Raw genomic sequence first — 144179 nt, 5'->3', positions numbered from 1 at the left:
GATCCCACATACTATTTGTGGCTACGAGTACTACAAATACCAGCTTCACATTATTTCCAGTTCAACGGGTGCGCGCCTAACTAGTGAAACCATCTCAGCCAATCCAGCCTCCTGAGCTCTCCCCTCCGATAACGTGGACATCCTTCGATCACATGACCAGGGATCACGTGGAACAAGATAGAAGGTCCTTGATACACTTGGCGTCCGACCGCACGCAGACCGGATCATCCAAGTGAACCACAAATGGATCAAACGCCTTCTGGAGAGGTAAAGTACTCATGGCACAAAGTATCTAATATATATACACTCATGCTCATGTCCTCTTTCAGTACCATATGCCTACTATAGCATATGCCTCCCAAGCGGAGCAACGGCATTTAGGAAGTAGGCTGCATTAACCCTTTCCGTCATCAGCTATCTCACATGAGAGATTGTTGTTTTATTTGGATATTCAAATCATCTGGAGTTCTTACCGATCACGGCATTGTGGACCTATATAGATTAATTTGTCCCAAACAAGACCCCTTGAGCTCCAACGATCGGGTTCCTATATACATTATATACCATCAGGAACATCCAGTGACATTTTAATTTAATTTTATATTTTATTTTTTATTTTTATTTTTGTTTCATTGGTGCCATCCAGTGTGATGTTTTTTTAATACTGAATTGTTTAATAATGAATTGTCTATATGTTGATTTTAGTCACCCTTTGAGGTGGATTCCTCCACTACTACCCTCAATAAATATTTGTTATATACTGTTCATAAGACTCTTGTCCATCTGGTACCAGGTAGTTGAGTGCCCCCGATCTCTTGCCTCATTTCTATTTTGTTCCTTCTGCGACCAGGGGTAGGTCGCAAGGGTTGTGCACCATATCCAGCTGATACGAGAGGTGGAGCCACTGTACTTTATCCTTCCATTTTCCACACTTGCCTAAAGCCTTTGCACAGTACTGTATATTCAGCAGGATCAAAAAAGAATGGTGCAATTGTAAAGGCATGTATGTAGTTAAATTAAGCAAATTATGCTCTTAAAAAATGAAAGCTGTGCTGTGATTGGTACCTGTGGACAACAATATCAGTTTTCCTCTAGACAGCTTTCATGAATCTATAAGCATGATGGGCCTCCTATTCATTTCCATTTGGATGTTCTCTGATAGCTGAATGAAACTCCACCAGACTAAATGATTCATCATTGTTATGTTGGCCTTCACAATCACCAGATCTAACACCCTACGACTTTCTGTGGGGCTACATCAAGAACTCAGTTTATCTGCTCCCACTTCTCAACCATAGCATAATGTAGGTATAGATAGCATAATGTAGGGATAGATTGCTGGGTATCCTGCCAGCACCCCATGGCACCTTATCATATTCCTGCATCTTTCTTGCTAGTTATTTCAATTAACACTATCAAATAAGACACTGCATTAAGGTATCCATTTTAGCCATACTAACTTATGGACATCCCCTACTCCTTCTTCCTTCTTTATGGGCATTAGTATATCATACAATATTTATGTTTTTGGAGGGAGTTGTTTCAGCCAGTGTTATTATCAGACATCTGGAGTAAAACCTTTTTCTCATTATAGAAATCTATGTATTCAATATATTGCAGGTGCTCAAAGGATATCTGGAAGGATTGGCTCATAATTTCCATCCTATATATATACTGGCACTTTTGAGTATCTGCATTATGCTCAGTGAATATATATTGCTACCTTTTTGTGTTATATATGTACACTACGATCTCTTTTTATGACTGATCCCCTGATGAACAAATTATATTGGGAAACTCTTGATCTTTGGAGGTTGCTGAGCTATATAGTCAATCATTGACCCTGTATATAAGTGTAAAATCTGATACTGCTTTTACACACTCCTAATATGTCCATGTTCCTAACATTATTTTATGTGTATGTTGTTTGGGTATGTGTGGGTATTTGTCAGACCCCAAATTGTGAATTCCATTCTCGTTCACTACAATAAGAATAATGAAGTACAATCCAGCACATTATAAGAAAAAGCTTTGGTCTCTCTGGTGGCCGGAATTGTGGGAGTGTGCATCGGCAAGCATAGGCACGCATGTGCAGAAGCTCCTGTCCCTGCCACCTCGTATCTGTGCTGCAGCGGTGGCCAAAACTCCTGGAAACGAGCAGTGTATAATGTAATGGAAAAATCAATCCAGACAGCAAAGGAGGCAATATGGACAATCACAGTACATTAGTAAGTGCCTTGTATCAACTTTCTCTACATGATAAATTCCATTGCTGAAGTGAGACAACTCCTTTTATATCAATAGGCTATACAATTTTGTATTTAGCAGTATTTTGTAAGATTTTTTATTTTATAGTTATTTTTGCTCATCAATACCATAAGTTATACTTCAATGTAATGTGCAAGATAATAAAGGTTGAGGGCAATATAGTAAATGTAATTCTGATCCGAAGGGTAAAAGTAATTCTCAATGTCATGTCACACTTTTTTCTGGTTGCCAGATGCCCAGATACCATTTATCAATCCTTAAAAATACTTAGCACACTGGGGAATATTGATCAATGTGTTGTGATAAAAAACTGGTGGGAGAGGGTTTTGACACCTGTCAAAGGTGACATACTTCATATTTATTAAAAAGCTAAGGCCAAAACCCCCACATGCTAGTATTAGAGACATTTATCATGAACAGTATGACAAAATCACATGCTACAAACATTGCTCATATTAATGGCATTGTCTACATAGCACCAAATCTTCCCCATCCATCAGCAGCACATAAGTTCACACTTTATAATTTGAGCTGCAATGTTTTTCATTGTTTCTAGTTATGTGTGTGCTATCAGCTACATTTTTTACACTTTGATTAAAGTGAATTGATTTTTAAGAAATTCAATTTACACGCTACTGCAATTTAATAGGATTTCCGGCATGTATAAATGAGGCTTAGTAGGCTTAAAATGGTTGTCTAGGACATATTAAGTGGGCACCATGCAATGCTTAAAGGGCTTCTGTCAGCCCACTAAACCGTTTTTTTTTTTTGTTTACTAATAATCCCTACACTGCGAGCTCTCCATACATAAGTTAAATAATCATTTTTGTTCAGTAGAATTTGATAAAAAGCGATTTTTAAAATATGCAAATTACCTTGCTACCAGCAAGTAGGGCGGCTACTTGCTGGTAGCAGCCGCATCCTCCGATCCTAATGATGCCCCCTCCGCATTGTGATTGACAGGGCCAGGGAACGAAATCGTTCTCTGCTGGCCCTGCCTGTTAGCATTAAAAATCTGGCGCCTGCGCTGCGGCCGTACGTATCTTCAATCTGCGCAGGCGCACTGAGAGGCGGCCACTCGCTCGGCCGCTCCATCCTCAATGCGCCTGCGCCGATGACGTCACATCTACACCCGGCGCAGGCGCATTGAGGAGAGAGCGGCCTCAATGCGCCTGCGCCAGGTGTAGATGTGACGTCATCGGCGCAGGCGCATTGAGGATGGAGCGGCCGAGCGAGTGGCCAACTCTCTCAGTGCGCCTGCGCAGATTGAAGATAGGTACGGCCGCGGCGCAGGCGCCAGATTTTGAATGCTAACAGGCAGGGCCAGCAGAGAACGATTCCGTTCCCTGGCCCTGTCAATCACAATGCGGAGGGGGCTTCATTAGGATCGGAGGATGCGGTTGCTACCAGCAAGTAGCCGCCCTACTTGCTGGTAGCAAGGTAATTTGCATATTTTAAAAATCGCTTTTTATCAAATTCTACTGAACAAATGATTATTTAACTTATGTATGCAGAGCTCGCAGTGTGGGGATTATTAGTAAACAAAAAAAAAAAACGGTTTAGTGGGCTGACAGAAGCCCTTTAAAGGCTACTTACACCTTTAGTGGAATTTTGTTTTAAATATTGCATTGTACTTATTTTGGAATAAAATAAATTTTTTACAGTTGGTCTTCATTAACCATTTTTTATTGTCCTCTACGGCATGCAGAATTTCACTCACTCTACAGACTGTTCTGTCCCCTTCTCATTCAAATTTGATGTAGAGGTCAAGCATTTGTAAAGACCAAGTGGAAAACAAGCACATGGATTTTTGCAAGTTCCATTCAAATAAATGGGACACCTACAGGCATTTCTGCAACAAATCTTCTACGTATCTCATCAGTAAAATTTGGAGCGCTGTATCAGCAAACAATTAATTTCCGATCCTTATAAAGATATACACTATATGGATAATATAAGCCAAAATAATTGACATATGTCTTAAAGGGAACCTGGATTTTGGGTATAGAGCTGAGGACATGGGCCGCTAGATCGACGCTAGCACATCCACAATATCCATTCCTTATAGCTCTCTGTGCTTTTATTGTGTAAAAAAACCTATTTTATATATATGTAAATGAGGCTACTAATGTTTCCGGAGCCCAGCCACGGCCACTGTGAAGGAGCCCAGCACCGCCCCGGATAATCCGAATCTCCTCCTTGCTCCCTGACATCACAAAGCTAGAGCGCCGTAATCTCGCGATGCGCGAGCTAGTGCATGCGCAGTGTCGGCATAGTGTTCGTTCCCTGTGCTGGCATCAGCCTCAGGGAATGAACTGCGCATGCACTAGCTCGCGCATTGCTAGATTACGGCGCTCTAGATTTGTGACGTCAGGGAGCAAGGAGGAGATTCGGAGTATGCGGGGCGGTGCTGGGCTCCTTCACAGTGGGCGTGGCTGCACTCCGAGAGTCAGAGAACGCTGGACTCATCTCTCAAGCATGGAGGAGACAGGACTCATCTAAGGTTCATTTACATATCTATAAGATTGCTTTTTTGACACAATAAAAGCACACAGAGCTATGGGGACTGGATATTGCGGATGTGCTAGAGGCGATCTAGCGGCCCATGTCCTCAGCTCTATACCCAAAATCCAGGTGACAGGTTCCCTTTAATCATTGAATTCAGATATTTTATTCAGTCCCATCGTACTGTACAATAAATCTGTCATTAAAGATGGGCATGCACATTAGATAGAAGTAGGTTGACAGTTGAACAATTGTTGAACAAGCAATCCTCTGGTACAGTATTGTTTTGTAGACATAGCCATACACATTTTTAGTCCATATTGGCCGTTTTTCAAACTGATAATACTGCATATTTTGGACTATAAGACACACCTAACTATAAGACTTAACCGAACTTTAGACAACAAAAAATAAAAAAGTATTTTCTACTTATTAAACCTAACTTGGTGGTTTAATGAAGTGGAGGGGTCAAGGTCACTAACTTTTGGCTTTAGCGTAGAGGTGCTTTAATTGTGTGTATTGTAACACAGTAGGAACAGACTATGGGGTCTCGTCTATCTGTTGTGGGGGATTCTGCTGCTGACCCTGTTATGGGAGATCTGCTGTTGACACACTGTTATGGGGAATCTGATACTGACATACTGGGGACACTTTATTGGTGGACACTTTATTAGGCTTACACATGCATAGGGTATGTTAAACTGATACCTGAACACTCCCAGCGAGGCAGTCACGTGCGGAGGTTCGTAAAGGCGGAGAAGGCACTTCATGTGGAAGGAAAGCCTGCACTCACCTACCGTCTCCATCCAGCAGCAGTGCAACCGCCCACCACTCTGGTTCAGGGGACAGGAGGAAAATGTCATAGCTCTGCAGTGTGGGGGACAGGAGGACAGAAAGATTAGTACACATACCAGTACATCACATGCATATATTACAGGCTGCTCTTCGTATGCCACATAGCACAGCCTGCGATGTACACATGTGATGTGCCGGCCATGTGTCATATTCACACTATAAGACACACAGACATTTTTTGCCTACTCTTGCTGGGAAAAAAAGTGCATCTTATAGTCTGGAAAATACAGTACATGTGCAATGACACCGGGGAAAGGACAAATGATCTTTCTGGGTTCCTTTCTTTAGAGGAACAATCTTTCAACGGCAAACAAAAATTAAACAAAATGGCCAAATTATTTTCAGATGATTTTCTGCTATTGATTCATTAAAACGTGTTAAATTTCACCCAGACAACATTGTACTTGAAGTCATCTGTTCTGATCAAATTTAGACTAATGCGAATGGGTACCATAACTCACCTCTTACGATAATTAAATAATTCTCCTAATACTTATCCAGTCAATACAGCAAAGCTAACAAGTGATAGCTGGCAATGTGAAAACTAGAATATTTCAAGATTGTTTTCTGTATAATTGGCACCTAAAATGAAAAAAAAGTTTTGATAAAAATTATTTAAATGCCATTTTCTGATTATGTGCCCTTATCAGTTTTATCTTATTTTTGTATACAGAGATGATTCTGTGATTGTAGAGGAAACAACATGGATAGGATTGAATATTTAACTTTCTTTTCTATTGGTCTGTGTGAATCTGCTGCACTTAGTACTGTATGTTCCAAAGGCTTGAGAGATTCTACCTGTTGGGAGATAGTAGGAACGATAATAGAAAATATATTTCCTTTACTGTTTAAACATTTTCTTTTATTACATCATTATTAGTGACAAGACAGACTTTCTTGTATTGAACACCCTGTCCAGTTACTGAAATGGATTTTCTATTATATTTAATGAAGCATTATTTAATTTGCCTCAGTTTAAAGAACAAAGCAAGACAGTGCAGATTTAATATATGCCATTATAATCGCTCACACACAATTATTGCTCTTTTTTTCACTACATTTATTTCCAGATTGTATTTGATGATTTCAAATCACGTACATTAAAGGGATCAGCTCTGCAGTTATAGTTATTCATCACATAAAAAAAGAAAATGTACAATATTTTATGGTTATTACACTGCCTGTCCAAAAAAAAAGTCGCCACCAAAAAAAAGCCTTTAGCTTTGATTACGGCACGCATTCGCTGTGGCATTGTTTCGATAAGCTTCTGCAATGTCACAAGATTTAATTCCATCTAGTGTTGCATTAATTTTTCACCAAGATCTTCCATTGATGATGGTAGAGTCTTACTGCTGCGCAAAGCCTTCTCCAGCACATCCCAAAGATTCTCAATGGGGTTAAGTTCTGGACTCTGTGGTGGCCAATCCATGTGTAAAAATGATGTCTCATGCTCCCTGAACCACTCTTTCACAATTTGAACCCGATGAATCCTGGCATTGTCATCTTGGAATATGTCCATGCCATCAGGGAAGAAAAACTCCATTGGTGTAATAACCTGGTCATTCAGTATGTTCAGGTAGTCAGCTGACCTCATTCTTGGAGCACATACTGTTGCTGAACCTAGACCTATACAACTGCAGCAACCCCAGATTATAGCACTGCCCCCACATGCTTTTACAGTATGCACTAGGCATGATGGGTGCATCACTTCATCTGCCTCTCTTCTTACCCTGATGCGCCCATCACTCTGGAACAGGGTAAATCTTGACTCATCAGACCACATGACCTTCTTCCATTGCTCCAGAGTCCAATCTTTATGCTCCCTAGCAAATTGAAGTAATTTTTTCTGGTTTGCCTCACTGATTAGTGGTTTTCTTACGGCTACACAGCTGTTCAGTCCCAATCCCTTGAGTTTCCTTCGCATTGTGTGTGTGGAAATGCTCTTACTTTCACTATTACACATAGCCCTGAGTTCTACTGTTGTTGTTTTTCGATTTGATTTCACCAAACGTTTAAGTGATCGCTCAGGATTTTTTTCCTGCCACATTTCTTCCTCGAATACGATGGGTCCCCACTATCCTTCCAGTTTTTAATAATGCATTGGACAGTTCTTAACCCAATTTTAGTAGTTTCTGCAATCTCCTTAGATGTTTTCTCTGCTTGATGAATGCCAATGATTTGACCCTTCTCAAACAGACTTTCCACGACCACGAGATGTGTCTTTCGACATGGTTGTTTAAGAAATGAGAAGCAACTCATTGCACCAGTTGGGGTTAAATAACTTATTGCCAGCTGAAAGATAATCGCCCATGCAGTAATTTTCCAATAGGAAGCTCATAACTATTTGCTTAGTTAAATCCAGGTGGCGACTTTTTTTTGGGACAGGCAGTGTATTATAGTACATATTTTTTTACTTTTCTTATACAGTTTTATCATAAAGTACCCCAGTACCAGGAACATAACTATAATTCATAGAGCCCCATTGCAAAATATATTGTATTTTGCTATGGGGCCCTATGAATTACAGGCCTCCACCACCTAGTGTAAGATCATTTCAACAGCAGCATAAATAGCAATAATTAAATGTATGTATAATAGCACAATATATCAGAAAACCTACATTATAGCAAAAAACCCTTCATATTGTTGTTCTCCACAAAAAGTACCTTTTTAGTCCAAGTACCTAATGAAAAAAAATATATAATTTGTTACAGTATGTCTAGATTGTCTACTTTTTACTGCTGTCAGAGGGTCAAAATTCTGTGCAAAACAGTAGCACACTATGTCACTAGGTTCAAACAGAATGACTAATTTCAGTAAAGCATTGAAAAAGACTAAAAGACTACAATGGCTGCTACATTAAAAGTGATGTCCGGAATCAAATTTTATTTTATTTTTTTACCCAGAAACATTGATATGCTTGCTTATGGTTTGCATATATCAGTAGTACATGTGAATTGCTTCCTCCTCTCTTGGCCTCCGAAATCCCGCCCAGGCGCAGTATCGCTGAGTGCCTGCGCCTGTACTATACTCCTGCTCCAGAGGGCAACAGTGCTCTGATTACGTCACTGGGCTCGGCGCATGCCCAGTGACACTATTGAGGCTGTTGCCCTCTAGAGCAGGAGTATAGTACAGGCGCAGGCACTCAGCGATACTGCGCCTGCGCAGGATTTTGGAGGCCAAGAGAGGAGGAAGCAAGGAGGGTGCAGTGAATAAATTAAATGACGTAGTGGAGGGGGCGGAGCCGTAGACAAAGAGAGGAGGAAGCAAGGATGGTGCAGTGAATAAATTAAATGACGTAATGGGGAGGGGGTGGCGCCGTTCGGCAAGTATGTGGGAGTACATTTATTTCTTAGGAGGCGTGCTGGGCTTGGAAGAAAGGCGGGCTGGGCACTACAGGGGGGCGTTACTGGGCACTAGAGCAGAGTAATAACGCCCCTCTGGGCACCTTGAGACTTCATTTATCAGAAAAATCGCTTTTTCATCTGAATGAAAAGTGGAATAAAAGAAAGAAGACCCATGCAGGAATGAAGGTACCTTATTGCACATTGCTATGTTAACGGTTTTATATGGTCAAAATAGGTGACAGATTCCCTTTAAGGCTATCATGATGTAGACATAAAAGAGGCATGGACTCACAGGATTTGGAATTACCACTTTACAAAACTTTGGTGCGGCCTCATCTGGAATATGCAGTTCAGTTCTGGGCACCAGTTTATAGAAAGAATGCCCTAAAGCTAGAAAAAGTAGAAAGGAGAGCAACTAAACTGATAAGGAGGGTCTTAATTAAGAATAAATATTAAAAGAGATTTTGAGAAGAGATGTCAAAACGGGGACATGATTAACCTATACAAATATATAAATGGGCCATACAAAAAATATAGTTATAAGCTGTTACATGTCCCCTCCCTCAAAAGTTTCTTTACTGTAAAAACTGTAAATATGTGTTATAGATAGAGTTGAGCGAACACCTGGATGTTCGGGTTCGAGAAGTTCGGCCGAACTTCCCGGAAATGTTCGGGTTCGGGATCCGAACCCGTCCCGAACCCGAACCCCATTGAAGTCAATGGGGACCCGAACTTTTGGGCACTAAAAAGGCTGTAAAACAGCCCAGGAAAGAGCTAGAGGGCTGCAAAGGGCAGCAACATGTAGGTAAATCCCCTGCAAACAAATGTGGATAGGGAAATGAATTAAAATTAAAATTAAAAAAATAAAAATGAACCAATATCAATTGGACAGAGGTCCCATAGCAGAGAATCTGGCTTCACGTCAGCAGAGAATCAGTCTCTTCATGCCATAGCAAAGAATCTGGCTTCATGTCAGCAGAGAATCAGTCTCTTCATGCCATAGCAGAGAATCTGGCTTCGTGTCAGCGCAGAATCAGTCTTCATGTCATAGCAGAGAATCAGGCTTCACGTCACCCACCACTGGAACAGGCCACTGTCACACATTTAGGCCCCGGCACCCAGGCAGAGGAGAGAGGTCCCGTAACAGAGAATCTGGCCTGATGTCAGCACAGAATCTGTCTTCATGTCATAGCAGAGAATCAGGCTTCACGTCACCCACCACTGGAACAGGCCACTGTCACACATTTAGGCCCCGGCACCCAGACAGAGGAGAGCGGTCCCGTAAAAGAGAATCTGGCCTTATGTCAGCGCAGAATCTGTCTTCATGTCATAGCAGAGAATCAGGCTTCACGTCACCCACCACTGGAACAGGCCACTGTCACACATTTAGGCCCCGGCACCCAGGCAGAGGAGAGAGGTCCCGTAACAGAGAATCTGGCCTGATGTCAGCACAGAATCTGTCTTCATGTCATAGCAGAGAATCAGGCTTCACGTCACCCACCACTGGAACAGGCCACTGTCACAAATTTAGGCCCCGGCACCCAGACAGAGGAGAGCGGTCCCGTAACAGAGAATCTGGCCTTATGTCAGCGCAGAATCTGTCTTCATGTCATAGCAGAGAATCAGGCTTCACGTCACCCACCACTGGAACAGGCCACTGTCACACATTTAGGCCCAGGTACCCAGGCAGAGGAGAGAGGTCCCGTAACAGAGAATCTGGCCTTATGTCAGCGCAGAATCTGTATTCATGTCATAGCAGAGAATCAGGCTTCACGTCACCCACCACTGGAACAGGCCACTGTCACACATTTAGGCCCCGGCACCCAGACAGAGGAGATCGGTCCCGTAACAGAGAATCTGGCCTTATGTCAGCGCAGAATCTGTCTTCATGTCATAGCAGAGAATCAGGCTTCACGTCACCCACCACTGGAACAGGCCACTGTCACACATTTAGGCCCAGGCACCCAGGCAGAGGAGAGCGGTCCCGTAACAGAGAATCTGGCCTTATGTCAGCGCAGAATCTGTCTTCATGTCATAGCAGAGAATCAGGCTTCACGTCACCCACCACTGGAACAGGCCACTGTCACACATTTAGGCCCCGGCACCCAGACAGAGGAGAGCGGTCCCGTAACAGAGAATCTGGCCTTATGTCAGCGCAGAATCTGTCTTCATGTCATAGCAGAGAATCAGGCTTCACGTCACCCACCACTGGAACAGGCCACTGTCACACATTTAGGCCCAGGTACCCAGGCAGAGGAGAGAGGTCCCGTAACAGAGAATCTGGCCTTATGTCAGCGCAGAATCTGTCTTCATGTCATAGCAGAGAATCAGGCTTCACGTCACCCACCACTGGAACAGGCCACTGTCACACATTTAGGCCCCGGCACCCAGACAGAGGAGAGCGGTCCCGTAACAGAGAATCTGGCCTTATGTCAGCGCAGAATCTGTCTTCATGTCATAGCAGAGAATCAGGCTTCACGTCACCCACCACTGGAACAGGCCACTGTCACACATTTAGGCCCAGGCACCCAGGCAGAGGAGAGAGGTCCCGTAACAGAGAATCTGGCCTTATGTCAGCGCAGAATCTATCTTCATGTCATAGCAGAGAATCAGGCTTCACGTCACCCACCACTGGAACAGGCCACTGTCACACATTTAGGCCCAGGCACCCAGGCAGAGGAGAGAGGTCCCGTAACAGAGAATCTGGCCTTATGTCAGCGCAGAATCTGTCTTCATGTCATAGCAGAGAATCAGGCTTCACGTCACCCACCACTGGAACAGGCCACTGTCACACATTTAGGCCCAGGCACCCAGGCAGAGGAGAGAGGTCCCGTAACAGAGAATCTGGCCTTATGTCAGCGCAGAATCTGTATTCATGTCATAGCAGAGAATCAGGCTTCACGTCACCCACCACTGGAACAGGCCACTGTCACACATTTAGGCCCCGGCACCCAGGCAGAGGAGAGCGGTCCCGTAACAGAGAATCTGGCCTTATGTCAGCGCAGAATCTGTCTTCATGTCATAGCAGAGAATCAGGCTTCACGTCACCCACCACTGGAACAGGCCACTGTCACACATTTAGGCCCAGGCACCCAGGCAGAGGAGAGAGGTCCCGTAACAGAGAATCTGGCCTTATGTCAGCGCAGAATCTGTCTTCATGTCATAGCAGAGAATCAGGCTTCACGTCACCCACCACTGGAACAGGCCACTGTCACACATTTAGGCCCAGGCACCCAGGCAGAGGAGAGAGGTCCCGTAACAGAGAATCTGGCCTTATGTCAGCGCAGAATCTGTATTCATGTCATAGCAGAGAATCAGGCTTCACGTCACCCACCACTGGAACAGGCCACTGTCACACATTTAGGCCCAGGCACCCAGGCAGAGGAGAGAGGTCCCGTAACAGAGAATCTGGCCTTATGTCAGCGCAGAATCTGTATTCATGTCATAGCAGAGAATCAGGCTTCACGTCACCCACCACTGGAAAAGGCCACTGTCAAACATTTAGGCCCAGGCACCCAGGCAGAGGAGAGAGGTCCCGTAACAGAGAATCTGGCCTTATGTCAGCGCAGAATCTGTATTCATGTCATAGCAGAGAATCAGGCTTCACGTCACCCACCACTGGAATAGGCCACTGTCACACATTTAGGCCCAGGCACCCAGGCAGAGGAGAGAGGTCCCGTAACACAGAATCTGGCCTTATGTCAGCGCAGAATCTGTATTCATGTCATAGCAGAGAATCAGGCTTCACGTCACCCACCACTGGAACAGGCCACTGTCACATATTTAGGCCCAGGCACCCAGGCAGAGGAGAGAGGTCGCGTAACAGAGAATCTGGCTTCATGTCAGCACAGAATAAGTCTTCATGTCATAGCAGAGAATCAGGCTTCACGTCACCCACCACTGGAACAGGCCACTGTCACACATTTAGGCCCAGGCACCCAGGCAGAGGAGAGAGGTCCCGTAACAGCGAATCTGGCCTTATGTCAGCGCAGAATCTGTATTCATGTCATAGCAGAGAATCAGGCTTCACGTCACCCACCACTGGAACAGGCCACTGTCACATATTTAGGCCCAGGCACCCAGGCAGAGGAGAGAGGTCGCGTAACAGAGAATCTGGCTTCATGTCAGCACAGAATAAGTCTTCATGTCATAGCAGAGAATCAGGCTTCACGTCACCCACCACTGGAACAGGCCACTGTCACACATTTAGGCCCCGGCACCCAGACAGAGGAGAGGTTCATTCAACTTTGGGTTGCCCCGCAATATAATGGTAAAATGAAATTAAAAATAGTATTGAATGAGGAAGTGCCCTGGAGTAGAATAATATATTGTTAAGGGGAGGTAGTTAATATCTAATCTGCACAAGGGATGGACAGGTCCTGTGGGATCCATGCCTGGTTCATTTTTATGAACGTCAGCTTGTCCACATTGGCTGTAGACAGGCGGCTGCGTTTGTCTGTAATGACGCCCCCTGCCGTGCTGAATACACGTTCAGACAAAACGCTGGCCGCCGGGCAGGCCAGCACCTCCAAGGCATAAAAGGCTAGCTCTGGCCACGTGGACAATTTGGAGACCCAGAAGTTGAATGGGGCCGAACCATCAGTCAGTACGTGGAGGGGTGTGCACAGGTACTGTTCCACCATGTTAGTGAAATGTTGCCTCCTGCTAACACGTTCCGTATCAGGTGGTGGTGCAGTTAGCTGTGGCGTGGTGACAAAACTTTTCCACATCTCTGCCATGCTAACCCTGCCCTCAGAGGAGCTGGCCGTGACACAGCTGCGTTGGTGACCTCTTGCTCCTCCTCTGCCTTCGCCTTGGGCTTCCACTTGTTCCCCTGTGACATTTGGGAATGCTCTCAGTAGCGCGTCTACCAACGTGCGCTTGTACTCGCGCATCTTCCTATCACGCTCTAGTGTAGGAAGTAAGGTGGGCACATTGTCTTTGTACCGGGGATCCAGCAGGGTGGCAACCCAGTATTCCGCACACGTTAAAATGTGGGCAACTCTGCTGTCGTTGCGCAGGCACTGCAGCATGTAGTCGCTCATGTGTGCCAGGCTGGCCAGAGGTAAGGACAAGCTGTCCTCTGTGGGAGGCGTATCGTCATCGTCCTGTGTTTCCCCCCAGCCACGCACCAGTGATGGGCCCGAGCTGCTTTGGGTGCCACCCCGCTGTGAACATGCTTCATCCTCATCCTCCTCCTCCTCCTCATCCTCGTCCTCCTCGTCCTCCAGTAGTGGGCCCTGTCTGGCCACATTTGTACCTGGCCTCTGGTGTTGCAAAAAACCTCCCTCTGAGTCACTTCGAAGAGACTGGCCTGAAAGTGCTAAAAATGACCCCTCTTCCTCCTCTTCCTCCTGGGCCACCTCCTCTTCCATCATCGCCCTAAGTGTTTTCTCAAGGAGACATAGAAGTGGTATTGTAACGCTGATAACGGCATCATCGCCACTGGCCATGTTGGTGGAGTACTCGAAACAGCGCAACAGGGCACACAGGTCTCGCATGGAGGCCCAGTCATTGGTGGTGAAGTGGGTCTGATCCACAGTGCGACTGACCCGTGCGTGCTGCAGCTGAAACTCCACTATGGCCTGCTGCTTCTCGCACAGTCTGTCCAGCATATGCAAGGTGGATTTCCACCTGGTGGGCACGTCGCATATGAGGCGGTGAGCGGGAAGGCGGAAGTTACGCTGTAGCGCAGACAGGCAATCAGCGGCAGGGTGTGAACGCCGGAAGCGCGAACAGACGGCCCGCACTTTATGCAGCAGCTCTGACATGTCGGGGTAGTTGCGAATGAACTTCTGCACCACCAAATTCAGCACATGCGCCAGGCAAGGGATGTGCGTCAAACCGGCTAGTCCCAGAGCTGCAACGAGATTTCGCCCATTATCGCACACCACCAGGCCGGGCTTGAGGCTCACCGGCAGCAACCACTCGTCGGTCTGTTGTTCTATACCCCCCCACAACTCCTGTGCGGTGTGGGGCCTGTCCCCCAAACATATGAGTTTCAGAATGGCCTGCTGACGTTTACCCCGTGCTGTGCTGAAGTTGGTGGTGAAGGTGTGTGGCTGACTGGATGAGCAGGTGGAAGAAGAGGAGGAGGAAGCTGAGTAGGAGGAGGAGGAGACAGGAGGCAAAGAATGTTGCCCTGCGATCCTTGGCGGCGGAAGGACGTGCGCCAAACAGCTCTCCGCCTGGGGCCCAGCCGCCACTACATTTACCCAGTGTGCAGTTAGGGAGATATAGCGTCCCTGGCCGTGCTTACTGGTCCACGTATCTGTGGTTAGGTGGACCTTGCCACAGATGGCGTTGCGCAGTGCACACTTGATTTTATCGGACACTTGTTTGTGCAGGGAAGGCACGGCTCTCTTGGAGAAGTAGTGGCGGCTGGGAACAACATACTGTGGGACAGCAAGTGACATGAGCTGTTTGAAGCTGTGTGTGTCCACCAGCCTAAATGACAGCATTTCATAGGCCAGTAGTTTAGAAATGCTGGCATTCAGGGCCAGGGATCGAGGGTGGCTAGGTGGTAATTTACGCTTTCTCTCAAATGTTTGTGAGATGGAGAGCTGAACGCTGCCGTGTGACATGGTTGAGATGCTTGGTGACGCAGGTGGTGGTGTTGGTGGTACATCCCATGTTTGCTGGGCGGCAGGTGCCAACGTTCCTCCAGAGGCGGAGGAAGAGGCCGAGGCGGCGGCAGCAGCAGCAGAAGAGGCCGAGGCGGCCGCAGCAGCAGAAGAGGCCGAGGCGGCGGCAGCAGAAGAGGTAGCAGGGGGAGCCTGAGTGACTTCCTTGTTTTTAAGGTGTTTACTCCACTGCAGTTCATGCTTTGCATGCAGGTGCCTGGTCATGCAGGTTGTGCTAAGGTTCAGAACGTTAATGCCTCGCTTCAGGCTCTGATGACACAGCGTGCAAACCACTTGGGTCTTGTCGTCAGCACATTGTTTGAAGAAGTGCCATGCCAGGGAACTCCTTGAAGCTGCCTTTGGGGTGCTCGGTCCCAGATGGCGGCGGTCAGTAGCAGGCGGAGTCTCTTGGCGGCGGGTGTTCTGATTTTGCCCACTGCTCCCTCTTTTGCTACGCTGTTGGCTCGGTCTCACCACTGCCTCTTCCTCCGAACTGTGAAAGTCAGTGGCACGACCTTCATTCCATGTGGGGTCTAGGACCTCATCGTCCCCTGCATCGTCTTCCACCCAGTCTTGATCCCTGACCTCCTGTTCAGTCTGCACACTGCAGAAAGACGCAGCAGTTGGCACCTGTGTTTCGTCATCATCAGAGACGTGCTGAGGTGGTATTCCCATGTCCTCATCAGGAAAAATAAGTGGTTGTGCGTTAGTGCATTCTATCTCTTCCACCCCTGGGGAAGGGCTAGGTGGATGCCCTTGGGAAACCCTGGCAGCAGAGTCTTCAAACAGCATAAGAGACTGCTGCATAACTTGAGGCTCAGACAGTTTCCCTGATATGCATGGGGGTGATGTGACAGACCGATGGGCTTGGTTTTCATGCGCCATCTGTGCGCTTTCTGCAGAAGACTGGGTGGGAGATAATGTGAACGTGCTGGATCCACTGTCGGCCACCCAATTGACTAATGCCTGTACCTGCTCAGGCCTTACCATCCTTAGAACGGCATTGGGCCCCACCAAATATCGCTGTAAATTCTGCTGGCTACTGGGACCTGAGGTAGTTGGTTCACTAGGACGTGTGGCTGTGGCAGAACGGCCATGTCCTCTCCCAGCACCAGAGGGTCCACTAACACCACCACGACCATGTCCACGTCCGCGTCCGCGTCCGCGTCCCTTATTAGATGTTTTCCTCATTGTTCCCGTTCACCACAATTTTGAGAATGGCAAATTTGGGAATGCTTTTTCAACCCAGAACAAAAAGTCTGCTTTTACGGTCACTACAAATAACTTGACCAGCTACAACAGTGCAGATTTGGTTGAATAGAGATGTGAGACCTGTTTTTTTTTGCGCTGTGTGACAGGTATAGGTTTAATCACAGAATCACACTTCTATCAGCACGCTAGCGTGTGTCTTAGGTTTTTCTGAATGACACTATCAATACCTTCAATGTAAGATTTTCTTTTTGGGATAGATTTCAAGTAGGCCTCAAATACCAGAAACTAGTTATTTTGAGAATGGCAAATTTGGGAATGCTTTTTCAACCCAGAACAAAAAGTCTGCTTTTACGGTCACTACAAATAACTTGACCAGCTACAACAGTGCAGATTTGGTTGAATAGAGATGTGAGACCTGTTTTTTTTTGCGCTGTGTGACAGGTATAGGTTTAATCACAGAATCACACTTCTATCAGCACGCTAGCGTGTGTCTTAGGTTTTTCTGAATGACACTATCAATACCTTCAATGTAAGATTTTCTTTTTGGGATAGATTTCAAGTAGGCCTCGAATACCAGAAACGAGTTATTTTGAGAATGGCAAATTTGGGAATGCTTTTTCAACCCAGAACAAAAAGTCTGCTTTTACGGTCACTACAAATAACTTGACCAGCTACAACAGTGCAGATTTGGTTGAATAGAAATCTGAGACCTGTTTTTTTTTTGCGCTGTGTGACAGGTATAGGTTTAATCACAGAATCACACTTCTATCAGCACGCTAGCGTGTGTCTTAGGTTTTTCTGAATGACACTATCAATACCTTCAATGTAAGATTTTCTTTTTGGGATAGATTTCAAGTAGGCCTCAAATACCAGAAACTAGTTATTTTGAGAATGGCAAATTTGGGAATGATTTTTCAACCCAGAACAAAAAGTCAGCTTTTACGGTCACTACAAATAACTTGACCAGCTACAACAGTGCAGATTTGGTTGAATAGAGATGTGAGACCTGTTTTTTTTTGCTCTGTGTGACAGGTATAGATTTAATCACAGAATCACACTTCTATCAGCACGCTAGCGTGTGTCTTAGGTTTTTCTGAATGACACTATCAATACCTTCAATGTAAGATTTTCTTTTTGGGATAGATTTCAAGTAGGCCTCAAATACCAGAAACTAGTTACTTTGAGAATGGCAAATTTGGGAATGCTTTTTCAACCCAGAACAAAAAGTCTGCTTTTACGGTCACTACAAATAACTTGACCAGCTACAACAGTGCAGATTTGGTTGAATAGAGATGTGAGACCTGTTTTTTTTTGCGCTGTGTGACAGGTATAGGTTTAATCACAGAATCACACTTCTATCAGCACGCTAGCGTGTGTCTTAGGTTTTTCTGAATGACACTATCAATACCTTCAATCTAAGATTTTCTTTTTGGGATAGATTTCAAGTAGGCCTCAAATACCAGAAACTAGTTATTTTGAGAATGGCAAACTTGGGAATGCTTTTTCAACCAAGAACAAAAAGTCTGCTTTTACGGTCACTACAAATAACTTGACCAGCTACAACAGTGCAGATTTGGTTGAATAGAGATGTGAGACCTGTTTTTTTTTGCTCTGTGTGACAGGTATAGGTTTAATCACAGAATCACACTTCTATCAGCACGCTAGCGTGTGTCTTAGGTTTTTCTGAATGACACTATCAATACCTTCAATGTAAGATTTTCTTTTTGGGATAGATTTCAAGTAGGCCTCAAATACCAGAAACTAGTTACTTTGAGAATGGCAAATTTGGGAATGCTTTTTCAACCCAGAACAAAAAGTCTGCTTTTACGGTCACTACAAATAACTTGACCAGCTACAACAGTGCAGATTTGGTTGAATAGAGATGTGAGACCTGTTTTTTTTTGCGCTGTGTGACAGGTATAGGTTTAATCACAGAATCACACTTCTATCAGCACGCTAGCGTGTGTCTTAGGTTTTTCTGAATGACACTATCAATACCTTCAATGTAAGATTTTCTTTTTGGGATAGATTTCAAGTAGGCCTCAAATACCAGAAACTAGTTATTTTGAGAATGGCAAACTTGGGAATGCTTTTTCAACCCAGAAAAAAAAGTCTGCTTTTACGGTCACTACAAATAACTTGACCAGCTACAACAGTGCAGATTTGGTTGAATAGAGATGTGAGACCTGTTTTTTTTTGCGCTGTGTGACAGGTATAGATTTAATCACAGAATCACACTTCTATCAGCACGCTAGCGTGTGTCTTAGGTTTTTCTGAATGACACTATCAATACCTTCAATGTAAGATTTTCTTTTTGGGATAGATTTCAAGTAGGCCTCAAATATCCAGAAACTAGTTATTTTGAGAATGGCAAATTTGGGAATGCTTTTTCAACCCAGAACAAAAAGTCTGCTTTTACGGTCACTACAAATAACTTGACCAGCTACAACAGTGCAGATTTGGTTGAATAGAGATGTGAGACCTGTTTTTTTTTGCTCTGTGTGACAGGTATAGGTTTAATCACAGAATCACACTTCTATCAGCACGCTAGCGTGTGTCTTAGGTTTTTCTGAATGACACTATCAATACCTTCAATGTAAGATTTTCTTTTTGGGATAGATTTCAAGTAGGCCTCAAATACCAGAAACTAGTTACTTTGAGAATGGCAAATTTGGGAATGCTTTTTCAACCCAGAACAAAAAGTCTGCTTTTACGGTCACTACAAATAACTTGACCAGCTACAACAGTGCAGATTTGGTTGAATAGAGATGTGAGACCTGTTTTTTTTTGCGCTGTGTGACAGGTATAGGTTTAATCACAGAATCACACTTCTATCAGCACGCTAGCGTGTGTCTTAGGTTTTTCTGAATGACACTATCAATACCTTCAATCTAAGATTTTCTTTTTGGGATAGATTTCAAGTAGGCCTCAAATACCAGAAACTAGTTATTTTGAGAATGGCAAACTTGGGAATGCTTTTTCAACCCAGAACAAAAAGTCTGCTTTTACGGTCACTACAAATAACTTGACCAGCTACAACAGTGCAGATTTGGTTGAATAGAGATGTGAGACCTGTTTTTTTTTGCGCTGTGTGACAGGTATAGATTTAATCACAGAATCACACTTCTATCAGCACGCTAGCGTGTGTCTTAGGTTTTTCTGAATGACACTATCAATACCTTCAATGTAAGATTTTCTTTTTGGGATAGATTTCAAGTAGGCCTCAAATATCCAGAAACTAGTTATTTTGAGAATGGCAAATTTGGGAATGCTTTTTCAACCCAGAACAAAAAGTCTGCTTTTACGGTCACTACAAATAACTTGACCAGCTACAACAGTGCAGATTTGGTTGAATAGAGATGTGAGACCTGTTTTTTTTTGCGCTGTGTGACAGGTATAGGTTTAATCACAGAATCACACTTCTATCAGCACGCTAGTGTGTGTCTTAGGTTTTTCTGAATGACACTATCAATACCTTCAATGTAAGGTTTTCTTTTTGGGATAGATTTCAAGTAGGCCTCAAATACCAGAAACTAGTTATTTTGAGAATGGCAAATTTGGGAATGCTTTTTCAACCCAGAACAAAAAGTGTGCTTTTACGGTCACTACAAATAACTTGACCAGCTAAAACAGTGCAGATTTGGTTGAATAGAGATGTGAGACCTGTTTTTTTTTTGCGCTGTGTGACAGGTATAGGTTTAATCACAGAATCACACTTCTATCAGCATGCTAGCGTGTGTCTTAGGTTTTTCTGAATGACACTATCAATACCTTCAATGTAAGATTTTCTTTTTGGGATAGATTTCAAGTAGGCCTCAAATACCAGAAACTAGTTATTTTGAGAATGGCAAATTTGGGAATGCTTTTTCAACCTAGAAAAAAAAGTGTGCTTTTACGGTCAATACAAATAACTTGACCAGCTAAAACAGTACAGATTTGGTTGAATAGAAATGTCAGGTCTATTTTTTAGGCGCTGGGTGACAGGCTCAACTTGCCCCTGATGTAATATATGGCCAAAAAATAACCACACTGTTGATGGTTAAATGCACTTGGGTGACACAGGCTCAGCCTGCACCAGATGTAGTATATGGCCAAAAAATAATCAGACTGTTGATGGTTAAATGCACTTGGGTGACACAGGCTCAGCCTGCAGCTGATGTAGGATATAGCACAAAATAACCACACTATCGATGGTTAAATACACTTGGGTGACACAGGCTCAGCCTGCAGCTGATGTAGTATATGGCCAAAAAATAATCAGACTGTTGATGGTTAAATGCACTTGGGTGACACAGGCTCAGCCTGCAGCTGATGTAGTATATGGCCAAAAAATAACCAGACTGTTGATGGTTAAATGCACTTCGGTGACACAGGCTCAGCCTGCAGCTGATGTAGGATATAGCACAAAATAACCACACTATCGATGGTTAAATACACTTGGTGATAGCTCGTGCTGGCGCACCACAAGTCACAAAATGGCCGCCGATCACCCCAGAAAAAAAGTGATCTAAAAACGCTCTGGGCAGCCTCAAAAAAGTGAGCAAGTCAATAATAGCACTTCAATGATCCACAGCTGCAGATCGATCACAGAATGAAGTCTTTTGGAGGAGTTAATCTGCCTAATCTCGCCCTAATGTCGCAGCTGCAACCTCTCCCTATACTGATCATAGCAGAGTGACGTGCGGCGCTACGTGACTCCAGCTTAAATAGAGGCTGGGTCACATGGTGCACTGGCCAATCACAGCCATGCCAATAGTAGGCATGGCTGTGATGGCCTCTTGGGCCAAGTAGTATGACGCTTGTTGATTGGCTGCTTTGCAGCCTTTCAAAAAGCGCCAAGAAAGCGCCAAGAAAGCGCCGAACACCGAACCCGGACTTTTACGAAAATGTTCGGGTTCGGGTCCGTGTCACGGACACCCCAAAATTCGGTACGAACCCGAACTATACAGTTCGGGTTCGCTCATCCCTAGTTATAGACTACCTCAGGTTCTAACAGTAGAGACGATGGATGGTTTTTGAAAAGGCTTAGAAGAATTCTTAGAACTAAATAACATTTTTATTAAAATGGGTAGGTATTTTGGCTTCTCACTCCCTTCCCCTTAATTCACATCCACACCCATCCCTTGGTTAAACTCGATGGACATATTTATTTTTTCAAAGAAAAATGTGTTTGTAATGTGTGTATATATGTGTGACTGAGTGTCCTATGATTGTATGTGTAAGTAATGAGTATTAATGTTTGTGTAATGTGTGTGTATATATGTGATCATCCATTTTCTGCTTGTAGTATCTCCAGAAATGTTTGGAAACGTCCTCACTCTCCTAAAGTAATTGTCCAGTGTAAGGCTACAGTCACACTGTCAGTTTTTCATGGCCATTTTTCAGCCATTTTTGCATCCGGCTGTCTGGCTGTTGTCTGCACATGCAAGTGGATGAGGTGAGTATTTATTTTTATTATTTTAACCCCTACAAGGCCATTTTCCACTAGTGTAACCATTTTTAACGGCCGTTAGACGGCTGCACTCCTGTCTAACAGCTATTAAAAATGGCCCCATTGGTTTCAACGGGGTTCGCCTGGCCGCAAAAATGGCAAGTAATAGGAAATGTCCTATTTATTGACGGCCCCTATTCATTGGTCGTTAAAAAACGGCCATGTGAATAGCCCCATTGAATTAAATTTGTTCAAAAAAATTGCTGTTTTTCACTGTTGTGTGAATGTAGCCTAAAACAGAAAATCCAGTACAGACAATGAAGAGAATAGAGGAAAGCTACAATATCTCTCCCTCAGTGTCTGCGTAAGACTGGTACTGTGATGGGGAAGGGAGAGGGGGATCATGTTACAGCCTCACTGTCTCAGCCTGTTTGTGAAATTCATGTTGTGAAAGGGGAGCATGAACTGCAGTGGGGAGACATCTATGACATTAATCTGGTTGGTCATACATTTTGTGACATTTGCAAAATAAGAACAAGTTGCACTGTAAGATCAAAACTGAGCTACCATTCTATGCAATATAATTGACCTCCATTGTAATTGCTGTATCTTATGAAAATATATGAGTATAATTACCAAGGGTATCAATGCATCAATTCTGCCAAAGCAAGAGTCATGAACTAGATACTTTACATACACAGACCGCCTAAGGATAAATTCTTTCTTATCCCTTTGAGCCTATAACAATGTACATCTGCATCAGAGATAAATGTGATGCCTATTTTTATCATGTTTTGGTAGTCATAAGTGCTTGTGTTTTCTATTTCTCACATAGGAATGGGTAAAAAGCCCACCCACAGTTGGTGCTCTTTAAAATTGGTTCTTTTCTGTCTGTTTTGTCATCTGCTTTGAACAAGATGAACATAAAAGCTGCACTGGAATATCTCCCTATCTCCCATTCATATCTCCATATTCATATGAACAACCTCATTCTTTTATTCAGTAGCAGCTATACCGTGTATGCTTTTCAGATCATGCAAATACGATCCATTGTGATTGTAACTGTATTGTTTAGTTTATTTCAATTTCCCAGAATCCTAAAATGAAATTACAACATTTATAATGAAAATATACATTAAACTGGATAACTTCACAAAGTTTTGGCTATGTAACAAACAGACTTTAATTCAATGATGAACAATTTTTAATATACAGCATACCTTACAGTATGGCATTGGGCTCATATGAAGTGAAAACCTTTTCATCTCACTTTCCATGATGCAACCTTGTCATTGTCAAGCAGTACAAAAATACTTTCCCACGTAATAGAAACTGTAGATAATGGCTGATGATGAAGAACTGCAAGAATAAAGAAGATAAGAACCTACATACAGTGTGTAATTCTAGCACTGTAGATAAGTCACATTATTATACTGTAGGCAAGCCTTCAGGAGGACCTGTCACCACTTCTGACATTTCCCATGAAATAACATGCCCTTATAACTCTATTTTGGCCCTCCCTTTGGTATTCCTCCTAGAATAAATTGGCAGCTGGGTGTTAGTAGTTACGGGTGTCTCCCTGCACAGTTTGACACGATACAATCAGTGCTAAGGTATTTATACACCCACTAAAAATGGCAAAATTGACTTTTTTTCAAAGGATGCTTTCTAAGAAACAAACATTAAAAACATTCCTCTTCAGTCGTATGGGTATCATTGGTCTATGAAAATGGGAAAAATAGGACATGTCCTATTTTTTGACGCCCGTTATTCACTGGCATGTGAATATGGCCCTAAACTGCCATTGTGATGAAAACTGCCGTGTAACAGTCATTAAAAAATGTCCATCATATGGCCATTTTTCACTGGTGCGCGAATGCAGCCAAAACCAAGGAGAATGGTAACACTCAGTTGGCAATTTAATCATACAGTTATAGTAGGAATAACAGATTAACAGCACAACATACAGTTATAAATAAAGATGCTCCATAAATGTTATATATTTTTTATATATATATATTCTTTATTTATTTTCCTTCTTTCAGATCAGCGTTCAACAGATTAACATCACACTTGTACAGAAGTTTTCTTTTCTTAACAATTATATGATATGTGTAGGAGAGTCCCCGGAATAATAATGGACGGACGATACGTGCCACCAGAGGTCCTGGCCTCGGTGGAGTAAGAACCGGATCATTGCGGTTACAGCGGCGAATGCTGCTGGCGCAGCGTGTCCGGGCCGGTTTTTACTGGGAACAGGTAAAGAGCTGGGGGGGTGCCTGTTCCCCACGGCCAGCCCAGGTTTTTGGTGGAGCTGGGCCTTTAAAGAACCCAGCCTGCTGATGATGGGGGTGGGGTGTGTCTTGCTGTGCTGGAGATTTCCACAGACAGAGTCAGTGCTGGAGAAGGAGAGTCTGGGCGCAGCACACATTGAAGGATATTCCTGGGACCTGTGGTGCTACGAGCCGAAGTGGCTCTGGCCTGAGGGAGACAAAGGCAAGTAGCCTACAAGCCTGCAGAAACTGCTGTGGTCTGTCCAAAACAAGGTGACTCAAACCTGCTGTTTATTTTCTATGGAAGGACTTTTGTTTTATGCACTATGTGGATATGCACCTGTGTGGTCTGCACATTGCCTGTTATGCCTTTGGAGTAAATAAAGTCACGGTGAACCACAAAGACTGTCTGTGATTGCCTCAATACTGCCGCCGCTACCGTAGCCTACCACGAGCACATCCCCACAATTGGTGGCTTGGAGCGGGCATTCCTGCAGTGAGGCAGGCCTGAGGCAAAAGTTGTGTTGGACTGCATGTCATATATCAGGCCTGCAAGTTTTATGGTTCCTGATAAGATGGAGGAGGCCATTAAGCACCTGATTCAGAGTAATGTACAGCAGCAACAGGCATTGCAGGCTCAGAGGGAAAATAATAAGCTACAGCAAAAAAGACACGAGGAGGCTATGTGTGCACAGCAGCAAACAAACAATCTCCTAATGCAGCAGCTGGTAGCCATGCAAGAGTCGGTGCGAACATCCCTGCAAGGAGTTTCAACCGCAACAACCCCGACTGTGTCTACCGCCAGGGATAAAGTCCGATCCGCCCTGAGGAAAATGGGTCCGGAAGATGATATAGAGGCGTTCCTGACGGTGTTCGAAAGAACCGCGGAGCAAGAGAGGCTGCCATTGGAACAGTGGGCCGAGGTGGTGGCGCCTTTTCTGGTGGGGGACGCACAAAAGGCCTATTTTGACCTCAGCCGCGATGAGGCCAAGGACTATGAGAGGCTAAAAAATGAGGTGTTGGCCAGGTTGGGGGTAAACACCTATGTGCGAGCGCACAGGGTGTATCAGTGGGTGTTTGCCGAGTCCCGACCCACCCGGTCACAAGCCTATGACTTACTTCACCTAGTAAAAAAATGGCTTCAGCCTGAAATATTGAGCCCTTCTCAGATGGTTGAAAGGGTCGTGGTCGACAGGTTCGTGCGTACCCTCCCGAGAGCCATACAGCGCTGGGTGGGACAAGGCGATCCAGGCAACCTGGAACAACTGGTTAGCCTGGTGGAGAGGTATATGGCCACTCAGGATTTGGTGCGGGACTCAGCGGTACTACCGAAGTCACGTCAGCCCCCGTTGCCGACCCGGGATCCTGAAAAAGGGATCCCACCTCATAAGGAGGGGAGTGGATCTCCAGTCCGTGGGAGGAATACCCTGGGGAGGAGGGAGGCTGCGAGGATCAGATGTTGGCATTGTCAGGATTGGGGACATGTGGCAGCCAACTGCCCTAGGGCATCCGAACCCATGGACTGCGGGTTCGCTCGCCGGTCCTCTTTTTATGCCCAACCGGTGTATATAGCTGACCCCCTGCTGGCTGCGGACACCCCTCCGTTGTGTGATGTTGTTGTCAATGGTCACTCCGTGCAGGCCCTGCTGGACTCTGGGAGCCTGGTAACTCTGGTCCATGAATCGCTGGTAACGGAAAAACTCCCAGATAGGCGAACCCTTACCATTGTCTGTATACATGGGGATCGCCGGGAGTATCCCACCACTAAGGTTACCCTGGCGGTGTGTGGGAAGGAGGTACCACATGTCGTCGGAGTGGGGAGACGGCTCCCTTATGCCGCAATATTGGGAAGGGACTTTCCCCTGTTCTGGACTTTGTGGAGGAACAGGTTGCCTACCTGTGGGGAAGAAAAATGTCCGGGTCCCGAGCCCGAGGACCCCGAGGCAGGGGCCCCAGCTGTAGGGGTCACCGTAGGGGAGGTAGAGTGTAACCCTGACCGGTTTCCCCTAGAAGTATTGGCGGGTGAGACAGTAGAAAGTTCGTCTATCCTGGATCTGGGGGTACCCCGAGAAACCTTCGGGACTGCACAGCTCCAGGATTCGACGTTATTGCGGGCTAGAGAAGGTGTGTCGGTGATTAATGGCGTTGCCCAGCGTCCCGGCGCCGATACCGTATTTCCTCACCTGGCCTATAACCAGGACCTGTTATATAGGGTAGACAAGGTGAGGCAGGAGGTGGTGGAACAACTGGTGGTGCCCCAGCCTTACCGGCGAATGGTCTTGGATTTAGCGCATGCGCATGTGTTGGGTGGTCATCTGGGGGTTAAGAAAACGCTGGAGCGAATTCTACAACGGTTCTATTGGCCTGGGATTTATGAGGAAGTCCGGAGGTTCTGTCAGTCCTGTCCAGTGTGTCAGGTGACTAGCCCCCACCCTCAGTATCGCAGTCCACTGGTACCTATGCCCATTATAGAGGTGCCCTTCGAAAGGATCGCCATGGATCTGGTAGGCCCCATTATTAAGTCAGCCCGAGGTCACCAACACATACTGGTAGTGTTAGACTATGCCACTCGCTATCCGGAGGCGGTCCCATTGCGCCATACGTCGGCCAAGGTAATAGCTAAAGAGCTTATGAGTATGTTCGCCCGGGTGGGGATACCAAAGGAGATTCTGACGGACCAGGGGACACCCTTTATGTCCAAAATAACAAAGGAATTGTGTAAGCTATTAAATATTAAACACCTGCACACGTCCGTCTACCATCCCCAAACCGATGGGTTAGTAGAACGGTTTAATAAGACCCTGAAGTCCATGCTAAAAAGAGTCGTGGCTAAGGACGGGAGAGATTGGGACTTACTGTTGCCCTATGTTTTGTTTGCGGTACGGGAAGTGCCCCAGGCGTCCACGGGGTTCTCGCCCTTTGAGTTGTTATATGGGCGACATCCCCGTGGACTACTGGACATCGCTAAGGAGGCATGGGAGCAACAGCCTACGCCTCATAAAAGTGTGATGGAACACATAGGAAAAATGCAGGACCGAATAGGGGTCGTGTTGCCAATCGTCCGGGAGCACATGGAAGCGGCACAACTGGCCCAGAGTCGGGTATATAACCGATCCGCCCGGGTAAGGACATTTCACCCGGGTGACCGAGTTCTTGTACTCGTGCCCACGGTCGAGAGTAAATTCCTGGTTCGGTGGCAAGGACCCTATGAAGTTAAGGAGAAAGTGGGCCCAGTTGATTACAGGATATACCAGCCAGGGTGGCGGAAGCCCGAACAGGTATATCATGTGAATCTACTAAAACCTTGGAGAGACAGAGAGAATTTGTTTGGAGACAGCCCGCCCTCTGTCTGGACGGCAGGGAGTGACCCGGGGTCACCAGGTGTTCCGGAGAACGCCGCTGGGGTGACGATAGGGGACGGACTGTCGACCAAACAGGCACAAGAGGTGAGAGAATTCATTAGTCGGAATAGGGACGTATTCTCTGACCTTCCTGGACGTACCACCTTGATCGAGCATGACATTGTCACCGAGCCCCGGGTGAAAGTCCGCCTAAGACCATACCGAGTACCGGAGGCTCGGCGACAGGCCATTTCGCAGGAGGTAAGATCGATGCTACGTCTAGGGGTCATAGAAGAGTCAAAGAGCGAGTGGGCTAGCCCGATTGTCCTTATTCCCAAACCGGATGGTTCATTACGGTTCTGTAATGATTTTAGGAAATTAAATGAGGTATCAAAATTTGACGCCTATCCCATGCCTCGGGTGGACGAGTTGATAGAGCGGCTGGGAAAAGCCCGGTATTTTTCGATCCTAGATCTCATGAAGGGCTACTGGCAGGTACCTCTGACGGAGGCGGCAAAGGAGAAGACGGCCTTTGTCACCCCAGAGGGGCTTTTTCAGTATAGGGTGTTGCCTTTTGGGTTGCATGGCGCTCCGGCTACGTTCCAGCGTCTGATGGATGTCGTCCTCAAGCCCCATCACCAGTATACCTCCGCGTATCTGGATGATATAGTCGTGTTTAGCCCGGACTGGGAGGGTCATTTGTCAAAACTTCAGGCAGTGATGGATTCTCTAAGGAAGGCGGGGTTGACTGCCAACCCAAAAAAAATGCTCGGTGGGACTAGAGGAAGCTCGCTATTTGGGGTATATGATTGGACGCGGAGTCATTAGGCCCCAAGTGAATAAAGTTGAAGCAATCCGGAATTGGCCCAGGCCTCGTACGTCCAAGCAAGTATGGTCATTTTTGGGCCTGATTGGGTACTACATGAGGTTCATTCCCCATTTTGCCACCTTGGCAGCCCTGTTAACCGGCCTCTTGAAGGGTAGAAAGTCGGTGATGGTTCGCTGGGGGGAGCAGGAGGAGGAGGCGTTCTCCCGTTTAAAGTCGGCCCTATGTGAGTCCCCGGTTCTGGTGACGCCCGACTTCAAGCGGGAGTTTGTAGTTCAAACAGATGCCTCGGGAGTAGGACTAGGGGCTGTGCTTTCCCAGGAGCTCAACGGGGAAGAGCACCCCGTGGTTTTTCTAAGCCGCAAGCTTACCCCAGCAGAAACCCGGTATAGCATTGTGGAGAGAGAGTGCCTCGCCATCAAGTGGGCACTCGAGTCTCTCAGATATTACCTTCTGGGGAGAAGGTTCCGTCTGGTGACCGACCACTCCCCTCTCCAGTGGATGAGTCGAGCTAAGGAGGGGAGCGCTCGGGTTACCAGGTGGTTCTTGTCCCTCCAGAACTTTAAGTTCACTGTTGAGCACAGGGCCGGCCGCTTACAGGGGAACGCAGATGCCCTGTCCCGGGTACACTGCTGTGCATGTGTTCACCCCCTCAGGCTTGAACAGTATGTTCAAGCCCTCAGGGGTGAACAAAGGGGGGGGATATGTAGGAGAGTCCCCGGAATAATAATGGACGGACGATACGTGCCACCAGAGGTCCTGGCCTCGGTGGAGTAAGAACCGGATCATTGCGGTTACAGCGGCGAATGCTGCTGGCGCAGCGTGTCCGGGCCGGTTTTTACTGGGAACAGGTAAAGAGCTGGGGGGGTGCCTGTTCCCCACGGCCAGCCCAGGTTTTTGGTGGAGCTGGGCCTTTAAAGAACCCAGCCTGCTGATGATGGGGGTGGGGTGTGTCTTGCTGTGCTGGAGATTTCCACAGACAGAGTCAGTGCTGGAGAAGGAGAGTCTGGGCGCAGCACACATTAAAGGATAGTCCTGGGACCTGTGGTGCTACGAGCCGAAGTGGCTCTGGCCTGAGGGAGACAAAGGCAGGTAGCCTACAAGCCTGCAGAAACTGCTGTGGTCTGTCCAAAACAAGGTGACTCAAACCTGCTGTTTATTTTCTATGGAAGGACTTTTGTTTTATGCACTATGTGGATATGCACCTGTGTGGTCTGCACATTGCCTGTTATGCCTTTGGAGTAAATAAAGTCACGGTGAACCACAAAGACTGTCTGTGATTGCCTCAATACTGCCGCCGCTACCGTAGCCTACCACGAGCACATCCCCACATATGCCAAGTTTAAATCAAGCGTTTATCCTAGTAATTACATACAGAACCAACTCTACGTCTAACTAGAGGAACAGCTCTATCCGAATTCGCAGAGATGTGTCTAAATTAGTATGCAATATAACAGGTTTAAAGGCAATGTGGTTGAAACATAAAATACAAATATGCAAGGTTATACGATGCAAAGCATGAAAGATTCCAGAAATAAAATGTTCTCAGAGATAAAAGGATTGAGGGAGATCAAAAGAAAATAAACTAAAGGAGAGAGTAGGAGGGATGCGCGGGGTGGTCACTCAGGAGAGTGGAGGAGCTTAAACTCCAATTTATTCTATTAAGAATTGTTGTTGTGTCTCTGGGTCACTAGCAAAAGTTAGCCAGGGTTCCCAGGGTTCTGTAATATCTGGCTGTGGCTTTATGCGTAAAGGCGCTCAGGTCCTCTAACCTGGCCACTTGACTCAATTTCTGAAACCGGTGAGAGAGAGGTGGCGTTATCATTTGTTTCCAATATAGAGGGATCATACTCTTAGCTACTAGTATCATATGTCTCCAGAGTTGAACATTATATTTGTTCATAGAGTCAGGTAGGATATTTAGGAATACCATAATTCGTGTAATCTCTGGTGAACCTGTACATACTTTTTGTAATACTTTCCCTACTTTTGCCCATAAGGGAGTGATCATGGGGCAGTCCCACCATAAATGCATATATGAATCCGTACCCACGAGGCACCTCCAGCAAGAGGAGGGAATGAGCTGATTCATAGAGTGAAGTGCAACTGGAGTTTTGTACCATCTACTAACGACCTTGTATGAAGTCTCTTGCATAGTGATACATCTGGATGGACCACAGGCATTTCTGTAGATAACTCTGGTGTCGTCTGAGGACAGTTCAAGGTTCAACTCTTTTTCCCAAGCTCCTATATATGAGGGTTTAGGACAACCTACAGAACCCACAATCATTTTATATATCGTAGATATCAGCTTAGGAAGAGGGGATCTAAGTAAGGCCAATTTTTCAAACTCGTACAGTAGTTTTATCTTCCCATCATCTCTTCCAACTTAATGGTTTTAAAATTGCTTATAAGTTGGGCATGTGTGAGGTAGTCTAATTTGAGGGTTGGAAGTTTGGTTTGCAGGGTGAGTAGGTCTAGAAAGGCCTCGTCTATCAGTATGTTGCATAGTCTGTGGTTTTTCAGCAATCTTTGTTTGTCAAACCAATGGGAGGAGAATGGGTCTGTAATGCCCAATAAATCTCCAACAGTCAATAGTGGAGAGGGATGTGCCCACAGGGAATGCGTGTGACAGGTAGTTGCCCACACTGACAGTGGGGCCCTCGTCAATAAAGGTGTATTAGTGGGAGGGTGTTTACCTAAGCCAACCACAGTTAATGCTTGGGTCAATGAAAAACCTGAGTTTTCTTCCTCAATCTTCACATATAGTTTCTGTGAGAGGTTTCTATACCAGTCCAGTACTCTGGTTAGTTGAACTGTTCTATACAAACCTTCTATGTCAGAGACCCCAATTCCCCCCAGATGATTTGGGCGAACCATCGTAGAGTAAGCAACTCTATATATCCCATTTGCCCAGGTGAACTTTAAAAGAGTTTTCCGCACTTGCATAAGGAATGATTTGGGCAGGAATATGGGGAGAGTTTGGAATAGGTATAGCACTTTCGGCATTATCATAATTTGAATTAGGTTTACTCTTCCCATCCACGAAATATATGAGATTTTCCACGAGCTAATGATAGTCCCTATCTGACAAAGTAATGGGGTGTAGTTGAGGGAGAACCAGCTATCAGCGTTAGGAGATATTTTGAGGCCTAAGTATTTTATATGATCAGTTGTCCATGGGAAGTATGCGTTGGCCTTAGCCCAGGGTATCGCATTTCGAGGGCAAGATATATTCATTGCTATTGACTTCGTTGGGTTTATTTTGAAATTACATAAAGAGTGGAATTCGATAAATACTTTTGGCGGTGCTGGAAAAGACAAATCTAGATTAGAATTTATAATGAGTAAATCCTCTGCGTATGCCGCTGTTCTATGACACCGACCCCCAATTGTGACTCCCTTAATCTCTGGGTGTTGTCTGATATGTTTGATCAATGTCTCTATTATAAGGATAAAAAGGAGGGGAGAAAAGGGGCACCCTTGCTTAGCTCCATTGGAGATTCTGAAACTGGAGGACAGGGTTACATTAATCCTAATTGAGGCTGTGGGGTTGGTGTATAAAGCAAATATGGCGTTTATGAAGGGTTTCGGGAAGATTGAACTTTTCTAATGCTTTCCTCATGTACAGCCAATCAATTCTGTCGAACGTCTTCTCCGCATCTGTAGATAACAGGGCAATGGGGAGTTTTTTTAAGCTTAGCGTATTGTATGATCTGCAATAACCATAGGGTGTTATCTTTCCCTTCTCTGCATTTTACGAATCCCACTTGTTCCGAATAAATCAAAGAGGGGAGTAAAGGAGAGAGCCTGTTAGCGATCATTTTGGCGTAAAGTTTGATGTCTACATTAAGTAGGGATATACAGTGGGATGCAAAAGTTTGGGCAACCTTGTTAATCGTCATGATTTTCCTGTATAAATCGTTGGTTGTTACGATAAAAAATGTCAGTTAAATATATCATATAGGAGACACACACAGTGATATTTGAGAAGTGAAATCAAGTTTATTGGATTTACAGAAAGTGTGCTATAATTGTTTAAACAAAATTAGGCAGGTGCATAAATTTGGGCACCACAAAAAAGAAATGAAATCAATATTTAGTAGATCCTCCTTTTGCAGAAATTACAGCCTCTAAACGCTTCCTGTAGGTTCCAATGAGAGTCTGGATTCTGGTTGAAGGTATTTTGGACCATTCCTCTTTACAAAATATCTTTAATTCATTCAGGTTTGATGGCTTCCGAGCATGGACAGCTCTCTTTAAGTCGCACCACAGATTTTCAATTATATTCAGGTCTGGGGACTGAGATGACCATTCCAGAACGTTGTACTTGTTCCTCTGCATAAATGCCTTAGTGGATTTTGAGCAGTGTTTAGGGTCGTTGTCTTGTTGAAAGATCCAGCCCCGATGCAGCTTCAGCTTTGTCACTGATTCCTGGACATTGGTCTCCAGAATCTGCTGATACTGAGTGGAATCCATGCATCCCTTAACTTTGACAAGATTCCCAGTCCCTGCACTAGCCACACAGCCCCACAGCATGATGGAACCACCACCATATTTTACTGTAGGTAGCAGGTGTTTTTCTTGGAATGCTGTGTTCTTTTTCCTTCATGCATAACGCCCCTTGTTATGGCCAAATAACTAAATTTTAGTTTCATCAGTCCACAGCACCTTATTCCAAAATGAAGCTGGCTTGTCCAAATGTGCTTTAGCCCACCTCAAGCGGCACTTTTTGTGCTGTGGGCGGAGAAAAGGCTTCCTCTGCATCACTCTCGCATACAGCATCTCCTTGTGTAAAGTGCGCCGAATGGTTGAACGATGCACAGTGACTCCATCTGCAGCAAGATGATGTTGTAGGTCTTTGGTGCTGGTCTGTGGGTTGACTCTGACTGTTCTCACCATTCGTCGCTTCTGTCTATCCGAGATTTTTCTTGGTCTGCCACTTCGAGCCTTAACTTGAACTGAGCCTGTGGTCTTCCATTTCCTGGAAGACCACAGGCTGGAAACAGACAGCTGAAACAGACAGCTAAAATCTCTGAGACAGCTTTCTGTATCCTTCCCTAAACCATGATGGTGAACAATCTTTGTCTTCAGGTCATTTGAGAGTTGTTTTGAGACCCCCATGTTGCTACTCTTCAGAGAAAATTAAAAGAGGAGGGAAACTTACAATTGACCCCCTTAAATACTCTATCTCATAACTGGATTCACCTGTGTATGTAGGTCAGGGGTCACTGAGCTTACCAAGCCAATTTGAGTTCCAATAATTAGTTTTAAAGGTTTTGGAATCAATAAAATGACAACAGTGCCCAAATTTATGCACCTGCCTAATTTTGTTTAAACAATTCTAGCACACTTTCTGTAAATCCAATAAACTTCATTTCACTTCTCAAATATCACTGTGTGTGTCTCCTATATGATATATTTAACTGACATTTTTTATCGTAACAACCAACGATTTATACAGGAAAATCATGACAATTAACAAGGTTGCCCAAACTTTCGCATCCCACTGTAGGTCTGTAACTGTTACACATTTTGCTGTCTTTACCTTCTTTAGGCAGTACAGTAATGTGGGCAGACAAAGATTGAGGTGGGAAGTTTCCATTACTGGCTGCCGAGTTAAAAACTAGCAGAAGATGCGGAGAAAGCATGTCGCGGAAAGACCTGTAATACAGTAGTGGCAGTCCATCTGGGCCAGGACTTTTTCCCATGGGGGTGTATTTCAGAGCCTGTTGTAGTTCCTGTAAGGAGAATGGGGTCTCCAGATGGTTACTCTGTAGCCTGGACAATAAGGGCAGTTGTAAGGAGTGTAAGAATTTCTATATTTGCACTTTTCTAGAGTTACATACATGAGGTGTATCACCAGATCTTAGGTTGTATAGGGAGGAGTAGTATTCTTCAAATTGGGTCGCGATTTCTTTAGTCTCTGTGGTCGTTTCCCTTGAGGACTTTTGGATTTATTTAATGAATGTCTGCTCCTACCTGCCTACGCTTTGCCATTAACGCCATTAGCTTGGAACCTCTATTGCCATGTAGGTATATTTTGTGTTTCGTGTGTAGGTACGCTTTAGAGGCTTTGTGGTTCAACAGTTGGTTCAGCTTTTCTCTACATGATGTGAGTTCAGCTAGTTCCTGCACAGCTAATGAGTATTTGTGGCTTTGTTCTAATTTAGTAATTGTTTTTAGCACGTCATCTATTTCTTTCTGTTGTTGCTTTTTGACGTGAGTCCCAAGGGCAATTAATTCCCCTCTTATCACTTATGGGCTTCCCAGATTATTGCAGGTGAGATTTGAGAGGTATTTTCGTAAAAATAATTAGTTAAGGCCTTTAGTATTCTGTCTCTATGGGGGATGGGTTTTAACAGGGATTCATTTAGCCGCCACGTATAGGACCTTTTGGGCATGGAATTAATGGTGATGGACATGCTGACCGGTGCATGGTCCGAAATACTTATATTTCCTATGGAAGATTTTACCAAGGCAGAGAGGAATGTTGAGGAAATGGACATATAATCTATCCTCTGATATCACTTTTGTACTTCAGAGAAGTAAGTGTAGTCCCTATCAATTGGGTGGGTTATGCGGCAGACATCGCTGAGATGTATTGAGGCTAGAGATTTCTTCAAGGTCCTAAGCTTCCTCTGTGATGTATGAATCTTATGTGAGGTTGAATCGAGCTTTGGTTCCAGGACGAGATTTAGGTCCCCTCCTACAATGAGTATACCGGAGCTGAAAGCTTCTAGTTTTTTAATGCTAGTGGAGAGCCAGTGAACCTGTCCAGAATTTGGAGCATAGAGGCCTGCTATGGTGGTTAGTGTGTTTGCCATAGTGCCTTTTAGGAATAGCAATCTCCCCTCAGGGTCTATCAGGCTAGAGTGTAGTGTAAATGGTATGTTTTTCTTGATTGCAATGGTTACACCTCTGGATTTGAATTCAGCATAGCAGGAGTGGAACCATTGCGAAAAATAAGTATGGGATAAAATGGGGATCCTACCCTGCTTGAAATGGGTCTTTTGTAGGATGGCAACTTCAGTCTGTAGAGACCGGAGATGTTGAAAAACTCGTGACCGTTTCTGTGGTGAGTTCAAACCTTGCACATTCCATGTGATAACATTAATAGTAGCCATAGGGAAAAATGAACAGTGAGATAAATCAAATGTATAAGGTAACTTCTACTAAAAACACTACCCGCCAGGAGAATTCCTAACTAGGAGTATAGCTAATTTAAGAGAAAGAGTGTAACCCGAGTAAATACAATAATGCTAATTTACAAACTGTAACTATTATCTCAAATATATGAATGTGGTATTTGGTGGCCAAGTCCAATACCCTAGACCCATACCAAGAGACTGTAAGGTAGTCGCTAACACCCGACTGTAATTATGTCCAGCTACTTAAAATAGGTAATGGATATGTTGCGACCCGGGGTAGTGATAGATAGGCAACCAAAAACAGTAAAGGATAGAAAAGCCATCAGTTAAGTGTAACCAACAATAATAATACGTTAGACAAGGTTTATATATACTCAATCATCCTAAGTGGGCAGTCTTTTTCTGGAGTGGCGGCCTTTGGTTTGGATCCAGGGCGTCGCGTCCGGTAGTTTCGGAAGATCTGTCAAATCTGTGATCTGTAGCCAGGACGGGATCTCTGAGGATGGTAGGCCGATGGCGTTGCATAGTGGAATCAGATCATCTGGTCTCCTTATGATTTTAATAGAACCCTGTAGGGAAAAGGAGATGCCAAAGGGAAACAGCCACCTATATCGTATTCCTTTCGCCCGCAAGGCGTCTGTGACTGGTTTGAGTTGTTTCCTCCTATTGAGTGTGACCGGAGAAAGGTCTTGGAAAAAGGAGAGTTTGGAGCCTTCGTAGGAGACATCCGCTGCTTCCCTCGCAACCTTTAGGATTGCATCTCTGTGATGAGAGTTGAGGATCTTGCAGATAATGTCTCTAGTGGGTTCTCCCTCTTTGGGTCTTAGTGCTCTATGTGCTCTCTACAGAACCAAAGCTGCTGGTTCTAATAAGGTTTTTAAGATGGAGTAGGTTATATCCATGACTGAATAATCAACTTGGGTTTCCGGTACCCCTTTAATTCGTAGGTTATTTCGTCTCCCCATATTATCTTGGTCTTCGATATAAGACAGTAGATTATTCATTCTTGCCTGACATGTTTGAAGTGCTGTAGATGTAGCTTCCCCGAACGTTATTAGGGAGATTTGGTTTTCTTCCAAGCGTTCCACTCTGCCACCTATTTCCCTAAGATCGTGTTTAATGTCCGAAAGGTCAGCTAAAACCGGCTGAAGGGCTGACTCTATTATTTTCTGTAAGGCTTTTTGCGTGGTGACTAACTGTACATCTTTGGATGGAGGGCCTTCACAATTCACACTTTCTGCATCGGATGATTCTATGGGATCTTGAGGCGTGGAGCATTGAGTAGGCAGGTGGTGATTAGGTTTGGGGTGGGGAGACCGTTTGCTTAGGAATTTCTCCATATTGTGTTGTGGTTTTTTCTATTTCGGAGTGGACGCCACTTTCTGGTTTGCCTACCTTGACCATATTTAGGCAGGCAGATAATTTCCAGAATGTTGTATGGAAACATGGTACACTTCGTTCTCTCAGATAGTTAGGGATACATTTGGTAAAAGTTCCCAGTTAGGAATATAGAGTATATAAGGATAGAGGGGGGCAGATCTTGAAATGGTTGAGCAGGCTGATTCAGGAGGTAGTCCTGAAACGCTATATGTAGTATCTCACAAAGAGGTGCAGTATAAGCAAGCAATATAGATTGAAGGGACAGGCACCAGATTTGAACCACTGCAATTCTGCTTTTTCCCAGCTAGGAATAGTTATTGGATTCAGTGCAGTGTGGCAATGTTGAGAGCCTTTATTATGGTGTGGTCTTTATTTGTAAAAGGGTATTGGTCTTGTATCCCCTCTTTCTTGCCCTTACTAGAGAGGCGATCAGAGCCTCACTGTATTTCCCCCCAGAAAATGCCTATGGATGGGGGGGAGGCGAGAGAGCAGGAGAAAGTTGTGGAGGACCGGCTCCGTTTAATGGGGCCTACCCAGTAATCCCTGCGATCTGTTGACACACAGGTTCTGGGAGCGTAGCAGCTGGAGACACGTGGCGTGCATCTGAGATGGCGGCCTTATCGCCACGCGGGAGCGTGATCCGGGCTTCCCAGAGTGAACGGAGGGTCCAGACGGTATGGTAGGGCACTGGTCCTCTGTCTCAGGAGGCCTATAGGTAAGCTGGGCAGCTGTGTATGGGAAGTGCTGAACAGCTCTGTATGGGGAGCGCTGGGCTGTAGCTGCAGGACCCCGCGATCTTTCAGAACTCTTGCTGTCACGGTGCAGCCTCCGTGTATTTGCCACGACCCCTTGTTACGCGGCCGGGTCGTGATCCATGTATAGGGGACCCGACACCACGAGACAAGCAGCAGCCAGGTGGGATCTGTAGATTTAGGCCACGGTCTCGTGCGGCTTGCAGGCCTCAAGTGTATCTCCGGTTCCCAGAGGTCAAAATCTGCTCCGAATGTCTCTAAATGGAGCTAGAGACAAGAACACTAGACCTGGAGTAGTATAGTGGCAGAAAAACTTTTAGTTCGTGACGGATACCACTGGATTGGATTATCCTCAGAGGAGCTGTGCAAAAGCACGTCCTCTATACCCAACTTCCGTTCCCGGCCCCCCCAGAAATGTTATTTTGTGGGGAATGTAAGTACTAAAACAGGAATATCAGGAGAGAGTGCTTATTGAGTTTGGGGCTTTAAAAGGGCTGCTGTAAACTGCTGTGTTCCAAGTGTCTGCTACAGGTGTTAGAAATCCAGTGTTACTGGTGCTGAGTATGATCTGTGGACTGGTTGAGTGATTATTATTGGATGTGGCAAGGTTCTTTTAGTTTGTGTAGATCTACTGATACAATTTAAAAAATATTGTTTCCCCTACTGTGGACCTAATTGGGCGGAAGCTGTAATTATCTTAAGGACACTTTACACTGAGCATCAGCCAGATAATCGCTAACAAGCATTCATAGGAATGCTGATTAGTGATGATCTGCTGGTTTAAAGGTACCACTGATTATAATATCAGATGAAATCAGATATTAATAATATAATCGTTGTGCAGTGACCTATTATTATCGTTTGTGGGCAGCAGATCACGCCGTCTAAACAGCACTCTGCTGCCAGAAAACAATGATTCTGTATGGGGACAAGCGGTGGCATTAGTAAGTGCCTTGTATTAACTTTGTTTACATGATAAATACCATTTGCTGAAGTGGGATTAATAGCACTGTTTCTATTTTTGCCCTTCACACCAAGCTATGTAGTACTGTGCAGTCTATGTAAGATGTCCATAAACTACAAGCTGAAACTCTGAGTGTTTGGCAAATGAGATTCAATGTTCAATGGTATACCTTTGGGTACTAATAATCTCTGTGCATCATATGTCCTGGGGGAAGTAGTTCTTAGAAAGTCATTTGTAAAGACACATTTGGGTGTCCTTGTAGATCATAGATTAAATAACAGCATACAATGTCAATCAGCTGCTTCTAAAGCTAACAGGATATTGTCATGTATTAAACGAGGCATGGACTCGCGGGGCAGGGATGTAATATTACCACTTTACAAAGCGTTGGTGCTGCCTCATCTGGAATACGCAGTTCAGGTCTTAGCACCAGACCATAGAAAGGACTCTCTGCAGCTGGAAAAAGTACAGAGGATAGCAACTAAACTGATAAGGAGCATGGAGGGTCTTAATTATGAAGAAAGATTAAAAGAATTACATTTATTTAGTCTTGAGAAGAGACATCTAAGAGGGGACATAATTAACCTATACAAATATATAAATGGGCCATACAAAAAATATAGTGCAAAGTTGCACCATGTAAAATCCTGACAAAGACCAGGGATCACTGCCTCGGACTGGAGAAGAAAAAGTTCAGCCTCCAGAAAGTGACAAGGCTTTTTCACCATAAGAACTGTGAATCTGTGGAACTTGATGGACTTGATTGTCCTCTCAGTAGTAGGGGCAGATATTTTCTAGACCTCCTGTTAAGAATTCATTTGAAAAAATCCTTTGCCAGTGAAAATGACTTCTAACATGGAAACATACAATTCAACTCCCAAGCAGAATAAGAATGATAGTGTTTAGGTGTACTGTTTCTTTAAATGGTTTCAGAACAGAGGCAGTCATATATTAATATGGTGATTAATTACTCTTGCCCTCTCAAAACTAAACATATTCAGTAAATAACTCTACTTAGCAGATTACTTATGGAGAAATATTTGGAACAAACTAAGTAGAATAAGTAACTGATGTGAGCATAATGAACAAACATGAATAAATTAAGACATTAGGTTTAATTAATTACAGGGATTTCATTCATTTGAACTTTACCATTTATAAAATTCATATTTTCATTTTTTTCCCATTTGAAGTTGTAAATCTATATTATACTCCAGCTTATGTCTTATAATTATGAAGGGATTTGCAACCCTGTGTTCCTATAAATACCGAATTTAAACTTTGCCTGACAAGTAAGCAAACTAAGGTACTGAGAAACCTCAGCAGCTCTAATGTAATATAACACTTCTTATAATGTCACTTTTACAAGGCTATTTTCTCTCTGAAGTTTGCTTCAAGATTCCCCAGTGACAGAAAAGTATGGAAATGCTATCAGCAGGTCGTACTTCCAAAATGTAACGGAAAATTGGGAATAAGCTTCTGTCTAAACAAGTTAAAACTGAGATTCGTTCTTTAGACAGCAAGGTCACTAAGGTAAACCCAGAATTGTACAGTAGCCTCTGAGTGCAGGAAAGATATCAGGGTTAGTTATAATTAGAGATGAGCGAATGAAAATTGAGAAAGTGGAATTTGATGCGAATTTCAGGAAAAATGTTATTCGCACCGAATCCGAATTTCCTCACGCTTCATGGTAACAAATCGCGTTTTTTTTCTTAAAATGGCTGCTGCACATGTTAGGACATGGAGCAAAGAACTCTGGGAATGAGGGATCACCCACAATGCAATGCATGCAGCCAATCAGCAGCCAGCCCCGTGATGTCACAGCCTTATAAATAGCCTCAGCCATCTTGGATTCAGCCATTTTCCAGTGTACTTAGTGCAGGGAGAGATGTCAGCAGGCGCTAGGGGCAGTGGTAGAAAAGACTTTAAAACTTTTATTTTGCTGAGTAGAAGTTCCAGGAAAAATCATTAGAAGTGTAGGGAAAGGATAGGGAGGAATTATTCCACACTATAAAAGGAGAACAGGGTCAAATAGGGAAATGTACAGCCTGGGTAATAGGAACAATCCTATTACACCTTGCTGCACTGACTGGGGATCCAAATTGCCATTATACAGCTCTGTAATTCCAGCAAACCATTCTTGTTATTGGGGTGCAAGTGCTGTTTGATACAGCCATTAACAGGGTATATTACTAGGAAATATTTCTATGTCTTATTAGCCCTTGTGCGATGCACTTATATGTTCTAAAGCCTTTTTTGGCATGCATAAGGCTACTTTCACACTTGCGTTCGGAGCGGATTCGTCTGGTGTCTGCACAGACGGATCCGCTCCTATAATGCAAACGATGGTATCCGTTCAGAACGGATCCGTCTGCATTATATTTCACAAAAAAATCTAAGTGTGAAAGTTAGTCAGACGGATCCGTCCAGACTTTGCATTGAAAGTCAATGGGGGACGGATCCATTGACTTACATGTTAAGTCTGGACGGATCCGTTGGGCTCCGCACGGCCAGGCGGACACCCGAACGCTGCAAGCTGCGTTCGGGTGTCCGCCTGCTGAGCGGAACGGAGGCCAAGCGGAGCCAGACTGAGGCATTCTGAGTGGATCCGCATCCACTCAGAATGCATTGGGGCTGGATGGATGCGTTCGGGGCCGCTTGTGAGAGCCCTCAAATGGAGCTCACAAGCGGAACCCCGAACGCAAGTGTGAAAGTAGCCTTATTTAGTTGGATTATTAGTCGTTGTGTGGTGAAGTGAGAGAATTACAGCCCTTTTTGGTGTGTGTTAGTAGCAAAAATATATATTATTTGCAATTCAGCAGTGCAGTTATATGTTCTAAAGCCCTTTGTGGCGTGTATTAGTGGCTAAAAAAATATATATTATTTGCCGTTCAGTGGTGCAGTTATATGTTCTAAAGCCTTTTTTTTGGGCGTGTATTAGTGGCAAAAAAAAGTATTATTTGCCGTTCAGTGGTGCAGTTATATGTTCTAAAGCCTTTTTTAGCGTGTATAAGTGGGGAACAAAAAGGGTTTATTAACCATTGTGTGGTGAAGTGAGAAAATTACAGCCCTTTTTTGCGTGTATTAGTGGCAAAAAAAGTATTATTTGCTGTTGTGTGAAGTGACAAACTTACAGCCTTTTTTGGGGTGTATTAATTAACTTTTTGTTTACTTATTTGATCTAACAGCATGTCAGACAGAGAAGTGCCAGGCCCTGCACAGGGAAGTGGCAGATGTATAAATGTTTCTGGCGCAGGCACAGTTCGCAGAAGAGTAAGGGGGCGTGGCAGCAGGGGTCACTTCCAGAGGCCTGAGCTCCCAGTGTCAGCTACCAGTCGTGTCTTGACCAGCAACACAGCGGTTCTTGAATGGTTGACTCGGTCATCCACTTCGTCCCAAGTGACATCAGACACCCCCAGCCAAGAGTCGTGGGTTTCTAAGACACAACCCTTAATTGGCTTGGCCCGGGAGCAGGCTCTGTGCCCTCACCTGTCCTCAACCTACCTCTGTCCTTCTCTGTTCCCTCAGCAAGAGAAGTATTATGTGCTGGGGGCTCAGCTCTGCTATACAGCAAGGATGAGCTACTAGAGGACAGTCAGCAGCTACTGCCCAGCCAACATCTGAAGGAGACATCCGCCGCTTCCTCCTGTAGGCAGGCAAGTAGTGATGAGGAGAGTGGCGTGGGAGTTGGTGTTGCGAGCGGTCAGGCTCCTGACTCAGAGACCGTTGAGGAGGACATCAATGATGTCCAGACAGTATTCGATGATGATGTAGCCGATCACAATTGAGAGTCGGGTGACGGAGGGCCTTCATAATCATCGGGAGAAGAGGGTGGTAGCTTGCACGTAAGGTAGCGGCGGAGCCAGCAAGTCGCTAGCATGGCCGGAAGTCAGCAGGGTGGCAGCAGTGGGAGGTCAGGAGCCTAATGTGCCATGGGTAGACCACCCGCTTCGCAGGAGCCTACCTGCCCGGAAAGTAGTGGTGCAGGGGTTTACAGAGGCAGCGGCACTAGCAGTCAGTCAGTGCAGAGTGTTGGGGTTAAAATCACCTACTCGGCGGTGTGGGAGTTTTTTTATTAAGCTGCCGGAGGAGGTGAACATGGCCATTTGACGAATCTGTTCTACACCTCATTTGCCTGAGCGAACGGAGTCACACAGGGGAAGAACTGCTTCATGTCCTTCATCAAGAAATCGAATCCTGGCTTTCTCCACGACAACTCAAAATCGGATCCATGGTGACCGACAACGGGAAGAACATGGTGTCAGCGCTGCATCAAGGAGGGCTGAGCCATGCACCCTATATGGCGCACGGGTTCAATCTGGTTGTCAAGCGGTTCCTGAAGTCTTCCACCTATCTGCAAGACATCCTAAAAATGGCCAGGAAACTTTGCATGCACTTCAGCCACTAATGCATCTCAAAGCACACCCTCCTTGAGCTGCAGCGGCAGAACAGGGTCCCACAACATACCGTATATACTCGAGTATAAGCCGACCCGAGTATAAGCCGAGCCCCTAATTTTTCCCCAAAAAAATGGGAAAAATTATTGACTCGAGTATAAGACTAGGGTGGGAAATGCAGCTATAATGCAGAGTGTATGTGTATATAATGCACACACTCTACATTATATACACACATCTGCAAGAGGGTGACTCCCTGTATTTAATGCAGAGTGTGTGCATTATATACACACACACTCTGCATTAAATACAGGGAGCCATCCACAGCTCTCCCCCCTAAACAGTGCCATCCACAGATCCCCCCTAAACAGTGCCATCCACAGATCCCCCCTCCCCTAAACAGTGCCATGATGGCACTGTTTAGGGGAGGGGGTATCTGTGGATGGCACTGTAGAGGGATCTGTGGATGGCACTGCCATCCACAGATCCCCCTACAGTGCCATCCACAGATCCCCCTACAGTGCCATCCACAGATCCCCCTACAGTGCCATCCACAGATCTCCCTACAGTGCCATCCACAGATCTCCCTACAGTGCCATCCACAGATCTCCCTACAGTGCCATCCACAGATCCCCCTACAGTGCCATCCACAGATCCCCCTACAGTGCCATCCACAGATACCCCTACAGTGCCATCCACAGATCCCCCTCCCCGACGCTCACAGCAGTATTCTTACTTTGTCTTTGCTCCGGTAATACAGGCAGTGCGGGGAGCGGCGCTCACTCACTGACGTCACGCGCCTTCTCCCACTAGGCGGCGCATGCGCGTGACGTCAGTGAGTGAGCGCGCCCCCCGCACTGCCTGTATTACCGGAGCTAGACTAGGCTCGAGTATAAGACGAGGAGGCTTTTTGAGCACAAAAATATGTGCCAAAAAACTCGTCTTATACTCGAGTATATACGGTAGGCTGATATGCGACTTTTCCACCCGTTGGAATTCAACCCTCCATATGTTAAACCGACTATTAGTGTTGAGAGTGAATATTCAAATCGCTAATTTTAATCACGAATATGGCCACTTAGAGAATTTGCGAATATTAAGAATATAGTGTTGAATATTCGCGAATAGTGTTGAATATTCTAATCACAAATTTATTACGAATTTATTGCAAATATATTACATTGCCGATTTTCGCAATCAAGTAAATAATGACTGGAGATCACGAATTCTCTAATTTGCAAATTTATGGTGAATATTCGGCCAAACATTTGCTAAATATTGCGAATTCGAATATTGCCTATGCCACTTATCACTACCGACTATATGAACATAGAAAGGCGATAAACAATTTCTTGATTATCCAAGCGGACAGGAGTACTTCCCTGGGTAACTTCGATGTCAGCCAGTGGCAGCTCATGCATGACACCTACCGTTTCCTCAGGCCCTTTGAGGAGGCCATGTTATTTGTCAGTTGCCAGGACCTTATAGTTGCTAAACATCTGCCCATATGATGTGAGGCCGACTACTGAAACACACTGACCAGCTGTGGCGCGTTATCAGTTAATGTATTAAGTCGCTCACCTATGGGCACGAATCAACTATGTACACCATGAACATTATGATGAGTGGATAGAATAGATTGGTGGTAAATTAATGCATGTGTGAAACACATTCACCACCACTACCTACATATATGCCACTGAATCAAAAAGGTGCATGCGGCTTTTGCGCCCTGAAGCTCAGGCTTATCGGCTGGCCTGGTATTGTTTACGCCAGACTAATTGTCCTAAAGCACGTAGTTGTTGATAAACATCTGCCCACAACCAGCTACTCACTGCAAATGAAACAAACATGTGCCCACAATGTTGCAAATGGGCGCATGATTATTGTCAGAGCGGTGTGAGCACGAATCAACTCCACAGGACTGCTGTCTACATATAACTTGCCCCCACTGACTGCTCTACGCGTTTCGCCCTAACCTGGCTCGTCAGGAGCATTAAATTTGCGGGGTGCAGACAAACAAACAAAGACGCCGACCCCACTACAGGCCCCAATTTGAGAGAAATATACTAATAATAAGAATAGTGATGATGGTGCTCGCGGATGGGGATCCTTGCTAGGGGGCCCGTCAAAGAGCAAATATGTAGAATTCCGCAGCACTCACCAGTTGAATGAACAAAATCCGGTTACTTTATTTGTACCAGCAGCATGCAGACAGCAACGTTTCGACCATCTCTGTTCTTTCTCAAGCAATGAAATCACAAAACATAGTGTGCCTTAAATAATACATTTGTGGATGTGTGCATACCTCCCAACTATAGGGGGTGTGGATACCACAATCACATCACATATAATTCACTTACTGTCATGGTCTTACCTTCTTGCTGTTCTCCTTCGTTTGACATGTGCTGGCGGCCATCTTGGTTTCTGGGTTTCTTGTAGCCTCCCACCCTGCGGCTCCTCCTTCCCACTGGGAGGAGCTGGATGCCTAGCTCATATATATAGGAGGTCTGTGGCTTCAGTTCCTTGCTTGGTCCTCCTGTGTTCACATGCTTCTAGACTGCTGCTGCTTCTGGTTCCTGATCCTGGTTTCGTCCGACTACCCTGCTAGTTCCTGATCCTGGTTTCGTCCGACTACCCTGCTGGTTCCTGATCCTGGCTTCGTCTGACTACCCTGCTGGTTCCTGATCCTGGCTTCATCTGACTACCCTTCTGGTTCCTGACCTCTGGCTTCGCAAAGACTCTGCTTCGGTTTCGCCATCCGTCTGGACTTTTGCTTTACAGCTTTATTTTCAATAAAGCCTTCTTATTTTCACTTATCCCTTGTTGTACGTCTGGTTCATGGTTCCGTGACATTAGGACCAAGCAGTGAATTCTGACGGTACAGGGCCATCCTCGCTACCCATGCTGGTTGCCAGACTTGATCAGCAGGATCACCTGTTGGGTCGGTTCGCTGTGGCGTTGCAAACCCTGCTTGAACGCACGGCTCATTTCGCTCCCGTTACCGATGGGTCGGTTGTCGCTCCTGGGCCCGCTCCTACTGCCGCTCCGGTTGTTGCGCCAGAGTCTACCCCGACACCTGTTGTTGCACCTGCGGTGTTTCGGGGTATGACCGGTTCTGCCCCTCTTCCACAGCGCTTTGGGGGAGAGCCAACTCAGTGCCGAGGTTTCCTTAACCAGGTGGGCATTTATTTCGAGTTGCTGCCACATGCCTTTCCCACTGAGAGATCAAAGGTGGGCTTCTTGATCTCGCTGCTCTCGGACAAGGCCTTGGCCTGGGCCAGCCCTTTATGGGAGAACAACAATCCGGTGGTTGCTGAGTTTTCCGGTTTTGTTGCTTCTCTTCGGAAGGTATTCGATGTGCCGGCTCGTGCTGCCTCTGCTGCGAAGCTCCTTATGTCCATCAGACAGGGTTCACAATCCGTAGCTGAATACGCCATTGAGTTTCGTACCCTGGCAGCAGAGGTGGGCTGGAATAATGAGGCTCTGGTCGCTGCTTTCTCTCATGGTCTCTCGGATGCCTTGAAGGATGAGGTTGCAGCTAAGGACCTACCAGTGGAGCTCGAGTCTCTTATTTCTTTCCTGATTTTGATTGACACCAGACTCAGGGAGAGACCTTCCTTTAAGGAGAGCCTGCGGAGTTTTTCTAACAGATTGGCGCCTACGTTTGTTGTCCCACCCGTGCCTCCCTCTCCTCCCACGCCTCCTGGGGATGACTTGTCTGGGGGTGAACCCATGCAGCTGGGGTTTGCTCGCCTGTCCGAGGGGGAGAGGGTACTCCGGAGACGCGAGGGCCGATGCATGTACTGTGGTCTCGGTGGGCATTTTCGGTTGGCATGTCCGAACCGTCCGGGAAACGCTCGCACCTGAGATCCTGTCGGGGGCAGATCTTGGGTGGAGTCTCCTCGTCCCCGGTTTCCCGTGTTGACAAACCACTGATCACTGTTGTCCTCTCCTGGGTCGGGGGCTCGGTGACGACCCAGGCGTTGGTGGACTCTGGTGCCGGTGGTTTGTTCATTGATAATGTGTTCGCTGCTGCTAATTCCATTCCTCTGCAGGCTCGAGGTTCCCCACTGGCTCTTGAGGCGATAGACGGCAGACCCCTTCTGCCGCCACACGTGACTCATGAGACCCTTCCAGTGGGGATAGCCATTGGTGCCGTTCACAGAGAGTCGGTCTGCCTCCAGGTTATTTCATCTCCACACTACTCGGTGGTCTTGGGGTACCCCTGGCTCCGGAAGCATAATCCGACTTTCGATTGGAGATCGGCCGAGATCCTCTCGTGGTCACCGCAGTGTGGGGCTAGTTGCATCCATGGGTCTGTCAAGTTGCTGTGTACTTCCTCGGACTCTCTGTTGCCTCCTGAATACGAGGAGTACCGGGATGTATTCGATAAGGTGCGCGCGGTTGCCCTACCTCCGCACCGCCCATACGATTGTGCCATAGAGTTACAATCTGGTGCCGTTCCTCCTCGTGACAAAGTCTATCCACTTTCGGTAGCGGAGAATGAGGCCATGGAGGAGTACGTGAGGGAGGCGCTTTCACGCGGACACATTCGCAAATCCTCGTCCCCGGCAGGGGCTGGATTTTTCTTTGTGAAAAAGAAGGGCGGTGAGTTGAGGCCTTGCATCGATTACAGGGGTCTCAATCGCATCACGATCAAGAACGCTTACCCGATACCCTTGATTTACGAGTTGTTCGATCGCCTTAAAGGGGCCACGGTCTTTACCAAACTCGACCTGAGGGCGGCATATAACCTGGTAAGGATCAAGGCGGGCGATGAGTGGAAGACCGCGTTTAACACCAGGACCGGTCATTATGAATCCTTGGTTATGCCCTTTGGGTTGTGCAATGCGCCCGCAGTCTTTCAGGAATTCATCAACGATGTTTTCCGTGACCTGTTGCAGCAGTGTGTGGTGGTCTATTTGGATGACATCTTGGTATATTCTGAATCCATGGAGGCCCACATTCTGGATGTCAGACGAGTGTTGCAACGGTTACGAGAGAACAAGCTGTTCGGTAAGCTTGAGAAATGCGAATTTCACCGATCCCAGGTAACCTTCTTAGGTTACATCATTTCCGCTGAGGGGTTCTCCATGGATCCTGAAAAGGTTTCGGCTGTCTTACAGTGGCCCCAGCCCAGTGGTCTTCGTTCCCTGCAGCGCTTTTTGGGCTTCGCCAATTATTATCGGAAGTTCATCAGGGACTTTTCCATGCTAGCCAAGCCTCTCACGGATCTGACCAGGAAGGGCAGTAATTCCCAGGTCTGGCCGCTCGAGGCCATCCGAGCTTTTGAGGCTCTAAAGTCCGCCTTTGTGTCGGCTCCGATTCTGTCGCATCCCAACCCTGGGTTGCCCTTTGTCCTCGAGGTGGACGCGTCTGAGACGGGAGTAGGCGCCCTTCTGTCTCAGCGTAGAACACCAGAGGGTCCTCTGCTTCCTTGTGGGTTTTACTCCCGGAAACTGTCTTCCGCGGAGTGCAACTATCAGATTGGTGACAGGGAGTTATTGGCCATCGTGCAGGCCCTTAAAGAATGGAGGCACTTGCTCGAGGGTTCGGTGGTTCCGGTCCTCATCCTGACGGACCACAAGAATCTGACCTACCTTTCTGAGGCCAAGAGATTGACACCACGTCAGGCCAGATGGGCTCTGTTCTTGTCACGTTTTAATTACGTGGTCTCCTACCTACCCGGTTCCAAGAACATCAGGGCGGATGCCTTATCACGGCAGTACTCCGAGCTGTCCAGGGAGGAGTCGATTCCGACTTCGGTCATACCTCCGAGTCAGATCTTGGCCGCCATTCGCACCAGCCTGACCTCTCCCCTGGGTGAGCAGATTTTGGCGGCTCAATCTGGTGCTCCCTCTGGGAGACCCAACGGCAGATGTTTTGTGCCTGAGGAGTTGCGCACTCGGTTGTTGCGAACCTACCATAACTCCAAGACCGCGGGGCATCCTGGAAAGAATCAGCTGTCCTGGGCTGTTTCACGTCTGTTCTGGTGGCCTTCCCTACGTTCCGACATCGCCGCATATGTAGCGGCATGCTCCGTTTGGGCCCAGAGGAAGTCCCCTCGGCACCTTCCGTTGGGCCTTCTGCAACCCATAGCCACCGGGGAGCGCCCATGGTCACACCTGGGGATGGATTTCATTGTGGACCTCCCTGCATCCCGAGGCCATACGGTCATTCTCATGATTGTGGATCGGTTTTCCAAAATGTGCCACTGTGTTCCTCTCAAGAAGTTACCCTCTGCACAAGAGTTGGCCACGATTTTTGCCAGGGAGGTCTTCCGGTTGCACGGTTTGCCCAAGGAGATTGTGTCGGATCGGGGGAGTCAGTTTGTGTCCAGGTTCTGGCGCGCCTTTTGCTCCCAGTTGGGGATTCATCTCTCCTTCTCCTCGGCCTACCACCCTCAGTCCAATGGGGCCGCAGAACGATCCAATCAGGCCTTGGAGCAATTCCTTCGTTGCTATGTCTCCGATCACCATGACAATTGGGTTGACCTCCTGCCTTGGGCTGAGTTTGCCAGGAACACGGCGGTGAACTCTTCCTCTGGGACGTCTCCCTTCATGGCCAATTATGGGTTCCAACCTGCCGTGTTACCGAAGGTATTCTCTCCCCAGGATATTCCGGCTGTGGAGGATCACCTTTCCGTCCTACGTGCTTCTTGGGTACTGATCCAGAAGTCCCTTGAGGTCTCTGCGCAGCGCCAGAGACTTCAGGCTGATCGCAGACGAGCGCCTGCTCCTTCCTACCAGGTCGGAGACCGTGTATGGTTGTCCACCCGCAACCTCAACCTTCGAGTGCCCACTCACAAGCTGGCGCCTCGCTTTGTTGGTCCCTTCCGAGTGCTTCGCAGGGTAAACCCGGTAGCCTATGCCCTTGCGCTTCCTCCTGGCATGCGGATCTCCAAAGTGTTTCATGTCTCCCTGTTGAAGCCACTGGTGTGTAATCATTTCACTTCCTCGGTTCCTCGGCCTCGTCCGGTCCAAGTGGGTAATCGTGAGGAGTATGAGGTGAGCAATATCCTGGACTCACGCCTGGTCCGCGGTCGGGTGCAGTTTTTGGTCCATTGGCGTGGTTATGGTCCAGAGGAGCGTTCCTGGGTTCCCTCCGCAGATGTCCATGCTCCTGCCTTGCTCCGAGCCTTCCACGCACGCTTCCCTCAGAAACCGTTCTTTACTCCGCGGAGGAGGGGCCCTTGAGGGGGAGGTACTGTCATGGTCTTACCTTCTTGCTGTTCTCCTTCGTTTGACATGTGCTGGCGGCCATCTTGGTTTCTGGGTTTCTTGTAGCCTCCCACCCTGCGGCTCCTCCTTCCCACTGGGAGGAGCTGGATGCCTAGCTCATATATATAGGAGGTCTGTGGCTTCAGTTCCTTGCTTGTTCCTCCTGTGTTCACATGCTTCTAGACTGCTGCTGCTTCTGGTTCCTGATCCTGGTTTCGTCCGACTACCCTGCTAGTTCCTGATCCTGGTTTCGTCCGACTACCCTGCTGGTTCCTGATCCTGGCTTCGTCTGACTACCCTGCTGGTTCCTGATCCTGGCTTCGTCTGACTACCCTTCTGGTTCCTGACCTCTGGCTTCGCAAAGACTCTGCTTCGGTTTCGCCATCCGTTTGGACTTTTGCTTTACAGCTTTATTTTCAATAAAGCCTTCTTATTTTCACTTATCCCTTGTTGTACGTCTGGTTCATGGTTCCGTGACACTTACACAACGTGTACAATCCATGTGTACAGCTCATATTACACCATAAATATTGCCTCATATTTCCCCCTGTATATTATAAAAGAGCAGACTAACTGGTGGTAGAGATCCATGTGAACTCCCACACTGCACTCGTTCACCGAGTGCGCGGCAATGCCCGGCGTACTCCATGTCCAACCGCGCATGCACCAAATTCCCGTTCGCATAGGAGAGAGATTGTGCGGCAGCCAATAAGAAAAGAGGTACCTGTGACGTCCGCTGTTGCTAAGGGGAGGGAGCAGATCCGAAAGTATGGGGAGCGCTTCCCGCCCACAGCACCAAACAGGAGAACAAGCGCCAGTGACGTCTATTGGTCCTGAGGTGAGGGGGTGAGATCCCAAAGAAATTAGAGTCGCTCCCCCCTCCGCAGTTAAATATATCTAACAGCTAAAGACAGACATGGGGTTTATTGGAGAACCAGAATATTGGCCTGAGTATATTAGAAAGGGGTGCTCAACAGGCTGGTGTCGTTGTTCAGACGACCCCCAGTCATAAAATGGAACCCCATATTAAGCTATGGCCCCTACAAGGACATGGTCAACAATTAGTTGACCATCAGTCCCTAAATGAGGGGTCACAGCTACCATTCATGCATCCCCCATGTGGGTAGTGTGGACCGCAAAAACAACTTAGCATATCCACACTAGAATACATAGGGTGATAGGCTTGCATGGAAATGCCCCCTGACTGATCATTATTTAAATGACAATCCAGTCACAAGGGTTGAAACGTGCTTCCCCCAACATTCATACTTGCTATATTCATGCCAACTTTGTATGGAACGACTCACCCCTGCTGTTCCTTAATAGCTTCTGGATATTTCCAATAGGAATAATAGAGGTCTTGGCTAAAAAGGAGTCTGTACAGGCGCAATTGGAGAAGCCGTCGGACAGAAGGGAGAGTATAATCATGGGCTTCACAAGGAGTACCACCGTCCTAAGGAAAAGGAAAGTGACATTTGTGATGTAAATAAAAACAAACACAACAATGTATTATTGTTGGGCACTATACTGTACTTGTGTTGCAATACTATATAGCTAAGTCATATGAAGGAGGCATGGGGGACATAGCTGGAGAATAAGTCACTACATAAAGATACTTAAATTAAAGTCTCTGTTGAGTCCTTTCAGTTCCAGGGTATCCAATTTGCGGATCCATTTGAGTTCAAGTTTTTTAAGAATAGTCTCTCGATCATCCCCCCTTCGATGTTGTGGAATCCCATCAATAATCTGAAACCTCAGTTGGGAAATATTATGTCCAAATTTGGAGAAATGTTCTGGGACCGAGAGTTTCAGAGCTGATTTGCAGCTTTTAGATTTATGTTGGGGTAGTCTATTTTTGACCTCTTATGTGGTTTCACCCACTTATAGTAGTCCACAAGGGCATTGTAGAATATAGATAACATATGAGGAATTACATGTATACAATTGTTTAATGTGGTAACTAGTGCCTGTCCGAGGGTATACAAATAAATTGCCCCTTATCATGCTGTTGCAATGGCAGCAGCCCAGACATGGAAAGCTGCCTGTTTTTTTAACTCAGCTGTTGTCGTGGAGTAATAGAGTCTGCATGGACCAACTTATCCCGTAGCTTAGCACCTCTCCTATATGAAAATAGTGGGGAATTCTGAAATTCAGGAATGTTAGGGAAGGCTTGGGTGAGTAATGTCCAGTTTTTTTATGATTGTCAAAATCTCATTACTGAGGGGAGTATATTTAGAGACAAATGGGATTTTACGTAATTCCTCTTAACTCCTATCTTTCCTAATGAGCGTTTGTCTGGTCATGTTCTGAGCTTTGTCCTGGTGTCTCATTACCAGTTATGGGGGATACCCTCTTTTATCTAATTTCTGATTCATTTCTTGTAGTCTAGTCTGGATATTTTGTTCTGCACTAACTATCCTCCTAACTCGTAGAAACTGACTATATGGTAGTGATTTAACCATCCCACGTGGGTGTGAACTGTCAAACTGGAGGATGTTATTTCTGTTGTTTTTATAAATAGGTCAGTGTTCAGACAATTACCTTCTGTGTAGACCAACACATCTAAAAATTGAAATTTTTTGGTTGAATAAACCCTAGTAAATTGAAGTTCCTGATGAATACTATTGAGGTAGTCATTAAATTCCTGCAATTGTGATTCCGTTCCTGTCCATATGAGGAAAATATCATCTATACATCTCATCCAGCCCCTCACAAATTGTAAGAAGCTGGTTGGATATACTTACATGTCCTCAAAAAATGCATATAAATATTTGCATAGTCCGGGGCCACATTGGCCCCCATTGCGGTCCCTCTGCATTAGATGTAGAACTCATCTTTGAATAAAAAGTAATTGCAGGTAAGAACGACTTCCAGAAGTGACAAAATAAATTATTTAATCTATGCTGTACTGCCTCTAGGCCCTTGTGGTGCTCTATACTAGTATATAGGCTTACGACGTCAAACGAGACTAATAAGTTACCGTCAGTAAAATCAAGTTCCTCAAGCTTAAGTAGAAAGTGGGAAGTATCTTTGACAAAGGAAGTGGCCGAGGTACCAAATTCTTGGAGGATTTTGTCAAGAAAGACAGCTATCGGGGAGAAGATAGAATTAATCCCTGATACAATTGAGCGTCCTGGTGTGTTATCCCTATTTTTGTGGATTTTTGGTAGGATATAGTGAACTGGAGTGATAGGATTTGTCGCGATTAAGTAGTCATAGAGGGAACTGTCTATAATATCATCAGCATATGAGTCATCAACCAATAATTTAATCCTGCTTATGATTTCAAATTTTGGATCATGGTCGACCTGGCGATATACTGATGTATCACTGAGTTGACGTATGACTTCCTGTTCGTACTTGGCAGTGTCCATAATCACTATGGCGCCCCCCTTGTCAGCTGGTTTTATGATAATGTCTTTCCTACAACTTAACTGTTCAAGAGTCTCCCTTTCTATTTTTGTAAGATTCGATCAAAATCTGAGATGTGGGGTTTGTTCTTTTAATTTGGTAATGTCCCTCCACACTAGAGAAATGTATGCTTCTATCACATTGTTGTTAGAGGGTGGATAGAAATTACTTTGGTGAACAAGTGCAGCGCGGGAGTTTACTTGGATCTCTACCACCAGTAAGTCTGCTCTTTTTTTTTTAATAGTATCTTTTTATTTATTAATTTAGCAAAAAGCATAACAAACACATCAAATACAATCATCAATTGAGTCCAGTACAAATCAAATACATGGGATCAATCATAACAGTTCCTCATGACCCAAGTTTGGGACAGAAGAAAAAGATATCACTTTCAGGATGAACAGTACCCAACATATCAATCCTAAGGAAGATTAAAAGTACTGCACACACACACACATTCACACACGCCTTCATTGGTCAGAACAGTCTTTCAGTCATCTATGGTACTAGAGTCTGGGCTCCAATCCAGGGGTCCCATATCTTCATGAAGCGATAAGGGGTCCCTCTTCTCTCATACACAAACTTGTATAATTCAAGATCAGCATTAACTAGATGTACCCATTGTTGCACAGTAGGATTCTTAGGAGGTTTCCAGTTGAGAAGGATAGTTTTCCTAGCATAATATAAGAGTATTCTATACAGCTTCCTGCCAAATTTGGTTGGAACAATCTCGTTGGCTACTCCCAACAGACTAGTGAGTTCAGTACAGACGTTAGGAAAGCCTAGTTTGTCATTAAAATATTTATGGATCTCTTCCCAGAAGCCATGAATAATCGGACACTGCCAAACCATGTGTATAAGACAACCGTTTTCATGTCCACATCTTGTACAATGAGGGTTCGGCAATTTACCCATTTTAAATAGTCTCACAGGAGTATAATAAATCCTATGAAGCCATTTAACTTGAATCAACTGATCCCTAGCACTTACCACTGTAGATCTCCATGTACAGCTAGATTCTTTAACATGAACATCTTCCAAACCTTCAATGTCCCTTTTCCACCTAACAAATGCCCTGTCTAGGGGGGAGTCCTGCAACGCCATCAACGACGCATACAGGGTCGACACTGGTTTGACCAACGGAACCCTCCTAATCGCTGCCTCAACTGTACCACACTCCAGCTTTAAAGGTTCTCTACCAAACTGAGCCTGACAGGCATGCCTGAGTTGAAGATATCTATACAAACAACGCTGGGGCAAATTAAATTCCTGTTTCAAACTATTAAAGGTTCTAAATAGGCCCTTATCATATAGTTGGGTAAGGTAGCGCACCCCCCTCTGAGGCCAAAATTCAAACTCCAGTAATGAGAACAGCTCCGGAAGCACTCTGTTTCTCCACAAAGGCAAATATGGCGACCAAGTAATATCATTCTCATCAGGGTTACATTTCTGACCCCATTTGACCCACATCTGTACTGCAGCAGCCATCGATTGGGTGTAGTGTATTGTAGATCTAGCCCCCCTCCTATACGCCAAGTTCGTAAGTGCCTCATAGGACCCCAATAAAGCTGCCTCCAACACTACCGCCGGGTTACCTGAGTCAGCCCGTACCCACCACGCCACATAGCTCAGCTGCACCGCTACATAGTACATGTACAGGTTTGGCAAGGCAAGACCCCCCCCCCCCGCAGGTAAGACGCCTGGAGGGTGGATCTCGCTATTCTGGGAGAAGACTTATTCCATAGAAAGGGAGCGATTATTCTATCCAAAGTAGCAAAATGTCTCTTGGGGAGTAACACTGGGGCAGCCCTATATAAGTATAGCAATTTTGGGAGAAGAATCATTTTTACCACATTGATATGCCCAATCAGAGTTAAAGGAAGGTTTTCCCAAGCCTCTAGCTTTCGAGTAATGGATTGCATTGTAGGAGCAACATTCAAATCATAAAATTTTGCCACTTCTTTATGAACAATAATCCCCAAATATGTAAATTGCTCCACAATCTGAAGCTTATTGTTCACCGAAATGCGAGCTGGGTCAACATCATCAACCAGACATAGACTAGACTTAGCCCAGTTCACACGGAGACCCGAGAAACCCCCAAATTGATCAACAACACTTAAAAGGGTATCCAAGGATTTCCCTGAATCTGCTAGGTAAACCAGCATGTCATCAGCATATAATGAAAGCTTTTCTGATATTCCAGCTATTTCCCAGCCTTCTATACCGGAATTAGAGGATATGAGTATCGACAAAGGTTCCATAATTAATGCAAATAACAGGGGGGAGAGAGGGCAGCCCTGTCTAGTGCCTCTACCCAAGGGGAAGGAGTCCGATGTGTACCCATTCACCCTGACTCTCGCCGAAGGGGATCTATAAAGCATTTGTAACCAGCACAAAAATTTCTCCGGAAAGCCCATTTGAGTCAGCACTGCCCACATAAATTCCCATTCTACTGAATCAAATGCTTTTTCATTGTCTAAGGACGCAAGAGCCCTCATACCTCTGTTATTATGTTTGACCTGAAGATTAGTGAACAATCGCCTTAAATTAATATCTGTGGTTTTCCCTGGCATAAAACCCGATTGATCTACCCCAACCAAGGAGAGAATTACCCCCTGCAATCTTAACGCCAGTACCTTCGCAAAGATTTTGACGTCAAGATTCAGAAGTGAGATAGGTCGATAAGAGCTACACTGGTCAGATGGTTTCCCCGACTTCTGAATCACTACTATCGTTGCCTCCAGAAAGGACGGTGGCAACGAACCACTTTCCAGTGCATACCTCAACAGCTTCCCAAATCTACTAACCAGGTCTTTAGAAAATCGCTTATACCATTCAGCAGGAAATCCATCAGGTCCCGGGGATTTCTTGGTTGCTAAGGAACTAATGGCCGTTTCAATCTCCAGGTCAGATATGTCTGCCGCCAGGGCTCCCCTGTCATCTCTGTCCAAAGAAGGAATATTAATACCTGCTAAGAAATTGACAATTTCCTCCGAAGTACACGTGATCTTGGGGGCATACAATGTCTCATAATAGGATGCAAACTGTCGGCAGACATCTCTAGGCTCCCTCAATAAGATCCCTTGGTCATTCAGAACTCCCGCCACCACCGTTTGCTGTGTCTCAGATCTAGTCAAGTACGCCAAGGCCCTGCCACACTTATCACCATCTGAAAAAATAGTTTGCCTCTGATTTAAAAGTTTCTTCTCAGTATATTCAGTTAAATGCAAAGTAAACCTACGCTGCGCCTCAAGCCACAAAGTCTGCTTCTCAGGGCACGGATCTAGTATATATAACCTCTCCTTATCAGCTAGTTCCGTCTCTAGTTTTATCCGTTTGATATTCAGTTCCTTTCTATGAGTTGCAATAGCAGCAATCAATGCCCCTCTCATTACTGATTTGAAAGCATCCCATTCTACCACTGGATTCGTAGACCCTTCATTTTCTGCCCAGTAGTTCCCCATTGCATCTAGACTCTCGCTCACCACAGGTAATACCTCGAGCCACATAGGGTTTAACCACCACTGCTTATCAGTCGAAGCCAGCGGCTGTGACAGTATCAGAAGGAGGGGGGCATGGTCTGAAACTCCTCTCGGTAGATAATCACTAGACTTGATATAGGGGGATAAGTCTCTGCTGACAAAGGCCAGATCTATACGAGAGAGTGAGCCAGTAGAAGCTGAATAGCAAGAGAATTGCGCATCTGTGGGGTGGAAATAGCGCCACGTCTCTACTAAATCATAAGTATTAGCCCAATGTGATAGGACATTGTTGTGTGAGGCCTGGGGAACCCTTCTGTCCCATATAGGATCTAAAGTGGCATTATAGTCACCCATAATAATATAAGGTATTGCTGGAAATCCTGCTATTTTAGCTGTAATTAAGTCTAGGACCTCTCTGCGGAATGGCGGAGGAATATATAGTCCCACAAATAGGTACTGCAGGCCTCTGACACAAGCATGTAAAATCACATACCTACCATAAGGGTCTAGCTGCACAGATAGTATTTGAAATGGAAGACTTTTAGCAATTAAAATAGACACGCCTCTAGCGTGGTTTGAGTAAACCGCATGATATGTGGGGCCTATCCATGGGCGCCGCAAAGCTAGTACTTTCTGGCCCTGCAGGTGCGTTTCTTGCAATAACATTATGTCAGGGTTATACCTCTTCAGATAATTGAACACTAAAGACCGTTTAATCTTATCATTCAGACCCTGAACATTCCACGAAAGTAGCTTAATTACCGCCATTTATTCTTCCAAAGATAACATCTCCATAGTTTCCGACCAATGAAGGCACATTCACGCACACACACAATCCACATCAAAGAACCCCTCAACAGAGAAACTCTCTTCAACCCACCCATTCCCAACCTCCCTAACCCACCCTGCCCAAACCTTCCTAACATGGTTGAGCCTGACACCCCAAACTAGCAACTCCTGGGTACGATAACCTACCCTAACTCATTAGAACATATATACCATATAGGTACGTTGGTGATAGGAAGCAAGTATATACGTCTACCCACAACAGTGCATAGTCATACAGGGTGTTGCCACCCAGCATACCAATATGGGGTTAAACATCTGATCAATAGACAAAGTCAAAGAACAGGGATTCTAACAGGAGTAATAATGGTGCATTTAAACCAGATACTCCCCCCCTCCCCCAACCATCTTGTCAGCAAAACAATTTAACATTTAATCAAGTATTATATGCTTCAGCTGCCATCACTATAGTATAAACCATCAGAGTGTTCTAAAAAAATCGCCAGTGCTACCTTCTGCGATTCAAATTTTTCTTAAGTGCACCAAACTTCACATTTTATAAGGTCTCACTAGATATTATTAATTTTTGCACTAAGTATTCCTGTGACATCACACCCACTATGTTAGTAGCATATTTGTATGGAAAGCATAGAAATATATTTAACATGCACATTGCACATCCATTGTCATGCCGCACACTACACTCACCTAAAGAATTATTAGGAACACCATACTAATACGGTGTTGGACCCCCTTTTGCCTTCAGAACTGCCTTAATTCTACGTGGCATTGATTCAACAAGGTGCTGATAGCATTCTTTAGAAATGTTGGCCCATATTGATAGGATAGCATCTTGCAGTTGATGGAGATTTGAGGGATGCACATCCAGGGCACGAAGCTCCCGTTCCACCACATCCCAAAGATGCTCTATTGGGTTGAGATCTGGTGACTGTGTGGGCCATTTTAGTACAGTGAACTCATTGTCATGTTCAAGAAACCAATTTGAAATGATTCAAGCTTTGTGACATGGTGCATTATCCTGCTGGAAGTAGCCATCAGAGGATGGGTACATGGTGGTCATGAAGGGATGGACATGGTCAGAAACAATGCTCAGGTAGCCTGTGGCATTTAAACGATGCCCAATTGGCACTAAGGGGCCTAAAGTGTGCCCAGAAAACATCCCCCACACCATTACACCACCACCACCAGCCTGCACAGTGGTAACAACTCATGATGGATACATGTTCTCATTCTGTTTACGCCAAATTCGGACTCTACCATTTGAATGTCTCAACAGAAATCGAGACTCATCAGACCAGGCAACATTTTTCCAGTCTTCAACAGTCCAATTTTGGTGAGCTCGTGCAAATTGTAGCCTCTTTTTCCTATTTGTAGTGGAGATGAGTGTACCCGGTGGGGTCTTCTGCTGTTGTAGCCCATCCGCCTCAAGGTTGTGCGTGTTGTGGCTTCACAAATGCTTTGCTGCATACCTCGGTTGTAACGAGTGGTTATTTCAGTCAACGTTGCTCTTCTATCAGCTTGAATCAGTCGGCCCATTCTCCTCTGACCTCTAGCATCCACAAGGCATTTTTGCCCACAGGACTGCCGCATACTGGATGTTTTTCCCTTTTCACACCATTCTTTGTAAACCCTAGAAATGGTTGTGCGTGAAAATCCCAGTAACTGAGCAGATTGTGAAATACTCAGACCGGCCCGTCTGGCACCAACAACCATGCCACGCTCAAAATTGCTTAAATCACCTATCTTTCCCATTCTGACATTCAGTTTGGAGTTCAGGAGATTGTCTTGACCAGGACCACACCCCTAAATGCATTGAAGCAACTGCCATGTGATTGGTTGACTAGATAATTGCATTAATGATAAATAGAACAGGTGTTCCTAATAATTCTTTAGGTGAGTCTATATTCCGCACACACACACTATATAGCGCACACACACTATATACTGCACACACACACTATATACCACACACGCACTATATAACGCACACACACTATATACCGCACACACACTATATACCGCACACACACAGAGAGTCTATAGATTACAGTTTGTATCCTGTTAGTCAGGACTCAGGAGAAGCTTTCTTTGTCAGACCGCCAGTATTTGCTGGTTCATTTAGAGTTACCCAGGGTGCATCCTGGGAGGCGAACCAGCTGTACACCCCATACCGTATCGTCACTTCACTAGACAGGTACATCTCTGCTTAGCTGGACAGTATCTGATAGCTCAGACCACACCCACATACAGTCGTAATACAATCCCATCTTCTAACCGTAACAGTAAGGCCGCATGCACACGGGCGTGTTTTTTCACAACTACGGAGCATAAAAACCCGGGGCTGCTGTCCTGCAGAGTGGAGGAGTGCACGGCGTCATTGGTTGCTAACTCGCTATGACGCTGTGCGCTTCTTGCCGCCACCGCTGTACATTAATACACTTGTATAGATCATACAAGTGTATCACAGTACAGCGGTGGTGGCTGGAAGCGCACGTCGTCATAGCAAACAATGATGCCGTGCGCTCGTCCACTCTGCAGGATGGGTTTGTACGATCTGTAGTTGTGAAAAAACACGCCTTTGTGCAGGCGGCCTAAATCTAATATTTCCACTTCAAAGCATTAAATACTTTTTGCAGTTTGCTTGAGTAAATTATTTTCAATACTATTATTGTTAAAAATTGGGATTATATGCTTGCATTTTTATCTTGCAGCGGATGTTGAGGCGGGGATATGACCGCACCCGATCCCACGGCGAGAAGCAGCGAATTGTGCGGGAGCTGGCCTATGAGATCTGGCACCAAAATGGTCAGACATGAAGCGAAGACACCCCCGGTTTATAAAATCCGGGATGAAAAATGCCCAGGTAGATGCGTAAATAACTTTTGTATGTTTTGCCAACACTCTGTAATGTATGCAGTGCTAAGCAAAAGTATTCACCCCCCTTGACTTCGTTCTTTTTTTTGTTGTCTCACCCCCTGGAATTAACATGGATTGTTTGAGCATTTGCATAATTTAATTTGTAGAATATGCCCACAACTTAGACCTTTTTTAAATTGGTTAGTTGTAAAGCATACAAAAAATAGGACAAAATAGCAGAAAAGGTCAATATGCATAACTATTCACCCCCTAAAGTCAATACTTTGTAGAGCCACCCTTTGCAGCAATAACAGCTCCAAGTCGCTTTGGATAAGTCTCTATGAGCTTGCCACATCTTACCACTGGGATTTTTGACCATTCCTCCTTGCAAAACTGATTCAGCTCCTTCCAATTGGATGGTTTGCGCTTGTGAACAGCAATCTTTAAGTCTGACCACAGATTTTCTATTGGATTGAGATCTGGGCTTTGACTAGGCCATTCCAACACATTTACATGTTTCCCCTTAAACCAGTCAAGTGTTGTTTTAGCAGTGTGTTTGGGGGCATTATCCTGCTGGAAGGTGAACCTCCGTCCTAGCCTCAAATCACGCACAGAGTGGTACAGGTTTTGCTCAAGAATATCCCTGTCCATGTTTCCCTCAACTCTGACCAGTTTCCCAGTCTCGGCTGCTGAAAAACATCCCCACAGCATGATGCTGCCACCACCATGTTTCATTGTGGGGATGGTGTTCTTTGGGTGATTTGATGTGTTGGCTTTGTGCCAGACAAGTGACAGACTGAACCATCACTGTGTCTGCAGTAGAAGCCTGAGGGCTAGCCTCCTTCCTACGGGCTTTTGACTCAGGACTATGGAGACCCCCACTCTGACCTATTTGGGTTAGAGGGAACAATAAGCCATTATTTTTTGGTTGAGTTTATAGGTCACATCTTTCCTATTCCCCATTACAGTTGCATGGTGTGAATCCATAAACGTAATAAGGGTTAACTCTGCACTGATTGTGTTAGTTTATTTGTCCCTTTGTTCTATTGTGTTAGTGATGGGATTAAGAAGTAGCCGACTCTGGTGTATAGAAGTAGATCATCCTATGATACACTCAGGAGATAATCCCATCCCATGGGTCTCCTCTCGCCCTATTGTTTTATCAAGACACTGTGTAGGGGATGTATTTTTGTATGCTGTTCATTTTTGATTGAGCTATGCGTCATAAAGCTGGCAGCCATTGCAATTATATATAGATCCCTTTATATTTGAATTTCTTTATATCTAATGTTGTTAAGATTTTGGAGTTGTTTATCTAAAATCTGAACATTCTGTGATCACAGAAGTTCCTATTCCCTCCATTCGGAGAAAGCGATCGGCGGAGGCTGTGGAGGTGGGGGAGGTTGAGAAGAGGCCGGACCCTCCCAGCCTATTGAGCCACCCACACCAGATGTGGGAGAAGTTAAAGGGGTGGAGGTGGAAAGTGCTGGACCTTCCAGCACCACCCCATCTCAGGAATCGGAGGAAGAGGAGGCGATCACCAGCCCCCGCCAGGAGGGTAAATATGTGCACATAGCAATATGATTATGTATCCATAACATGCACATAAACATTAAAAGGGCCAACAATGAGGCAACAACATAAACTATAGATACAAAAAAAAGAACACTGGACAATAACTCTTTAATCTACATTAAAACAATTAACTTAACAAATAAATAATATTAAACTCTATAGAACTATCACTAGCTAATAAACAAAATAAAATTATTCTGTACTGAAATATCACAAACTAATAAACTATATAATCATCATAAATATTACAAACTAACGTATTGAGATTTAAATTGTCAATGTGTATAAAGACTTTAAATAAAATAAAAAAGTAAGAAAATAGACATATTTGGTACCGCCGTGTACATATCGACCGTCTCTATAAAAATATCCTATGATCTAACCCCTCAGGTGAACACTGTAAAAAATACTAATTTAGTCACCTAACATTACTAAAAGTGCAACACCAAGCTATCAAAAAAGGCATTTGCCCCCCCAAAATAGTAACAATCGGTCATTTCACTCTGCCAAAAATGAGACCCTAACATTAGACAATCGCCAAATAAAAACAATAATATGGCTCTCAAACTATGGAGACAGTAAAACATGAATTGTTTTTGGTTCAACAATGCTTTTATTGTGTAAAATAGAAATAACAAAAAAATAAGGAAAAATATTAGGTCTTGCCGCATCTGTAACAACCAGCTGTATATCCCTCAGGTGGACACCTTTCAAAACAAAAATTTAAAACTCTCAAAAAAGGCATTTTTTTGGACAAATTTTATCACAAAAAGGTGTAATAGCAAGCGATCATAAAGTCAGATGCACCACAAAATAAAGGTTTAAAGGGCTTCTGTCACCCCACTAAAGTCTTTTTTTTTTTTTGGCTACTTATAATCCCTATACTGCGATATATCAATACATCATGTTATTAATCATTTTAGTTCAGTAGTTAATAAAAAAAACGGACTTTTATCATATGCAAATTACCTGTCTACCAGCAAGTAGGGCGGCTACTTGCTGGTAGCAGCCGTATCCTCCTTTCATAAAGACGCCCCCTCCTCCTGTTGATTGACAGGGCCAGCGAACGCGCTCGTTCTCTGGCTGGCCCTGTCTGCATTCAAAATCTGGCGCCTGCGCCGTACCTGTCTTCAGTCATCGCAGGCGCACTGAGGGGAGGACGCTCGCTCGGCCGCTCCAAGTAAGTAAATAAGTGTCGGCCAGTACAGGCCCCAAAAATTAGCCAACAGGCGTTCACCTGACAGCAAATAACTTTGTATTCTGTAGCTGGTGGTACATTAAGAAATTCACAGGATAAATAAGTGTCGGTCAGTACAGGCCCCAAAAATTAGCCGACAGGCGTTCACCTGACAGCAAAGAACTTTGTATTCTGTGGCTGGAGGTACATTAGGCATTCACCGGATACAGAAGTAAGTGTCGGCCATTACAGGCTCCATAAATTAGCCAACAGGCGTTCACCTGACAGCAAAGAACTTTGTATTCTGTGGCTGGTGGTACATTAGGCATTCACAGGATACAGAAGTAAGTGTCGGCCATTACAGGCCCCAAAAAATAGCCGACAGGCGTTCACCTGACAGCAAAGCATTTTTTATTCTGTGGCTTTTGGTACATTAGGCATTCACAGGATAAATAAGTGTCGGCCAGTACAGGCCCCAAAAATTAGCTGACAGGCGTTCACCTGACAGCAAAGCATTTTTTATTCTGTGGCTGGTGGTACATTAGGCATTCACAGGATAAATAAGTGTCGGCCATTACAGGCCCGAAAAATTAGGCATTCAACGGACATAAAAGGCCTTTTATGCCGCTGTATTTACCGAAGACAGGGACCATAAATTGTTATGGGTGGTGGCGGATATTTGTGGGCTGTCATGAGGAATTTGAATCAAACATGGTCTACTGGTCACATGTGTTGTATTCCTTCGAGATCCATGCCTCATTCATTTTTAGAAATGTGAGGTAGTCAACACTGTCGTGAGCTAGGCGAGTGCGCTTATCGGTCACGATCCCCCCTGCTGCGCTGAACGTCCTTTCGGAGAGGACACTTGAGGAGGGGCAAGCCAACAGTTCCATTGCAAATTGTGCAAGCTCTGGCCAGAGGTCAAGTCTGCACACCCAGTAGTCCAGGGGTACATCATTTCTCAAAGCGTCCACATCAGCCGTTAACCCAATGTAGTTGGACACCTGTCGGTCTATGCGTTCCCTGAGGCTGGATCCGGAGGACAGCTGTCGATGGGTCGGCTGAAAGAATGATCTCATATCAGAAGTGACCAACACATCTTCAAACCGCCCTCTTCTTGCAGGTGCTGTTGGATTGGTACCCGCAACTGTTTCTCTGTGAGTGGAAATTCCTCTGCCAGCACCCACAAAAGCAGAATGCAGCATTTCTCGAAGCAAGGCCTGGAAGTGCTGCATTCTGACAGCCCTCTGTGATGATGGTAACATTTACGCAATTTTTTGTTTGTACCAGAGGTCTAAGTACGTTGCCACCCAGTACAGGTCCTTGCCCTTTATGCTTTTTATACGGTGGTCCCTCTTAAAACACTGGAGCATGAAGGCCCCCATTTGCACTAAACTGGAAGTGGTCTAGTGGCCTGGCTTCTGCTCATCATCCAGGATAATGTCCTCGTTCTCCTCCCCACATCCACGGACAACACCAGGGATCCCAGAAAGTTTTAAAGCATGCTCTTCTTGCTCCTCCTCATCCACCCCGGCACCATCCTCCTCTGACTTCTCTTCAGACTCCTGTTGTTGACTTCTCTCAGATGGAGTAGCCCCCCCTGGGAATTCATCCAGCATTGCGACTTCCTCATCTTCCTGCTCCTCGATGGCTTGATCAATGACATGACGCAATGCACGCTCCAGAAAGGTACGATGTCACTGATTGCGTCCTGGCTGCGACTGACCAGTTTGGTGATCTCATCAAATGGCCGCAGAAGTCTGCATGTGTCGCGCATGAGCAGCCACTGGCGCGGTGAAAAAAAAACAAGCTCTCTCGAACCTGTCCTGCCGCAGAGTTCGTACAGGTAATCATTAACTGCACGTTTCTGCTGGAGCAGACTATCAAGCATATACAAGGTTGAGTTCCATTGCGTCAGGCAGTTACAAATAAGACGTCTGACGGGCAGGTTGTGTCGCTGCTGAATGTCAGCAAGGCGAGCCATTGCCATGTAAGATCTTCTGAAATGGCCCGAGATTTTCCTGGCCTACCGCAAGACGTCCTGGACCCCAGGGTATTTGACAACGAATCGCTGCACGACCAAGTTCAGGACGTATGCCATGCACGTCACGTGTGTAATTTTGCCCTGTTTCAGAGCGCTCAGCAGATTGGCACCGTTGTCGCACACCACTTTACCAACTGTCAAATTCAGTGGTGTTAGCCACTGATCTGCCTGTGAACGCAAAGCTGAAAGGAGTGCAGGACCAGTGTGGCTCTTGGTTTCCAGGCAGAACAGACGCAGCACAGCATGACAACGTCTCACCTGGCATGTCGAATAGGTTCTGGGGATCTTGGGAGGCGCAGCGGAAGAGACGGTAGCAGCGGAAAAGGAGGAGTCAGCCGAGCAGGAGAGGGAGGATGGAGTAGGAGGAGGAGAAGAGGAGGCAGGCCTGCATGCAATCCGTGGCGGTAAAACCAAATCTACACGGGTGCCACTGGTTACATGCTTGACGGCCGTCAGAAGGTTCACCCAGTGGGCAGAAAAAGTTATATACCTTCCCTGCCCGTGTTTGATAGACCACGTGTCTGTGGTCAGATGTATCTTGGCACTGACACTGTGTGCCAGAGATACATTCACTTGCCGCTGAACGTGGCCATATGGCTCTGGGATGCCCTTCTGCGAGAAATATTTCCTTCCTGGGACCTTCCATTGTGGTGTTGTCATGCCCTGCTCGGATGGTGTGCGGAGGTCTGTCAGATTGGCAGCACATGTCTAACCTTTTGTTTGTTTTGGAATCATGCTGGATCCGCCTTCCTTCAGGTGCTCTGGGTGGGGTCATTGGCTTAAATTGCCTTCACTCCCAGAGGGCCGTGCGGGTTATAGAATTCAGTCTGGCCTTGGATTCAAGGAAGGAAGGATTGTCTGTTCCAGCTCAGATAAGTTTGGTTTCTGTTTGTGTTGTTTGCGGTCTAGGCTATTTGTGTGTCTTCTGCCCCTTCTCCCCTTTCACCATCTCAGGGATTCTAGGGTGTTTGGTTTGCAGTCCAGGCACGAGGACACATCATTCCTACCATCAAGGTCTGAATGTGGGCTTAGCAGCATAGGGAGATAAGTCAGGGATGTGCTAGGAGGTGACCTTTCCCCAGCATCTAGCCTAGACACTTGTGTATTTGGTTGTCTGTGTATCTGAGATCCTGTCCGCCGTGACAGGTGTTCCAATGGGCAAAATTTTTCGAAAGGCCTCCGAGTCCACCAGTTTATCTCGCAGTAGTTGGCGGGCTATCAGTTCCGACAAGCCAGCGGTCAACAGTTGGGCAAGAGGGTTATTACGCTCGAATATTTGGGACACGGAAGCCTGCCTTTTTCCAGACAAACGTGAGGACGGCATGATGGAAGGTGGAGTGGAGGACAATTGTGAGGAGAAGGAGAAGCGGCTGGACGGTGAGAGCCTGGAGTGTGACTTTGTGGGTTCTGACGGCGTTTCTCCCACTGGGATCGGTGATGGGAGGCAAGGTGCCTTCTTAAGGCGGTCGTCCCTAGGTGAGTGTTGGGCTTACCACGACTTATGCGTTGACTGCAAAGGCTGCAGATGGCAACACTATTGTCAGCAGCGGACACGTTAAAAAAAGCCCACTCTGTGGAGCCATGTGCCGGCGTCCTGGGAGCGCCAGATGTGACCGTACATGGTTGATGGCTCGCTCCTGATACATTAGCAGTCTGATTTGTCCCTCCTGTGCAATGTAAGTTCGGCCTGCTTCTCCTCCCTATCTGCTGGTCCATCTCTCCCTCTGAACTCCCCTCCTCTTCCTCTTTTGTGGGCACCCACGTGACATCCATAGACAAGTCATCATCGATGTCACCATCCCCACCACTGACATTAGAGATCTCGGAGTAGGCAGCAACAGCGGGGACCAAACTCCTTGGGCTGATCTGGGTACTGTCGTCAGACTGCTGAGTGGTGGCTGTTGCTACCTCCTCTTCCTGATCCGATGCCAAGAATGGCTGCGCATCAGAAATGTCTTGTGATGGATCAGAAAATAATTCCTGTGACTCAAGCGGAGGGTATATAGTGGTGGTGGTGTTGGTGGTGGTTTCTTTGGGGGTGCACACAGCAGAGAGTGAAGAGGGTGCAGATAGAGAGGATGAGGAGGGTGCAGAAGTGGAAGGCTGAGTCAGCCACTCAACCAAGTCTGGTGCGTCCTTTGACGTAATCGAACGCACCTTCTGCAACTTCCCACTTTGGCTTTGGCCTAGTGCTCCTGCCCTACCCCTACCACCCCTGCGGAAGGGCCTGCCTCTTCCTCTGCCTGTCATTTTTTAAATGACCCTGTGACAAAAGTCTCTAGACAAGCGCAGTGTATGTGGAAGAAGGTATATAACACCCTGCTTCAATATGTCGTTTTGGGGGGCCACTGGTCTATCACACCAGTTATAAAAAAAAATGTATGTAACTTCTCTCACTGTGTGTAGCAGAGGTAACGCAGCGAAAGAGGCTAAATTTCTGCAGTACCCAAATACACTATTAGAAAAGTCTATTCTTATATAACACCCCGCTTCAATATGTCATTTTGGGGGGCCACTGGTCTATTACACCAGTTATAAAAATAAATTTCCTCTAACTTTTCTCACTGTGTGTAGCAGAGGTAACGCAGCGAAAGAGGATAAATTTCGCCAGTACCCAAATACACTATCATAAAAGTATATTATATAACACCCTGCTTCAATATATCGTTTTGGGGGGCCACTGGTCTATCACACCAGTTATAAAAAAAAAATTCCTGTAACTTTTCTCACTGTGTGTAGCAGAGGTAACGCAGCGAAAGAGGATCAATTTCTGCAGTACCCAAATACACTATTATAAAAGTATATTCTTATATAACACCCCGCTTCAATATGTCATTTTGGGGGGCCACTGGTCTATCACACCAGTTATAAAAAAAAAATGTATGTAACTTTTCTCACTGTGAGTAGCAGAGGTAACGCAGCGAAAGAGACTAAATTTCTGCAGTACCCAAATACACTATTAGAAAAGTCTATTCTTATATAACACCCCGCTTCAATATGTCGTTTTGGGGGGCCACTGGTGTATCACACCAGTTATAAAAAAAAAATTTCCTCTAACTTTTCTCACTGTGTGTAGCAGAGGTAACGCAGCGAAAGAGGATCAATTTCGCCAGTACCCAAATACACTATTATAAAAGTATATTATATAACACCCCACTTCAATATGTCGTTTTGGGGGGCCACTGGTCTATCACACCAGTTATAAAAAAAAAAATTATGTAACTTTTTTCACTGTGTGTAGCAGAGGTAACGCAGCTAAAGAGGCTAAATTTCTGCAGTACCCAAATACACTATTATAAAAGTATATTCTTATATAACACCCCGCTTCAATATGTCGTTTTGGGGGGCCACTGGTCTATCACAGCAGTTATCTAAAAAAAAAATTCCTCTAACTTTTCTCACTGTGTGTAGCAGAGGTAACGCAGCAAAAGAGGATAAATTTCGCCAGTACCCAAATACACTATTATAAAAGTATATTATATAATACCCCGCTTCAATATGTCGTTTTGGGGGGCCACTGGTCTATCACACCAGTTATAAAAAAAAATTGCTGTAACTTTTCTCACTGTGTGTAGCAGAGGTAACGCAGCGAAAGAGGATACATTTTGCCAGTACCCAAATACACTCTTATAAAAGTATATTATATAACACCCCGCTTCAATATATCGTTTTGGGGGCCACTGGTCTATCACACCAGTTATAAAAAAAAAATTGCTGTAACTTTTCTCACTGTGTATAGCAGAGGTAATTCAGCGAAAGAGGATAAATTCTTATATAACACTTGGCTTCAATATGTCGTTTTGGGGGGCCACTGGTCTATCACACCAGTTATAAAAAAATTAAATTCCAGTAACTTTTCTCACTGTGTGTAGCAGAGGTAACGCAGCGAAAGAGGATAAATTTTGCCAGTACCCAAATACACTATTATAAAAGTATATTCTTATATAACACCCCGCTTCAATATGTCGTTTTGGGGGGCCACTGGTCTATCACACCAGTTATAAAAAAAAAATTCCTGTAACTTTTCTCACTGTGTATAGCAGAGGTAATGCAGCGAAAGAGGATAAATTCTTATATAACACTTGGCTTCAATATGTCGTTTTGGGGGGCCACTGGTCTATCACACCAGTTATAAAAAATAAAATTCCAGTAACTTTTCTCACTGTGTGTAGCAGAGTTAACGCAGCGAAAGAGGATAAATTTCGCCAGTACCCAAATACAGTATTATAAAAGTATATTCTTATATAACACCCCACTTCAATATGTCGTTTTGGGGGGCCACTGGTCTATCACACCAGTTATAATACTTTTTTCTAATTGCGTTTGTCACTCTTTGTAGTTGTAGTATCGCTGCAGAACCGATCACCAGTCACAATGCTGCACAATACAAATCCACTATAATATGCTTTCTATATTAGAAAGTATATTATAAGTGTATTACACCCCTATATACTGCACAGCAAACAATAGTACACCTATACCAGTCCTTAAAATGACTTTTGTGGACCTATTAGCTAGTGATTTGTGTAACTAACAGTCTGTCCCTGCTTCACACAGCAACCTCTCCCTACACTGACAAAAGACAGAATCTAAAATGGCAGCCAGATCAGGTCTATTTATAAGGTAGGGGGTATGTCCATGTGCTGAAATGTCTCAATTGGCTGTCCTGTACCACCTGATAGATGTGTTATGGGTCAAAGTTCTTCACAATTTAAAAGAATATGGCGGTCGCGAATATCGCCATATGTTCGCATGTTCGGCGAACAGCGAACGAGCAAAGTTCACCGCGAACCGACCGCTGGGCGAACCGCAAGGTCATCTCTACTCCTCATGCTGCTGTTAAATCAACACTATGTCAATGGGTCACTCTGTGGCCTCCTCATGCTGCTGCCACCTCCACACTATGTCACCTTGCCACTCTGTAGTCTCCTCATGCTGCTGCCAACTCGCAACTCTGTCTCTGGGCTACTCTGTGGTCTCCTCATGCAGCTGCCACCTCCACACTCTGTCATTGTGCCATTTTGTGGCCTCCTCATGCTGCTGCTGCCACCTCCACACTATGTCACCTTGCCACTCTGTGGCCTTCTCATGCTGCTGTCACCTCCACACTATGTCACCTTGCCACTCTGTGGCTTCTTCATGCTGCTGCCATCTCCAAAATATGTCACCTTGCCATGCTGTGGCCTCCTCATGCTGCTGCTAAAACAACACTATGTCACTGCGCCACTCTGTGGCCTCCTCATGCTGCTGCCACCACCTCTGCACTATGTCCCCTTGCCACCCTATGGTCTCCTCATGCTGCTGCCAACTCACAACTCTGTCTCTGGGCCACTCTGCGGCCTCCTCATACTGCTGTTAAATCAACAATAATTCACTGGGCAACTCTGTGGCCTCATCATGCTGCTGCCACCACCTCCACGCTATGTCACCTTGCCACTCTGTGGTCTCCTCATGTTGCTGCCAACTCACAACTCTGTCTCTGGAAAACTCTGTGGTCTCCTCATATAGCTGCCCATCTCCACACTCTGTTACTGTGCCACTCTGTGGCCTCCTCTTGCTGCTGCTGCCACCTCCACACTATGTCACCTTGCCACTCTGTGGCTTCCTCATGCTACTGCTGCTGCCACCTCCACACATTGTAACCTTGCCAGTCTATGGCCTCCTCATGCTGCTGCTAACTCAACACTATGTCACTGGGCCACTCTGGGGCTTCCTCATGCTGCTGCCACCTTCCCACTATGTCACTGGGCCACTCTGTGGTCTCCTCATGCTGCTGCTGCCACCTCCTCAGGCCTCATGCACACGACCATTTATTTTTGCGGTCCGCAAAAAAGGGTTCCGTTTTTCCGTGATCCGTGACCGTTTTTTCGTCCGTGGGTCTTCCTTGATTTTTGGAGGATCCACGGACATGAAAAAAAAAGTCGTTTAAGTGTCTGCCTGGCCGTGGGGAGCCAAACGGATCTGTCCTGAATTACAATGCAAGTCAATGGGGACGGATCCGTTTGACGTTGACACAATATGGTGCAATTTCAAACGAATCCGTCCCCCATTGACTTTCAATGTAAAGTCAGGAGTTAATATACCATAGGATCGGAGTTTTCTCCAATCCGATGGTATATTTTAACTTGAAGCGTCCCCATCACCATGGGAACGCCTCTATGTTAGAATATACCATCGGATTTGAGTTACATCGTGAAACTCAGATCCGACAGTATATTCTAACACAGAGGCGTTCCCATAGTGATGGGGACGCCTCTAGTTAGAATATGCTACGAACTGTGTACATGACTGCCCCCTGCTGCCTGGCAGCACCCGATCTTTTACAGGGGGCTGTTATCAGCACAATTAACCCTTCGGCCCCCCTCCCCCCCAATTAACCCTTCGGCCCCCCTCCCCCCCTCTATTGTAATTTCATTGGTGGCCAGTGTGCGGCCTCCCCTCCCCCCCCCCTGCCCGATCATTGGTGGCAGCGGAGATTCCGATCGGAGTCCCAGTTTAATCGCTCTGGGGCTCCGATCGGTAACCATGGCAACCAGGACGCTACTGCAGGCCTGGTTGCCATGGTTACTTAGCAATATTACAATATTAGAAGCATCATACTTACCTGCTGGCTGCTGCGCTGTCTGTGTCCGGCCAGGAGCTCCTCCTACTGGTAAGTGACAGATCATTAAGCAATGCGCCGCACAGACCTGTCACTTACCAGTAGGAGGAGCTCCCGGCCAGACACAGACAGCGCAGCAGCCAGCAGGTAAGTATGATGCTTCTAATATTGTAATATTGCTAAGTAACCATGGCAACCAGGCCTGCAGTAGCGTCCTGGTTGCCATGGTTACCGATCGGAGCCCCAGAGCGATTAAACTGGGACTCCGATCGGAATCTCCGCTGCCACCAATGATGGGGGGGAGGGGAGGCCGCACACTGGCCACCAATGATATTACAATAGGGGGGGTGGGGGGGCCGCACACTGGCCACCAATGATATTACAATAGGGCGGGGGGGGGGGGCCGCACACTGGCCACCAATGATATTCAAACTGGGGAGGGAGGGGGGTCTGCCCCCTGCTGCCTGGCAACCCCTGATCTCTTATAGGGGGCTATGATATTCACAATTAACCCCTCAGGTGCAGCACCTGAGGGGTTAATTGTGCGGATCACAGCCCCCTGTAAGAGATCGGGTGCTGCCAGGCAGCAGGGGGCAGTCATGTACACAGTTCGTAGTATATTCTAACTAGAAGCGTCCCCATCACTATGGGAACGCCTCTGTGTTAGAATATACTGTCGGATATGAGTTTTCACGAAGTGAAAACTCATCTCTGAAAAAGCTTTTATGCAGACGGATCTTCGGATCCGTCTGTATGAAAGTAACCTACGGCCACGGATCACGGACGCGGATCACGGACGCGAGTTCTTTCACGGACCCATTGACTTGAATGGGTCCGTGAACCGTTGTCCGTCAAAAAAATAGGACAGGTCATATTTTTTTGACGGACAGGAAACACGGATCACGGATGCGGCTGCAAAACGGTGCATTTTCCAATTTTTCCACGGGCCCATTGAAAGTCAATGGGTCCGCGAAAAAAAACTGAAAACGGCACAACGGCCACGGATGCACAAAACGGTAGTGTGCATGAGGCCTCACTATGTCATTGGGCCACTCTGTGGATTTCTCATGCTGTTCTCCCACGCTTACCACTCCATGACTGGTCCACTATTTTGCCTTTTTGGCCTGGTTGACATAATTTATTTGACCTTTCTTCTGATCTGTCAGAAGCAAGGAAAAATGAGAACGCACAACGGACCCTGTCTGTGTAGCAGCTGTAACGCCTGTAAGGTCCCATCAGAATTGACTTATGATTTAGTAGCCCAAAGCAGGAATGGGTACAAAACAAAGAAAACATGTAAATATTCCATTCATGTGTCATCTCTGTTTTGGATCCACTCCTGTTTTCCTTTGGCTTTAGCAATACTGATAGATTACTGACCAAATGCTGACTGAGTGAAGGCGGATGCTCAACAGACAGGATCAATTTTTTCAGGGTTATTGTTCTGACGACTCAGAGCAAAGGCAAAATAATCAGTGACGTCAACACGAACTTACTGCTGACACACTCTCCACTCTCGATTCTAAGAGCGACGCCTGTCATGTGCGTGTCATACTGACTCACAGTATTATTTCACTACCACAGCAGACTCCCTATGCGTGTTACTGCAAGGCACAGCGTTCTACACCACTATACAGGCTCTCTGCAGCCAGGAAATAGCTGTTTTTTTATGCGATTCACCGCGAATAAATTCGGATCGAATCTTTTCAGGAATTTCGGCGAACCGGCCGAATCGAATTTTTGAGAAATTCACTCATCTCTAGTTATGATAACTGGATAGACCGCATGTTCTTATTATAGTTTTGGAATATAAACTAATAATAGAATATTTAACTGACTTTGTCACTAGTACAAATTGACCTTTCACTGACAATTCAATGACTGGTCAGATTTGCACTAGAAATGTTATTCGGGAGGAAAGTTTTTAGTGTTGTCTTTTAAGGATCCTTTACATTTGCTGACATTCATTTATTTGGCAGCAGTTTATTCCTCTTTCCACATAGGGATACCAGCTGGCAGAATGATTGTTCAGCTCACAGTTATTTGGTATGGGCACCGTCTATGTTAAAAAAAAAAATAATGAAACTTAACATCCAGTAGTAATTACAGTGGCCTCTAAGTCTAAATTTGACCATATGCATTCACATCTCTGGAGGCGGCTTATGTCTTGGGATAACAAATGGATTAGGGGAGAGTCTGGAGCTTCCTATACATGTTAGATTGTTGACCAGACCCACTGAAAAGATTGGGTTGAGACAACAACAGTATGTATAAAGTAATGTGTATGGGCACCTGATGCCAATAATTCTTCTTCTGTATAGGTCATTTTTCAGCAGTCTGCTCATTATCATCACAGGCAAATGATTACAATGAGAGATATCAACTATATATAGATAACACAAGATTCACCATTCACAATAGATGATCTTCACAGCGCTCCTCTTCTCCTGCTCCACAATCGTTGTCATTATCTCACACTAATCGAATAAAGCTGGTTAACGTTTGTGAATTTATCTACTATCACAGCCTAATGAACGTATTAAAAGAAAAAAACAAAACTTTATTGTCATCTATTTAAAATAGGGCAAATACTATATGTCACAAATTGTGACCATCAGGCAACCAGACTTAAAGAGTGTAGATAGGAATAATGTATAACCCACTACACTTATTTAAATCTGGAATAATTCTTAACTTGCTAGCAAGGTGCTGCTAATAATATGCAAGCAAAGAAAAACGGACACGGTCTAATATAATTATGGTCTAGGGTGTGACACAAGTAAACCTCCGTGATCCTTTCTGACAACTGCGGATGCAATTGTTGGATATTGTCTGAGAGAGCTATGTTCTGTGAGCCACACTGACTGTACTAGGCTAATAGAGTCTGGTCTATAGTTCAACCAATCATCCACACCATGAATATGCCTCAGTAGTCCTTGCATTTGTGGACCACACACACACTATCCACTCGGCTATGTTTGGAAAGGTCTATATATCTCGCCAATCATCCAAAACACATACACCGTAATTGTGTGTTCCTTTCATGTGGATACACTCATAACCCACATACATGTCAGTGCTTACAGGCTATCCTCTCAGATTGCCACTATCTTGTTGTCAGTAATAACTAACTCAGAGGTAAACTATTGGTACTCATTCGCACCCGCCTTAAGAACCGTGTCCTAAGGACATTGACATCGGCTCTACGCGTTTCCACGTGACATGTATTCGCCACGTATCCTCAGGAGCTAAATCAAAGACGCCTGTATAAAGACAAGTGCCCCGCACTGTTGTGTGCACGGGCTCCGGCGCTATGATGGCCGTACGCGGCCGAACAAATGCCAAGTACACATAGCAGAGGCCCCGCCCCCCAGGGAGGGTGCGCTACTACGACCGCCAGTCAGAACTAGAGGCGTGTTCCTCACTCACGCCCTCTCGCCGGCGAGTACTCCGATGAGTTGTGACGTTCCCTGGAGTTAGCGCATGCGCGCTTGTATTATGGGGGAATCCAGTTCGCGGCCCGTATCCCTAGCCTAGCTCAAAGTGAGTATGATGGTATGGACCCACCAGAGGACTCACATCAGAGGCAGAGAGAACCATCGTTGTAGCCGCATCAGTCAGTGATAATGTAAGCTCCTGCAGGCTAACATAGGGAAACCAGAGTATAATATATATATCAAGATACCTAGATGTGTGAAACCAATATTCAAATGAAACAGCAAGCACACATCATAAACGGTCAGATATAGCATGCAGGGTGGGTACACAGCAGATACATCAGATGAAACAGGCATACGGGATAGCCTCATTTAACCCTTTCAGATGAACAGTCTGCAGCTTAAAGGTCCACATCACTTCCTTGCGAAGCAGGGGTATGTCATTGTCACCACCACGGATCAACATATTGACCTGTTCAATCCCCTGCACTCTCAACACATCAGGATTCAGGGGACATACATGCCATGCCACAGATGTGTCCTGCTGATTACGAATGTCTGACAGATGTTCGCCAAACCTCCTCCTTTGCTCACGTTTCGTTTTGCCGACATACTGTAAACCACATCGGCAGCTAATAAGGTACACAATGCCCATAGATGTACACCAGATAAACAAGCGTATGTTATATCTGTTCCCTGTAGTGTGGCTTACAAAAAATGCTCCTTTCATGATATTGCCACACATTATACAGGAGCCACAGGGGAATGCACCCTTCAATGTATTCTTTAACCAGGTTTCAGATCTAGGGCGTGTATATAGACTGTGTACCAGACGATCACGTAGGTTGGCACTACGTTGATACCTGATTGATGGACGGTCTGGTATGAGTGCCCCAACATCTGGGTCTGACTGCAGGATGGACCAGTGACACTGTAGGATGTCACGGATCTGTTGGTGAGCTTTGTCAAAAGTAGCAATAATTCTAGGTGTAGAATCATCTTTATTGCTATCCTTTGGAACCAGAAGTTTCCCACGATCAACACTCATAGAATGGTGAAAGGCCCTTCTCAGTGTATACTGAGGGTACCCACGGTTCATAAACCGACATAGAAACATAGAAACATAGAATGTGTCGGCAGATAAGAACAATTTGGCCCATCTAGTCTGCCCAATATATCTGAATCCTATGAATAGTCCCTGGCCCTATCTTATATGAAGGATAGCCTTATGCCTATCCCATGCATGCTTAAACCCCTTCACTGTATTTGCAGCTACCACTTCTGCAGGAAGGCTATTCCATGCATCCACTACTCTCTCAGTAAAGTAATACTTCCTTATATTACTTTTAAACCTTTGCCCCTCTAATTTAAAACTGTGTCCTCTTGTGGTAGTTTTTCTTCTTTTAAATATGCTCTCCTCCTTTACCGAGTTGATTCCCTTTATGTATTTAAAAGTTTCTATCATATCCCCTCTGTCTCTTCTTTCTTCCAAGCTATACATATTAAGGTCCTTTAACCTTTCCTGGTAAGTTTTATCCTGCAATCCATGTACTAGTTTAGTAGCTCTTCTCTGAACTCTCTCTAGAGTATCTATATCCTTCTGGAGATATGGCCTCCAGTACTGCGCACAATACTCCAAGTGAGGTCTCACCAGTGTTCTGTACAGCGGCATAAGCACTTCACTCTTTCTACTGCTTATACCTCTCCCTATACATCCAAGCATTCTGCTGGCATTTCGTGCTGCCCTATTACATTGTCTTCCCACCTTTAAGTCTTCTGAAATAATTACTCCTAAATCCCTTTCCTCAGATACTGAGGTCAGGACTGTGTCAAATATTCTATATTCTGCCCTTGGGTTTTTACGCCCCAGGTGCATTATCTTGCACTTATCCACATTAAATTTCAGTTGCCAGAGTTCTGACCATTCTTCTAGTTTTCCTAAATCCTTTTTCCATTTGGCGTTTCCCTCCAGGAACATCAACCCTGTTACATATCTTTGTGTCATCAGCAAAAAGACAAACCTTACCATCGAGGCCTTTTGCAATATCACTTATGAAGATATTAAACAAAATTGGTCCCAGTACAGATCCCTGTGGAACCCCACTGGTAACATGACCTTGTTTTGAATGTTCTCCATTGACTACAACCCTCTGCTGTCTGTCACTCAGCCACTGCCTAATCCACTCAACAATATGGGAGTCCATGCTCAATGACTGCAGTTTATTGATAAGTCTTCTATGTGGGACAGTGTCAAAAGCCTTACTAAAATCTAGATATGCGATGTCTACTGCACCTCCACCGTCTATTATTTTAGTCACCCAGTCAAAAAAATCTATAAGATTTGTTTGACATGATCTCCCTGAAGTAAACCCATGTTGTTTTTCATCTTGCAATCCATGGGATTTTAGATGTTCCACAATCCTATCCTTTAATAGGGTTTCCATTAATTTGCCTACTATTGATGTCAGACTCACTGGTCTATAGTTGCTCGATTCCTCCCTACTACCTTTCTTGTGAATGGGCACGACATTTGCCAATTTCCAATCTTCCGGGACGACTCCTGTTACTAATGATTGGTTAAATAAATCTGTTAGCGGTTTTGCCAGCTCACCACTAAGCTCTTTTAATAATTTTGGGTTTATCTCATCAGGCCCCTGTGACTTATTTGTCTTCACCTTAGACAGCAAACTTAGAACATCTTCCTCTGTAAAGATACATGCATCAAATGATTTATTAGTCATCCTTTCTAGTGGAGGTCCTTCTCCTTTTTCTTTTGTAAAAACTGAACAGAAGTATTCATTAAGGCAGTCGGCTAGCCCTTTATTCTCTTCTACATACCTTCCGTCGATTGTTTTTAATTTAGTTATTCCTTGTTTTAATTTCCTTTTTTCATTTATATATTTGAAGAATGTCTTATCCCCTTTTTTCATAGACTGAGCTAGTTTTTCTTCTGTCTGCGCTTTAGAAGTTCTTATAACTTGCTTGGCCTCTCTCTGCCTAATCTTGTAGATTTCCTTATCTTCATTGCTCTGGTTTTTTTTATAATTACAAAATGCTAGCTTTTTATTTTTAATGATTTGGGCCACTTCTGCTGAGTACCACAGTGGTCTCTTCCTTTTTTTGCTTTTACTGACAAGTCTAATGCAATTTTCTGTTGCCTTCAATAATGCACCTTTTAAGTAGTCCCATTTCTCCTGGACTCCATGTAATCCGTTCCAGTCTGATAAGGACTCATTTATGACTAATTTCATTTTTGAAAAGTCTGTTTTTCTAAAATCTAAAACTTTTGTTTTTGTGTGGTGGGACTCTTTCACAGTTCTTATATTAAACCACACTGACTGGTGATCACTAGATCCCAAGGTTTCGCCTACAATGACATCATATACCGAATCCCCATTTGTGAATACCAAATCCAAAATGGCCTCCCTCCGGGTTGGCTCCTCAACCACTTGTTGTAGAGATAACCCCAGTAGGGAATTTAGAATATCTGTACTCCTGGTAGAACTTGCTATTTTGGTTTTCCAGTTTATATCTGGAAGATTGAAATCTCCCATAATGATAACTTCTCCTTTCATTGTCATTTTAGCTATTTCTTCAACTAGTAGATCATCTAGTTCTTTAACTTGACCAGGTGGTCTATATATCACACCTACACGAGTTACTGCATGGTTAGCAAACTGCAACGTAACCCAAACTGACTCTATGTTGGCCTCACCAACTTGTATTAGGTTAGATGAACCGCTCTGAATTCACCCAATTCAGAGCAATTCCTCCTGGCCCTGAGGTAATTCACCTTAGAGATACCTCTTTTCAGGGCCAGTGGGTGGCCGCTTTACCAATGTAGGAGGCTGTTCGTGGATTAGTGGTGATCCTTCTATCAGTTCCAATCCAGTGGCGGATCCAGAGCCTGGTCTCGGGAGGGGCACTTCCAGATTATTTTCTGTCCGCCGCCACAAAACAATGGTGCTTATAGAACAGACTACACAGTGTAGCTGTATACTGTATATTGTGGGGCACAGTGTAGAGGTATATTGTATATTGTGGGGCACAGTGTAGAGGTATACTGTATATTGTGGGGCACAGTGTAGGCTATATGTGTATAACATAAACATACTCCACATGAAAACTTACAATTACTTGGCTTGACTCTTGGGGATCTCAGACACCACTTCAACACTTTGGCTGATGTTGTGTTTTATCCTAATGAGAAAGATTTCATAATAAGGATTTGGAGAAGAGGAAGAGGGATAGCAGAGCAGGGAGAGGATGGTGCTGCTACTAGGGGGTCATACCATGGGGGAGTAATAAAGCCCACCATAATGCCCCCCTCCCCCCCATAGAAATAATTCTCCTTATAATGTGACAGTGCAAAAAATACCCCCTTGTAATGCCCCAAGTTGAGCTAATGTCCCCATAGTGCCCCCATAATGTGCCAGTATAAAATACCCCTATATAGTGCCCCCAGTAAATGCCCCATAGTGCTCATCTCCCCCCTTCCTCCTAGTGCCCCCCATAATGTACTGGTATAAAATGCCCCAGTAGATGCCCTCAGTGTCCCCCATAATTTGCAAGTATAAAATACCCCTTCTTAGTGCCCCCCGTAGATGACCCCATAGTACTCCTCTCCCCCCTTCCCCATAGTGCCCACCATGTGTCCCAGTATAAAATTCTACTGTACAGAGCCCCCCATATAAAACGCCCCTTCTTTGTGGCCTCAGTAGATGCCCCTATAGTGCCTCCAATAATGTGCCAGTAATAACAGCCCCCCATCATGTGCCAGTAATAACAGCCCCCCCATCATGTGCCAGTAATAACAGCCCCCCATCATGTGCCAGTAATAACAGCCCCCCCATCATGTGCCAGTAATAACAGCCCCCCATCATGTACCAGTAATAACAGCCCCCCATCATGTGCCAGTAATAACAGCCCCCCATCATGTGCCAGTAATAACAGCCCCCCCATCATGTGCCAGTAATAACAGCCCCCCATCATGTGCCAATAATAATAGCCCCCCATCATGTGCCAGTAATGACAGCCCACCATCATGTGCCAGTAATGACAGCCCCCATTATGTGCCAGTAATGACAGCCCCCCATTATGTGCCAGTAGCCATAGCCCCCCATTATGTGCCAGTAGCCAGAGCCCCCAATTATGTGCCAGTAGCCAGAGCCCCCCATTATGTGCCAGTAGCTAGAGCCCCCCATTATGTGCCAGTAGCCAGAGCCCCCCATTATGTGCCAGTAGCCAGAGCCCCCATTATGTGCCAGTAGCCAGAGCCCCCCATTATGTCCCAGTAGCCAGAGCCCCCCATTATGTGCCAGTAGCTACCAGTATTGTGCACAAAAAAAAAAAAATTGACACTTATACTTACCTTCTTGGCAGCGATGCGATGCAGACCTCTTCCGGCTGTACGGCGCAGGCGGCGCGATGACATCATCGCGCGGCCTGCGCCGGCCTCTGATAGGCTGCCAGCCTAGTGCCTGCAGCCTATCAGAGGAAGGGAAAGGGACACACCTCTCCCTCACCTGCCTCAGCACAGTCATCTGTATCGCTGTCCTGAGGACGGCGATACAGATGACTATGCAGACGAGCGCTTCCACAATGGAAGCGTTCATCTCCCTGTGCCCCGCAGAGAGCAGCTCGGGGAGGGGGGGCAATTGCCCCCCCCCCCCTCAACCGCCAGTGTTCCAATCGTGATCATCAGGTCCAAGAATGCAATCTGCTGTTCCTGCATCTCTGATGTGAAGAATAGACCCATCTGGTTCACATTTAATGCTGTTACAAATTCGATGAAGCTATCTTGTGTCCCGTTCCATATCATCAACACATCATTGATGTATCTTATCCACAACTGTATGTTTGATGTGTACTGTTCCATAGTATCGCCAAACACAATCTCTTTCTCCCACCAGCCCAGGTACAAATTTGCGAACGTCAGGGCGCAAGGACTGCCCATAGCGACGCCCCTGAGATGGTGGTAGATATGCTGGTCGAACAGAAAGACATTGTGAGTGAGGACAAAGTTAAGCAATTGCATCAGGAAGATGTTATGGCGGTGACAATGTTCGCCTCTCTGTTGGAGGAAGGCCTCGACAGCCCTACACCCAGATTCATGGGGTATAGAGCTGTACAAGGCCTCCCCATCCAGACTAGTAAGCCTCACATCCTCCTCACAATGAATCCCCTCTAGCCGCTGTAACACATCCATAGTATCTCGGGCATATGAAGGCAGGGCCACAACAAATGGACACAGAATCCTGTCCAAGTATGTACTAATATTAGCAGTAAGACTACCTATGCTCGAGACAATGGGTCTGCCCTTCAGTGGTGTCCCTTGCTTGTGTAGTTTGGGCAGACTATAGAATGTAGCTAGAACTGGGGATTTAGGAAGCAGGTAGACCAGTTCATTTTTGCTAATCAGTCTGTCCTCACGAGCGTCATTTAATAGTGTCGTGAGCTGGTCCCTAAAGATGGGAGTGGGATTATTAGAGAGGCTCCTATAGGTATTGGTGTCCTCCAACAAACGGAGGCACATAGCACGGTAATCTTCCTGATCCATCACTACAATATTGCCCCCTTTATCAGAGGGCTTGATAATAATGGTTATATCCCTCTCTAACTCCTCCAGTGACTGTCTTTCTCCTGAGGTCAAGTTGTCCATTCCCACGGGTATGTCCTCTAGTTGTTGGAGGTCCCGTGTCACCACATTCAGGAAAGAGTCAATCGGGAAGCTATCACTTACTGGGGGGAACATTTTGGATGGATTTCTGAGGTCCATAAAGGGGCCATCCCCAATCAACCTATCTCCCTCCTCAGACAGACCTGCCAGTAAATGGACATCCTGGAGGTCCTCTAACTCAATACCTAGCTCTTGACATTTTCTCTTGTCGTGTATCTTGAAAAACTTTTTCCATTTGAGCCTGCGTACAAACAACTGCAAATCTTTCACCCAATTAAATAAATTAAACTTCTGAAGGGGTACAAATGAAAGGCCTTTCTTGATAAGCCTCATTTGCATGGGGGAGAGTGCACGTTTGGACAAATTGACCACCTGAAGTTTCTCTACTTGGGGGCCTCGGGGGCTTTCTTTTGGCATAGTAGGTAGTCAGACACAGGTGGATAGTCTAAAAAAAAACTCGGGATCTTCTACCTGATCTACCTCCCTGTTGAGATCCACAGGCTCTACGGGGTCCTCTCCTATATGCATCTCGTCCTCTTGTAGAACCACTTCCCTGCTCAGCATCCGTGTCATACTCGGAGGACGACACTTCCGTGTCTATCTCTGACGTGATTGGACGTTTGGGCCCAAAATCAAAAATCCTACCCTCCTTGAAGTCACTAATATCTGTAATATGTACTTGGCCGTGCACAGTGTGGGGCATTTTTCTTTGTACAGGCGTCTTTGATTTAGCTCCTGAGGATACGTGGCGAATACATGTCTCGTAGAAATGCGTAGAGCCGATGTCAATGTCCTTAGGACACGGTTCTTAAGGCAGGGTGTGAATGAGTACCAATGGTCTACCTCTGAGTTAGTTATTACTGACAACAAGATAGTGGCAATCTGAGAGGATAGCCTGTAAGCACTGACGTGTATGTGGGTTATGAGTGTATCCACATGAAAGGAACACACAATTACGGTGTATGTGTTTTGGATGATTGGCGAGACATATAGACCTTTCCAAATATAGCCGAGTGGTGTGTGTGGTCAACAAACGCAAGGACTATTGAGGCACATTCATAGTGTGGATGATTGGTTGAACTATAGATGAGACTCTATTAGCCTAGTACAGTCAGTGTGGCTCACAGAATATAGCTCTCCCAGACAATAGCCAACAATTGCATCCGCAGTTGTCCGAAAGGATCACGGAGGTTTACTTGTGTCACACCCTAGTCCATAATTATATTGGACCGTGTCCGTTTTTCTATGCTTGCATATTATTAGCAGCACCTTGCTAGCAAGTTAAGAATTATTCCAGATTTAAATAAGTGTGGTGGGTTATACAGTGGGATGCGAAAGTTTGGGCAACCTTGTTAATTGTCATGATTTTCCTGTATAAATCGTTGGTTGTTACGATAAAAAATGTCAGTTAAATATATCATATAGGAGACACACACAGTGATATTTGAGAAGTGAAATGAAGTTTATTGGATTTACAGAAAGTGTGCTAGAATTGTTTAAACAAAATTAGGCAGGTGCATAAATTTGGGCACTGTTGTCATTTTATTGATTCCAAAACCTTTAAAACTAATTATTGGAACTCAAATTGGCTTGGTAAGCTCAGTGACCCCTGACCTACATACACAGGTGAATCCAGTTATGAGATAGAGTATTTAAGGGGGTCAATTGTAAGTTTCCCTCCTCTTTTAATTTTCTCTGAAGAGTAGCAACATGGGGGTCTCAAAACAACTCTCAAATGACCTGAAGACAAAGATTGTTCACCATCATGGTTTAGGGAAGGATACAGAAAGCTGTCTCAGAGATTTTAGCTGTCTGTTTCAGCTGTCTGTTTCCAGCCTGTGGTCTTCCAGGAAATGGAAGACCACAGGCTCAGTTCAAGTTAAGGCTCGAAGTGGCAGACCAAGAAAAATCTCGGATAGACAGAAGCGACGAATGGTGAGAACAGTCAGAGTCAACCCACAGACCAGCACCAAAGACCTACAACATCATCTTGCTGCAGATGGAGTCACTGTGCATCGTTCAACCATTCGGCGCACTTTACACAAGGAGATGCTGTATGCGAGAGTGATGCAGAGGAAGCCTTTTCTCCGCCCACAGCACAAAAAGTGCCGCTTGAGGTGGGCTAAAGCACATTTGGACAAGCCAGCTTCATTTTGGAATAAGGTGCTGTGGACTGATGAAACTAAAATTTAGTTATTTGGCCATAACAAGGGGCGTTATGCATGAAGGAAAAAGAACACAGCATTCCAAGAAAAACACCTGCTACCTACAGTAAAATATGGTGGTGGTTCCATCATGCTGTGGGGCTGTGTGGCTAGTGCAGGGACTGGGAATCTTGTCAAAGTTAAGGGATGCATGGATTCCACTCAGTATCAGCAGATTCTGGAGACCAATGTCCAGGAATCAGTGACAAAGCTGAAGCTGCATCGGGGCTGGATCTTTCAACAAGACAACGACCCTAAACACTGCTCAAAATCCACTAAGGCATTTATGCAGAGGAACAAGTACAACGTTCTGGAATGGTCATCTCAGTCCCCAGACCTGAATATAATTGAAAATCTGTGGTGCGACTTAAAGAGAGCTGTCCATGCTCGGAAGCCATCAAACCTGAATGAATTAAAGATATTTTGTAAAGAGGAATGGTCCAAAATACCTTCAACCAGAATCCAGACTCTCATTGGAACCTACAGGAAGCGTTTAGAGGCTGTAATTTCTGCAAAAGGAGGATCTACTAAATATTGATTTCATTTCTTTTTTGTGGTGCCCAAATTTATGCACCTGCCTAATTTTGTTTAAACAATTATAGCACACTTTCTGTAAATCCAATAAACTTGATTTCACTTCTCAAATATCACTGTGTGTGTCTCCTATATGATATATTTAACTGACATTTTTTATCGTAACAACCAACGATTTATACAGGAAAATCATGACGATTAACAAGGTTGCCCAAACTTTTGCATCCCACTGTACATTATTCCCGTCTGCACTCTTTAAGTCTGGTTGCCTGATGGTCACAATTTGTGACGTATAGGATTTGCCCTATTTTAAATAGATGACAATAAAGTTTAGTTTTTTTCTTTTAATACGTTCATCAGGCTGTGATAATAGAAAAATTCATGAACGTTAACCAGCTTTATTCAATTAGTGTGAGATAGTTTTAGTTTGCTCTTTAGACGTTGGGGAATGGCAGGCTTTCTATCTAATGACCTGAGCTCACAGTGTTGGTTGGGGGACCCTAAAGAGGTTTTCTCCGAAAAAGAGCTACCTGTACAGTCAGCTCATACTATCATTACTGCCTCTTTAAAAAATCTGAATCGGGTATATAAGAATCATGTTCGGGGCTGGTGGGAGGTACAGTCACTTGATACCTATTTAAAGAACAATATAGTTCTGAGGGGACTGAGAAATACTATCCTCCCAGTTGCACGGGTGCGCTCTTCTGAGTCTCTTAAAAAGTGGGAGCAAGAATCGATTGTGGGCTCTCTCCGCCTAAGGAAACTGCTGGTTGAGGAGGAGCGGAAGCTTCTATCAACAAGTGAGGCAGATTTAAAAGAGTGTGTTACACAGGGCCAGAAATTTTGTGATCATACAGATTTTGCCAACAGAACATAAAGCAATTCACCTGTCAGATTAAGGAAAGGAAACACTATATTTAATAGAGATATTAGTGACTTCAAGGAGGGTAGGATTTTTGATTTGGGGCCCAAACGTCCAGTCACGTCAGAGATAGACATGGACGTGTCGTCCTCCGAGTATGACATGGATGCTGAGCAGGGAAGTGGTTCTGCAAGAGGACGAGGTAGATATAGGAGAGGACCCCGTAGAGCCTGTGGATCTCAACAGGGAGGTAGATCAGGTAGAGGATCCCGAGTTTTTTTTAGACTATCCACCTGTGTCCGACTACCTACTACGCCATAAGAAAGCCCCCGAGGCCCCCAAGTAGAGGAACTTCAGGTGTTCAATTCGTCCAAACGTGCACTCTCACCCATGCAAATGAGGCTTATCAAGAAAGGCCTTTCATTTGTACCCCTTCAGAAGTTTAATTTATTTAATTGGGTGAAAGATTTGCAGTTGTTTGTAAGCAGGCTCAAATGGAAAAAGTTTATCAAGATACACGACAAGAGAAAATGTCAAGAGCTAGGTATTGAGTTAGAGGACCTCCAGGATGTCCATTTACTGGCAGGTCTGTCTGAGGAGGGAGATAGGTTGATTGGGGATGGCCCCTTTACGGACCTCAGAAATCCATCCAAAATGTTCCCCCCAGTAAGTGATAGCTCCCCGATTGACACTTTCCTGAATGTGGTGACACGGGACCTCCAACAACTAGAGGACATACCCGTGGGAAGGGACAACTTGACCTCAGGAGAAAGACAGTCACTGGAGGAGTTAGAGAGGGATATAACCATTATTATCAAGCCCTCTGATAAAGGGGGCAATATTGTAGTGATGGATCAGGAAGATCACCGTGCTATGTGCCTCCGTTTGTTGGAGGACACGAATACCTATAGGAGCCTCTCTACTAATCCCACTCCCATCTTTAGGGACCAGCTCGCGACATTATTAAATGATGCACGTGAGGACAGACTAATTAGCAAAAATGAACTGGACTACATGCTTCCTAAATCCCCGGTTCTAGCTACATTCTATAGTCTGCCCAAACTACACAAGCAAGGGACACCACTGAAGGGCAGACCCATTGTCTCGGGCATAGGCAGTCTTACTGCTAATATTTAGTACATACTTGGACAGGATTCTGCGTCCATTTGTTGTGGACCTGCCTTCATATGCCCGAGATACTATGGATGTGTTACAGCGGCTAGAGGGGATTCATTGTGAGGAGGATGTGAGGCTTACTAGTCTGGATGTGGAGGCCTTGTACAGCTCTATACCCCATGAATCTGGATGTAGGGCTGTCGAGGCCTTCCTCCAACAGAGAGGCGAACATTGTCACCGCCATAACATCTTCCTGATGCAATTGCTTAACTTTGTCCTCACTCACAATGTCTTTCTGTTCGACCAGAATATCTACCACCAGCTCAGGGGCGTCGCTATGGGCAGTCCTTGCGCCCCGACGTTTGCAAATTTGTACCTGGGCTGGTGGGAAAAAGAGATTGTGTTTGGCGATACTATGGAACAGTACACATCAAACATACAGTTGTGGATAAGATACATCGATGATGTGTTGATATTATGGAAGGGGACACGAGATAGCCTCATCGAATTTGTAACAGCATTAAATGTGAACCAGATGGGTCTATTCTTCACATCAGAGATGCAGGAACGTCAGATTGCATTCCTGGACCTGATGATCACGATTGGAACCGATAGAAGGATCACCACTAATCTGTTCAGAAAACAGACATCCACGAACAGCCTCCTACATTGGTAAAGCGGCCACCCACTGGCCCTGAAAAGAGGTATCCCTAAGGTGAATTACCTCAGGGCCAGGAGGAATTGCTCTGATTTGGGTGAATTTAGAGCAGTTGCGTCAGATTTGAGATGTCAGTTTATGAACTGTGGGTACCCTCAGTATACACTGAGAAGGGCCTTTCCCCATTCTATGAGTCTTGATCGTGGGAAACTTCTGGTTCCAAAGGTTAGCAATAAAGATGATTCTACACCTAGAATTATTGCTACTTTTGACAAAGCTCACCAACAGATCCGTGACATCCTACAGTGTCACTGGTCCATGCTGCAGTCAGACCCAGATATTGGGACACTGATACCAGACCGTCCATCAATCACGTATCGACGTAGTTCCAACCTATGTGATCATCTGGTACACAGTCTATATACACGCCCTAGATCTGAAACCTGGTTAAAGAATACATTGAAGGGTATATTCCCCTGTGGCTCCTGTATAATGTGTGGCAATATCATGAAAGGAGCATTTTTTGTAAGCCACACTGCAGGGAACAGATATAACATATGCTCGTTTATCAGGTGTACATCTTTGGGCATTGTGTACCTTATTAGCTGCCGATGTGGTTTACAGTATGTCGGCAAAACGAAACGTGAGCTAAGGAGGAGGTTTGGCGAACATCTGTCAGACATTCGTAATCAGCGGGACAGCGCCGGAGCCCATGCACTCAACAGTGCGGGGCACTTGTCTTTATACAGGTGTCTTTGATTTAGCTCCTGAGGATACGTTGCGAATACATGTCACGTGGAAACGCGTAGAGCCAATGTCAATGTCCTTAAGACACGGTTCTTAAGGCAGGGTGTGAATGAGTACCAATGGTTTACCTCTGAGTTAGTTATTACTGACAACAAGATAGTGGCAATCTGAGAGGATAGCCTGTAAGCACTGACATGTATGTGGGTTATGAGTGTATCCACATGAAAGGAACATACAATTACGGTGTATGTGTTTTGGATGATTGGCGAGATATATAGACCTTTCCAAACATAGCCGAGTGGATAGTGTGTGTGTGGTCAACAAATGCAAGGACTACTGAGGCATATTCATGGTGTGGATGATTGGTTGAACTCTAGACCAGACTCTATTAGCCTAGTACAGTCAGTGTGGCTCACAGAACATAGCTCTCTCAGACAATAGCCAACAATTGCATCCGCAGTTGTCCGAAAGGATCACGAAGGTTTACTTGTGTCACACCCTAGTCCATAATTATATTGGACCGTGTCCGTTTTTCTTTGCTTGCATATTATTAGCAGCACCTTGCTAGCAAGTTAAGAATTATTCCAGATTTAAATAAGTGTAGTGGGTTATACATTATTCCCGTCTGCACTCTTTAAGTCTGGTTGCCTGATGGTCACAGTTTGTGACATATAGGATTTTCCCTATTTTAAATAGATGACAATAAAGTTTAGTTTTTTTCTTTTAATACGTTCATTAGGCTGTGATAATAAATCCACAATCATTGTCATACTGAAGTTCCTTGGGGCCACCAGAGGAAAATATTCTTGAGGCCCAACCCCTATATCATCTATAAAATCGAATATGTTGTGATTCAACCTGTAACTTCTGCAAGTCTATCTGCTTATCCGGGAACGGTCATTTGTTGTGTTTTTGGAAAAATTCACTTTTTCCTCTTCCACTTTCCCATATTGGTGTCTACCCTCAACCATTTAGCATCATTCTACCCCTTTTGATAGCACGCTCCCCAATTTATGGCAACACAGTTCTATTACCAAAGATACAATAAGCAGCTAACCACTATAAGCATCTCCCTATTGGCCACAGTTCAGACTGGTAAGTGAATCATTGTAAATGAACTTCACTGTGATTCTGTGTGTCTGATAGAGATAGCAATATTAATATATGAACATATCCTGTATCTATGCTGATGACAGTAAGGGAACTGTACTGTATATCCAAACATTGAATTGTGCAATCTGGTTGTGATTTTCAGAACCAGATCAGAGAAATTTAAGTATCTTGGCAAAATATAAACTTTTCTTAAATAGGTTATCTGGGAGTTTCAAAAAAATTAAACTAACAGCAGAAAATATTATGAAATAAATACATCCTCCCCATACTTCTCCAGTGCTGACACTCTGGTGGTCCTCACTAGTCTTTATTTCCCTGAACTGATAACTTGCTATACATTCACTTACCACTGCAGCCAATCACTGGCTTGACTGATCTCGAGCTGTATGTGCCAGCACAACCGCTTAGACCATTAATTAGCTGCAGCAGTCATTTGCATGTAAATCTACAGAGAATTAAACAGAGACAAGTTGGGACCAGTGCTGGATCGGAGGAGTGATTAATGATTGTTTTTTTTTTTTTATTTTTTTTATTTCCTGCTGTTAAATTGATCTTTAAAATGTTTAAACTCACACACAATTTTTAAGACTTTTCACATTTTGTCAAGGATCTCACAATTTTGTACTTTAGGCTACTTTTACACTCGCATTTGGTGCGGATCCTTATTGGTTCTGCACAGACTGATCCGTTCAGATAATACAACCGTCTGCATCCATTCAGAACGAATCTGTTTTGGTGTCCGCCTCCAAAGCGGAATGGAGATGGAACGGAGGCAAACTGAGCGGATCTTTATTCATTCAGAATGCATTAGGGCCAAACTGATCCGTTTTGGACCGCTTCTGAGAGCCCTTAACGGATCTCACAAATGGAAACCAAAATGCCAGTGTGAAAGTAGCCAACTTTGCAGTGTGGGCACATGCTCAGCATCTGGCAAGGTCAGAAGGTATAGAGGACAACATCTGACTTCTCTACTAAGGTTTTGTCATTGGACAGCTAAGGATTTGGATACTGGTTGGCTGCTGTTCAAATAAATAGCCTCAACCACATCAGACATAAGTGTTGGTGAAACATGCATAGGTTGTCCTGAATGTACCTGGTGTTTGACGTCTGCTACTTTGGGATAGCATATTATACATGCCTTTCTTTGTTCTATATCTATATCTATTACTCTACCTGCACCAGTATACTTGTTCTATATGTCTATATTTTTGTATGATGGCTGGTAGTTATATGGTAAATATTCTGTATATACTTACAGCTGAAACCAAAAGTTTACATACACTATATAAAAAGACACATATGCATGTTTTTCTCAATATCTGACATAAAATCAGAATAAACCTTTCCTGTTTTTGGTCAATTAGGATTACCATAAATATTATTATTTGCCAAATGCCAGAATAATGAGAGAGAGAGAGAATGTTTTAAGGCATTTTTATTACTTTCTGCAATGTCAAAAGTTTACATACAGTACACTAAGATTACTATGCCTTTAAACAATTCTGGACTGCCCATATGATGATGTCATGTGTTTAGAAGCTTCTGTTAGGTTTGTTGGCAACATCTGAGTTAATTAGAGACACACCTGTGGATGTATTTAAATGCACACCTGAAACACACTGCTTCTTTGAGTAGCATCATGGGAAAGTCTAAAGAAAGCCGCCAAGATATCAGGAAGAGAATTGTGGACTTGCACGAGTCTGGCTCAACCTTGGGTGCAATTTCAAGATACCGGAAGGTGTCTCGTTCATCTGTACAAGCAATTATACGCGAGTACAAACAAGATGGGAATGTCCAGCCATCATACCGCTCAGGAAGGAGACGGATTCTGTGTCCCAGAGATGGACGTGCTTTGGTCCGTACATATCAACCCAAGAACAAAAGCAAAAGACTTTGTGAAGATGATGGCGGAAGCTGGTAAGATTGTGTCAATATCCACAGTGAAACGAGTACTGTATCAACATGGGCTGAAAGGCCACTCTGCCAGGAAGAAGCCATTACTCCAAAAGAAACATAAAAAAGCCAGATTAATGTTTGCAAATGCACACAGGAACAAAGACCTACATTTTTTGAGACATGTCCTGTGGTCTGACAAAGCTAAAATGTAACTTTTTGGCCATAATCACTATCATTACGTTTGGAGGAAAAAGGGAGAAGCTTGGAAGCCTAAGAACACCATCCCAACTGTGAAACACAGGGGTGGCAGTATCATGTTGAGGGGTCGTTTTTCTGCAGGAGGGACTGGTGCACTTCAGAAAATAGATGGCATCATGAGGAAAGAAGATTATGTGGAAATACTGAAGCAACCACTCAAGACATCAGCCAGGAAGTTAAAGCTTGGGTTGAAATGTTTCTTCCAAATGGATAATGACCTGAAGTATACTGCCAAACTGGTTACAAAGTGGCTTAAGGATAAAAAAGTCAATGTTTTGGAGTGGCCATCACAAAGCCTTGATCTCAATCCTATTGAAAATTTATATGCAAAGCTGAAAAGGCAGGTGCGAGCAAGGCGACCAACAAACATGGCTCAGTTACACCAGTTTTGTCAGGAATAATTGGCCCAAATTCCGACCAACTATTGTGAGAAGCTTGTGGAAGGATATCCAAAATGTTTGACCTAAGTCATACAGTTTAACCCCTTCCCAACCAGCGCCATAATAGTACGGTGCTGCGGGAAGTGACTTCATGATCAGCTTCAGGGCACCTGCTGTTCCCGTTAGCCAGACCCCTGCTGTATGCGGTGAAAACACTGATGTCGGCGCATTAACCCTCACTATGCCGAGGTCAGCGCTGGGCAGGAAGGTGAAAACTGGCCAAGGGTAGAAAGGGTTAAGGGCAATGGTACCAAATATTAATGAAATGAATGTAAACTTTTGACTTTGCAGAAAGTAATAAAATGCCTTAAAACATTCTCTCTCTCTCTCATTATTCTGGCATTTGGCAAATAATACTAATTATAGTAATCCTAATTGACCAAAAACAGGAAAGGTTTATTCTGATTTCATGTCAGATATTGAAGAAAACATGCATATGTGTATTTTTATATAGTGTATGTAAACTTCTGGTTTCAACTGTACCTAATTTTTGGTAATATCCTGGCCACCCCTATTTTTATGGCATTTTTACCATTTTAAGCTTTTCATGTCTTGGTGATAAAATCTGATATTTTACTATGTGTTTTTTATCTACTTGCTCTCAGTTGTCATACGTGTTCGCTGATGCTTTCTGGGTTATTTAGTATATTGCTTTGGATAAGGAATATTTTTTAAGTTTTAGGCCCCATTATAAATCATTAAAGAATCTATCAGAATTGACCTCTATCTGCTTATATCAGCAAGTGGTAGCTGTCACGGCTGTCAGACCTCAAATCAAATCCCCATATCAGATCTCAGATCAGACCCCCATATCAGACCTCTTTATCAGATTAGACTCCCATATCCGCTTAGACCCCCATGTGAGACCTTAGATCTGACCTCCATATTAGATTAGACCCCATCACAGCTCACAGCAGATCCCCCTCATCAGACCTCATATCAGATGCCCATCAGAAATAATGGGGCCCAGTGCATGAGTGGCATTGTCGAGCAGCAGGGGTGCTGCTTGGCTGCTGGGTCCCGTGATGCTGTGTCTGTGGTTGTCACACAATGCCGTGCCAAATTAGAGTATGTTCCCCCAGGAGTCTGCATAAGGGTTAATTAATTTCTACCAGCTCTAAGTTGGAGTTCCTGAGAGCATGTGATAAGGAGAGCTTTGACCACTGTTCACATGGTGCAGTACTGCGTGGTGGCCATTGTTGCTGTGGTGCAGTGTTGGTGGGTTGATGGGACCCCATGCCTGAGTGGCATTGTCGAGCAGCAGGGATGCTGTGTGGCTGCTGGGTCCCGTGACACGGTGCTGCGCCAAATTAGAGTAGGTTCCAGTGGCGTACACACAATCCATGGGGCCCTGGTGCAAAACTGATCCATGGGGCCCCCTCCCCGTCAAGGCCCCCCCAACACGCCGCCGCCCCCCCAACCTCCCTCCACCCCCCCACCTCCCCTACCATTCACCCAACATGCCTCCCAACAGTACGGCTTTGTGGGGGACAGGCCGATTTTGGATGGCAATCCTGCTGTCCTGCCAAGCTCTACCTCTGCGCGATTTGCCATGGGCAAGAGTTGGGAGGTATGTACATTATATGTCAAAAACTTTCCTCATCCTTCTTGAACTGGAGACAGACCTACAAAATAAGAAAAGGCAGACACATTAATGCAGGAAGTTTATTTTGGTGTGATAAACTAGTCTATGAAGCTTATTTTCATTCAATGATCAATTTAAATTAGATATTTATTTACCATCCTTTTTCCTTTGCCTCTATTGTGACAATTATTGTACAATTGGACCAAGAAAAAAACAAAAAACTTTCAACTTACTGAAATTCTCCTCTGGTTCAAAACAATATATTATTTGCTACTGCAAGATGGATGAATTTTGAACCTTCAGAAAAAAGAAACAGCAATAACGTACCACTTTATTCTAAATATTGCATATCCTATGTAGTTCAGCCACGTAACAGAAGAAACTTACTCAAATCTTACATAACGACGAATCTTATTCATGAAACAGGATTGCAAGACAAACAATGGTAACTTCCAACTTGGTTAATTCAAACGTGATGCCTTCCAGCTCCATAACGTTAAATTCTTCTTTAATTAAACTTTTCAATAAACAGTCACGACACAACGAGAAGACCGATCTGTAGGAAGTAACTAAAGAACAACCATGCATTAGCACTTTTTAGTAACAATAAAGCAAGATAAAAGAGTAAACTGTTATATCACTTGGTTAGTACAAAACTTTAAAACCATGCAACAAAGGTTAGTATAAACTTAAAACTGCAAGCAAAACTAAGGGCCAAACTGAAGGCCGAACTGAAGGCCAAACTCAAGGAAGAACTGATAACTTACTAATCCCTTTCAAATGGACGCTGCCGTGCTTTCATTTCAGCAAAGTTGTCCACAATGGCTTCAATGTTAAGTTTTCTCGCTCTCTCATTTTCAATACTTAACAGAGCTAGGCCAGAAAGTCTCTGTTGTGACATGGTGCTTCTCAAGTAATTTTTTATTAACTTTAATTTTGAAAAGGACCTTTCTGCACTTTCAACTGTAATTGGAATGGTAAGGAACAGTAGCAACGCTATGCACACATCTTGTAGATTGGCTGACAAGGCACAGTTTTCAACTAATCGAAGGTGAGAAAGGTCCTTTACATTGGAGCATCTCCGAATCTCTTCCTGAACTGCTGAACGGAAGCTCAGAAGCTTCTCTGGGAAAGCTGGTGACATGTCCTCTGGGTAGCATTCCTGTAGCTGTGAAGCAGCTTTGAACAAATCATCATCAGTTTCAGAGGCAAGGACTGTAGGCTGAAGTATATTAAATCTCTGCATGACATTGCTCATTTCATCAAATCAGTTAGACAGCTGGTTGGTCACAATGCCTAAACACCTATAAAACACAGCGGTTTTAAAGCATTGTTTAGAATCCTGCAACCTTTCATCTATTGAAAGTTCATCAAAGTGACGCTTCACTTTTCTTACTCTCTTGTTTTCGAACTGCGTCTGGATGCCCCACTTTTCTGCCAGTTCTACCGCTGTTTGTTTTGCACCATCAAAATTATCCCTATATTTCGAAAGGACTTGAGCTGTCTTCTGTATTAGATGTGCTGCACTGGATAAATCCATATTTTTTGACTGCAACAATTCAGAAACCACATTTATGGTGTCCAAAATCTTGCTTTGCAGGACAACGAGAAAAACGAATTGAAAAGATCCTATTTTTGTTCTAAGGCGAGCAGCATTATCTCTTTCTTTAGGCATGGGTGACATCAAGTTTATTTTTGTTAAAGCTTGCATCATTTCTAGAAAACAAAAGCGTAGAGCAAGCAATGAATCATGGCGAGAAGACCATCGAGTGGGGCAAAGTTTTTTCAATGTAAGTGCGGACTCTGTAGAGAATGATGAAAGAATGTTCCATCTGCGTATGCTTTCCCCCCAAAAAAATATACAATTCCTGCACCACTTAAAGAAAACTAGAAATTTCTGGTATGTTCCCAAGAGCATCCTGAAGTACCAGGTTCAGATTGTGAGCTGCACAATGTACATACAAGGCATTTTTTTCTCTCTGTGCAATTCGAGCCTGTACACCTGAATACATCCCACTCATTGTCACTGCACCATCATACCCCTGGTCAAGACATTTTGTTATATTGAGGCCGTTGCTCTCTATGCAAGAGACAATATCATGTTCAAGGCCTGCAGCACTCTGGTCCTCAACGGCATGAAACCCTAGGAAAACCTCTTTGATCTCAACACTAGTTGCTCTCTGGCTTTCATCTCTTTCCACAGAAACATATCTGAATATTTGACTAATTTGGTAAACTTTTGATATATCCTGTGTAGTATCTATTATAATTAAAAAAAACGGTGTCTGTTTTATTTCTGACACAATGATGTTCCGGACCTTATTTGAAAGTATGTGTATAATTTCATTTTGTATTCTAGGACTTAAGTATTTTACTGATTTTTGGGGTAACTGGAGGAGTTGCTTTAAAACAGGGTCATACTCCGAGAGCAGCTCTATAATAGAGAGAAAATTCCCATTGTTGACCTCGCCAAGTTTTTCTCTATGACCGCGGAAGGCAAGATTAGCCATTGACATTGTCAATGGTACATTAACAATTCTATGTAATACTTTCCTCCAATATTTTTTTTCCTGTCTAATTTGCTTTTCATTTTCCTTATCAATTGTTTTGTTCTTCCTCCACTGTTCAGACACTACACAGGCTTCTATATGAGTTTTGGAAGACTAGTGAACCATTTCTGAATTCCTTTTGCCCATGCAGGTTCAAATCCTGCCTTTTTACGGTCCCCAAACAGCCAGCATGGTTCACAGTATGCTACATTAAGTTTAGGTGAGTAGCATAGCCACATCACAGGGATCTTAAGGCCTGTTTTTGTAATTTTTTCATAATAGCTTTCAGAAGAGCACCTTCTCTCTTTATCTCGCGGAAAAGGTCCTGGAGGTCAGCACATGGCATGAGCTATTATAAATCTCTTTATATTGGAATCCATTATTGTGATAGGGTAATGTCCCCTATCAGTAACATGTTTCTCTCCCACAACACTACTTTCTATAGAAGCCTCTGTAGATTTCAACAATTCAAAATCATCACCTGATTTGGTGCTTTCGGTTGACTGCACTATTTCTTTAGTAGGTAGACTTGTGCTACTACCTTCATCAGGGTTATCATTGCTCGCTATATCTAAAAAACTGGAGTAAGTGCACTCGCTGATTTCCACCTCTGTGACATCAACAGCACTTTCCAGTTATTTAGCTTTCAGTGTTACTCTGTACAGGAGGAACACTAGCAGCCGTTGGAGTGGAAAAGTAGCTGCTTATTGTTGGGAGTTTCCCAGTTCTCAAATTCTCTTCCCTTTTCTGTTTACGTTTCTGAGCATCACTCTTATGTTGATAGGATGACATAGGCTACTTTCACACTGGCATTTTGGTTTCCGCTTGTAAGATCCGTTTAGGGCTCTCACAAGCGGTCCAAAACAGATCAGTTTTGCACTTAATGCATTCTGAATGGATAAGGATCCTCTCAGTTTGGCTCAGTTTAGCTCCGTTCCACCTCCATTCCGCTTTGGAGGCGGACACCGAAACGCAGTTTGCAGCGTTTTGGTGTCCGTCTGACAAAACTGACCCAAACGGATCTGTACTGACACACAATGTAAGTCAATGGGGACGGATCCGTTTTCACTGACACAATATGGCACAATAGAAAACGGATCCGTCCCCCATTGACTTTCAATGGTGTTCAAAACGGATCAGTTTTGGCTAAATTAAAGATAATACAAACGGATCCGTTCTAAACGGATACATGCGGTTGTATTATAACCTGGGTATCACCAGTATATAATTATATATGTACAGCTGGTATAAGTTATATATCTTCTTATATAGTGATATGGACCATGCTGGTATAACCTGGGTATCTCCTTATATGATTATATATGTACAGCTGGTATAAGTTCTACATAATCTTGTATGTAGCGATATTGACCAGGCTGGCATAACCCGGGCATCTCCTGTATATAATTATACAGTATATGTACAGCTGGTATAAGTTATACATCTTCTTGTATATAGTGATATGGACCATGCTGGTATAACCTGGGTATCTCCTGTATATAATTATATATGTATAACTGGTATAAGTTATACATCTTAATATACCAGAAGATGTATAACTTATAGCAGGCCAGCTCACATATAATAATATACAGAGCATACCAAGGCCAGATAGTAACTATTACCTGAGCTGGCTCTGGCTGAAAGCTGCTGAATCGACCCGCTGAAAGTCAGTGGCAACTGGCAAGGCTGAATGCTGGAGGCTGGCTGGGCTCAGTGTGGGCTCTGACTGGCTGAATGAGTGCTGCTCCTGGGCCTGGCTCACGCTGGCAGAAATGTCTGGCAGAGAGAGAGAGAATGAGGCGAGGTGGGGTGAGTGACTGTAGTATAGACTGTGTGTCAGACTACTGGGCAAGTGGGCAGTGGCAGACTAGCAGTGGCTCCTGTGCTCCTCTGTTCTCAACTTCCTGCCAGACATGCAGCGCTGATAACTTTGTGACATCACGTAAGCACGCAGTGTGATCCGGGCATGCTGCCAGGCCCTGCCCCCTGCCATTGGTACTTAAAGTGACCATGCCTGAGCCGGACCCGCTGTCCCATCATCCATAACAACTAAAAAGGGGGACTTCTGGCCATCCGTCCTTGCCTTGCGCCGGACCAGGAGTCTAAAAACCCCCATCAGACCTCAGATAAGCCCAAAGACCCCCAGTCAGCCCCCATCAGACCTCAGATCAGCCCAAAGACCCCCAACAGACCCCCACTCAGCCCCTATCAGACCTCAGATCAGCCCAAAGACCCCCATCAGACCCCCACTCAGCCCCCTTCAGACCTCAGATCAGCCCAAAGACCCCCATGATGAGACCCCCACTCAGCCCCCATCAGACCTCAGATCTGCCCAAAGACCCCCAGTTATCCCTCAGACATCAGATCAGCCGAAACACCCCCAGTCAGCCCCCATCAGACCTCAGATCAGCCCAAACACCCCCAGTCAGCCCCCATCAGACCTCAGATCAGCCCAAATACTCCCAGTCAGTGCCCGTCAGACCTCAGATAAGCCCAAAGACCCCCAGTCAGCCCCATCAGACCTCAGATAAGTCCAAAGACCCCCAGTCAGCCCCCATCAGACCTCAGATCAGCCCAAAGACCCCCATTCAGCCCCCATCAGACCTCAGATAAGTCCAAAGACCCCCAGTCAGCCCCCATCAGACCTCAGATCAGCCCAAAGACCCCCATGATGAGACCCCCACTCAGCCCCCATCAGACCTCAGATCAGCCCAAAGACCCCCATGATGAGACCCCCACTCAGCCCCCATCAGACCTCAGATAAGCCTAAAGACCCCCATGATGAGACCCCCACTCAGCCTCCATCAGACCTCAGATCAGCCCAAAGACCCCCATGATGAGACCCCCACTCAGTCCCCATCAGACCTCAGATCAGCCCAAAGACCCCCATGATGAGACCCCTAGTCAGCCCCCATCAGACCTCAGATCAGCCCAAAGACCCCCATGATGAGACCCCCAGTCAGCCCCATCATACCTCAGATCAGCCCAAAGACCCCCATGATGAGACCCCCAGTCAGCCCCCATCAGACCTCAGATCAGCCCAAAGACCCCCATGATGAGACCCCCAGTCAGCCCCCATCAGAGCTCAGATCAGCCCAAAGACCCCCATGATGAGACCCCCAGTCAGCCCCATCAGACCTCAGATAAGCCCAAAGACCCCCAGTCAGCCCCCATCAGACCTCAGATCAGCCTAAAGACCCCCATTCAGCCCCCATCAGACCTCAGATCAACCCAAAGACCCCCATGATTAGACCCCCCACTCAGCCCCTATCAGACCTCAGATCAGCCCAAAGACCCCATTCAGCCCCCATCAGACCTCAGATCAGCCCAAAGACCCCCATGATGAGACCCCCACTCAGCCCCCATCAGACCTCAGATAAGCCCAGAGACCCCCATGATCAGACCCCCACTCAGCCCCATCAGACCTCAGATCAGCCCAAAGACCCCCATGATGAGACCCCCACTCAGTCCCCATCAGACCTCAGATCAGCCCAAAGACCCCCATGATGAAACCCCCAGTCAGCCCCCATCATACCTCAGATCAGCCCAAAGACCACCATGATGAGACCCCCACTCAGCCCCATCAGACCTCAGATCAGCCCAAAGACCACCATGATGAGACCCCCACTTAGCCCCCATCAGACCTCAGATCAGCCCAAAGACGCCCATGATGAGACCCCCCAGTCAGCCCCTATTAGACCTCAGAACAGCTCAAAGACCCCCATGATGAGAACCCCACTCAGCCCCCATCAGACCTCAGATCACAGACCTCTGAACTCACCATAAATCTGTGTGCAATCAAGACCTTTTTCCTCTTCTTCCGGCTCTTTTGCACTCTCCGCTCCTCTCCCTGTCTTCCAGCGCCTTCTCCCGACTAGAGTGAAATTTCCCTACCCCCGTCTTGGCGTTGTTGTGCTCCTGCGCATGGAAACATCATTTCCGGTGCAGCCGCCCAACAAGAAGTGACAAGTCACGCCGCACGACTCAATTTGTTAGAACACCGGCCGGTCAGGGGACTCCAGGAAGGGGAGGGTAAGGGGCGGGCCACGCGGAAACGGAACACTGGGCGGCGGGCCCCGGGCCTGGCCGCCCGGGTTATACTACGCTAGACAAACAGAGCAACAGAGCACTACTGCAGGGCGGGGCCAGGGGTCCACAGGCGGCTGGGCCCCCTGGAGTGCCGGGCCCGGTCGCAACTGCGACCCCTGCAACCCCTGTATGTACACCCTTGGTAGGTTCCCACTTGAGGAGGCAAACTTGCCGTCGTGAGTGGGCCTATGCCTTCTGATCAAAATCTATACTAATGGCTCATGTATAGTACATACTAAACTTTTGTACTAACTTTTAATATGTTGTCCCTAACCTCCTAATAAATCTTTTTCTAACATACTTTATTTATACATTTTCTATTTTTACTGTACTTTTTCACCCCTAAAGCGCACTGAGATGTCAGAGTACAGAGTACTCATTTTATGAATGGGGCTGCAGCAGCGCAGGGAGTACGGGCAGGAGCGCTCATTGTTGTTCCTGCCCGTGCTCCCTGGACTATTACTAACTGCTGGCATATCACATGGGTACCCTGTACCCAAGTACTATGCCAGGATTAGCTGAGCGGAGCCTGCTCCACTCAGCTAAGAGAGCTGACATGCAGTTCTCTTAGCTGAGACAAATAAAAACAAAAGAGCCAAAAAAGCCATTTTTTGTCACTTACCATCACAAAAAGTGCAAAACCAAATGATCAAAGGGCATATGCCCCCCAAAATAGTACCAATCACTTCATCCCGCAAAAAAATGAGATGCTACCTAAGACAATCGGAAAAAAATATAAAAACGCTATGGCTCTCAGACTAAAAAACATTTTTTTTTGTTTCAAAAATGCTATTATTGTGTAAAACTTAAATAAATAAGAAAAAGTATACATATTAGGTATTGCCATGTCCGTAACAACCAGCTCTATAAAATATCCCATGACCTAACCCCTCAGATGAACACCGTAAAAAATAAATAAATAAAAACAGTGCCAATAAAGCCATTTTTTTGTCAACTACCATCACAAAAATGCAAAACCAAGCGATCAAAAGGGCATGTGCCCCCCCAAAATAGTACCAATCAAACCATCACCTCATCCCGCAAAAAATGAAATCCTACCTGAGACAATCGGCCCAAAAATAAAAAAACCTATGGCTCTCAGACAATGGATACACAAAAAATTTTTTTTGTTTCAAAAGCTTAAATAAATAAGAAAAAGTATATGTAACAGGTTGTTACGTCTGTAACAACCTGCACAAAAATGAAAAATGAAAAATAGTACCAATAAAACTGTTACCTTATCCCGTAGTTTGCAAAACGGGGTCACTTTTAGATTTTTTCTACTGTAGGGGGGCTTCAACTGGGTCATGGTGTCTAAAAACCAATCGAGCAAAATCTGCCTTCCAAAAACCATACGGCGCTTTTCTTCTGCGCCCTGCCATGCGCCCATACAGCAGTTTACCACCACATGTGGGGTGTTTCTGTAAACCGCAGAATCAGGGTAATAAATATAGAATTTTGTTTGGCTGTTAACCCATGATGTGTTAAAGAATTAAAAAAAAAAAAATTGAAAATCTGCCAAAAAAGTGAAATTTTTAAATTTCATCCCTATTTTCCTTTCATTCTTGTGGAATACCTAAAGGGTTAACAAAGTTTGAGTAACTTAAATTGTGTAGTTTCCAAAATGGCATTATGTATGGGGGGTTTCTACTATGTAAGCCGCACAAAGTGACTTCAGACCTGAACTGGTCCTTAAAAAGTGGGTTTTGGAAATTTTCTTAAGAATTGCTTACAATTCTAAGCCTTCTAAGGTCGCAAAAAAATTATAAAATGACATTTAGAAAATTATGCCAACATAAAGTAGACATATGGGGAATGTTAAGTATTAAATATTTTATGAGGTAACACTTTCTGTTTTAAAAGCAGAGAAATAGAAATTTAGAAAATTGCGAATTTTTAAAAATTTTTGGTAAATTTGGGATTTTTCAGAAATAAAGGTGTTAAATATTTTTTTCTCCAATGTATTCACTGAGGAAAATAAACTGTCAGATGACATGCAGAATGTAAAAATTAATACCCCATTAAAAGTGTCCTGTCTGACCCAGGAAGAAGTACATCAGCGACTTAAAAAGATTAAAATAGACAAATCGCCAGGAACGGGTGGCATACACCCCCGTATCCTAAGAGAATTAAGTAATGTCATAGCCAGACCCTTATTTCTGATATTTGCGGACTCTACACTGACAGGGAATGTCCCACAGGATTGACGCATGGTAAATGTAATGCCAATATTCAAAAAGGGTCCAAAAACAGAGCCTGGAAACTATAGGCCGGTAAGTTTAACATCTGTTGTGGGTAAACAGTTTGAAGGTTTTCTAATCTTAGAGCATCTCAACGGGATTAAGCAAATAACGCCATATCAGCATGGCTTCATGAGGGATCGGTCATGCCAAACTAATTTAATCAGTTTCTATGAGGAGGTAAGTTCTAGACTTGACAGCGGCGAATCAATGGATGTCGTATATCAGGACTTCTCCAAAGCATTTGACACTGTACCACATAAAAGGTTAGTATATAAAATGAGAATGCTCGGACTGGGAGAAAACATCTGTATGTTGGTAAGTAACTGGCTCAATTATAGAAAACAGAGGGTGGTTATTAACGGTACACACTCAGATTGGGTCACTGTCACTAGTGGGGTACCTCAGGGGTCAGTATTGGGCCCTATTCTCTTCAATATATTTATTAATAATCTTGTAGAAGGATTGCATAGTAAAGTATCAATTTTCGCAGATGACACTAAACTGTGTAAAGTAATTAACACTGAAGAGGACAGTATACTACTACAGAGGGATCTGGATAGATTGGAGGCTTGGGCAGATAAGTGGCAGATGAGGTTTAACACTGACAAATCTAAAGTTCTGCACATGGGAAGGAATAATGCAAGTCACCCGTACATACTAAATGGTAAAACACTCGGTAACACTGACATGGAAAAGGATCTAGGAATTTTAATAAACGGCAAACTAAGCTGCAAAAAAACAGTGTCAGGCAGCTGCTGCCAAGGCCAATAAGATAATGGGTTGCATCAAAAGGGGCATAGATGCCCGTGATAAGAACACAGTCCTACCACTTTACAAATTGCCAGTCAGACCACACATGGAGTACTGTGTACAGTTCTGGGCTCCTGTGAACAAGGCAGACATAGCAGAGCTGGAGAGGGTCCAGAGGAGGGCAACTAAAGTAATAACTGGAATGGGGCAACTACAGTACCCTGAAGGATTATCAAAATTAGGGTTATTCACTTTAGAAAAAAGACAACTGAGGGGAGATCTAATTATTATGTATAATGAAATTGAACACTGGCTGTCTCCTTGCCAACTGGAGATAGGAACCATTGTTACTGATAACGAAAACAACATTTTGTTTGTGCTGCAGCAGGGAGGGCAATCTCGTTGTCACATGGTTCCTCAAGTCTTCCATTGGACTGCAAGAGCTGTTAAAAATGTCTATGAAAATGTGCATGCACTTTAGCCACTCTTGCAGTGAAAATGCTCTTCCCCAACATTGCCACCCATTGGAACTCCACGCTCCATATGTTAGACCGCCTGTACGAGCAGAGGAAGGCGGACAACAAATTCTTAATGCTGCAGACGGACAGGTCTACACCACTACAACTTAGTGGTTTATCTGCCCAAGCAACAGGAGAGAAGCAGGAGGAGCATGAGGAGGTGAAGGGCTATGACGAAGACTATGCAGATGACCCTGACAGACTGTGGCAGTATGCAGTGGAGATGGAGTCAGAGAGGCCGAGTTTGTTGCGCAAATGGCCAGATGCATGCTGTCATGTTTGTGTAGTGACAGCCAATTTCTCAGGATTTGCCAGAGGGATGACTACTGGCTATCCACATTGTTAGACCCTCTCTACCAGTCAAAAATGCAGAAATAGAGTACTATAGAGACATGCTATGTAGTCGGTTGGTCACTGCCTACGAGCGCCATTGCCCGTCTGACCGGGGGGACCATTGGAGATAACGCTCCTCTACCATGAGTGGAGATTGGGGGGGGGGGGGGAGAAACAGCATCAGCTCCATATGCAGTAACTTCAGTCTTGAGTCTATGATAAGCAGTTTTCTTCAGCTGCCTACTGAAGACATGCAGCAGAACCTCAACCAGCAGGTGGTGGCATACTTGGACTGCACCCTGTCACCCATGATCCAAGGTCTCCTGGACTACTGTAAATGTAAACTTGATGGCTGCATGGGCATTCTTTTCAGCCCAGCCAGTAGTGTGGCATCAGAGCGGGTGTTCATTGCAGTGTGGGGCATAGTCACCTCTTAGACAACTCGTCTTTCCTCCCTAAATGTTGAGAGACTAACCTTTATCAAGATCAATCAGGTATGGATCAACCAGGATTTCCAGACGCTGGTGCCTGATGCAACAGAATAGAATAATCAGGGGTGCGTGCTTCCTGTTCATTACAATACGAGTTGTCTCCTGTGGAGCGGCGGACTAGTGAATGGAGCAAGTACTGGTCATTGACTCATTACATTGCGCTTCCAAGATGAAGTGCAGTGTAATGATGGAGCATCAAGACCCGCCACCTCTTCAAACAGCTGATCGGCAGAGGTGCGGGGTGTCGGATCACTGCCTATCAGATATTGATGATCTATCCTGATAATAGGTCATCAATATATCTGTATGAAACACAGAGAGAGAATGCACCAAACAGATATGCTACTGACTATACTGGGAAGTCATAAATGCAGGTATTAAAAGCTGAGACTTTCGCCAATATATTCCAGTCAGGAAAATATCGGAGCCCATCATGCACCACGTCACGGTCACTCAGCATGGCAGAGGGTCCTAACCACTGCTCTAACTATGGTGTGAACAAGGTCTGAGGGTGATGTAATCCAGCTCACAGCCAAGCTTCCACACAACCGCCCAGCAAGAATATCTGGTAGGACAACCCCTTTAATGATACACTGATGAGCAAAAGGGTAACAATTTTTTGAATTATTGACTTTCAGGCTCCATGTCTCACTATCCACTACATCTACAAGCGTGAGACTACCATAATTTTATAGACAATTATCTTGGCTATCTCATGTATAAATTGGACCTGCAACTTTTTAGCATATGATTAGTTATGCAGATTCTTGTCATGTAATTTTTACTGTTTTGCTCCAAAAATTCTACATTTAAATTTGTATTATTTTGTTTGTATTTTGTAAATCCACCTTTGGCTTTCAACACTGCCTGAATCCTTCTGGGCATTTTCTCAATCAGATTAAAATATGTCTTGACCTAAATCTGTTCTCAAGTCTCTTCTATACATTCCCAATGTTACTGCATACTGGTCGACTCACTTGGGTACGAATACAGCTTTTTCTGTGCTTGATTGGGTTGAGATCTGGGGACTGTGGGGGCCAATCCAGCACCTCTGCTTCATTGTCATTGAACCATTTCTTCGCCAATTTCGACGTATGCTTCGTGTCGTTGTCCTGCTGGAACACTATGTCCTCCTATTCATACACATAATGCTTGAGTGTATGAAGTAACTCGTATTGTAGAATACGCACCTATAGCTCAGCATTGAGACCACCATCGATTTTGGTCAAGTATCCAACACCTTTGGCTGTGAAACAACCCCATATCATCAGTCTTCTTCCACCGCACTTGACAATTTCTTAAATTTCTCAATCCGTTAGCCCCCTTTCCCTTGTTTCTTCCAGACCCATTTGCACTTATCGGAGCCCAGTCTATTGAATTTCTTCTCATTGTTCAAAATCACCTATTTCCAATCTTCTACTGTCCACAGTTCGTACTTTTTTGCAAGCTCGAGTCGATGCTTCTTATGACAATATTGAAGTCTAGGCTTCTTCCCCTCCTCAGTAAAAGACACATGAAAGCCCACATGGAGTTTGCAAAAAAATCACCTGAAGGACTCTCAGACTGTGAGAAAGAAGAATCTCTAGTCTGACGAAACAAAGATTGAACTTTTGGCCTCAATTCCAAGCGTCATGTTTGGAGGAAACCAGGTGGCAGCATCATGCTGTCGGGATGTTTTTCTGCGGCTAGGACATGAAGACTAGTCTGAGTTGAGGGAAAACTGAATAAAGCACAGTACAGAGATATTCTTAATTAGTGATTCGCAATAAATTCACAAATTCGAGAATTCGTGATCTCCAGTCATTATTTTCGCGACTGCGCAAATCAGCACTAATGATGCGCATATTTTTTGTGCAATACATGCAATTTCTCATTTTTTCAGGTCTGAGTAGATATTACTGATTGGTGTACTAAGTATTGTTGTGACATCACAGCACCATGTCTGTAGCATGTATGTATGTACAGCGGAGAAACACTAATTTCTATCACACTACCTAACACCCTACACTGGCACCTATCAGCTACACTATATCACCATCTAACCTACACTGACTATCTCCCACTAACTATCTGTATTATATATATGAGCTAACTATCTAATGTAATTGGATAAGGAATTGGATCCAGATGAAAGCATAGAGCACAGCAATGTGACTGCCTTCTCTCTCAGAACTGCAAAAAAAACTGCAGAAAATGGCTGCTGTGGAGTTTCTTATATAGTAAAGGGGTAGGCAACTTTCCTATTGGTTGCTAGAGATGCTGCTAAGCTCTGACAAAGATATTGCAACCTTCTCATTGGTGCCACAAGCAAGAAGGGAGGTTACTGATGAAAAAAATCTAGAATATTCGCGATTACGAATATATAGCACTATATTCTACATCTTCGCGAATTCTCGAAATGCTGATATTCTAGATAAATATTTGTGATTAGAATATTCGCGATCAACACTATTCTTGATGAAAACCTGATCCAGAGTGCTCTGGTCCTCAGACTGGGAGGAAGGTTTACCTTTTAAAAAGATAATGAAGTTAACCACACAGTGAAGACAATACAAAAGTGGCTTAGAAACAACTCTGTGAATGTCCTTGAGTGGCCCAGCCAGAGCCCTGACTTGAACCAAGTTGAGTATTTCTAGAGAGACCTGAAAATGACTGTCTACCAACGGTCCTCATCCAACCTGACAAATCTTGAGAGTATCCACAGGGAAAAATGGCAGAAACTTCCCAAATCTAGGTGTGCAAACCTTTTGGCTTCATATCCATGAAGACTGGAGGCTGTAATCACTGCCAAAGGTGCATTAACTTAGTACTGGGTTAGGGGTCTGAATATTCCTGTCAATGTAATATTTTAGTTTTCCTTTTTAATGATTTAGCAAAGATTTTGAACAGTATGTTTTCACTTTGTCATTATAGGGTACTTACTATAGTGCCGAAGTATGGGGAAACATTTTTATTTTAGCACAAGGTACAACATAAATAACAAAATGTAAAATAAGTGAAAGTGTCAGATGACTTTCCGAATGCACTGTACATTATACACTGCTCAAAAAAATTAAGGGAACACAAAAATAACACATCCTAGATCTGAATTAACTAAATATTCTTCTGAAATACTTTGTTCTTTACATAGTTGAATGTGCTGACAACAAAGTCACACAAAAAAAAAAAATGGAAATCTAATTTTTTAACCCATGGAGGTCTGGATTTGGAGTCACCCTCAAAATTAAAGTGGAAAAACACACTACAGGCTGATCCAACTTTGATGTAATGTCCTTAAAACAAGTCAAAATGAGGCTCAGTAGTGTGTGTGGCCTCCCCGTGCCTGTATGACCTCCCTACAACGCCTGTGCATGCTCCTGATGAGGTGGCAGATGGTCTCCTGAGGGATCTCCTCCCAGACCTGGACTAAAGCATCTGCCAATTCCTGGACAGTCTGTGGTGCAACGTGACGTTGGTGGATAGAGCGAGACGTGATGTCCCAGATGTGCTCAATTGGATTCGGGTCTGGGGAACGGGCGGGCCAGTCCATAGCATCAATGCCTTCGTCTTGCAGGAACTGCTGACACACTCCAGCCACATGAGGTCTAGCATTGTCTTGCATTAGGAGGAACCCAGGGCCAACCGCACCAGCATATGGTCTCACAAGGGGTCTGAGGATCTCATCTCGGTACCTAATGGCAGTCAGGCTACCTCTGGCGAGCACATGGAGGGCTGTGCGGCCCTCCAAAGAAATGCCACCCCACACCATTACTGACCCAATGCCAAACCGGTCATGCTGGAGGATGTTGCAGGCAGCAGAACATTCTCCACAGCGTCTCCAGACTCTGTCACGTCTGTCACATGTGCTCAGTGTGAACCTGCTTTCATCTGTGAAGAGCACAGGGCGCCAGTGGCGAATTTGCCAATCTTGGTGTTTTCTGGCAAATGCCAAACGTCCTGCACGGTGTTGGGCTGTAAGCACAACCCCCACCTGTGGACGTCGGGCCCTCATATCACCCTCATGGAGTCTGTTTCTGACCGTTTGAGCAGACACATGCACATTTGTGGCCTGCTGGAGGTCATTTTGCAGGGCTCTGGCAGTGCTCCTCCTGTTCTTCCTTGCACAAAGGCGGAGGTAGCGGTCCTGCTGCTGGGTTGTTGCCCTCCTACGGCCTCCTCCACGTCTCCTGATGTACTGGCCTGTCTCCTGGTAGCGCCTCCATGCTCTGGACACTACGCTGACAGACACAGCAAACCTTCTTGCCACAGCTCGCATTGATGTGCCATCCTGGATAAGCTGCACTACCTGAGCCACTTGTGTGGGTTGTAGACTCCGTCTCATGCTACCACTAGAGTGAAAGCACCGCCAGCATTCAAAAGTGACCAAAACATCAGCCAGGAAGCATAGGAACTGAGAAGTGGTCAGGTCACCACCTGCAGAACCACTCCTTTATTGGGGGTGTCTTGCTAATTGCCTATAATTTCCACCTGTTATCTATCCCATTTGCACAACAGCATGTGAAATTGATTGTCACTCAGTGTTGCTTCCTAAGTGGACAGTTTGATTTCACAGAAGTGTGATTGACTTGGAGTTACATTGTGTTGTTTAAGTGTTCCCTTTATTTTTTTGAGCAGTGTATATAAATATAGTTTTATATATAACACTACATAAAAAACATCAGTTTTGTTTTTTATCACTACACCTGTTCTAGAAATCTACTTTGCTTCCATCACCAGAGAGAGACAAATAATAAGAGTTCAATAATTTTCATTTGCTTGTGTTTTTATTTATTGGTTTTTCTCATGCCTTGTGTTCTTCAGTGTTTTCTTATATCTGGTAAAAGATTGATGGGGTTAAAATCACAAGAGTAAATAATTAAAAGCAAGAGGGAATTCAATGCAAAATAATAGATTTCCCTGCACATTATTATTCGGTTACACCAGCTGAAGATCAACAGCCATTCTTAGTTTTTATAACTGCGCTCCATCTGCATAATATCCCCATTCTTCCTGCCATGACAAATTTGATATATTGCATATATTATCACCCAAATGCTTCTGGTAACAGTAGTCACTTTATTGATTTTTATGAAGCTATTTATGCAACAGATGCCATAACTTCCATTCCAGTGAACTGTGTTTTCACAGATCAGCAGCAGACCTGAAGCACATATTATTTATATACCTTTATGAAACATTTATTTGTGTCTTAAATACGTATTTGTATCTTTAATTTGATTATTACAGGATACATTAACCGAACAGTATTCATTTCAGTTTTAGACACTATGTATTCACTATACAGTACATTCAAATCAATTTATTAGCTTTTTAAATATCATTAATATTATTATAAATAATTATATTTACAGGAAAAGATTGTCTGAGTTTAATGATATAACTATTGTTAAATGCTTACCATAAAGTTTCAATTGTAAACCATTTTGGCTCTTAAAAAACTACCAGCAAAATAAATGACATGCCATGATTATAGATGCTGACTAAGGATGGGTGAAGGATGAGCGAACCAGTTCGGACCGAACCGAACCGAACTTTGCTATTTTTTGGACAACAGAAAAACCCAAAACTTTCTGGATTTGTTTCAGATGAATCCACTAAAATGGCGCGTTGTGCCATTTTAGGGCACATGTCAGTGAGAAAAAAGCACTAAGGAGGAAGAAGAAGGGTTCCCACATTACCCTGAGAGGAAGTGGGGGGGGGGGGCCTGAATGAGCCAATCAATTCTGCAGCAGGCAGGGAGGTGCCCTAGCAGAACTAACAGAACGCCATTCTGTGCTGGGCTTTCAATAAGGGTGGTTTTATATGACAGTGTCTGCCAGGAAAATGCTCTTAGGGAGTCAGGGACAGTGAAAAGTCAATCAGGGATAGGCTGAAATCAATCAAGCTTATTGCTAGGGAGAGTGAAGGAAAAGGTTAGGATTCCGTGGAAGAATTGTGTGTGTTGTGTACAATAGATAGAAGCAGGCCAGTTGACAGACAGGGAAAGTTTTGTGGCGTTCAATATAATTAAGATATATATATATATATATATATATATATGAACAAATGCAATTACTGCAGCAATACCTATGGTGTGGCAGCAATCTACCTGTGTGTATTAAGTTGAAATTGAGCATCAAGCTTCAGTCGCCCCTTTACGTATTTTCAGTTTCCACAAGGTCGTTTTTTTTTTTTTGGGGGGGGGGGGAGGTGTTCAATTTAATTAAGCAACATATATATGTGATTACTGCAGCAATACCCATGGCGTGGCAGCATTCTGCCTGCGTGTGTTAAGTTGAAATTAAACATCAAGCCTCTATTGTCCGTTTGAATATATTCAGTTTCCACACGGTTGGAATTAATTTTCTTTTTCAATTTAATTAAGTTGCATATATATGTGATTACTGCAGCAATACCCAAGGTGTGGCAGCAATCTACCTGTGTATATTAACCTCTTCAGGACATAGGGCGTACAAGTACGCCCTTATGTCCTGGTACTTAAGGACACAGGGCATACCTGTGAGCAGGCACTTCGGCTAAATGCCCGGGGGGGTCCCGTGACCTCCCCATGTCGGCGATCGACGCAAACCGCAGGTCAATTCAGACCTGCGGTTTGCGGCTTTTATCTATTGCGGTGGTGGCGTGTGGCGGTGCCATCGGGTCCCCATGCGGCTGTGGGGGGGACCCGATGGCATGGAAGGCAGCGCGATGCCTTCCTGAGGCATCTGCGCTGCCTTCCGGTGACGAGCCTGTGAGATCCAGCCCCCTGGATCTCACAGGCCCTGGAATCTGTATGAGTAATACACAGTATTACTCATACAGCCAATGCATTCCAATACAGAAGTATTGGAATGCATTGTAAAGGATTAGACCCCCAAAAGTTCAAGTCCCAAAGAGGGACAAAAAATTAAGTGAAAAAAAAAGTTGTAAAAATTAAGTTTTCCCCCCAAAAATTTAAAGTTTCAAGTAAAAATAAACAAAAACTTCATTTTCCCCAAATAAAGTTTAAAAAAATTGGTAAAAAATAGGGGGGGGAAAAAAAGTATACATATTAGGTATCGCCGCGTTCGTATAGACCGGCTCTATAAACATATCACATGACCTAACCCCTCAGATGAACACCGTAAAAAATAAAAAATAAAAACTGTGCTAAAGAAACCATTTTTTGTCACCTTACATCACAAAAAGTGTAATAACAAGCGATCAAAAAGTCATATGCACCCCAAAATAGTGCCAATCAAACCGTCATCTCATCCCGCAAAAAATGAGACCCTACCTAAGATAATCGCCCAAAAATTGAAAAAACTATGGCTCTCAGACTATGGAGACACTAAAACCTGATTTTGTTTTTGTTTCAAAAATGATATTATTGTGTAAAACTTACATAAATCAAAAAAAGTATACATATTAGGTATCACCGCGTCCGTATCGACCGGCTCTATAAAAATATCACATGACCTAACCCCTCAGATGAACACTGTAAAAAATAAAAAATAAAAACTGTGCTAAATAAACCATTTTTTGTCACCTTACATCACAAAAAGTGTAATAACAAGCGATCAAAAAGTCACACGCACCCCAAAATAGTGCCAATAAAACCGTCATCTCATCCCTCAAAAATCATACCCTACCCAAGGTAATCGCCCAAAAACTGAAAAAATTATGTCTCTCAGACTATGGAAACACTAAAACATGATTTTTTTTGCTTCAAAAACGAAATCATTGTGTAAAACTTACATAAATAGAAAAAAAGTATACATATTAGGTATCACCGTGTCCGTATCGACCGGATCTATAAATATATCACATGACCTAACCCCTCAGATGAACACCGTAAAAAATGTAAAATAAAAACTGTGCTAAATAAACAATTTTTTATCACCTTACATTACAAAAAATGTAATAGCAAGCGATCAAAAAGTCACACGCACCCCAAAATAGTGCCAATAAAACCGTTATCTCATCCCGCAAAAATCATACCCTACCCGAGGAAATCGCCCAAAAACTGAAAAAATTATGGCTCTCAGACTATGGAAACACTAAAACATGATTTTTTTTGCTTAAAAAATGAAATCATTGTGTAAAACTTACATAAATAAAAAAAAAGTATATATATTAGGTATCGCCGCGTCCGTGACAACCTGGTCTATAAAAATACCACATGATCTAACCTGTCAGATGAATGTTGTAAATAACAAAAAATTAAAACGATGCCAAAACAGCTATTTCTTGTTATCTTGCCTCACAAAAGTGTAATATAGAGCCACCAAAAATCATTGTACCCTAAACTAGTACCAAAAAAACTTCCACCCTATTCCGTAGTTTCTAAAATGGGGTTACCTTTTTGGGGTTTCTACTCTAGGGGTGCATCAGGGGGGCTTCAAATGGGACATGGTGGAAAAAAAAAACAGTCCAGCAAAATCTGCCTTCCAGAAACCGTATGGCATTCCTTTCCTTCTGCGCCCTGCCGTGTGCCCGTACAGAGGTTTACGACCAAATATGAGGTGTTTCTGTAAACTACAGAATCTGGGCAATAAATATTGAGTTTTGTTTGGCTGTTAACCCTTGCTTTGTTACTGGAAAAAATGGATTAAAATGGAAAATGTGCCAAAAAATAAAAATTCTGAAATTTCATCTCCATTTGCCAATAACTTTTGTGGAACACCTAAAGGGTTAACGACGTTTGTAAAATCAGTTTTGAATACCTTGAGGGGGGGTGTAGTTTATTAGATGGGGTCACTTTAATGGAGTTTCTACTCTAGGGTTGCATCAGGGGGGCTTCAAATGGGACATGGTGTCAAAAAAAACAGTCCAGCAAAACCTGCCTTCCAGAAACCGTATGGCATTCCTTTCCTTCTGCGCCCTGCCGTGTGCCCGTACAGTAGTTTACGACCACATATGGGGTGTTTCTGTAAACTACAGAATCAGGGCCATAAATATTGACTTTTGTTTGGCTGTTAACCCTTGCTTTGTAAAAGTAAAAAAAATATTAAAATGGAAAATCTGCCAAAAAAGTGAAATTCTGAAATTGTATCTCTATTTTCCATTAATTCTTGTGGAACACCTAAAGGGTTAACGACGTTTGTAAAATCAGTTTTGAATACCTTGAGGGGTGTAGTTTCTTAGATGGGGTCACTTTTATGGAGTTTCTACTCTAGGGGTGCATCAGGGGGGCTTCAAATGGGACATGGTGTCAAAAAAAACAGTCCAGCAAAACCTGCCTTCCAGAAACCGTTTGGCATTCCTTTCCTTCTGCTCCCTGCCGTGTGCCCGTACAGCGGTTTGCCACCACATATGGGGTGTTTCTGTAAACTACAGAATCAGGGCCATAAATGTTGAGTCTGGTTTGGCTGTTAACCCTTGCTTTGTAACTGAAAAAAAATTATTAAAATGGAAAATCTGCCAAAAATTTAAATTATATCTCTATTTTCCATTAACTCTTGTGGAACACCTAAAGGGTTAACAGAGTTTGTAAAATCAGTTTTGAATACCTTGAGGGGTGTAGTTTATAGAATGGGGTCATTTTTGGGTGGTTTCTATTATGTAAGCCTCGCAAAGTGACTTCAGACCTGAACTGGTCCCTAAAAATTGGGGTTTTGAAAATTTCAGAAAAATTTCAAGATTTGCTTCTAAGCATCTAAGCCTTTTAACATCCCCAAAAAATAAAATATTCCCAAAATGATCCAAACATGAAGTAGACATATGGGGAATGTAAAGCAATAACTATTTTTGGAGGTATTACTATGTATTATAGAAGTAGAGAAATTGAAACTTGGAAATTTGCAATTTTTTTTTACAAATTTTTGCTAAATTTGGTATTTTTTTATAAATAAAAATGATTTTTTTTTTACTTCATTTTACCAGTGTCATGAAGTACAATATGTGACGAAAAAACAATCTCAGAATGGCCTGGATAAGTCAAAGCGTTTTAAAGTTATTAGCACTTAAAGTGACACTGGTCAGATTTGCAAAAAATGGCCTGGTCCTAAGGTGAAATAAGGCTGTGTCCTTAAGAGGTTAAGGTGAAATTAAGCGTCAAGCCTCCATCGTCCGTTTACATACTTTCAGTTTCCACATGGTCGCAATTAAACATTTTTGAGGGGAGGCTCCATTTAATTAAGCTGCGTATATATGTAATTAATGCAGCTATACCCATAGTCTGGCAGCAATCTACTTGTGTGTGTTAAGTTGAAATTGAGCGTCAAGCCTCAATCATTCATTTACGTATATTCAGTTTCCACATGGTTTGAATAAAAAAATGTTTGAGATTGCTAAATGTAATTAAGACAGCATATATTTATATATATATATATATATATATATATATAGATCCAGAAAAAAGAGCAGCACTCCGGTAGATAAAAGCAAAGTGAACCCTTTATTCACCCAGGTGGTGCAACGTTTCGGTTCCAAGCATGAGCCTTCTTCAAGCAAAGATACAACTCAAATGGTGACAAATATATAGGGGAATCAATCAACATCCGGAGCATGTGATCATAGACCACCCAGTGGGTGTGTTACAATTCATGTCAAATAAATAATAAATAAGTACAGTGTCTAATGCAAAAAGTGAATCAACAATTAAGAAGCATGACCATGCATGCTATATACATTAAAATATATGATGCAAAATGTGTAGTTAAATACAATAAATAGAAAGAATATACATATCCATACAGTTCATGAATAAATGTACATAGTGCAAGGGGAGGAGCAAGGCGGTGGGGCCGCACACATACCGAACCAGCAGGGAGACTCATTCAATATCGCCATGTCGGCGTTGTGGACATCCTATTGCGCAGGCGTGGTCAGGCACCAATCGCAGGTATAGGGCATACAGGAAGCGCGACGCATCATCTCAGCAGGCCGGCAGACATACGTCATACAGACGTCACTCCCAATCGGCCGGGATGTTGCGCATGCTCAATGAGAAGCATATCCGAAAAGCGCCATCTTGGTAACTGGAAATTGCCCAAGAATCATGCCACTGTGTATCGCATCAAAACCTGGAGCAAAATAGGGCATCGGAGGCCTGAAAAGGTCACAAAGCTCCCAAATGAACGGGTGCGTACATGTCCAACCCAGGAAAAGATCCACCACAACTGCGGAATCCGCAGTATCTGCAGGGGTCTCACCAAAGGTATCAAGCCATCATTGCAGCCCAAGAGGGATCTCCTCATCTAGGTACTTAGATGCCACAGGGTAATGAAATACAGTAGATATCTAAAACATATTAGACCAACAGGGGCTGTCATGTCACAGATACCCATCCCGCGGTACCTGCCAAAACTGGCAAAAAGATAAACAAAGGATGTCATCAAAAATACAAAATACAGTTGAGTGGTCCCCTCCTGAGGTATACTGCACGCACACCATCCGTATGATCCGTCCCCCGTAGTGCAAAGTGTAGGTGATCTAAAAAGCAAAGAAAAAGAAAATGTTAGAGTTAGAATAAACAGAGCTGTATAACTCTTCAAGTATGTACACTGGTGGCGGAACGACATCCCGCTAGGCAAAAAGGGCAAACCAACCCTCATAGAACCTCCCCAAAATTATAATCGACATTCAAACCCTTGGGTTTCAAGCTGTCCAACTTATGGATCCAGCTGAGCTCTCTGCGCTTGAGTATCCTGGACCTGTCACCACCCCGCCTAGGCTGGGGTATGTGATCAAGGATCCAGCACCTCAAATCACCTTCTCTATGTTTGGCCTCAGTAAAGTGTTTGGATACCGGCAAATCCAGCCGTTTTTTACGGATACTGAGGCGGTGATTATTGAGGCGAGTCTTCAATTCGGTTGTCGTCTCGCCCACATAGAGCAAATTACATGGACAAGATAAAACATAGACGACATGGTTTGAATCACAGGTCAGATGGAATAAAATACTGTAAGTTACACCAGTAGTGGGGTGTACGAAATTCCTCCCTTTACGAATATATTTGCAATTGACGCAGTTCAGACAGGGAAAGCAACCCTGGCCGGACTGCGTCAACTTAGTTTGTCTCAGGGATCCCTTAGGGCCAAAATCGGCTTTAACCAGTTGATCCCGTAAGTTTCTGTATCTACGGTAAGATGACAAAGGTGGACATGAGAACTCAGGGATGTCCCTGAAGCATGTGCCAAGCAGACCCCAATGTTTATTGAGGATCCTATTTATGGAGGGGCTGAGTTCAGTGTATACTGAGACGAACGGAATCCTGTCCCTGTTGCGGATAGTTCTCCGCTGAGTCAACACTTCAGTCCTGTCTAAGGTGCGAACCCTGTCCATGTGTTCCCTCAGTAGTCGTTTGGGGTAACCCCTAGCTTGAAACCTATTAGCCATGGAATCCAGGGTCGCATCCAGTTTGGCCTCGTCTGATACAACACGTTTGACCCGGAGAAATTGGGAGAAAGGCAACGACTGGATCATTCTCCTAGGGTGGGAGCTGTTATAACACAGAAAGGTATTGGTGTCGGTGGGTTTCGTGTATAATTCAGTATACAACCTACCCTCGCTAAAAACCACCCGAGTATCCAGAAACTGGATCTCAGTTTTGGAGTAAACGAGGGTAAATTGTAAATCAGGATCCTGACTGTTCAGAAAACCCTGAAAATTCATCAGGTCAGTCTCTGAACCTGTCCAAATGAGGAAGATGTCGTCGATGTATCTCCACCACCTCAGCACATGGCTGAAGTGGTGGGACACATAGACGACATCCTCCTCATAGCACCGCATAAAAATGTTTGCATACGTGGGGGCCACGTGAGACCCCATGGCCACGCCTCTTTCTTGCAAGTAGAATGTATCTCTGAAAAGAAAATAATTGTACTGTAATACAATCCTGAGCAAGTCAATTATAAACTCAGAAGCTTGAGGAGTATAGATTGATGTCCTCAACATTCGTTCAACGGCTTCGATACCCCTTTCATGCACAATAGATGTGTATAATGAGGTCACATCAAAAGATGCAAGTACAGCCTGAGACACCTGTGTCAGATCAACATCCTGAAGTTTTAACAAGAAGTCAGATGTATCCCGTATATAGGACGATCCCCCTGTGGAGAAATCTCGCAGGACCTTGTCCAAGAAGATAGCTATGCCGCTGAAGATAGAGTCAGAGCCCGAGACAATGGGTCGTCCCGGGGGATCGATGAGGGTCTTGTGGATTTGGGCAGCACATAAATCACCGGAGTGACCGGATGTGCTACCTCAAGAAACTCACAGAGACCCCCATCGATGACACCAGCGGCCATAGCTTCCCTGAGACATCTGCGGATCATGTCCGCTATCATAAATTTGGGATCAGAATCCAAAATCCTATATACCTGTGGGTCACTCAGTTGTCGTGTAATTTCCTGTACATATTTGGAAGTGTCCATTACCACGACCGCACCCCCCTTATCGGCCGGTTTTAAAGTGAGGGTGGGGTCGGATCTAAGGGACTCCAAAGCCTCAATCTCAGTGGTAGTCAGATTAGGATGTCCGAAGTCACGGTCTCCCTGAGAGGAGAGTCGCAGCTCAGAAACACCCTGTCTGACAGCACTGATATAGGCATCCACTGAGGGTTCATTAACGATGGGTACAAAATTACTTATTGGAAATAGATTGAGGGATCCAAGAGTGAAATCACTCATCTGAGATCTCGCAATGGAGTTCCTTTTATTGAACCATATTTTTAACTTGATACGACGAAAGAAAGAGAATAAACTGGATTCTAGTTCAAACCAGTTCACTGGTGCACTGGGACAAAATGAAAATCCCTTGGACAGGACACTCACTTGAGCTGGAGTCAGTTCCTTAGAAGATAAATTGACGACAGTCACTTCCTCCTCCCTGTGGTGATCTTGGTTGCCATTGATCGAGTTTTGCTGTTGCGTACACAACCTTGACTTTCTGTGTCTGCGGCCACCTCTCCTGATGCGTCGCCGCGTCTCTCCGGCATCTGTGGACCCTTCTTTCTTTCTATATATATATATATATGTGATTACTACAAGACACAATGTATAGCAGCAATCTACCTGTGTACATATTAACTAGAAATTGAGTGTCAAGCTTTAATCATCCATTTACGTATATTCAGTTTTCACACGGTCGCAATAAAAAATAAATAAATAATTTTTTTTGGGGGGGGGGTTCCATTTAACTAAGCTGCATATATACACCTTTACTGCAGCAATTCCCACAGTGTGACAGCAATCTATTTGTGTGTGTTAAGTTGAAATTGAGCATCTAGCCTCAATCATCCATTTACGTTTATTCAGTTTCCACAGGGGAATTGTTAAATGTAATTAAATCAGCATATACAGTGACAAGCAAAAGGGTAACAATGTTTTGAGCTTTTAACTTTCAGGCTTCATATCTCACCCTCCACTATAGCTTATAGGTGATCAACACCAATGATGGATAGTGAATTTAGGCCTACATCAATTTCCCTATATACACATGTTTTAATCTTTTTTTTTGGAGTGGTCATTGATTATATTCAAAGTAGCAACATATATACGTGATTACTACACCAATTCACGGTGCACAACATTATCTGAGATGCCCAAAAATGTCTATGCTACAGAAGGTTTCCAAAGGAAAGTCCCAGAGCCAGAATGTGGGTACTAGCAGCACCAACTATCCAGCAAGAAGTAGTAGTAGTAGTAGTAGTAGTAGGTAGCAGTTCTCCCTGTTGGCTTTGGAAAGACGCAACATCATAGTTGAGGAGAAAGAAGATGAAATAGTGGATTGAATGGCTCACTCCTCCTCTCAGTCACAGCAGGATGACATGAAAATGACTTCGGAGTCTGACACCGCGCCGTGGAACGTTATAACGTTCCTCCTGCTCCTCCTCATTGCAGCCCCCTCCTTCCTAGAGTGGCGCCTTCCTTTTTCCTAAGAAGTGGCAAGAAAACCCCACCATGCCCTATAGCAGATTGTCTAGAGATTCTCCCTGTTGACTGCTTGTGTGAGAGCAGTCAGCATTAGTAGTGCCCTGAGGAAGAGGTGGAGGAAGAGGCTGCAGACACCAGGCATAGCTGTGTTTGTGGTGGTGGTAGTCATGACCCCTGTAGCCGCAATATTGACACTGGGGGCAGCTACAGTGGGAGAGCAGTGGAGCTGAGCCAAAGAACCCACCTTGATAACCCACAGTCGGATCTGAAGCTTAAGGGAGGGTGAGGACGCCGATGAAAATTGTGTGCTGGACAGGACCTGAGAGCCAGACCAAGGTGCTGAGGAGGCAACATCAGAGGAGGAGGGTGATGGTGGCAGCAACAAAGATCAGAGGCCACGTACCTCCCGAAGAACAGCCAGGGCCATGTCTGCTTAAGGATCTGGGGATGCCACTGATGCAGTGGGAGGGTTAGGCCCAAAACCAGCCACTGCAGCAGTGGTTCCCTCCTTCTCCCAGTCTACCTTTGGCCAGCCAGGCTGCATCCACGAGCTGTATGGTGTCTTTCACATTGTCATCCTCCCTTTCCGGTTCTTCTGCACCAACTCTTCCTCTTCTGCTCAATCGTCAGCCTGGAATGCATGGCCAGGAAACAACTCTAAGTACCCAGCAATCCGATGGTGTGCAAGCTTTATTCCCACCTGGGTAAGTTGCTGGCAATGCAGTTGCTGCTTTACCATTTAGTCGAGGCTGCTGCCTTTAGGGACCTAATGGCCTGTGCTCAGCCTCACTGGAAGATTCCTTGCCAGCATTATTTTCCCAAAAAGCCATCCCTGCCTTGTACTCTCACGTGGTGTATGTGGGCCACTGCCTGCGATTCTCGCTGTGCATCAAGGTTCGCACCATGGTAGACACTTAAAGCAGCTCTTACGAGCAGGGATAGTACATGTCTTTCAGAACCCACTGGGTCAATGTTTTTTCCGGCAGCAGCAAGGCAACACTCCAGGAACGAGGCCAGGTCCTTTTGATGTCCTCGCGATTGTGTCGGCCCGGCTTCCACACCAGGAACTTATCTGCCTCTTTCTCCTTCATGGACACATTCCCATTCCCTACAGCTGTTGGGCACAGGGTCATTTGTGCTTCCCCTCTTTCATATGACATCTGTCAGGTCAAGCGTTGCCATGCTGTGTTGCAGCTGATGGGCCTGGGAGAGAGTAGTCACACCAACGAGCAGTTGCTTAAGTACATCAAACAGCAAACATCCTGCTGGCTGTCGTCCTGCTGGCTTTAACTGAGCAAGGTGGTCAGCAACAATGGGTGCAACATAATAGCCGCCCTGAACATGAGTGAAATAGCACATGCTCTCTGCATGGCGCACGTGGTCAACCTAGTGGTGCAGTGCTTTCTAATTAAGTATACTGGCTTGTGCAAGGTGCTGGTAAAGTCCATGAGGCTGTCCAAGCACTTCAGACACTCTTTCGTGGCGAGGAACGGTTTCCTGGACCTGCAACAACAAAACAGCCTGCCGCTATACCGCTTAATATGTGACATGCCAACTTGATGGAGTTCGACATTGCACATGCTTGAGTGTCTTTACGAGCAGCGGAAAGCCAAGAATGATTTTGTCATGCTCCAGACAGCCTCAGCAGCACGGAGCATGTGTTGCTTCAAGGTCAGGCAGTGGCATCTCACCTGAGACGCCTGTTGGGTGTTGAAGCCCTTCGAAGAGGCCACAAAGTTTGTCAGCAGGGACAACTGTGGCATAAATTACGTCATCCCTCTCATATTTATCTTAGGATAGAGGCTGACACTCATGCAGCAGGGTACCACAGCAGAAGAAGAGCAGCTGACGCATGTTGCTGTCCACCTTATAGCTGTTGAGTAGGGATGAGCGAACCCGAACTGTATAGTTCGGGTTCGTACCGAATTTTGGGGTGTCCGTGACACGGACCTGAACCCGAACATTTTCGTAAAAGTCCGGGTTCGTGTTCGGTGTTCGGCGCTTTCTTGGCGCTTTTTGAAAGGCTCCAAAGCAGCCAATCAACAAGTGTCATACTACTTGCCCCAAGAGGCCATCACAGCCATGCCTACTATTGGCATGGCTGTGATTGGCCAGTGCAGCATGTGGCCCAGCCTCTATTTAAGCTGGAGTCATGTAGCGCCGCACGTCACTCTGCTATGATCAGTGTAGGGAGAGGTTGCAGCTGCTGCTGTTAGGGAGAGATTAGGCAGGGATTTACTCAGCAAAAACACTTAATTCAGTGATCGATCTACAGCTGTGGATCATTGAACTGCTGCTATTTAATTGCTCACTGTTTTTAGGCTGCCCAGAGCGTTTTATGTCCCTTTTTTCTTGGGTGATCGGCGGCCATTTTGTGTCTTGTGGTGCACCAGCACAAGCTGCCACCAAGTCCATTTAACCATCAATAGTGTGGTTATTTTTTTGCTATATCCTACATCAGGGGCTTGGCTCTGCTTGCTATTTTATTGAGGGGTAAAATACAATTGGCCAAAATAGCAGTACCCTAAATCTGGTGTTTCAGCTGTGGCTAGCCAATTGTAATACTGTCTGCTGTCTGCCGAAGCACAGTTTTTGTTCTGGGTTGAATACAATTCCCAACTTAGCAATCCCCTAAATATTTTTTTTCTGCTGTATCAGGCCAAGTGTAAATTGATCCATAAAAGGGTATATTAGATTGAAGGTGCGGATAGTGTCATCCTCAATAACTTCACACGCTACCGTGCATTTCCAAGTTTAAATAATTCTGTCAGTAAACGTATACCTGTCACCCAGCGCCTAAATAATAGGCCTAAAATTTATATTCAGCTAAATCTATGTTTATTGCTGAGGCTGGTCAATTTATTTAGTGTCCGCCAAAGCACAGTTTTTGTTCTGGGTTGAATACAATTCCCAACTTAGCAATCCCCTAAATATTTTTTTTCTGCTGTATCAGGCCAAGTTTAAATTGATCCATAAAAGGGTATATTAGATTGAAGGTGCGGATAGGGTCATCCTCAATAACTTCACACGCTACCGTGCATTTCCAAGTTTAAATAATTCTGTTCGTAAACGTATACCTGTCACCCAGCGCCTAAATAATAGGCCCAAAATTTATATTCAGCTAAATCTATGTTTATTGCTGAGGCTGGTCAATTTATTTAGTGTCCGCCAAAGCACAGTTTTTGTTCTGGGTTGAATACAATTCCCAACTTAGCAATCCCCTAAATATTTTTTTTCTGCTGTATCAGGCCAAGTTTAAATTGATCCATAAAAGGGTATATTAGATTGAAGGTGCGGATAGGGTCATCCTCAATAACTTCACACGCTACCGTGCATCTCCAAGTCTAATTCTGTCCGTAAACGTATACCGGTCATCCAGTGCCTAAATACTAGGCCTACAATTTATATTCCGCTAAATCTGTTGATACTGCTGTGGCTGGTCAATCTATTTAGTGTCTGCCAAAGCACAGTTTTTGTTCTGGGTTGAAATACAATTCCCAACTTAGAGCAGAAACCACAAATTTAAGGAATTACTATCAGGCCAAGGTTAAATCTATCCATAAAAGGGTATACAGGGAGTGCAGAATTATTAGGCAAGTTGTATTTTTGAGGATTAATTTTATTATTGAACAACAACCATGTTCTCAATGAACCCAAAAAACTCATTAATATCTAAGCTGAATATTTTTGGAAGTAGTTTTTAGTTTGTTTTTAGTTTTAGCCATTTTAGGGGGATATCTGTGTGTGCAGGTGACTATTACTGTGCATAATTATTAGGCAACTTAACAAAAAACTAATATATACCCATTTCAATTATTTATTTAAAAACAAAACAAAAACAAATCAGTGACCAATACAGCCATAGTGACCAGCTAAATCTATGTTTATTGCTGTGGCTGGTCAATCTATTTAGTGTCTGCCAAAGCACAGTTTTTGTTCTGGGTTGAAATACAATTCCCAACTTAGAGCAGAAACCACAAATTTAGGGAATTACTATCAGGCCACTACTGTGGCCGTTACTGTTGTGCCTGTATTAGTGTAATAAGGTACCTAAATAGATAGCAGGATAGTGTTAGGTGCCTGTAAAAAAAGGCCTGAATTTGAATTCAATACATTGGGCCAAATAATTTTTTTATTATTGTGGTGAACGGTAACAATGAGGAAAACATCTAGTAAGGGATGCGGACGCGGACATGGTCGTGGTGGTGTTAGTGGACCCTCTGGTGCTGGGAGAGGACGTGGCCGTTCTGCCACAGCCACACGTCCTAGTGAACCAACTACCTCAGGTCCCAGTAGCCAGCAGAATTTACAGCGATATTTAGTGGGGCCCAATGCCGTTCTAAGGATGGTAAGGCCTGAGCAGGTACAGGCATTAGTCAATTGGGTGGCCGACAGTGGATCCAGCACGTTCACATTATCTCCCACCCAGTCTTCTGCAGAAAGCGCACAGATGGCGCATGAAAACCAAGCCCATCAGTCTGTCACATCACCCCCATGCATATCAGGGAAACTGTCTGAGCCTCAAGTTATGCAGCAGTCTCTTATGCTGTTTGAAGACTCTGCTGGCAGGGTTTACCAAGGGCATCCACCTAGCCCTTCCCCAGGGGTGGAAGAGATAGAATGCACTAACGCACAACCACTTATGTTTCCTAATGATGAGGACATGGGAATACCACCTCAGCACGTCTCTGATGATGACGAAACACAGGTGCCAACTGCCGCGTCTTTCTGCAGTGTGCCGACTGAACAGGAGGTCAGGGATCAAGACTGGGTGGAAGACGATGCAGGGGACGATAAGGTCCTAGACCCCACATGGAATGAAGGTCGTGCCACTGACTTTCAGAATTCGGAGGAAGAGGCAGTGGTGAGACCGAGCCAACAGCGTAGCAAAAGAGGGAGCAGTGCAGTGGGCAAAAGAAGAACACCCGCCGCCAAGAGAGTCCATCTGCTACTGGCCACTGCCATCTGGGACCCAGCACCCCAAAGGCAGCTTCAAGGAGTTCCCTGGCGTGGCAGTTCTTCAAACAATGTGCTGACGACAAGACCCGAGTGGTTTGCACGCTGTGCCATCAGAGCTTGAAGCGAGGCATTAACGTTCTGAACCTTAGCACAACCTGCATGACCAGGCACCTGCATGCAAAGCATGAACTGCAGTGGAGTAAACACCTTAAAAACAAGGAACTCACTCAGGCTCCCCCTGCTACCTCTTCTGCTGCTGCCGCCTCGGCCTCTTCCTCCGCCTCTGGAGGAACGTTGGCACCTGCCGCCCAGCAAACAGAGGATGTACCACCAACACCACCACCACCTCCGTCACCAAGCATCTCAACCATGTCACACGGCAGCGTTCAGCTCTCCATCTCACAAACATTTGAGAAAAGGCGTAAATTCCCACCTAGCCACCCTCGATCCCTGGCCCTGAATGCCAGCATTTCTAAACTACTGGCCTATGAAATGCTGTCATTCAGGCTGGTGGACACAGACAGCTTCAAACAGCTCATGTCGCTTGCTGTCCCACAGTATGTTGTTCTCAGCCGCCACTACTTCTCCAGGAGAGCCGTGCCTTCCCTGCACAACCAAGTATCCGATAAAATCAAGTGTGCACTGCGCAACGCCATCTGTGGCAAGGTCCACCTAACCACAGATACGTGGACCAGTAAGCACGGCCAGGGACGCTATATCTCCTTAACTGCACACTGGGTAAATGTAGTGGCGGCTGGGCCCCAGGCGAAGAGCTGTTTGGCGCACGTCCTTCCGCCGCCAAGGATCGCAGGGCAACATTCTTTGCCTCCTGTTGCCTCCTCCTCCTACTCGACTTCCTCCTCCTCTTCTCCCACCTGCTCATCCAGTCAGCCACACACCTTCACCACCAACTTCAGCACAGCCTTGGGTAAACGTCAGCAGGCCATTCTGAAACTCATATGTTTGGGGGACAGGCCCCACACCGCACAGGAGTTGTGGCGGGGTATAGAACAACAGACCAACGAGAGGTTGCTGCCGTTGAGCCTCAAGCCCGGCCTGGTGGTGTGCGATAATGGGCGAAATCTCGTTGCAGCTCTGGGACTAGCCGGTTTGACGCACATCCCTTGCCTGGCGCATGTGCTGAATTTGGTGGTGCAGAAGTTCATTCACAACTACCCCGACATGTCAGAGCTGCTGCATAAAGTGCGGGCCGTCTGTGCGCGCTTCCGGCGTTCTCATCCTGCCGCTGCTCGCCTGTCTGCGCTACAGCGTAACTTCGGCCTTCCCGCTCACCGCCTCATATGCGACGTGCCCATTAGGTGGAACTCCACCTTGCACATGCTGGACAGACTGTGCGAGCAGCAGCAGGCCATAGTGGAGTTTCAGCTGCAGCACGCACGGGTCAGTCGCACTGCGGAACAGCACCACTTCACCACCAATGACTGGGCCTCCATGCGAGACCTGTGTGCCCTGTTGTGCTGTTTCGAGTACTCCACCAACATGGCCAGTGGCGATGACGCCGTTATCAGCGTTACAATACCACTTCTATGTCTCCTTGAGAAAACACTTAGGGCGATGATGGAAGAGGAGGTGGCCCAGGAGGAGGAGGAGGAGGAAGAGGGGTCATTTTTAGCACTTTCAGGCCAGTCTCTTAGAAGTGGCTCAGAGGGAGGTTTTTTGCAACAGCAGAGGCCAGGTACAAATGTGGCCAGCCAGGCCCCACTACTGGAGGACGAGGAGGAGGAGGAGGTGGAGGAGGAGGATGAAGCATGTTCACAGCGGGGTGGCACCCAACGCAGCTCGGGCCCATCACTGGTGCGTGGCTGGGGGGAAACGCAGGACGATGACGATACGCCTCCCACAGAGGACAGCTTGTCCTTTCCTCTGGGCAGCCTGGCACACATGAGCGACTACATGCTGCAGTGCCTGCGCAACGACAGCAGAGTTGCCCACATTTTAACGTGTGCGGACTACTGGGTTGCCACCCTGCTGGATCCACGGAACAAAGACAATGTGCCCACCTTACTTCCTGCACTGGAGCGTGATAGGAAGATGCGCGAGTACAAGTGCACATTGGTAGACGCGCTACTGAGAGCATTCCCAAATGTCACAGGGGAACAAGTGGAAGCCCAAGGCGAAGGCAGAGGAGGAGCAAGAGGTCGCCAACGCAGCTGTGTCACGGCCAGCTCCTCTGAGGGCAGGGTTAGCATGGCAGAGATGTGGAAAAGTTTTGTCAACACGCCACAACTAACTGCACCACCACCTGATACGGAACGTGTTAGCAGGAGGCAACATTTCACTAACATGGTGGAACAGTACGTGTGCACACCGCTCCACGTACTGACTGATGGTTTGGCCCCATTCAACTTCTGGGTCTCCAAATTGTCCACGTGGCCAGAGCTAGCCTTTTATGCCTTGGAGGTGCTGGCCTGCCCGGCGGCCAGCTTTTTGTCTGAACGTGTATTCAGCACGGCAGGGGGCGTCATTACAGACAAACGCAGCCGCCTGTCTACAGCCAATGTGGACAAGCTGACGTTCATAAAAATGAACCAGGCATGGATCCCACAGGACCTGTCCATCCCTTGTGCAGATTAGACATTAACTACCTCCCCTTAACCATATATTATTGTACTCCAGGGCACTTCCTCATTCAATCCTATTTTTATTTTCATTTTACCATTATATTGCCGGGCAACCCAAAGTTGAATGAACCTCTCCTCTGTCTGGGTGCCGGGGCCTAAAAATATCTGACAGTGGCCTGTTCCAGTGTTGGGTGACGTGAAACATGATTCTCTGCTATGACATGAAGCCTGAATCTCTGCTATGGGACCTCTCTCCTCTGTCTGGGTGCCGGGGCCTAAATATCTGACAATGGACTGTTCCAGTTTTGGCTGACATGAAGCCTGATTCTCTGCTATGACATGAAGACTGATTCTCTGCTGACATGAAGCCTGAATTTCTGTTATGGGACCTCTCTCCTCTGCCTGGGTGCCGGGGCCTAAATATATGACAATGGACTGTTCCAGTGTTGGGTGACGTGAAGCATGATTCTCTGCTATGACATGAAGACTGATTCTCTGCTGACATGAAGCCTGAATCTCTGTTATGGGACCTCTCTCCTCTGCCTGGGCCTAAATATATGACAATGGACTGTTCCAGTGTTGGGTGACGTGAAGCATGATTCTCTGCTATGACATGAAGACTGATTCTCTGCTGACATGAAGCCTGAATCTCTGTTATCGGACCTCTCTCCTCTGTCTGGGTGCCGGGGCCTAAATATCTGACAATGGACTGTTCCAGTGTTGGGTGACGTGAAGCCTGATTCTCTGCTATGACATGAAGACTGATTCTCTGCTGACATGAAGCCAGATTCTCTGCTATGGGACCTCTCTCCAATTGATATTGGTTAATTTTTATTTATTTTATTTTTATTTTAATTCATTTCCCTATCCACATTTGTTTGCAGGGGATTTAACTACATTTTGCTGCCTTTTGCAGCCCTCTAGCCCTTTCCTGGGCTGTTTTACAGCCTTTTTAGTGCCGAAAAGTTTGGGTCCCCATTGACTTCAATGGGGTTCGGGACGAAGTTCGGGTCGGGTTCGGATCCCGAACCCGAACATCCAGGTGTTCGCTCAACTCTACTGTTGAGGACATACAAAGGGAATCTGCCATGGAGGAGGACACTCTCCTCCCCGCACAGAGTCCCCCCCCCCCTACTGCCATGAGCAGTACAAGCCATATGAACAGCAGCAGCCATTTCAGTCTCCTCAACTTGATGGAGCAGTTTTGCCACTTGCCGCGCCCAGCTGAGACCAGTCAGCAAGCCAACAGCTCCCGCCTCAACACCCATGTTAAGGCCTACCTAAACTATGGCCAATCTCTGTCGCATACCCAGTTCCCTGATGCCAATGATTTCTGGGCAGACAAACTGGAACAGTGGTCTGAACTGGCACAGCACACCCTCTATCTTCTTTCTTGGCCAGCCTTCAGTGTCATTTCCGAGAGGGTTTTCAGCATTGCAGACTAAGTTGTCACATGCCAGTGTCCAAAACATCACTTTTGTCAAAATTAACCAAGCCTAGATTTAGGAGGATTTTCACACTCCTCCGGCTGATTCAGTTGTATAGACTTCGCCCACCTAGTCTTGCTGGCGATGCCCCATCTTGCCACTTTTGCTGGGTTAACACAGTTGAGATTTAAAAATTTTTGTGGGGGTTAAATTTCTTTAACCACCTCCGGACCGCCGAACGCAGCGACGCGTCCTGGAGGTGGTTGATTCATTCTGCCTGGACGCGCCGGCGCGTCCTCTCGCGAGACGCGAGATTTCGGTCACAGCCGGCCCGCGCATGCGCATCGCGGGCCGGCAAAAGTTCGAGGAGAATTGCATCAGCAACCTGCCAGCCAATGATCGTCGCTGGCAGGTTGCTGATTTTAAAAAAAATCGAATCACAAGCCATATAACTGATCATATTAGTAAATATGATCTGTTATATGGCTTCTCTGCTCCTCTGCTGGTCCTTTTCGTCGGTTGGATCCAGCAGAGGAGCAAACTGAACTGTGAGTACACACCAAACACTGTCCTTAGCCCCAGATCACCTTCCATCACCTCCATCATCCAAATTAACCCCTTGATCGCCCCCTGTCAATCACTTAGTGAAAGACAAAAAGTGATCAGTGTAAACTGTCACTTTTTTTTCCCACTAGTATTGGCTGTTAGGTTTTAGGATTAGTTTAGGCCCCTTGGTTAGGTAGTTTAGGGATCAGTTAGCGCCTAGCCCACCGCACCGCAGTCCCTTATTCGCTGATTAGCGTATCGCTAATCAGCATTTGTACTTTTATAGTATCTGTAAGTGATCAAAACTGATCACGGTCAGATCTCTAATTGTATTAGTGTCACCTTAGCTCGCCCTCCACCCAAAACGCAGTGTTTGCCCGATTAGGCCTGATCGGTCGCCCACACGTGCGTTCACCCACGCCCGCCCCACCGCAGTGACAAAAATTTATTTTTTTTGATCACTGCACATTCACTTTACACGCACTGCGGCGATAAAAAAATCAGTTTTGATATTTTTTATCAACCGCAGCGGCCTCCGGTACTTCGCTAGCCTCCCCTTTGTAAGACAGGCTTGCTTTTTTTCTTGGGTAGTCTCAGGGAATACCCCTAAATTTAGTAGTCCAAAATGTCAAACAGGGGGTATTCTTCTGAAGAGGCCTACAGGATTCTGACCCAGTCGGATGAGAAATGGGAACCCTCATCTGACGAATCTAGCGGGTCAGAATATGAACCTGTAGAAAGCAGTGGCTCTCTGACCCAAAGTTCGGACGAGGAGGTGGAGGTCCCTGATAGCACCAGGCGTACCCGGCCCCGTGTCGCTAGACCACAGGTTGTGCAGGATCCGTTTCAAGAGCAGCAGAGTGGGGCTGTCGCTGCCGGATCACGTGGTGAGGCATACACCAGCAGCGCAGCCCTTCCTGGACCTAGTACCAGCACTGCCGTACAACATGGTGAAGTAGCGAGCACCAGAAGGGCAGTTGAAGCTGGTACGGTGGCACGTGCAGTAGTTACCCCGTCGCAGCCACCGCACAGACAGGCCCGTAGAGCCCCTAGAGTCCCTGAGGTGCTGGCAAACCCTGATTGGCAGTTACCAACTTCAGCCGCACCAGTAGTTCCCCCTTTCACCGCCCAGTCTGGAGTTTGGGTTGAGACGGCTCAGATCGGTTCGGCCCTGGGATTTTTTGAGCTGTTCTTGACTGCGGAGCTCTTGGACTTAGTCGTGGCAGAAACAAATTGGTATGCCACACAATTTATAACCGCAAACCCGGGAAGCTATTATGCCCAGCCTTTCCGGTGGAAACCAGTCCAAGTTTCCGAACTTAAAATTTTTCTGGGCCTTCTCCTCAACATGGGTCTAACTAAAAAGCATGAATTGCGGTCATATTGGTCCACGAACCCAATTCATCACATGCCCATGTTCTCTGCTGCTATGTCCAGGACACGATTTGAGACCATCCTGCGTTTCCTGCATTTTAGCGACAACACCACCTCCCGTCCCAGAGGCCACCCAGCTTTTGACCGGCTCCACAAAATTCGGCCCCTTATAGACCATTTCAACCAGAAATTTGCAGATTTGTATACCCCTGAGCAAAACATCTGCGTAGACGAGTCCCTAATACATTTTACCGGGCGCCTTGGCTTCAAACAATACATCCCAAGCAAGCGTGCCCGGTATGGGGTAAAATTGTATAAGCTCTGTGAAAGGGCCACAGGCTATACCCACAAATTTCGGATCTATGAGGGAAAAGATCAGACCCTGGAGCCGGTCGGTTGCCCTGACTAACTGGGGAGCAGTGGGAAGACAGTCTGGGACTAGAACGGATTTGCGCCTGTGGCACCGCGCGAACTAGTCGCGTGGGCTTCCCCTAACGGCTCATTACCACCCGTCTTGCAAGGGGGGAGAGGGCTGCCTTGTGTAACGAAGAACTGCTCGCGGTGAAATGGAGAGACAAGCGTGACGTTTACATGCTCTCCTCCATTCACGCAGACACGACAATCCAAATTGAAAGGGAAACCCGTGTCATTGAAAAGCCCCTCTCAGTCCACGACTATAATGTGCTCATGGGAGGGGTGGACTTCAATGACCAGATGTTGGCTCCCTATTTAGTTTCCCGACGCACCAGACGCTGGTATAAGAAGGTGTCTGTATAGTTAATTCAATTGGCTCTGTATAATAGTTTTGTTCTCTACAGTAAGGCTGGGAGAACATGATCCTTCCTCAAATTCCAGGAAGAGATCATCGAGAACCTCCTGTATCCAGGAGGTTCCGTGGCCCTAACCACCAGTGTAGTTAGCCGTCTACACGAGCGACATTTCCCCAGTGTCGTTCCTGGTACCTCAACCCAACCGCCACCCCGAAAAAAATGTTGTGTCTGTAGCAGGAGTGGAATAAGGCGTGACACCCGCTATTTCTGTCCTGACTGTCCTGACCACCCTGCCCTATGCTTAGGAGAGTGTTTCCGGAAGTACCACACACAGGTACACCTAGCATAGGGATTGCATCTCACAGGACAGGCACACAGGGCTATTAGGGCCTTTTTACTCACAGCTGCTGCAAACCTCTCCTTTCACCTTGGATAAAGTGCATAACGTACTTCGCCACATCTTTGGGCGATTTGCGCTTTGCACATTGCCCCATGGGGAAGGAGACGTTTGTTCTATAAAGGTAAAAAAAAACTAAACAAAAAAAAAATTACCGGTAAGTAAAAAAGTTAACGTTCAGTTAAAAAAAGTTTATATGTTCTGTTCAAAAGTTAATAAATTTATTGCGTTGCGGCCTGGTTTTTTCTTTTTTTTTTTTTTTCTTTTTTACCTTCCAGGTGGACCAACCGATCGACTAGCTGCAGCACTGATGTGCATTCTGACAGAAGCATTGCGCTGCTGTCAGATTACACGCAAGTCGGTGTATGCGGCGCTGCAAGACGAGATTTCTCCTCTGCAGTAAAAGATACGTTTGCCGAGGCATATGAGCTGAGGAGGTGGCGGTGTTCATATACTTTGGCAAAAACTTTGTATATATAAAAAAAAAAATCCCGGCAATGATTTATTCATCCACATCGATTGATGTGAATGGAGAAATCTGGTTTGCCAGGGCATACGAGCTATGTGGGTATGGATGTTGGGCGGAGCTCCTATTTCCTGGCAGACGCCTTTCCCCTCCTTTTTCTTTTTTTGGCAGAGATTTTTTCATCCACATTGATCGATGCGAATGAAGAAGTCTGTGCCGTTCATTTTTTTCTTTCAGCCCAGAGGCTGAACGGAAAAAAAAAATCTCATTACCCGTATGCTCAATATAAGGAGAATAGCAGAAACTCCTAATGCTGGGCATACATGTAATGATTGCGGAGACCCTCAAATGCCAGGGCAGTACAAACACCCCACAAATAACACCATTTTGGAAAGAAGACACCCCAAGGTATTTGCTGAGGGGCATATTGAGTCCATGAAAGATTGAAATTTTTGTCCCAAGTTAGCGGAAAGGGAGACTTTGTGAGAAAAAAATCAAAAAAATCAATTTCCGCTAACTTGTGACAAAAATTTTTTTTTTCTATGAACTCGCCATGCCCCTCATTGAATACCTTGGGGTGTCTTCTTTCCAAAATGGGGTCACATGTGGGGTATTTATACTGCCCTGGCATTTTAGGGGCCCCAAAGTGTGAGAAGAAGTCTGATATCCAAATGTCTAAAAATGCCCTCCTAAAAGGAATTTGGGCACCTTTGCCCACCTAGGCTGCAAAAAAGTGTCACACATGTGGTATCTCCGTATTCAGGAGAAGTTGGGGAATGTGTTTTGGGGTGTCATTTTACATATACCCATGCTGGGTGAAATAAATATCTTGGTCAAATGCCAACTTTGAATAAAAAATGGGGAAAGTTGTCTTTTGCCAAGATATTTCTCTCACCCAGCATGGGTATATGTAAAATGACACCCCAAAACACATTCCCCAACTTCTCCTGAATACGGAGATACCACATGTGTGACACTTTTTTGCAGCCTAGGTGGGCAAAGGGGCCCACATTCCAAAGAGCACCTTTCGGATTTCACAGGTCATTTACCTACTTACCACACATTTGGGCCCCTAGAATGCCAGGGCAGTATAACTACCCCACAAGTGACCCCATTTTGGAAAGAAGACACCCCAAGGTATTCGCTGATGGGCATAGTGAGTTCATAGAATTTTTTATTTTTTGTCACAAGTTAGTGGAAAATGATGATTTTTTTTTTTTTCTTACAAAGTCTCATATTCCACTAACTTGTGACAAAAAATAAAAACTTCCATGAACTCACTATGCCCATCAGCGAATACCTTGGGGTGTCTTCTTTCCAAAATGGGGTCACTTGTGGGGTAGTTATACTGCCCTGGCATTCTAGGGGCCCAAATGTGTGGTAAGGAGTTTGAAATCAAATTCTGTAAAAAATGGCCGGTGAAATCCGAAAGGTGCTCTTTGAATGTAGGCCCCTTTGCCCACCTAGGCTGCAAAAAAGTGTCACACATGTGGTATCTCCGTATTCAGGAGAAGTTGGGGAATGTGTTTTGGGGTGTCATTTTACATATACCCATGCTGGGTGAGAGAAATATCTTGGCAAAAGACAACTTTTCCTATTTTCTTTTATACAAAGTTGGCATTTGACCAAGATATTTTTCTCACCCTGCATGGGTATATGTAAAATGACACCCCAAAACACATTCCCATAGAACAATAAAAAGTTCTATGAACTCACTATGCCCATCAGCGAATACCTTAGGGTGTCTACTTTCCGAAATGGGGTCATTTGTGGGGTGTTTGTACTGTCTGGCCATTGTAGAACCTCAGGAAACATGACAGGTGCTCAGAAAGTCAGAGCTGCTTCAAAAAGCGGAAATTCAAATTTTTGTACCATAGTTTGTAAACGCTATAACTTTTACCCAAACCATTTTTTTTATCAAAGACATGTATAACAATAAATTTAGAGCAAAATTTATATATGGATGTAGTTTTTTTTGCAAAATTTTACAACTGAAAGTGAAAAATGGCATTTTTTTTGCAAAAAAATCGTTAAATTTCGATTAATAACAAAAAAAGTTAAAATGTCAGCAGCAATGAAATACCACCAAATGAAAGCTCTATTAGTGAGAAGAAAAGGAGGTAAAATTCATTTGGGTGGTAAGTTGCATGACCGAGCAATAAACGGTGAAAGTAGTGTAGGTCAGAAGTGTAAAAAGTGGCCTGGTCTTTCAGGGTGTTTAAGCTATAGGGGCTGAGGTGGTTAAAGAGAACTTTTCATGGGTTTATATGTTACAAACTGGTATGCCCCTACAGATGCCAAATACATCGTTCTGGCACTGTGTCTCCTGCTGTTTTTCGCGCCCAGTATGTTAATTTAGAGTATCGGTACAGGGAGGAGGAGATGGCCAGGTGTCTCAATGGGCGTCTCCTTCTCCCTGGCTGTGACTCTCTCAGCTGCGACTGAGCCACACTACAGGGAGAAGTAGACGCCCATTGAGAAACCCGGCTGTCTCCTCCTCCCTGTACCGATACTCTAAATTAACATACTGGGCGCAAAAAACAGCGAGTGACACAGCGCCGGAACGGAGGGATATTTTAGAAAAAAAAAAAAAGTGCTGGCATCTGTAGGGTTTGTCCTATCTGGTAAGCATACTAGTTTCTAACATATAAACCCATGAAAGGTCCTCTTTAAAGTGCAACATAAATGTACGTGATTGCTGTATTAGTACCAACATTTTCTCACAGTCCAGGCATTGCTGTGGTCTGCATCAAGCCACTAATGCCTCAGACGTCAGTTTCTATGTACTCACTTTCCACACGGATGAAATGTGGAATGGACATGGACATTTTCACACAGTCCAGGCAGGATGAATGCGATCAATAGGGAGGAGGGGGGGGGGTTAAGTCTCTTTAAGCGGCTTAAAAATATACGTGATTACTGCATCAACATGGACATTTTCTTACAGTCCAGGCAGGCTGAATGCAATCTATAGACCCCTACTTACTGTTGGTGCCTCATCTTGCTACTCTTGCTGTTTGTCTGCCTGCCTACCATCACGTTGTATACAGCTGCTGCATACTGTAGCCTGCATCATGACACTAATGCCATTTTCCAACCATCACGTCCCATTCTGTACGGCCTCTGCTGTGGCTTGCATCATGCTACTAATGACACTTGCCAAACAACCATCATGTTCCCCCAAGCTACTTTTAGAATTTTTTTTTAAATCTCATAACATCGTATGTGTTTAGACATTACCTGCTCCCAATAAGGGACATTTTTCGGAAGCTTTGAAATATGAAAAAGCATGAGACATGTGCCGACACAGTGAGTTTTTAAGCCCACTGTATGTTAACTCCATCAAATGTGTGTTTACCCAAAGCTATGTATGTCAGTGTCACTCATTTAATATTGCTGTCATTACACTTTAGAACTTGGGTAGGTGGAAGGGAAAAAAATCATAAAAAATAAACATAAAGAGACAAGAAAGTTGTCCTAAAAAATATGAGTCCCAGGAGGCTAGAGGGGGTTATAAACCAACTTTCAGGGCAATTGGAGCAACTTCATTTGTCAAAACCAAACCTTTTAAAAAATTTGGTGAACCGGACCCGAAACTAATCTTGACTAATGCTGACATTGAAATTACATGAGTTACACTGGAAAACTGCAAATGTTATGGGTTTTTCAATAACACCATTTAGTAAAATGTATTCAAAATTGTGCCAAAACAAATAAATTTGAATGATAGAGAGTATCATTCATTGGATTAAGAATGGATCATTTACAAGGGGATCATAGAAGATTATCATTGTTTTTGCAAAACTCAGCGCTCCATATACCATCCAAATGTTAAATTAATGTTCAAATAAGTCCATCTAAAATCTATATTTTTTTTATTACCTGGCACAAATGAACTACAGTATAATAACAGATTAGTTTGTTATGCTCTAGTGTTGGTCTAACGTACTCATGGTGTCCTCTGAACGTTATCTATGTGGGAACATCTACAGTATATAGAACAGGGCTGCATACAGATACCAGACAATACAACATTAAACCCACAGTGTGAAAAGAATAACATACAAATTAATCTATACCAGCCAAAATAGAGATGACCATCTGTAGGCCGCATTGTTTTAGGGTTTTTGCCCCTTATCAGTACAGAGCAGGGAACTGGTTGGCTGGATTAGATGTGCTAGTTGCGGCTCAGGGAGTACTGTTATTATTGAAGAGGGCTCTATGGAGATTTACTTTTCAAGCAATTTTCCAAGGGAAAGAAATATAAGTCTCCATACCTGCTCTAATCAGGCTGGGCTACAGCACCTCCCAGTATGTCAATCTGGGAGAGAGAGAGAGAGATAGAGACTTTTGAACAGAGTGCTGCTGAGGCTCTTTGAGTGTGGTCTCATGGTCTCAGCCGGGCTAGGCTGAGGGGCCATGAGACTGGGAGATAGCCTGGAATTTGGGGGACTCATATTTGCTACCGCCTGGAGGCTGCTGGACTATTGGGCTGAGAAAGCCGCACCTGAAACAGTGTGTGAATTGTGATGTATAGGTGAGTCAGAGAGACACGTCATACAGTTGTGTTCAAAATTATTCAACCCCCACTTAAATTGAGTGTTTTGGCCAGTTTGACATTGATTTTGATCATTTCAGTCATCTTGTTTACAATTAAATCAAAGAGGCACTTGTAAGTCAGACAAATATAACATAACATTTATAATGAAATAACCACAAATGTCTTTTCTGTGCTCACATCATTATCAGTTTTATTCAACCCCCAAGTGACATTCAATCTTAGTACTTAGTACAACATCCTTTTCCAGTTATAACAGCTTTTAAAAGTGAAGCATAGCTTGACACAAGTGTCTTGCAGCGATCTACGGGTATCTTCGTCCATTCTTCATGGGCAAAAGCCTCCAGTTCAGTCACATTCTTAGGCTTGCGCGCTGCAACTGCTTTCTTTAAGTCCCACCAGAGGTTCTCAATCGGATTTAAGTCTGGTGACTGCGATGGCCACTTCAAAATGTTCCAGCCTTTAATCTGCAACCATGCTCTAGTGGACTTGGAGGTATGCTTGGGATCATTGTCCTGTTGAAAGGTCCAACGTCTCCCAAGCCTTAGGTTTGTGACGGACTGCATCACATTTTCATCCAATATCTCCTGGTACTGAAGAGAATTAATGGTACCTTGCACACGCTGAAGCTTCCCTGTACCTGTAGAAGCAAAACAGCCCCAAAACATGATTGACCCCCCGCCATGCTTCACAGTAGACAAGGTGTTCTTTTCTTCATAGGCCTTGTTCTTCCTCCTCCAAACATAGCGTTGATCCATGGGCCCAAACAGTTCTAATTTTGTTTCATCAGTCCACAGAACACTATCCCAAAACTTTTGTGGTTTGTCCACATGACTTTTGGCATACTGCAGTCGACTCTTCTTATTCTTTGGAGACAGCAAGGGGGTGCGCCTGGGAGTTCTGGCATGGAGGCCTTCATTACGCAGTGTGCGCCTTATTGTCTGAGCTGAAACTTCAGTACCCACATCTGACAAATCTTTTTTCAGTTCCTCAGCAGTCACACGGGGACTTTTCTCCACTTCGCGCTTCAGGTAGCGCACAGCAGTCGAAGTCAGCATCTTCTTTCTGCCACGACCAGGTAGCGTTTCAACAGTGCCCTTTGCCTTGAATTTGCGAATGATGCTTCCTATGGTGTCTCTTGGTATGTTTAACATCTTTGCAATCTTCTTATAGCCATTGCCCTTCCTGTGAAGAGAAATCACCTCTTCTCTTGTCTTCCTGGACCATTCTCTTGACTTCATCATGTTTGTAAACACACCAGTAAATGTCTAGAAGGAGCTGAGTATAACAATCCTTTTAAATCTGCCTAATTGGTGCTTATTATGCTTGATTGCTGCTCCTTGACATCCACAGGTGTTTTCAATACCTGATCGAAAACACTTGAATGAACCTCTGTTCTTAAGAGTGGTAGTCTTTAAGGGGTTGAATAATTGTGTCAATGAAGAAATCACAAAAAAAAACATTTAATACTGTATTACAAAAACAATTGATGTCATTTTAGTTGCATTTGGTTCTTTAAAAAGTCCTTGTAAGATTTCATTCTGAACACAATTACAAATGTACACTAAATTCCCTAAAACCCTTTACAGCATTGGGGGTTGAATAATTTTGAACACAACTGTATTTGTTTAGTTAATGCCTAGACGGGCAGGTGTTTCTTTTGCTTTGTTTGGGCTGGTGTGTGAAGACTGCCAAATAAATGCACCTTTTGGTCTTTAAACCCGGTGTCCGTGAAGAAGTCTGTGAGTACGACCCCCTGAGAGAGAGCGATCCCTGATACTGGGGAGAAAATAAAGTAAATAACTTTGTCCTATTATTTTTAACTCACTCTTGCCTTCTATTATGCTGTGTTAATTTTTTTTTGTACTCAATGAGCATAGTATAATCCTCATCATTGTCACTATTGTGCCTGTGGTCTATATCATGAGTATGAAAAATCCTGTAGTTTCAGCTTCAGTTTATCATTCATAGGGTGATTTAATAAAAATAATTGAGATTTACTGTGGATTTTCATTACATTGTTCACCTCTCATGTCCTTCATGTTGGTAGAAAATCATTTGTGAGGACTATGGTGTTGATATGATAGACTGTACCATACATACTATGATGGGGGGGTGCTTCTAGTTTTCAAAATAAGCATTGTGTAAGAATTTACAGCAGGTAAGTGACCCAATGGGGAAAGTGTTTCCTAGAGTGTTAAAACTAGACTGCAGTTTGTTCGAATTATTACTTTGATACTAACAGACAGAATTCACGCAGACTTGATAATTTCTTTCAACAGAACAAAAATAGAAAAGTTAATATAATCTTGACAGATTGAATAAACTAAGTGCAATAAGTAGGACAGCTTTTCTGGTCTTATTTTATTCCATTTTGTTTAGAAAAAATAATTGCCAAGAATAAATTCATTGAAGTTATGTATGATAATGAGCTAGGCAGATCTTTATTAAAGGAGTTGTCCAGACTTTTTATATTGATGGCTTATCCTAAGGATAATATAAAGGTACCGGACAACCCCTTTAACTCCTTCCCGACCAGCGCTGTAATAGTACGGCGCAGCGGGACGTGACTTGACGCCCAGTGCCATACTATTACGGCCTGCTGATCAGCTGCAGGGGATCAGCTGCAGGGGATCGGCTGTTTCCAATAGCCAGACCCCTGCTGTATGCACCGGCATAGAAGAAAACACTGATGCTGGCACATTAACCCCTTCTATGCCGCGGTCAGCGCTGACCGTGACATAGAAGGGGTTTGCTGCGGGTGAGTGAGACCATTGGGTCCCCGCGCTGCTGTGGCGGGGACCCGATTGGTGAGAAGGCAGCTTGATGCAGTGCAGAGGTGGCCCAATGCCTTGCACGGCATCGGGACCTGCCTTCTACGGGTGCCCAGGAGATCCAGCCTCAGGCTGGGTCTCCTAGACAACCTGTTAGTGTATTACTCTGTGTAATACACTAACAGGCAATGCATTACAATACAGATTTATTGTAATGCATTAAAGAGGGGATCAGACCCCCAAAAGTTAAAGTCAGAAAAAAAAAAAAAAAAATTCAAGTGAAAAAAGAAAAACAGCCCTTTTCCCCTGATTTTATAATAAAAAATTGAAAAGAAAAAACACACATATTAGGTATTTCTGCATCCATAACGACTGGCTCTATAAATATATTACATGATCCACCCTGTCCGATAAACACCATAAAATTTTTTAGAAAATCTGTCACCTTACATTACAAAAAGTGCAACACCAATTGATCACAAAGGTGCATGTCCGACAAAATGATACCAATAAAACCGTCACCTCATTCCGCAAAAAATGAGCCCCAACATAAGAAAATCACTTAAAAAATAAAAAAATATATAGCTCTGAGAACATGAGACACTAAAACATTTCAAATATGCTATTATTGTGTTAAAGTGAAATAAATAAAAAAAAGTAGACATATTAGGTATCAACGCATCCGTAACAACCAGCTCTATACAAATACCACATTCCCTAACCCCTCAGGTGAATAGCGTAAAAAAAAAAACTGTGCCAAAAAAGACATTTTGGTGGATACACTAAAAGATATTTTTTTTGTTTCAAAAATGCTATTATTGTGTAAAACTTAAATAAATAAGAAAAAGTATACATATTAGGAAATTCCACATCCGTAACGATCTGCTCTATAAAAATATCACATGACCTAACCCCTCAGGTGAACCCTCTAAAAATAAATAAATAAAAACTGTGCCAAAATTACCAATTTTTTGGGTCACCTTGCCCCATAAAGTTTAAGGCCCCTTTCACACTAGCGAGTTTTCCGTGTGGGTGTGTTAAAGGGGATATTAATTATTGATATTTATGCAAATATCAATAATTAATATTCATAAATAGGCGTGAGTCGTCTAGTGATGACTCCACCTATTTATGCCTAAATCAAATATATATACGTAGCTAGGTTAACTAGCTAACTACCTCTGTTACCTATACACTCCACTGAACTACCTGTGGCTATCGCTGCGGCGCCTTACTACTACAAAAGACTACACACTGTGCTTAAATAAAAGGTATTTATTAACACACTATAAGTCACAGTCTAATATATTTGCTTATAACTATATATATCTATATCAAAGGAATAGATATATATAGTTATAGCAGCACACAGCAATATAAGTAAACACACTATAACAACACACTAATACGGTTCTAACTACACTAACACAGTCCCAAGTCCTCCCCAGGATCTAACTACAATTACAATAATACAAGTCTAATTATACGTTATATCCATATATATTTATAGATCAATGGTTATAAATATATATACATATAGACGCACACACCACAATACAAACCTAACTACACTAGACAATTCACAATTCCACCCCACACTCTAGCTATACAATACACTTACATACATTCCTTAGCAGCCCACCCAACCTGGTTCTAAGCTATCCCTATGGGAGGCAAAGGGTTAACACACACTCAGCTGCTGCTGGGGTAAACAGGCAGCAGTGAAGGGGTAGGATTACAGGGCAGCTATAGGGGTAACTGGGGCTGCCTCAAGGGTACAGGCTCATCAGGGATTAATGCTGAGGCAGGGCAGTATGCAGTGAAAGGGTTAATGGTCAGGGCTCTGCAGGGACAGGGCAATGCAGAGGTTAATGCTCTGCAGGGACTTGCAGGGCAGACTGCAGGGGAACAGGGCTGAGGTTAATGCTGCAGGAGTTCAGCAGCCGGGGTTAGGGGATGGTCGGTGGAATAGGGGTAAATCAGGGCAGGAGTATTAGGGGTCTGGAGGGAAAGGGTTACTTAGCCATCTCCAGGGGCATGTGGCCTCTCTTCCTTCAGGGAGCTGTTCCCATATGTCTCTGATTGTAGTCCGGTTCCAAGAGGCCGCAACTTTGTCCTGCTTGGGCTAATATAGCCCAAAAGCAGCCCCCTCCTCCTTCAACAGGAGGGTGATGACATTATCGTGGGCGTGTGACGGAATGCTTGAACTGAATCAGTTGGCCCCCCCTGAGGCTAGCTCAGGAATCAAAAGACTTCCTGCCCAAGGTGTAAATGAGAGCATCCCCCCAGATGCCACAATCACACGCCTACGTCATAACAGAACTAGGCTGACCAATATATACACATATACATACATATACATATATATATATACATATACTACACAACCTGGGGATCATATCAGTATATACATATATACCCACCCAACCTGGGGGCACTTAGGTATACATGTATATACATACACACAACCTGGACAGATCCATATGCTGGGCCCATATTTAGGTATATACATCCATATAGATGTTTGGGGCACATCTACATGCATGTACATATACACAATATCATAAATGGGCAGTAATAAGCCCACCTGCATATGAATATATTATACATAGAGATGCATGCTGACAAGGAAGCATACATACATCTCCATGTACAGTATACACCCATACCACCTGGACCGGCCCATGCAAAAGGGCCAATATAAACTCACCTAAAGAATTATTAGGAACACCTGTTCTGTTTCTCATTAATGCAATTATCTAGTCAACCAATCACATGGCAGTTGCTTCAATGCATTTAGGGGTGTGGTCCTGGTCAAGACAATCTCCTGAACTCCAAACTGAATGTCAGAATGGGAAAGAAAGGTGATTTAAGCAATTTTGAGCATGGCATGGTTGTTGGTGCCAGACGGGCCGGTCTGAGTATTTCACAATCTGCTCAGTTACTGGGATTTTCACGCACAACCATTTCTAGGGTTTACAAAGAATGGTGTGAAAAGGGAAAAACATCCAGTGTGCGGCAGTCCTGTGGGCGAAAATGCCTTGTGGATGCTAGAGGTCAGAGGAGAATGGGCCGACTGATTCAAGCTGATAGAAGAGCAACGTTGACTGAAATAACCACTCGTTACAACCGAGGTATGCAGCAAAGCATTTGTGAAGCCACAACAAGCACAACCTTGTGGCGGATGGGCTACAACAGCAGAAGACCCCACCGGGTACCACTCATCTCCACTACAAATAGGAAAAAGAGGCTACAATTTGCACAAGCTCACCAAAATTGGACTGTTGAAGACTGGAAAAATGTTACCTGGTCTGATGAGTCTCGATTTCTGTTGAGACATTCAAATGGTAGAGTCCGAATTTGGCGTAAACAGAATGAGAACATGTATCCATCCTCTGATGGCTACTTCCAGCAGGATAATGCACCATGTCACAAAGCTCGAATCATTTCAAATTGGTTTCTTGAACATGACAATGAGTTCACTGAACTAATATGGCCCCCACAGTCACTAGATCTCAACACAATAGAGCATCTTTGGGATGTGGTGGAACGGGAGCTTCGTGCCCTGGATGTGCATCCCTCAAATCTCCATCAACTGCAAGATGCAGTTTTCTAAAGAATGCTATCAGCACCTTGTTGAATCAATGCCACGTAGAATTAAGGCAGTTCTGAAGGCAAAAGGGGGTCCAACACCGTATTAGTATGGTGTTCCTAATAATTCTTTAGGTGAGTGTATATGCATATATGTAAGGGCATATATACATATACACTGCTCAAAAAAATAAAGGGAACACTTAAACAACACAATGGAACTCCAAGTCAATCACACTGCTGTGAAATCAAACTGTCCACTTAGGAAGCAACACTGAGTGACAATCAATTTCACATGCTGTTGTGCAAATGGGATAGACAACAGGTGGAAATTATAGGCAATTAGCAAGACACCCCCAATAAAGGAGTGGTTCTGCAGGTGGTGACCACAGACCACTTCTCAGTTCCTATGCTTCCTGGCTGATGTTTTGGTCACTTTTGAATGCTGGCGGTGCTTTCACTCTAGTGGTAGCATGAGACGGAGTCTACAACCCACACAAGTGGCTCAGGTAGTGCAGCTTATCCAGGATGGCACATCAATGCGAGCTGTGGCAAGAAGGTTTGCTGTGTCTGTCAGCGTAGTGTCCAGAGCATGGAGGCGCTACCAGGAGACAGGCCAGTACATCAGGAGACGTGGAGGAGGCCGTAGGAGGGCAACAACCCAGCAGCAGGACCGCTACCTCTGCCTTTGTGCAAGGAGGAACAGGAGGAGCACTGCCAGAGCCCTGCAAAATGACCTCCAGCAGGCCACAAATGTGCATGTGTCTGCTCAAACGGTCAGAAACAGACTCCATGAGGGTGATATGAGGGCCCGACGTCCACAGCCCAACACCGTGCAGGACGTTTGGCATTTGCCAGAGAACACCAAGATTGGCAAATTCGCCACTG

This window comes from Bufo bufo, chromosome 4 (genome assembly GCF_905171765.1).
Source record: "Bufo bufo chromosome 4, aBufBuf1.1, whole genome shotgun sequence".
Lineage (NCBI taxonomy): Eukaryota > Metazoa > Chordata > Amphibia > Anura > Bufonidae > Bufo > Bufo bufo.
This window is presented reverse-complemented; position numbering follows the sequence as displayed.